The following is a 144,179-nucleotide window of genomic DNA, read 5'->3' as shown; positions in this document are numbered from 1 at the left end:
TTAAGAGCTTTATATTTGACATATTAACATGCAAGATGAGATGGTCACGACTGTGTCTAACATACTTTCTCGTTTAAGAGAGGGAAGAATAATTAACAGTACTATAAAGCAGCTTTATGTCTTCTGTGTAACAGGTGCTCTTTCCATCCTCAACTTCAATTAGATTTAGTGAAACATCGGAAATTAGACAGTTTTACTCTTCAAAGTGATACATTTTACACTTAGATTTTGGTGATGTGTGTGTGTGTGTGAAAAAGCTCTTCCTACTTCCCCCTCCTCTCCTTACCTGGTCTACTACTTCCTCCTGTGGCTCCACCTCCAGGAAGTTAAATAGGAAGCCAGCTCACCTGGCTCACTCCTTTCTGAGCAAAGATCTCTGGCTGACTGCACCGTGGAGGCCTCGTCCTTTGAGGTTTGAACTGTGTACATGACCAATAAACCGTTCCAAACTAAAACCAAGTGAAATACTGGATTGGAACCCTTAAGTCCATGCTCATCTGTCCTGACCGACACAACACTGAGGTGATTGCTCCTGCAGCTAAAACATACCATCCTTTACAGTGTGTATTATTCTTGATGTTCCAACTTGTTGCAGCTAAACTATTTCAGTCTTGTTGAGTAACTTCTCTCTCTTTTTCTCTTTCTCTTTCTCTGTCTCTCTCTCTCTCTCTTTGACCTGAATCTGACAAGGACATTTACTTTTGTAGAAATTGCACAAAGCACTTGAATAAAATAAGGCAAATCTTTAAAAACCACTCTGTGTACCGTTCAGGGCTTCGCAGCAGAAGGTGCAGTGCATTCAGAGTCCTCGACTGCAACATCAGGGAAGACGTCCCAGAAGGATTCAAAGAGCATCATCCTGCAAAACGCTAGGATCACTGCAGGGAAACCCAACACTATGGATATCGCCTTTGTGCCAAAAACGGTATAGCCTCACCACCATCAGTGTACGGTGGCATCTACCTACATAATTACTTTTTAATGAAGTTGATGTTTTGCTGTGGAGGAGGGTCCCAGTCATCAAATGTTTTAAGGCCTTAGTATTTGGATTTATTACACAGCAAAGTATTTTGAACTAACTCATTTTAAAGTTTCCAGTCCAGAGAAGAGAATTTTATGAATAATTTACTTTCAATTTGAGAAGTTTACCTGATGACCGAATGTGCGCAGTAGAAGAACATTTGTATTTCTAGAACGCTTCTCCAGTTTGTCCCAGAAGTGCACATCAGTTCAAAGCTGTAACCAGCCCACTAAGTAACTACACAGAGTTCTATTTCTTACAGTCTGTGTTTTTGCGACTTGTCTGTGTGTCTCAGGTTTGGGGGGAGCCGCCCACCACCAGCCAGCTGATGTCGAAGATAGAGAGACGGAAGAAGCTCCTGTCCCTGGAGGCGGACTTTGAGGACTTCATGATGCCTTTCAGCAACAACATCCAGAGGACGACGCTGGAGCGTGTGAAAACCACAGACTAGACAGGAAGTAGGTTAGAAAGAGAGACACTCAGACATTCTGGAATCACACTGTTACCGGAGCTAGTGGGCCACCTGCAACAGTTAAAGACATTTGGTCTATTTTGGATTAATCCTATTTACATTTCAGCAGCTTTAATCAACATAGTTGGACGTCATATGTTAGAACCCCTCTGTTTCTTTCTTGTCGTTAAGTATCAGAAATTGAAATTATATGTTATTCAGTACATGTTTAGTATCATTAGGGCCAACTGGATCTTATATAGAATCTGCTTTTATGAATGATCAAATGGCAAAGTCATTATCCCGATGATAAAATGTGAATAATCAGTTCAGAAATATAACTTCTTATATACACACCATCCACTGTATATCCACAATGCTCAGTAGGGACTCATAGACTCATGAATGTCAAACACTGTAAAAACACAGCAGATATATATTTGTCAAAACAGTGGAACACTGGAACTGAGTATAAATATTGTACACATGAATAAAGAGAATGTGGTGACTGTACTTGCACTGCTTTCAATCAGAACCATTTTCCTGTCCCTGTAAGTTCAATATCCTGATAGGGCAACTGAAGTAAGACATTAATCACATTGCACTTCATCAAATGACCCAAGCAGTGAATAGGCGCGGTTAGTTGAGCCTTTCTTTCTTTGCACATAATTTATATTGATATTGTATTAAGTCTCACCGTATACACAGCCAGATACTCTATGACACACTCTGCCTCCTTGATGTTGTGGTATTTGATTTCACTACTGCTCATCCTCCATGGTACTACTGAGAATAAACAGTATCTGCCCATCGAGCCGTTTGCAGTTCTATGTAGAAGCCAGTGCGGGGCGCTGTTTGGCTAATTTAGCAACGCAGGGGTTTAGATTTTTATTAATCTGAGAGGACAGAAAACTTGGTGGGAGCTCTTGTGTTTCTAGCACAGAAAGACATCAAAATGGCAGCCATGTGTGTTTATTGTTATCGTATTAGCTACTGAGCTGCTTTCAAACCTGCATTAGTAATGCAAGTAATCTTCAACCCTCCCCTGTTATATCTGACTGAGAAGCTGCCAGTTTTGGGTTTTTATCTTTTTTTTTGTAGTTGTTGATGTGCATATCGTGAATCATCTGAGTTTCTGTGTTAAACATTGCACTGATGCACAAACTCCCATAATCACCACCACCATCACCAGTTAAAATTAGATTGCAGCGTCCTCAAGGTCCATGGTGACTCAGTTATATAATCAAATATATGGGCAAAAGGGGCTGGGTGGGGGGGGGTTGCTTCTTTGAGGTCCGAAATACAAGGCCTGGATTATTTAAATATACATGCTCACCATGCCATTGATGACAAGGATGTGAGAGGAGCAAGAGGCAGTGGGATGAGAGCGATGACAGCGAGGAGGAGAGAGGAATGAAAGCAGAGAGAGGTGGCAGAAACAGGGATGCACAGACTCAATGTGATGATATACAAGAGGACAATCGGAGACAGGGAGTGAATAATCATCCTGAAAGCCCGGCAGAGCCATTCATAATGAGGCGTGGGACATGTGGGGGGGGGGGGGGGGGGGGGAACAACTGACAGCCAGGGGAAGGGAAGCCAAAAGGACACAACGATAGGCGAGAAGTGGTGGAGGCTGGGGGGGAGGGAAGGGAAGGGGTGGATGAGTAGAGGATGGGGAGGGGGCACGACGGAGGAATGAGAGAGGGGAAGCGAGCGAGTGGGCGGGAGGAGAAGATGAGGGCTTTTCTAGCACAATCAGTGGGCGCACAGGTTAGAGGGAGTAAACAAGGCTGCTGGCTCAGATTGTGGGCCGTGACGCAGTGTGTCTGTCAGGGCGTGGGCTCGGGCTTATATGGTCATGCAGTATGTGTGCTTGTGTGTGTGTGTGTGGGGGGTGTTGAGTGTATTGCTGTTGTACAAGCATGAAAAGATTATTGAGAGATGTAGATATGTGTCTGTCTTTACACATCGAAATCCTCTTTTTATTCGGGATGTATCGTTAAAGTATCAGCAACAAAGACAGATATTAGTTTCCCCTGTGTGAATACAATATGTGTGTGTGTTATACCTCCCTGCATGTGTATGAAGTTGACGTTATTCTATCTCTCCTGTGCGACAACATCGCAGTTCTTGTTATATTTGTCTGCGTTATCGGGAGTGCAGGTGTATTGTCTTTTCCTCCTCTCCCTCTCCTCTCCTCCCCCCTCTCTGCTGAGTATCAGTCTGAGCTCAAATCAGTGTGTGTTGTTGCCAGCAGCACTGCAGTCTCCCAGCTCTGGACCTGCGCCGCTTACTCAGCACTCAGGACTCCAACCCTTGACTTCCCAAAACAAGCCACTGGGACACAGACAAACACACACAAACACACACACAAGCACACACAAGCACACGCAGATTATATTATCGCTTTTTACCACATTATGGTTTGGTATTATTGCTGTCTGTTATATTATTACTCGCATTAAATATGCATGCACAGTAACAGATGTGCTCACACATGCATATAATCCAATAATTGCATACTTTATGCAAGCAAGTGTACACAGAGCGACACTGTGGACATTTGCTGAGGTACACACAGATGCACCGTCGGGTTCTGCCTGCAGAGGCAGAGTTCATGCAGATTAGAGGTGCGAGGAATGATTAATTTCATTGATTAATCTGCCAATTCTTTTCTCTGTGAATCATCTCGGTCTGTCCTGTAAAATGTCAAAGAACTAGGCAACAACAAAGACGGATGCCTTAGTTTACTTTACTTTCATGTCGGACAAAGAAAAGCAGCAAATCTTCTCGTGTAAAAAGCTGTAACCAGAGAGACAAAAAAAAAGATTAGGAAAGGATTAGTCAATTAGTCCTGCCTCTCAGTTGATGAATAAACTAATAGATAACATCTAATGTGGACAGACAATATATATAATACATACAGTATAGCGGACATAATGTAAATTCCCATATTACAGTACGTTTCCCAGGTAACCATACTTTGGTAGGTAAAGTGTACTTTAGTTAGTGGTCAGCTTTTGCATTTTTAATGAGATTACTTTAATTCCGGATATTAAATACAAGATGTGTCCACATTCTAAAAGATTAGGTGGCATCATATATTCGGAAAATCTGGTTGAAAGGAAATCTTTTTACTGTGATTTCTTGCTAAGATGGATCCAGCGCTCTTGGTGTCTCAGATTCCAAAAGACCCAGTAACTGTAAACACAGTAGCAGTGGTATAGAAATGCTGTGTCTAGTGAAACAATGGCCACTTTGTACGGCTCCTGGTTTACATCTATTATTGATGAGGGAGTCAATTTCCACACCAGCCTGACTGACTGTATGTGAGACAAAAGGGCTGAATCATGTGTGTGTGTGTATTTATGTGTGTGTGTTTGTTTGTTTTTGAATGTTTGGTACCTGTGCAGGTTTACTGAGTTGGTGTGTGTGTGTGTGTGTGTGTGTGTGTGTGTGTGTGTGTGTGTGTGTGTGTGTGTGTGTGTGTGTGTGTGTGTGTGTGTGTGTGTGTGTGTGTGTGTGTGTGCATGCGTGTGTGTGCATGCGTGTGTGTTGCAGTGATTCATCATTCATTAGTGCAGCCCTGGCAGTGCCATAGATCTCTTTAGCTTTCCAAGCTATAGATTCCAATTTGCTGCAAGCCTGGGACTTTTATTATGAGGATATTGATTTGAATTTCATAGTGAGCTCAATAATGCTGGGTGGCAAACAGAGGATTTGGTCTTGGCTCAGATAAACAGACCAATTCCTGAGAAAGGGGACACAAAACAGACACAATAAATATCTCACTAGACGGATTACAGCCGCAGCATTTTACTGACTACACTTCCTTCATAAAAAGGTAATTTCAAAAGACAAATTGTAAAAGACGACATTACACTTTATCGCTATGTTGTGTAGAGACACTTGTGTTCTGTAACAGAATGGGAATCAAACCCACAACAATGTAGAGGTTTACAGGATCACCACAATTCATACTGTGACTTTAAAACAGATTCCAGCATCAGTAAAACACTGTTGCGATTTGTTTTTTTCCCTGTAAGACATACATTAGCTCTACTGAGGGTGTCCTAATCTGTCAAACTCTAATTGTAGAAACAGAAGCTTCCTCTGCTCTAAATACAGCTCATTAGTGTCGCTGACAGTTAGAAGTGCCACTAACCACAATAGTTTCTGCCTCGCTTTTTCTTCAGCTTTCAGTGATACGTTAACATGTGGAGAAAAGGAACTGACACCTGGGAAAAAATGTTTACTTCAAGACGTAGACAGTTGCATAACAATATTTTATAATTATATCACTGAATTCAGATGTGAAGAGTCAAAACTAAACTTTTTTGGGCTCTCTTCTTCTCTCCTGATGGGTTGTATTTACTCTTTATGCATAATTTAAAGCTGCACTAGACAATATATTTATGTTATATAAAACTAATGTATATGTTTTTCTTTGAGTGACCACCCACAAAGTATTATCACTCGACTTTGCAGTTCCCCTCAGCTCTACTGAGCATTTTAGGTTTTAAGGTTTCCTGTGGAGTTTCCATCGTTATGTTTACTTCTGCCTTTTCTTCCCTCGCACATTGCGGCATATCTTGGCTCTTTACTGCCATCTGTTGATCAGTGGAGTAGTGCATTGTGTCATTCAATATGTAAACATAACAGTGTCAAGTTCCTTATTGCTTTTAGTTGTCAGCCACTCTGCACAGAACTTGTAATGTTTTTGTTATCAGGTTCTCCCTATGTCTGATAAGTTAGTTAGTTAGTTAGTTAGTTAGTTGTAACATAGTGGAGCACTTAGCAGCAGATATAAAGTCTTCTTTTCTTTTTTAAATGATTTGACACTTGTTATAAATAAATTTACAGCAGGAATGTCTCTTGACTCTTAATCTCTTAAATCTTGCGTATAAATATTGAATTATCGACTGCCAGTGTGATGAAATGCTCCCACAGGCTGCAGCATGTCCACAGTTTGGAAAAAAGTTGAAATGCGTTTGTCTTGTGTCTTTGCGTCTAGCTCTGTTCTATACTGCAGTATCATCTGTGCCCTCCCCAAACTGTCTCCTTCACTCCTTCAGAAAAAAAAGAAAAAGAAAAGAGAGATGGACTGAGGCTCTTTTTCCTTCTCTCTCGCTCACACACGCTCCCTGTTGATTAAGGCCTCCTCAGTGGCCAATCTCTCAGCAGTGGTCGGACTCCTGCGCAACAGGGACATTTTAATCAAACTCCGAGCAGGAAACACAGTCATAAAATATGAATGTTATATAAGCAATCATCAGCCGGGCTTTCTGATAAGCCTATAAATAATACAAATGAAAGTTATGTAAACGGATAGGGTGACAAGAGGAGAAAACCCCATTTTAGAAATCCCTCTGCCACTCATGCATCAGCACATGACCGATATATACCTGTTAGTATAAATCATATGGTTTGTTTAAATCTTAAAGGTTTTTCTGTCATATCAGCATTTATTTTGTATTGCAGTAGTGAGTAAATCTTTGATTATGAATACATTATTTTAGAGAACATCCCTTCATGCTTTTGCTTCTGCGATGCCTCTCTCTCAAGTATCAAGGGGCCTAATGAGGAGTCTGAGGAGTTTTTGTCACTTGTGATTATGTTTCTCATTAGCATTATTTCCCTTAAAGCTCTGCACATCACATTTATCATTCTCACTGTTTTCTCTCACCGCTTTCTCTCACTGCATGGTAATGATGCTGCATCCAGTTCGCCGCAGCCAGAAGAAGCGGAAAAAACGCTGAGAGAAAACAATTAACGGCACACCAAACACCCTGAGTGTTCATATGTTCCTGATCGTATCATGCACGCCTTGTAAAGACAGAAATATGCTGCAGGGTACAACGAGAGTTGCAGCGGGTGATGGGTTTGTTCCCTGGCAGCCTGTGAAGGATAGAGAGGAGTTAAAGTTGAGCAATACAAGAGATACGGAGGATGTAAAGTGACTCAGAACGAGGATCTGCATGGGGGTTACCCTAGGTCAGGAGAGATGCTGTGTCTGGCCAAGTCAGACACAATAGAAGTCGAGGAGAGATTTGGCTCGATTCGGACACATGGATCCGTACGTGGGTGTGTACAGCAGAGGGCTAAACCAAAGGGCAGAGGTGTTTTCTGAAAAATGTGCCAGTTATTGCAGTGTCTGGAAGCATCAAGCAGGAAAGGAGGTGTCAGACGGGGGGGAACCTTATTTTTGAAATGTAGGACATGCGAAGAGGAAGACGTGGCAGTGGTGTGCGTAGCGGCTTGAGGGGGGAAGAGGCGTGGATGCAGAGGTGAAAAAAAGGAAAACGCAGGGTGTTCTCCAAAAGCTGGGCAGCCACTGCAGAGCCTGTAGCTGAGATTTTTTTTTGTCAGAGTTTTGTTATGCTGCTGCTGCACCACTGAATCGATGAGGGAAGAGGGGAGGAGAGAGGAGGAAGGGGAGGAGGAGGAGGGTCAGCCTGATCAGGGTTGTTTCACCGCAGTGGAGGCTCTTTGCCCCCCCCCCCACACTTGCTTCACATAGACCCCATCTCTGTCTCTCTCTCTCTCTCCTGCTGTCGTTCTTACCAAAGTCTCATCTGTCCGTCTTTGCTTGTCTCACTGTCACTTTCTGTCCACATCCTCTGATACCTCCAGGCGGGACTCTGCTCTCTGATACCTGGCGCCCTGCTGTCCAACACTAATCTGCCAACCTCAGGAGTTGGCTCAGTCTTGCTGTGTGCGGGCTGCACACACAGCTAGCCAACACCTGCACATTTCCTTATTAGCTGCATCAGCGTCTGCCAAACATTAACTTAGCACAATTGCTCTAAACTTCCAGAGTTTGTCTGTGAAGCACCTAAACTAGCAGCTGGTGTGTATATCAGTGGTGTCAGTCTTTCAGTCGGATAATCACTGATCAAGGCCATTGGATGAGATTAGATAGTGACCTCAGCTAATTGACATGGCATAAGACACAGCTCTCTGTTCTGCTACTGTCCCCCCAGGAGAAACAATAGAAAAAAACACGTTCAAGTGATGGCACCATTCAGTGGTTGTTGTAATTATGACCGGAATAAAGTAAGAAGTCAGGGATGAATTGCACTTGGTCAAGAAAACATCTGACTTTAACAAGGTTTGTTTCCCCTTCCCGACAGAGTGTTGACCATGGCCCCTTTTTAATCTTAAACTACATGTTAGTAACCATGACGATGGTCTCCTAAAAAAGTTATTATTTAGACCATAGACTGAATACAAAGATGGATGTCATAAAAGCCTCCAAGAGCGAAGCCAAACCATCTTGATCACTCTCCCGGAGGCTGGCTGCAGTATAAGTCAGAAATCCTTTCTCCTCCATGTTAGGGATGGGACATGGCACAAACTAAAAGGTCAAGCATACGATACATTTTTCTCAGAGATGATTTTTGTCACCTGAGGTAGTTCTGATGTATTTTTCTGGTACATTTGATTTGATTTAGTTATTTGATGTTATAAAAACAGGGTGAAACGTCATGATTGACAGCTGAGACTGGTGATTAGTCGGAGTGTGTGTATCAGCAGGACCTTGATGCTGTGGCTCCAAACCACAATCACTACTGCACAGACTCTTGGCTCCCACTGACATAAAAAGCACAAGAGGGTGGCCCCTGTAGCCGGGATACATTAGCTTCCTTTTTTCTTTACAATGGGGAGAGTGGAGAAGTGTCATCCATCTTTTTATAAAGAATCTAGGGTTTAAATCAAAACCTTTTTAACATCAACCTAGCCAAGTTGTTTTTGTGCCTAGACCAAGCCAAACCTAACTATTGTGTTCACATCATCCAACAGATGTATCAATCACAGATGTAAAATGGCTTTGGAAAACAGAAAAAAGTTTGACTCTAGCTGATAGATGTGTTGTTCTGAAGGGCATTCACAAACATCACAAACATTTGTATGACACATGTGGAGTGTTTGTGCTGTAATGATGATGCACCACTTTCAGCATGTGTGGTAGGTCTGCACTGTGAAATCCGAGGGTTTGAAAGCAACATTCACACCGTTCCTCTCTGAAGATAAGAAAAGATGATAAGATGTAGTTTTTTGTTGAAGTAGACTTTAAAAATGTATTTTAGCAAACGTTCAAATTTTACCATTGATGAAATATATTCTATTACATGATTAGGTCAGCTTTGGACATCTTATATAATGAGGTTTAAAAAGAATAGTTTGTCACTGTATGGGAGATTATATATCTTCAGTCAGACCCAGACAAGCTTTTCCCTCATGTTTTCAGTATTTGTGCTAAGCTAAGCTAACTAGCTGGCTATAACATCATAGTAACTGTACATATATGAGTGTGGTAATGTATTTTGTATATTTCCAAAAGTGCTGAAGTAATTATTTCAGAATTGATGCTCAGTCGCAGCCTCACGTTAGTGGAATGGCTGTTCCTCGAAAAATAGGTCAACACACTGATAAGAGAAAAAGACATTGATATCAGATCAATACTCAGTATCGGCGTATACCCTGATCTTGGAATCAGTATTGTATTGTGATCACATCACTGAGCGGCTACTTTCAGAGCTGTCTGATTCCTGTGAAGGTTTGCAGCAGGTCACACCCACTGCCCATGTGGGTCGCTATTTGCAGCCCCGCTAACAATGAATAATCATTATGCTCTTAGTATGAGCCACAGTGTCTCATTGCTGATTCATCACGAATAACACGTTTGTGTGAATCATAACTAACAGTTCATCAAAGCTCAGTTTGAAGAATGTGGCAGTTTTTTTTCTAATATGATCCATGTGTTAATGGGATGTGTGTGATGTGTTTTTGGTTGTTTGTACATCTTGAACTGTGCTTTGTTTAAAGGCAATTAATTCACTTGGTTACAGAAGGCTTTAACAGTTGTGGTTTGTTTGTGTGTCTGTGTTTCAGTGTGCGTGGTTTGCACGACACCGAGAGAGGGAGAGAGACATAGAGTAAATTGGGACAAAAGAGAGCGAGGGGGAAGCTGATAGAAGGGAGCAGGAAACCAGACCAAACATGGGCACAGGTGACGCACAGAGGATACCCAGTTTCCATAGCAACAGGCAGGTGCAAGACACTGGGAGCTAATCTACCATTCGATCTGCTGAGGTGAAACATTTGCATGCACATCGCCGCGTGAGTAGCCCATTTCTCTCTCTCACACACACACACACACACACACACACACACACACACACACACACACACACACACACACACATCCTAGTGCGTAATTCTTCGAGGTAAATACACATGAAGAACCCAGCTGAGAGAAATGATGAAAAGAAGACAGGAGGCATGTGCCATAACAAACACGCGTACAGTTTGTGAACATGTTGGCAGCAATTGAGAATATGACACTGCCCAAGCAGGACCCTGACCTTGATGACCCCACATACTGAGAAGCACCTGACGCACTGATGCTACTCTGGGAGGAGGATGAAAGAGGGCTGACATAAAGGGGAGAGGAGGAGAAGGATGAGGCAGGGAGCGAGAATAAAGGGGTAGGGGAGCTGGGGGAAAGCAGTGCTGATCCGTCCCTGGGGGGTGTGAGACATGATCAAGCGGAGGGAGACGAGCAGGGGGGGTTGGTTAGTGTGTGTGGAAGAGGAAATGAAAGAAAAAAGAAAGCAGTTAAGGGAGGAGGGGAGGAGGTGAGAGAGTTGAGGTAGAGAGGAGGAAAAGTTAAGGGAAGTGAAGGTATCTGAGTATCTGAACCAGATCTGTTGTCTGGGTTTTTTAAACGGTGTTTGTGGATAAAACAAAGAGATGTTTAGACTTCTGAAGCATCAGCTATTTGGTTGAAAAAGAAAGAGACATTTATCTTACCAGCCCCCAATATGTCAACATTTCTCCGTATTTTGGTTTAAAGCAGTCTTATGCAAGATTTCTGCAATAACAGCATCGCTCAAATGACACTGAGGCCTTAATGTTTTTAGTGTAGAACTAGACTAAGGTCCTATAAAATGCTTTAAAAGAACAAGTTTGCACAACGTGTTGTCTGTTTAGCTCTCCTAAAGGCGGGGTGAAAAAACAGCCATCAGCAGCCAGGGGCAAGACACAATAACTTAAAATATCAGGATCCAGGCACACACTTTAGGAAAGTCGTACTTGGAAGGCATTCAGAGCTACACTCATTTGGATAGACATAAAATAGTTGGGGAAGTTAAGAATAAAAGGTGTTGACTTCAAACCCTGTAAATGTTTTCACCTCAACACTCCTTGTGAGACCCTTTCAGTTTCAAAAAGTTTCAGAAATTGTTAGACATAGACCCAAGAATTCACTTTATACATATTTAACTAGGCTTGCTATTCCAAAGTCATACTGACCCTTTAAAAATGTAAATCCTTGCTGGCAATTCAGTTGCATTTAATGACTGTAGAGCAGCTAATCTGAGCTAAATGCTAACTTCAGAATGATAACATTATAATGTTTACCAAGTAACGTTTACTATGTGCCCTGTCTAAGTAAAGGTTGAATTTAAAATGCTTACCAAATCTGGAATCTGTGTGGATTTGTCTGCCGCAATGTATTTTTTGATGCCGCCTCTGGAAGGTGCAGAAGTCTGGAATTTTCAAAGGCTACAATTGGTGTCTTTAACCCTTGTGTTGTTCCTGGGTCGGATTGACCCAGAGTGTGTGTGTGTCTGTGTGTGTGTCTGTGTGTGTGTGTGTGTGCGTGCGTGAGTGCGTGCCTGTGATCATACGCAAGCCCTGGCCGGTCAGGGTTAGGGTGACCCAAGGATTGTCATTATCCAATTCTCCTGGGGTAATTGAGACCAATGGATTGTCATTCTCGATTCTCCTGGGGGGTCATTTAGACTCGAGGGTGTACGGCCGAGAGGAGGGCCACTGCTCCTCCTCCTCCTCCTCCTCCTCCTCCTCCTCCTCTTCCTCCTCCTCTGCTGCGGCTCAAAGCGGGGTCCCCACGGGCCTGACGTCCCGCACCGGTGACCTAGCCTCGACGTTCCGCCTGTTCATCACCCCGACGGTAGAGAACATCATCCTGGAGATGACGAATCGGGAGGGTCGTCGAAAATACGGCGACGAATGGAAAGGGATGGACGAGACCGACCTGCGCGCCTACGTAGGGCTGTGAAGGCTGTAAAAGCCACCGCCGCCGCCGCCGCACAGAGAGCTCTTGACTACGACGCTCGACCCAAGTGTCCGGCCTCCTCCATAGCCCTAGCAGCAGCCCCGCTCGGGGCGAGTAAGAGGAAGAGGTGTCAGATATGCCCCAGGAAAAAGGACTGTAAAACTCACACCGTGTGCCGCGGGTGTAACAAATACATCTGCAAGGGCTGCTCACTTGTCTATTGCCCTACGTGTGCGTCCTAATATGGGGTGGGCTATGTGAGGGGGCCAACAGCCGGGGGAAGCAGGGACAACACAAGGGTTATAGGTGCAGTAGAGAACTTTTACGAAAATAACTTGTCATGTTTGCCAAAATTGTCACAATTATCTGACAGTATTACATGAGGAAGGTAATATAAGAAAGAAATCTTGCTCCTCTGGCTCCGCCTACTGCTTGTAATGTAATTTGGAAAATCCAATGCTCTCATTTCTAAACCACCAATCAGAGCCAGGCGAGTCTGCAGGAACTTAACAAAGGCAATGAATATGAAACAAACCACCATCAACATCAAACTGTCTATTCTCCCTTTGCCAACAACAGCATCACAACACACAAAACTAAGATAGTAACGGTTACAGTAATGTTTGCACTCTGTAGGGGAGCTCTCTGTGATGCAGTCAGGCTACCGTTAGCTTGTTTCTGATGATAAGGCTACGGGTTAGCACTGTTGTATTTGAGAGTTGTGAAGTACACAGGCAGTTGTTTTAGTGATGAAATAGTCAAGCTAACTTAAGCTTGTTTTCAATTATAACTGTTACTGGTGGATTTGCATTTGCAAAATTGCTGAAAATGTTGTTGTGAAATGAGTCTCAGGGCAGTCTCCATATTGGGTTTTCTGGTTGCTTTGGATACTATCTGGCATGAGGGGCTTTGGAGACAGTTTTGTAGCTCAGCAGAAAGCGGAGGAGGTTTTGGAAATTGTATTCATTCAAATTATCTGTGTCTCGAGCTTTTAAACTTCCCCTGTTGTGTTCTTTGTGGTAACTAGATTGTGGTAACTAGAATTTATTTTGTTTGAAGATATGGACATTCAATTGCTGTGAAATATATAATCGACTTAACTCACCAGACTACCAGAAATTTCTTCATGATGGTTTATTTGGGCTTGATTGCTTGAATAGGGTAAAAGTGGCAAGGAATTGGTGAGCAAAGTAGGATAGTAAGGTGGGGCTAAGGAGAGCAGATAGGAGAGTTGAGAGATGAGAAGAAATGCATTTGTTGGTGGAAAATTTGATTGCATTTTATTTGTACCATGTGCAACTACCTCTAGTTCCCATACAAACACTGAGAGATGTCTTATTTTCCCTAAGCCGATACTCTAGCTCATTGCATTTCTCTGCTCACTGGGCATTTCAATGCAGCAAGGCAATCTCAGCTGTTCAAACATTTCCACACGCACAAAGTTAATGTGCAGTTTTATATACGCAGATATGCACATATGGGAGAGTACACACATTTTGAGTTCAGTCAGCAGCAGTGTGCCACTTCCTGTGAGCTAGCCAGGAGGGACGTTAGATTCTGGGCCAGTGCACCCTCACAACTTCTGTTCTGCTTGTTTCCTCTTCCTCTGCTGAATGGTAACATTACCTTCTGTCACATTACCTTATCTTATGTTACTTTATGTCATAAAGTAACATAAGATAAGGTACACTACCTGGGGCTTGTGTAAGATTAAGATACTTAATTACTGGCATGACCGCATTCCGCACGTCATGTGATGCTCTGTTTTCCTGCTCTGTCCAGCTGCTTCGCCCTCCTCTGCCCCGTGCCACTCTGTTCTCTGCTGTTTACACACAAACCTCAGCTGTTGATTCACAGATACTGCATCCCACCTGAAATCTGTTCTATGAAGAGAGGAGAAGAGAAGAGAGGTGTTTGAACCAAAATGGAGATGAAAACAAGGTGGGTAGAGTAAGTAAGGACAAGGCCAACAAAAAAAAGAAAAATGGAAAAGCCAAGGATAGAAAAGAAATAGGGCAGTGAGGTGTAGAGCTGCAGGTCGATGTGGATCGATTCTCCCTCTGACAACCATCCCCCCATCGGATACAAGACCTTCAGTCACACACTTATCAATGTCGCCACTCACTCCCGATCTATCAATACCTCAATTATCAGATGGAATGTCACCCTCCCCAGTGGGCCGGATGAGACCGAAACCTATTCTTCATGCACATCTTTGTTGACTTTGTTTGCTCACAGCTCAGTGCCTCTGTAAAGACGAGACAAACAACAGGCCTGCAGATAAACACGATGTGAAATGAGACAGTCGGTCAGTTTAAAGTACATTTAACTTCATGCTGCTTTATACATCTCTACATTCCAAATGGAAATACTGTACTTTTTGTGCTGCTTGACAACTACTGTATAGTCTAATTGTAGGTTAAGATTTCAAAATGATTAACATAAACATTTGTAATTCCAATTTTTGCACATTTTAAATTGTGCTTTCTTTAAATACATTTGCCTTTGTTCATGCCTCTTTGCAAGTTAGTGCCACAAACTGTCACTCGTGAAATACTGTGAACCCAGCAGTGGCAGACTTTGATTTAGATCATAGACTTTATATCATGTTTATAAAGGTAGATGACAGGACAATTCTCCAAAAGTGAAGCCAAAGCATCTCGATCGCCACCTGGTGGCTGGCTGCAGTATAGGTCATAAAACAGGTGCAAGGTTTCTGTCGTTTTAGTTATACTGATGTTTGTTCAAAGTGTTAATTTTTCCAGCATTGATTTTAATTAGTTATTTGATGATATCAAAACAGGGTGAAACATCATGATTGACAGCTGACATGTGTGATTGGACAAGTGTCAGCAGGACACATCAAAATCACTACTGCACAGACTTTTGACTCCGACTGACATAAAAAGCACAAGATGGTGGCCCCCGGGATATTTTAGCCTCCTTTTTTCTTTACAATGGGGAGAGTGGAGAAGTATCATCCATCTTTGAAAATATAGTCTTTGGTTTTCCACAGTTTTTTGTAAATGACATTTTTACTGTGGTAGAAGAAATCAAATCTAAATAGAATCAATACTTAAGTAAATGATAACCATTACAATGTCAAAAGAATCATTTTTTAGTGGCTGATTTTTAATTTTGTGTGGTAAATTAAAATCACCAAAACAATGAGTTGATTAAGCTATAACATTATAGTGAGGTAGAAAGTACAACATGTTCATCTGAATTGTAGTGAAGTCGGAGCATAAAGAAGCATAAAACTCAAGTGTGGGCTCCTGAAAATCTGTTACGAAATAATGTGCTTTCCGCCAATGGAGAAATATCTAGAGCAAAAGCAATAAGCAGTTTATACGCATTTAAATTCTCTCACTGCTGTTTTATACGAGTTGAATCTGCCCTGGAAAATACAAGCAACCTTAATCAGATGGAGCGTTTCAACACCACAGACACATGAAAGATGCAATGTCGTGACAAGCTCTCCACAGACGGATGAAGCAGCGGTCTCATAGAATGCTTGGTACAATGACTAAGGACTGATATTTTAAGAGGGAGAGAGAGAGAGGCAGATTTTAGTGCTGAGTCACAGCAAGGCTGCTACTGCTGCTGCAGCACCCTCCCCCTCACTGAAGCGCACAGCCTGGCTGACTGGCTTCATCCTGCCCTCCTTCTCTTCATACATGCACACACATACACACACTACCCCCCTCTCTGTACACCCATGTCTGCCTCAAACCTCTGTCCAGTCCATTCTGTCCTTTCTGGATCTTTCACGTCTCTTTTTCTGTTTTTAAGCTTATACCTCCAACGGGTTGTTTTTTTGCCTCGTCACTCTTTCACAAATCCCCCCCATCCTCTTCTCCTCCCTCAGTTCTTCCAGCCAGCCACCTTCTCTGTGAAGTGTAATTAAGAATGAAATCAATCAGAGAGGGGGAGAGACTTGGGGATGCCCGAGCTTGTCTGTCACAGAATTGATAATCTTCTCCCCCACTCGTGTTTTGCTCTCTGACCGTGAGATGAAGCACCACTAAAGCCAGGCTCTCCATCCACTGGCCTCCCAAGACACTTCACACACACACACACACACACACACACACACACACACACACACACACACACACACACACACACACACACACACACACACATACACACACACACACCCTCCCTGCAAATACCACTCTGACTTCAAAGGCCTTCTCTGAAAAGTTAGCCAGTCTCTTTAATCTCCGCACAAAGCAAAGATACAGAAAGCATTAATGGATGAGAAGACCAAGAAAAGTGAAGGAAGGATGAGATGTTGGAGATTTAACTCTTTCAATGGCAGTGCTCTGTTCATTTGTTCTCATCTGAATAATCAACATCTCACCATCTGATGGAAGAATATACTCAAATGCTAAATGACCCTGACAAGCTCCCTCCTCACACTCAAGCCGCGGTATTAAGACTTCATCACAGTGTTCAATCTGCAGCTGCTCTGTGGAGGATAAAATGTGAGAGATAAGCAGCAGAAGTGCCTGAGGGATGTTTCCAGCAATAAGCTGACAATGCCCAGTTCAAACAGCTGATAACCTTGGTAGGTAAAAAAATTATATTAATTTGAAATTCTCTCTGTTAATAGATTAGCATTTAAAATGGGATTAACCTGAATCAAGTCTAAAATATATTTTTTCTCTAATCTGGTGCTCGGGGAGTGAGAGGAGGCCGATTTATTTTGGATAATAATGCCGAGTCACTGGAAGACACATTTAGGTATTTCTAGCTCTAAATGTCGTTAAATATATCATGGATCAATGTATGATGAAAATAAATATCAAATATTAACGTAATCCAGAGATTTGGGAATAACAGTTTCCATAACAAGGCATCTAGCAGCTTTTTTTAGGAGTTGGTGGAGATGAAAACAGAGCAAAAAGGAAAGTGAAGTGGCCAGGAACATGACTGAATGACCCAATGGTTTGATCATTTTGCTCGGTATCTGCTGGATGTTTAAACAGTTTGCTGTATCAACTAAACACGTGAGCGGATGTGAGTGTTTCCTTCACAGCTTGCTTCTGCTGGCCCCAGGTGGTTCAAATAAACATTGTTTTCCGGTAAAACTTATATACCACTAAGGGACAATATCAACAAAGCCAGGTCCTACATAACTATTACTAGTATATGTAAGACGTCTATTAGGCTATTTCAGCATAGCTGTGTTTAATTACTGACACACAGAAACCTTGAGGCAGCACAGGAGGAGGCTAGTTCTGTGCCCCATTGGCCTCTAATGGATATAGACATACAGTGTGTGTATTGGTTGTGTGTGATGCACCATCATTCCATGACAATAGTTTGTAAGACCTGCAACCAAAATTAAATTTTAAAGCACAATTTATCTTTATTTCTTCTCATGTATTTTTTAACCAATTCCTTGTAGAATATATTTAGTATCACATAGAGTTTATTGCATTATTTAACAGCTGTGGCTCTTCATCTTGACTTAAAAACCTGTTAACTGCAAAATAATTCATTAGTCTGGGTTTCAGGGAAGAGGTTAGTGTCCCTTAATGAACAAAAGGCTCTCAAAGACAGTGCAACCTTGTGGTAAACCTTAATGGGAACCACTGAACTCATTCCTCTGAGATTCTGCTCCATGTTGACACGACTGCATCCCATCATTTCTGCACATTTGTCAAGCTGCCAATCTCCTGTTCTACCACGTCCCAAAGGTGTTCTGTCGATTTAGTTCTGGTGACTGAGGAGCCAGCTAAAGTTCACTAAACTCTGATTCCACAGAAGCATCAGATTTCTGCCTTTGGCTGACAGGTGTGGCACCTGACGTGGTCCTCCGCTGTAGTAATATCATCCATCTCAAGATTTGTTGTGTTGTGCTGCCAGAGATGCTTCTCTGCTCACCACAGTTGTAAAAGGTGGTTATATGAGTTGCAATAGCCTGTCAGCTCTAACTGGTTCATTCTCTCCCCCAGACTCCTCCTCTCCTCATCAACAAGGTATTTCTGTCTGCAGAACTTCAATTATTAATGTAACAAACAGTCCGTCTGGAACCAACAATCATGCCACAGACAAAGTCACTAAGATTGATTAACTGAATTTCATGACCTGTATCTACAGGATTGCATCCATTGCACTGCTGCCACATGATTGCCTGACTGGATAGCTGCATGAATAAGTGAGTCCCTAAAAAGGTCTTTGGTGAGTGAACATGCAAGCTCTTTCTTCTGGTGTTGCCTTATGAAGCATTAAATTACTTTTTACACATATAGACCATATTCAACTTGTAAGATTTGCACCAATAAACCCCATTTCAGTAAATTTTGCTTGGGCTCAAAGTCAATTACTGTAGCACGTATTCTTACTGGGTCACTTTTGTATTAAAGAAGTAATGGTAAAATTAAACCATATATTGTACAGGCCCCCCTGCAGCTGGCTTTGGGGCCCTCAGATGCCTATGGACCCCAGTTTGGAAACACCTTCCACTCTAATGCGATCCTGTTTCTCTATCCTCCCGTCAGACACTCAATACTCCACTTCCATCTGCTCCTAATTTGCTTTGTTATACGGCTGTGAATTGTTTTAGAGGAGAGTGAATGAAGAAGTGACCTGTAGATTAATTCTCCTCACTTTTTACACACACACACACACACACACACACACACACACACACACACACACACACACACACACACACACACACACACACACACACACACCCACACACTTTCTTCTTACACATACATGGAGTCTCCACACACCACTCGCTCTCTTCTCCTCTCCCCGGGCTTTCCTCTCCAAATGGATTTTTCATGCAGAGTTATCATTATCATTAATTTAGGAGACAGGTTCGCTTCAGAGCAATTGAAGACACATTTGTTACAGTGCCAGGCGGAGGCAGCTGCTGGAGGAGAGGAGAGCGGGTACATTCCCATGCTGCTTAGTCCACAGACGATCCCGTGTGGACGTGCAGAGAAAACATCAGTGGCTCTCATTCTATGTGAAAAACAGAAACAGTATTAGCACCTTATAGCATGGAGGAATAAGAATACTGCTTGTTTTGATCTTTCCATGGGATTTGTTAATAATAAGATATAAATATCACCATCGTAATTGCTTAAAGCCTCGCTGGTGAGGCATCAACCCATGGATGAATGTGTCCATCACAACAGGCCTGAAAATATTTTACTGGAATACTGGAACAATAGCTGTCCCCTGGCTTGTTGTGTGGTAACCCCTAACTCTAATACTTAAAGAATATGCACCATTTAAGCACAGCATCAACTCAGGCCATGATGGGGGGGCTCTGTAAGACAGGGTCCACCACTTTGTTATGTCAATTTAAATTGGGTTTTACAGGTGCAAATTCCCATATTCCATAAACTGTTGATTCCATCAAATGACTCAAAATACATTGCAACAGAAGCTTGGAAGGGGCCCAGTGGAAGGGTCTGGGGCTCCACAGCAGTTGCCCACTTTGGTCTGACAAGTAATCCAGGTTACTACAGTCCCTGTCACATCCAGTGAAAACCAGTCAGATTGCATTTAACATTGAATGAAGATAGTCCCATTGATACTGAATGGGAGGCCAACTTGAAGAGTGACAGTGAGCTTCCCTACGATAATAAGCTTAATAATAATAATATTTGATTCGAATGCACAATGGGCTATGAAACGTTTACAATCATCCTGTGTTGCAAGTGGTAATTAGCAACTAAATGCCTCAAACTGAAATGATCCTATGGGCCTAATCTGTATTAATAGGCCTATATAGGCCAAATCTGGTAATCTATGACGGATGAATACATCTCTAGATATCCACTGTATATCTAACATGACATTGGCGTGATATGAGACACACAACAGCAGCAGGCCTTTAATTCAAAACCATCTAAAATATTCAGTTGTTGTGTTGCTGTCCTGTGCAGCTGCCCATTGTAACAAAGACTGTCTGAAGTCTCTCTCTCTCTCTCTCTCTCTCTCCTTCTCTGACAAATATCTATTAAAAGCTGCTGCTGACGTCAAAAGTGTCCGCCATCTTTGACGAGAGCTGCACTGCTGCCACGCTCCCCCCCCCCCCCCCCCCCCCCCCCCCCCAATCACCGCCCCCCTCCCACTTGAAAAAGAAACGAGGAGGACTGAGTCGACGCGCAGTGCCTTTGCAGCATCCCAGTCATATACTGAGAGAGAGAGAGAGGGTCGGTGTAGCTGTTGATATACGCCGACATTTCCTCCCATACTGACTGCAGGGCACCGACAACAGGCGCAGGTAATGAGACATTTTCTATACTCCATCTTTACCATGTCTTGCTTCACCCGGTTTGCCTTTTTGTACACTGTGGAGCAGCAGAGGTTTGTGAAGGTCTGTTTAATTTCCGTGCGTTATACCTACATGCTTCTCGGCTCCATCTCGTTTTGGGGGATGTGGTGGATGTTTTGCAGCGCTGTTTATAGTGTGAAGAAGAGAAGGGGTTTGGAAGAAGGAGAGGAGGGAGGATTGGAGGCAGTGAAGTCCCCGGGTGATAAATCTCAAACGCGCAGTGGATCGCCGAGGGGATGGATGCGGTGCGCTGTAATGCGTCTTATCCAATGTGGGCGTTTTCAGCGGGTTCAGCACCACGGACAGCGGCAGAGACAGAAAACACAAACGTCTCAACAGGTTCATTCTGAGTCCAAACACGAATAATGCAGGAGGATGAGATGAGAATGTGTTATAACCGTATTACGCTCAGCCATTGTGGAACAGGGGGTTGTTGTCTTCAAACAAACCCGTGTCGTGGCTGACCGAGACAGCTGCAGCAGGCAGCCCGCAGACCGCTGGTGTGGCAGCAACACGGTGAAATCCATCATCATGGCTGTGGCACACATGTCAGAGGGAGAAAAGACAAGAAAACAAACACAAACAGCATCACTGTGTCTAAAAGAGGCGGATGTCTGACTGAGAGAATAATAGTAAACTGCGCCATGGTGAGGTCGGTGGGTGGGAGGAGGGTACAGCCGATATAAACAGGAGGGAGGGGGCATGAAGCATGATCCAGCTCCATGAATGCGCCTTTTCCTTTTATTTATTTCTTTTCGTTTTCTCTGAACGCAGTGTCTTTGCATCGCTAGCGGTCAAATCTGAGCTTCATTTACGCAATGCTCAGATTTGGGGTTTGAAGGGGAGATCGAAAATATCCCGGTGGGGGGTAGGCGAGAAATGGAAGGGGGGGGGGGCGGGGGGGGACGCCGGGGAGGACCGCGGTGAAACCCGCACTATGACGCCCCCTCCCCCATTCTCCCTCCACCTCTCCCCCTCTCATTCATCCATCAATCCACGCGCACATCCGTCACTGAGCTCCGTCTTGTCAATCGCGCATGGCGCACGATGCCCGTGCGCTACATTGGTGCTCTCCACAGGTGTTTGCTGCATTAACCTGCGTACACGCCACACATGGTGCCACGGAAAGATCATTCACGCTTCTAAACGTGACCCTATAAGATTTAATTATCTAAACCACGCAAGTGCTGTGCGGGTCTTTGCTGTTCCAAATACCATTGCATATAAAACCATACTGAACACACGCTTCTCCTGGAGAACGTGATCGATGTCTGCAGGTAGGCCCTGGTGACAAACACTAGTCAATGTGGGGATTCATGTGTGGGGGATCGACGCCATGTGCTGTCTGTTGTGCGCCGCTGCTGTGAGAGGTGCCCAAGCCTGGCGATGCAAAAACCGAGACGGAAGGATTGTTGGTTGTCCTGAGGTTTGACGATGCGACAGATCCGATCGTGAAGTCCTATGGATTTCTGATGCATCTGGGATTATTTAGCAGTTACTACCACATGTGGCGGTGGGACTTGCTGGCTCACGGTCACTGGCAGATGCTTAGGGTTGATTTGTCACATCACTGAAAATCCTGCAGTGGGCGCCTTACATTCCTTTAGTGGGTTTTTTTAATGACCTTATTTTTATTTCAAACACAGAAGTAAACAAATAGGCTATGAGTCCATATAAAGGAAAGCCCAGTGAACACTGCCAGCTTTGTATTCATGACAATGGCACATTATAGCCTACAGCATATAGAGAACACAGTCTCTCCCCCAAGGGACGCTCTGCTTGCCATAAACGCTCTCCCATGTCACGTTTATGCTGCTTGAACTGTTCGGACTGCAGAGAGGAGGAGGGAGAGCAGACAGAAACAGGGAGGGGGGTTGGAGGTGGTGGTGGGAGAAGGGGGGGGGGGGGGGTCAGGCCTGTACAGACCACTCTGTGAAGGGACTGCTCTGTGGATAAATGGGTGACTCACAACACCATCAACCATCCACTGATTGTTTTCTCAGAAACACCCCGGCCGTTGTTCATCTCACAGGATCACTTTTATTCATGTTCGTGTTGAGCTGTTCTGAAATGGAGCTAAAGCCTCTGTGATCGGTGCTGGTGAATACTGAACGCCGGCTGCGCATTGCGCGTTTTGGTGCAGGTACAGGTTTTACCTTGCTTCTCTGTCTATGGCGGCTCTCCTCCTAAAGACAGCCTAAAGAATCTCTAAGTTCTGAAAAGCCTCTAACAGACCAAGCCATTCACCTCATGTCTGCACTATGGTCTGCACATGAATAGGCAACATAATATTACCCTCATGCTACAGCCATGTAAGATCTCTGTTTGAACTTGAATTTCATATTTGACAGAGGGGCTCTTTGGCATTTCTCCAACTGCTTCTCTTAAAATGGAGAGATTTCATCACATTTAGAATTGTTTTTTTACAATAGATTATGAGCTTCTGAAATGTTGACATATCAGACACCTTTAGTATCGTTTCATGCACTAGCAGTTGCCTTTTTACATCGTGGGCCTGAATCCAAGAGTAAATACCCTGTTTCCCTCCACAAATGACTGATGGCCTAAGAAGGACAGGTGCAGCATCACAAAAGAAGCTTCGGCTCTGACTTCTTGTACAAATGGACGCAATGACTGCATCTGCTTGACGTACAGATAGAAATTTGTTTTTTTCTACATCAAGGACATTTATGAAGTGTCCTTGAGCACAGAACCAGTCCTGCTTGCTCTTTTGTGAAGTGTTCTGGATGGGGAGTGTGAATTTAAAGCCTATTCTGGTGGTTTCTAACTGTCACTGCGCAGTTCAGGCTTTAGCTGCATGACAGACAAAATCTTCCTCCTCCTGGATTCAGCAGAGCTCCTACTGCTGCTGTCGCATTAGCAGCACTGAGTTATCCTGAATGAGGTGGTCAGACATGCTGTTCTCTCTCTCTTTATTTCCTAAATAGTGATGCCAATTCTGAATTCATCGTCTGGAGCCGGAGGAGACATGACGATTCGGTCTGAGGTTACGTCAAGGGATTTTCAGACATCACAAAGGGGGTTACATTCTAAGTGGGCTTTGCACCATCTCCTTTCATGACAAAGTTGACGACATGGCTTCAACTTTGAAAAATAAACTGTTGTCAGGCCTCAGATATTACTTTTAAGCTACATAAGATAATATTTTACAAAAGTCGAAACATTAGACAGGGTTTGAGCAAAAACTGTAAATCAAGCGACAGAAACACAAAGACAGGATGAATCTACTGCAGATGCATTTTAAAGTAAAGGTGAAACATTTTGTCTTTTTAAAGAATCACATGAGGAGATTGGTACTATTGTTATGCCTCTTTGTTAAATACCAAGCTGTGCTAAGCTAAGAACTACCAGCCAGTTAGCATAGCTTAGCACAAAGTAGGAAAACAGGGAAACGGCTGTCTTAAGACAACAAAATCCACCAACCAGCACCTCTACAGTTCACTTATTGTTAAACTAATCAAAATCAATGCATAAGAACGTGTGATTTTATCGAGAATATATTGTGATAAAACATAGGCTAACACATTCCTGTAACACCACAAACATGTCTTTTTTACTCTTTTGGTGCAAGTTAGTTTGATAGAAGGCTCTTGTTACCTTTGCTTAGAGCCAATTCTTCCTGTTTCCAGTGTTTAAGCTAAGCTAAGCTAACCAGATGTTGGCTTTTGCTTCACATTTAGCGTCAAAATAAGTGAGTGGCATCAATTATTCTCATTTAAGCATATTTTCTTAAAATGTTAAATTAATGTTTCAGTGTCAAACAATGTGTCTGTGGTTATTTTAAACAAAGAGTGTTGTTCGCTAGTGCTAGCTAAATACGCAACAGCAAAAAAAAAAGAAAAACAACTTGTATTGCTTTTTTGTGTCCCCTTACCTGTCACGTTCTCAGAGACACAAACACAGAGAAACAAAATGGCCAATCCTGAGGCCCCAGGACCGTGGGGAGGAAACACAGTTTCACTATGACACTGAAGTTTTTATTAGAAAGTGTGAAAATGTGATTTCTAAAACTAGTCTGGACGAACCCGTTGCCTCATTGTATTTTGTGGGGTAGTTTGAATGGTTATTAACGGAGATAGGTAGCAGGTATGAGCAGCATGAATCTATTAATTCTTGCACAAAAGCACAGCTTCTCTAAATTTAGTTTAATTTATCTTACATCAGTTGTATCCTCTCACAGACGTGATGTGGTTCATATTATCTCCCAAGCGATGCTTTTGCTTTTGAAGCCTTTCTGGAACCGAGAATCAAAAAGTCTGCCATGATTTTACCTTTTAAAGGTACATTTATGAGACAGGCACTGTCATCATTCTACCATCTGTCCTCTCTCCTGCTGTCTCGGGGTTAGACAGTTATTCTTTTGATTAATAAAATGAGTTTAGGGGGAGCAAATGAAAGTGGTTAGAAAGAGGAAGAAAAGAGTGTAGCGACAGAAAATTCAAATATGGATATAAATTTGAGAGAAAGTGCTAAAGGGAATGATTGTCAGGTTGAATCTTTTGAAGAAAGTGTGCTGTAAAAAGTGTCATTAATGTTTCATAGATCAGATCTTTGCCTCTATTGAAATCATCCAGAACAAATATTAAATTCCAGATGCCCAGGAATAAACCTTGGGTGTCAGATTTTGCTATGGCAAGCCGATGGAGTGAAATTACATGTGTGTGCTCATGTGCAGGGTATGGTGCAGCCTGCTATGGTTTCACATTGATCTGTAGCTTCAAACATATCATTTTCACCACCAGCATTAGCCGATGCTTTGGTAGCATTGTATTCTTAAGCATCCCTTACATGACTAAAGCTTCCATTTCCAGAATAAAAGCATGTACAGACATCTTATCCCTGCATCGGTGAAGCATAATGTCTCCGATCGATCTGCCCGGATCAACATGAATACACCTTCTGTGCTCTGCGCTGCATGGCCCGGGTGTGCTCAGGTGCAGGGATATTACGACTGTGTCAGTCTTCTGCAAACATGACCCCGAGTGGAGTGTGGGGATGGTTTTCATTCAAGGTTCAGTGGATTGTCTTGTGGCTTTTTCTGGGGATGTTGTTGCTGCAGGTCTCAGTCAGGCTGGGTAATTTACGATGCTGCAGTGCAGCTGACCAGGCCTGTTGGTGCAGGTCGGCCTCTGCATTGCCTTAACTTAAACCTTTATCAGTCTCCGATATGTGGCATAGTTCATTTGTTTTCTTTTTTTCACCTGAGTTTTGTCGCATTTAAACTTCATCATGGAGCACACACTGTGTTACAGTATAAAGAGCTGCATAGGGCATAATGGCATACATGGTCTGATGTATCATGTGTTATTATGCATCTGGTTTGACTATGTGATTAGTTTTTTAGCTACACAGTCACAACACAGGTTTATTAAATCTGTTGAGATGCATTTATAATGCCTTAGCATCAATGTCCATTTATCGCTTCTGAGCAGTACCTGTATTATTGATTCTTTTACACTGACCAGCACTGGAGGTCAGCACTGCAGTATTTACGGTAGGAACAGAAATATTGAAATATCTTCCTCTATGCTAGTAGACTTAGATCTTTGGGTTTTGGACTGTTCTTTGTTGACTTGAACTCTTGGACTTTTTTGGACTTTTTTTATAGACCAAGCAGTGAACAGATTTTTAGCACTGATATATCAAAAATCCACAAAAAAGTATTTAGCAGTTCTTTAGTGGCTACAGGTGAAGAAGGAAGCGGAGGTGTCATTTGATATTTTTATGTGTTTCCTGTCAGGTTTTTCTCAGCCGCTGTGTGCACTTAAATGTTAATTGTATGACTCCTCAAATATTTAACAGGCTCTTAATGTGACACTGAAGTGGCCTGGCTACTATAACTTATCACCGTGAATGATTAGAGAAATCATGTTGAATAAGAATTGGATGTATCCTGTTGAACTGCGAAATTAACCTCAGGGGATCACTGATTGGAATTTTTTTTTCCTGCTGGCAACACTTTTTATAATCCCCAAGTGTGCTAATCTGCTCCATGCTGAAAAAAAGTTGTGACCAAAAGGGTAATGAAAGTCATCGATATTGATTAGGGCCTAACAGATTGTTGGTCTCTTAGTGCTGCATTGCTAAAACCTCAGGAATGCTTCCTTTTGACTCTTTATACTTCAGCGTTTCCCGGCCTGAGATTCCATCTAACTCACAGATATAAAAAGAACATCTGCTGCATCTTTCACCCGGAGAGCCTTCGCACCTCGCTCCCCCTGACATTTATGACGTTGTAAAACACGATAGGTTGTGCTTCCAATTCAAAACCCCCAACCTCCCGAACCCCCCCCCCACCCCCACCCCTCCCCATCTGAACCTACCTGCTCGGTCTCCCTTCAACTTTACTGCCAGCATCAGCCCATGAGCAGCGTTCCCTGTCATCTTTCCCTTGCCAAATGTCATATCTCCGCGGCCCTCTAGCAGCCAAAACGTCATAGCCGCACTGTAATAAATGTGGCTCTGGGTGCTCCCTTGAGTGGGCGAAATGATGAAGCCAGAACCCCTTTTCACGCACAGAAACCACAGCGGTGACTGTGAGCACTGGGCTGAAGGGCGTGGTAAACTATGCATACTAAATATGGCCTCATTTGAATTATTTTCCATCCCTGTTCGTGTTTACTTTCCGTTTCTCTCGTCTTCCCACCTTGGTTTAAAAATAAACACGTCAGCCTGCACCACTGAGATGTTCCTGTCTGGTCTATTGTCCTTTCCATTCTGCCCTGCGCTTGTTTCCAAGGAGCAGGGAGCAGGCTGATAAGCAGCAGCTCCGTAACAGTGGGCAGAGGGATGCAGGAAATCACCAGGCTTGTCCTCATCTAGCAACCTTTAAGATTCTCTGGTCTCTATTGGAAAATGCAGCCGCAACACCACCTTCAAGAGACAATAAATAGGATGATGGCATTGTTTTTACTTCAGCGCTGAATGATCATCGACGAGCCGCACTGCAGTTTTTACATTAACATACGCACAGATCGTCTTGTGGCTGCATCCCTCAAGCTGTTTAGAGTGAGCGGTCACTCTGGAAAGATAGTTAATGAGAGTAGATGTGTGACCGGAATACCATGAACACGCTGCATCCAGAAAGCTGTAAACTTAAAGACTCAGCGTCCCAGAAACACACACACACTCCACACTGATGAGAAACTGTCACCATCACTTTAAACACTTTAGAAACCTCCATGTCAATTTCCAAGTGTAAATTCGTCCGTCTGCTTTTCCCTCCGCCTCGCCTGTAAATAGCTTAGTACACTGCCACAGGCATGGATACGATGTGTCTTGTAGGATTTGATATTTGTTGCCTAACATGCCTTGTAGGATATTGTGAATAGATTATGTCGGAGTCTTAGTATCTCTGTACATAGAAAACACAGCATGTTAGTTCCTCGCTGACCAAGTCACTAGGGCTTTTATGGTGATCAAACCATACATTGTGAAATTGAGTCACGCTTTCTTCTATGAAGCTGCCTCTCCTACTTAGTTTAATAGATAGATTTAGCATCTCTTCCCATCCCCCCCCCTTCCCATCTCATCTTATTCTGTATGCAAACCTTCAGGACAACATGGTCTCCTGATGTCAGCCTGCATACGTGAATTCCTACAGCTTATTTAGACAGTATATCATGAAAATGACACTGTAATTCAATGGTGCAGTTTGCGTGAGTTTAGGTTTGAATGCAGATGTGCATGTGTGCAAATGGTATTTAGTTATGTATGGTCTGATGTTTTGTTTAGTTTTTTTCAAAAAGTATTGTTTTTTCCAATATGCAATTTAAGGGCTGCAACTAACTATTTGCATGGTTGATTAATCTCTGAATTAATGTCTCATGTAAAAATGAAAGCCCAAATTGACATCAAAATTGCATGTTTTGTCTGAGTAACAGGCCACAAACCAAGGTTATTTAATTGAATATCATAGATGTTAAAGAAAATGTGCAAATTTTCATATATCAAAAGCTAGAACCAGTGATTTCTTGGCATGTTTTTTAAAATCATGTCTAAATGAGTTGGTGTCAGTATAACTGTAAATAAGCAAGTAAGTCTTTAGGTTAATATATTTCAGTATACAACCACGCTAGCAGCTCTTTAAACTAAATGCTAACATCAGTGCAACAATGCCAACATGCAAATATTTGTAAGGTATAAAATTTAGCCTGTTCACCATCTTAATTTAGTGTGTTTGTATTTTAATGATAACAAATGTTTGACCAACCAAATGCTCCCATCCCTAATTAATGAAGAGATCTAAGGATTCCTGCGTGATTCTGTGATGATCAACTAGTAGACAAATAATGTCACCTTTTTTAAATCTAGCTTTAATGGCCAATTTAATTCAGTTTTTTGAAATGCCATCCTCGTTCTGAAGCAGTTCGCCTGCAGATTTATGTGATTGGTTACAGTGGGATGAGCCGGATGAATAAGTGATGGGGTCGTGGACTCCTCAGGTCAATAATTCATGGTATTCTTATAAGAGCGAGCAACTGGAATGTCGCAGCAGCACTTAATGCTAGCTCCTTGGTACAGAGGGAGCTGAAGGGACACTTGGGCTCGATGAGTCATGTTACATCACAGCTGTTATTGTTGAGGCTCGCTGTGGTTCCTGGAAGGACAGTGTCATCTTGTTGTCGCGGTCATAATATGCTGAAACCTCCAAACAAAAATGCTTTCGATTGGAAGAAGCAATTCAGCGTACAGAATCATTTAGTGTTCTTCTAAGCTGCAAAATGGCCGTTGGAGTCTTTACAGGATTATAAATCATTTCACTTTTGCAATGTCATTTGTGACCAAATAAAATGTTTCATATGTCAGTTTAAAAAGCAACGATCTTTTATCACATGATCTATTTCAGCTTTTGTTACTGCGGTCATCTGTAATAAGAGATAACAGCCGTATAAGTGAAGCACTATAGAAACCTTCACAATGAAGTCCTTTTACGTAACAAGATCTTTTTTTTTACAGGCGCCATTCACATTAGTATTTCATGTGTTACTGTGCTGACTGCAGCGAGATGGTTTGTTTTAAACCGCCAGGCCTGAAGATGACCTTTATATCCAGTTATTGTCATTTGAACACTGTGTTGGTCACACTCTGATTCTGAGCGTATCATGAGCTAGTTAAGTAGAGCAGAATTAAAATAAGCAAAAAAGGGAGATATCTTTCAAATTGCCAAACTGTATCAATCACACTCGTGTGTGTTCTGAAGCCTCCAACAGACGGTGTCCACGCCACGTTTCCATCAAGGATCTGACGTTAAAGAAAGATACAGATAAATGATTGATACCTGAAATTAAAACTGGAAAGCAAACAAAATGGCAGCCAAATGCGTGTGCGTACACACACACACACACACACACACACACACACACACACACACACACACACACACACACACACACACACACACACACACATACACATTCAGAGGGAGAGATGTGCACACTCTATAACTCTATATGCATGAAACAATGAAAAACAAAGATCTACTGCTTCTCTTGCCACAAGGTGCAACAAAGCTTTCCAGTACCTTTCTAACATGGCAATATTCTGTGTCATATCAATATGTCTGAATTGGTCAGGTCATAAAATGATCAAGATTTTCAGAAGTAGTCACATTTTTGAATTAAGGAGCTATGATTTTCATCAAGATGCATTGCATTTACCAAAGGAACATGACTTGTTCTAGCTTGTGATCATATACTGTACTGCATTACAGAATCTGCTATTATCTTAATGTGAGATTCCCTCTTATTGATGCAGTTTAGATGACTGGAAGGAAGGAGGACAAAGATAAAAGACATGTAGGAGAAATGAAAGCTATCAAACGATATAGGAGGAAAAGAACGGAGAAAGAGTTGAGGAGGAGCAGCTGGTGGGGGCTGGTAATCTTCTGCAGGTAGAATGTGATTGGACAGGGTATGAAATATGCCATCCACCTCCTCTGGGAGGGAATGAATGGGGAATGGAAATAAGGGTATCTTCATATCTTTCTTTATAGTCCCCATGGCTATTGCACTGAAGTGTCAGTTCTAGCAAACAGGACAGTAAACAGGGGGATTGATGGAAGGATGGACAGACGGATGGATGGAGCTTGAAAGATGGATGCTCTATCAAACATTCATGGATGTTTTCATTAATGCAGAGGCTGTTCCATAGTATATAAATGCAGGCATTAGCCATGTTTTAAAGCTCAGCCAGTTATTCCACATACTGTTGATGAATGTGCAGTGCTCATCCTCATTCCTGTAACTGCCTTGAAATCTATGATAATTGTTGCTACGCACGACTCATATAAATCACTGCACCTTTTCTTGTGCCATAAATTTAATCATGCTAATCAGCAAACTTCACACTGCCACGGGCAACATGGATGTAATAAAAGTGTGTATACGCCTGCAAACACAGGACAGTGGTGGGTTTGTGTGTTTAGCGCACCGTGCCACAGCCGTAGTTGTGTGATTTTAATGACTTTGAGCTTGATGTTTATTTTTTCCTGCTCTTGTTCTTTATTAGCTTCCTGTTAAATTCAGGACAGAGGGTCACAGTGCTCACCATTTCCTGCCATAGATGTCTGCATCAGAGTAACACACGATGACAAGGTGACAGAAACTCAAGGGCAAAGGTTGTGTGGGTGTGTGTCAACACACAGCGGCCGACACACTCAGAGATGGATTTGTTTAAAGTTAACACAGGAGATATACAGTGAATGGTTTCCTTTATATTTCCTCCCGATGTTAACAATGGGAACGAGGGGCTTCTAGCGACATTTGTGGCAGATAATTAGTGATGTTTCTTACGATTGTAGATACATAAAGGATTCTGTCAGTTTTTGTACCACTCCTTATGACAAATGAAAAGTAACATGCCACTAGAATGTCCCTCGATAGAGCGCATAGCTCTGCCAAGCCCCAACAGTCCCCTTCGATTCAGTCAAGCTGCCCCACATTACACGCACTCATAGATATCATAGATTTATTTTTTCATCAAGATCAATAAATTATTCTCAGGGGAAATATTTTAATAAATGTCTATCCTATCTGGCAATGTTATGTAAATTGGAGAAAAATAATTCCTGCATGCAAATGTACCAGACCCATACCGTATCTTTCCACCAAGGTTTGTGGTAATCTGCATAGTTTTTGTGTAATCCTGCTAACTAACAGACACGCAAACACAAATTAAAACATAAGCTCCTTGGCAGAGGTAATATATTATTCTGTTAAGGATTACAGATAACTGGATATCTGTAGTCTGATTACAGGATAGAGTGATTACTGTTACTGATAAAATTAAGTTATGTAGTTTGACAAGCAAAGCAGTTGCTCATCTGAGTGAGCAGAGGAGTAATTTACCAGTTTGTATACATTAGCATGAATGTAAAAAATAAAATCTCCTGCAAAAGTATGCAAAAACATGTTTTTAATGAGGACAGTTATTTTTGGCACGTGTTGCGATGAATACGGTGCATGCACACTGGAGGCCCACTTCAGCCAGATTAAGAATTCCCGATTTGTCCAGTCAGAAGTTTATTATCTTCCTCCAATGTGCTGACAGAGGACTTTGTGTGAGTGATTAAAAACGATCTCTCAGTTGGACGGCCCAACATTTAATCAGACGGGAATCTCCAGACAAATTAGTGTCCTTTGAGAGGCAGCATTTTATGGATGGCGGGGCGGGTCTGCTGGTTAAAGATTCTGTAACTCAAAGGCCACCACTTTAATTCTTGTCCCGGTTGATCTCAGTGGCATTTTCAGGTGATCACTTCCTACATATCAGTACCTTCTCTTTATCTATCTATCTGTACCTTCTATTGTTCTATGGGATCAGTGATGAAGAATATTGCACTCATTGGTCTTGAGATAAAGTCAGAAGTGGTTTGAGCTCTTAACTTCTTAGCCTTTGGGTGTTGATTGGCTGGAATTAATTAGCTCAGATGCCTTTTGAAATGACTCCTTTGTTCGTTTTAATTGATTCTAGTTTGTGCATCAGAGATTATCCCAGGCAATGGATTTAGGAGGAGAGCACAGTGTGATTTTGCACTGCAGCTGAACACAGAGCTGCATGTCAGTGCATAAAAATGGTTAAATTAACATACTGACCAGAGGAGAAAATATTTGAACAGTTTTATCACAGCTGCACAAGTCGTTGACACGCAGGCTCGGCCTTGCTGGTAGTTCATTGAGTTGTATACGATATATTAAGTCTGGGTCTCTTTACCTCCCACTGTCTCTGTCGTATGATCAGAAAAGCCTGGGGGGAAAAAACATGCATCACATATATGTCTGGAGGTGACAATTTAGGCCAATTTTTGCATTAACTCCTTTTTAATTTTAACAGAGTAATGAATCTGTAAACAAACGATTTATTGTCTTTAAACTTTCACATTACTTTTGTCTTAAAGATATCTAATGATAAACTAGATATCTAATTTATCTAATTTTCTCGTAGCTTTTGACCATATCCCATGATCTTCTTCCTTCAATGGAACCCGCTCAAGTGTCAGCACACGACCCTTATACAGGACTTCAGTCATTCACTGAAGGTTGCAGTAGAGTTACAGTCCAAAGCTCCAGGAGGGGATACATTTCTACAAATCTGCATGTGACTCCTCATTTATATAATAACAAAGTACTATACCTAAACCAGACCTGTCTCGGCTAATTACTGTAAATTGTTCTATGTGTAATAACATTGCTCTTTCTTATTATCTGTCCCCTTCCATGTCATAACCTGGGCTATGAATACATTTAAGTGTAATAAAATCCAACACCAAAACATGCACACAGATGAATGCGCTGATTAGAAGAGCGTGTTCTTACGTAACGCCTACTCCAGACGTATTCTGTATCTGTTCTGTTGGTGAACTTGCTCCGGTGCTGAAGCGGGCGGTGCTCGGGGCACTAAGATGCACAAATGTGGAGCTTAATTGAGACGTAAAGTAAAAGGTCAGCGTGGCCTGTTAAAACTTAATTGCCTGAATTTAGTTACATAACTGCACAGGCAGGCGGGCGATGATGCCCCTCTCCTCCTTCGGCGAGTCGCTCTGAAGAGGCTTTGACTCGATTCAGACATTAGGCAATGCACTGTCCGGTCAGAGGTTTATGTAACCCAACATGGCCGCTGCTGTTGTGAAGCGATGCAGGGGAGCGAGAGGGAAAGGGGGAGTGATGTGAGAAATCAGAGCAGGGAGGGATGGAATGAATGGGATCCACAAATATAATTGTTTCTGACTATAGGGGATCTGCCATTAAAATGCGATAATAAAAAGGAGCCTGTGCAGGACTTAATCATTATGATACAGCTGTTGATCTATACACATGACTGAATCCATCCACGGACATGAACGATGGATGTATATTCTAACCCAGGGAGGCTTTAATGATTCAGACTTCTGGCTGGCAGATGTTGTTAATGCGAACGTCTCTGTGCACACAAGTGGATGAAGCAAACACGGAGGGTACATCAGGACCTCCGAGGCAGAATATCAACCAGACGCTGCTCGCTCAGTCACCAGGATGATGCATGTCCAGGTGGAAGAAGCCATCTGTCCAATAAGAAACACAGACTCTCTCGCCAATGCACTTGATCACCTCGACTGTTTCCCTTGTAATGTTTTCGTGGTGGTGGTAATCAGATAATGTCAGTTTTATCATCACAACCAATGCATTTTGCTGTTACTTTCTTTCCTCATTTGTATCCACATTAGCACCAGCATAAGCTTAGGCTATTCTGCCCAAGGTCCACCACACATACATGTACATACAGTAGCCACATAAGACTCAACAAAAAACAAACAAAAAAGAGCATCTCATTGAATTAACGATGAAGTGAATATGAAAGAGAAATAGATTGTCATCTTCATCACTCGACTAAATGGAAATTAAACTTTTACCGGTTATACTTTTCTGACAACTCGCACAATTAACATTAATCACTACATGCAGAGTTAGGTAAAGCAGAACAGAGGCGTGCCACTGAAGTAGCACAATGTAAAAGCACATTAACACAGAGGTTTGCAAGTCAAGTTTCCATATTTGTTCCCTCTAATATTTTGTCCTCACCTTCACACCCCAGTGCTAAATTACCTTGTGGGAGGTAGAAGCCGGCTGTTAACACAACACTGACATATTGACACCTCATGAAGCTGATGAAACGAAGACATGTAGCAGATACAGAGCAGCGGGGAAATGTCTGGCTCAGTTAACCAGATATCCGCACAATGTTTCTGATGTATGGCAACAAATTTAGATGATTGTTCTTTAACAATAATTTGTCTGGTGATCCATTGTTGATAAAAAAAAATCTAATTATCGATACACTAAACTGTAAGAAATGTTTTAATCAGGGAAAAAGTACATTTTGTGCAAAACTCGCCATTAGAGGGGAGGTTTAAATAACAGAAACACAAATATTGAGTGTGCCTGACAATTTTAAAACAATTACTGACGTACCATCAACTCCAGAGGAAAATATCTGAATCTTGTTGGGTGGTTGACTTTCTTGACCAGCCTCAGGGCTGTTTTGCTCTCAGAGGTCAGCGTTCACTCCTGAGCCATGATCCTCCAAAACAATGGGCCAAAAGACTCTAAACCTTTGTAGAGCTGCAGTTTGGTGTTGAATCTCATTTTGATTGGCAATACAAGTGGTGCTGTCATATTTCAGTCATTTGATTCAGTGTTAATATCACAAATATCACTTTGTATTTTATTTTATTTTACTTCCCTAAGGATATGTATAAAAAGTATGTTGATCCCTTATCGATCCTTATTTCCTGCTCGGTACTAGACTCCATTACTGTTGCAGAATGACCTCACAACCAGAAAACAGTGGAAAGGAATTTGATTCTCAAGAGGTTTTAATAATGTGGATGCTAGTTTGCGACGACGTCTCATAGACATATCCGCTGATAATCTCCAATTTATCTGACACAAGACAAGTTGTTTTAAGATCATCTTCAGAGTTAGCTCCCAGTAATCCTACATCTGCAGATGCTACACTATTTGACTGGTGATGCCAGTCTCATGACCCGCAGAGGGTTGGACAGGATCACAGCTCCAGGGCTAACAAGGCTGTTTATGTCTCTCTGTGGCTAATCCTGCAAAATCCCAGTCAATCCTGCCTGTCTGAGACTGGCATTCCTCTGCAAACCTCAGCCGCCTTTTCCCTTTCCGTTCACAACCCAATACACAAACGCTGCTGCTGCAAGATCTTCTTAATCCTCCATTATACCGCCTGAAACAGCAAACACTTGCTGGGGCTTGGGACACAGCAGCTCCCAATTGGCTACCCCTTGGTTTTATTACATTCATTTTAGGATTTTATAAGAATGATGAACACTCATTTTGCCTATTTGTTGCATGACATGCTTCTTTGTTCTCTTATTTTCCTCCTCGTCCCCTGCGCAGTACATTTCACTTTGTTGTACCTTCGGCTTTTAGCTGTTGTTGTTATCCAGAGCGACTTGATGCCAGAGGTGCTCAAGGGCGTCTTAACAGGACATGTTCCCCAATGACGGATGTATACAGCCTACAAAGATAAAAAAGGAATGAATTACCCTCGAATTAGTCTGAGTTTATCTTGAATAAGTTGCGAAACAATTAGCAACACTAAGTGATTGTTGAGTGATTTTGTTGCAAAATCTGTGGCTTCAAATCATTGGTCACCACCACCTCCAGTCAAACGCTGCCACTGCTGCTTGTGTCTAATCCTCCTCATCAGACAGCTCAGGGAGGTTCAAAGAGAAGTTGATGTTGATCCTGCATGTGATTACTGCTACATGCTCATTCCGTGATGAAACATCAGTCGCACGTCAAATTATCCGAGTTCTCCAAAGCCTGAAGACGGTTTAATGCCTCTGTGGATTCAGCTGTTTCCACTGCAGCATCCAGCTCTCCATCCTAAAGGCTTTTCCTCTTATTTTTTATCTCTCTTCCAGCCCTCCCCGGACTCCCACTAGGATCTTCTCTTCCCTGTTGGAGACTTCCTCCACCCCCCACATCCAGCAGCCATGGCAGATGACGCGGACATGCGCAATGAGCTGTCAGACATGCAGCAACGTGCTGACCAGCTCGCCGATGAGGTGAGAACGACTTGTGATGGCGTGCCGACATGACGGCATGTACACATTTACACACGCGGACTAACAGAGACCTGTAGTTGTAATTCAAGCAAAGTAAATTGTAAAAAGATTTGTAAGAAACCAAAAGTCTCAGTTTTAACTCCATTCCCATAATATGAAGAATGTTTTATAGAATAATGTTTAAATGATTTTAAAGCATTTGCAGAAGTACCTTCAGACCTTGAATGAATAATAATATAAATTATACAGCACCATGTTATTGTCTGCTTTGGGCTGTGTGTGTGTGACTGTACCAGACACAAATGCGCGTGTGACTACATACATGATGTAGGAATGTGGTGCAGCTTCTGCGTGTGTGTGTGTGTGTGTGTGTGTGTGTGTGTGTGTGTGTGTGTGTGTGTGTGTGTGTGTGTGTACATTTGTGAGTCTCAGTCCTGGCCCAGAGCAGATCAGCCCACAACCCTCTAGCTTCACATATGACTCACACTGGCACAGCTGAGCAGAATATTTAACACACACACACACACACACGTGCACATGCGTGAACATGGGGCATGCACAAAATGGCGGCGTCAGAATAACACTTTTTCCCGTCTGTTGCACTGATTTACATTAGCTCTCAGATCCACAGAGAGGACAGCAGCTCATGTGATGCAAATTTCACATCAAAGATCACAAGGACGAGCTCTAATTTACGAGCGTATTGTATATTGGTGGCTTGACTTCAGACGAAATCCCAGAAAATGGGTGAAAGGGAAAGATGAAAGACTGAGGAAACGGACAGATGAGCTGAAAGGAGGAAAAAAAAACATAAAGAAGACCGACTTCATCAAAAAACGGTCGCCTCAAATCCAGGCCCGCACTTCGTTCCATTCCTTACCCAACCCCCCCCCCCCCTACTGCTCCAGGAGATCAGCCGTGCTCGCAGCGAGCACAGCGAGGCGAAGCTGTGTCATTGTGAGAAGGACGAGATATCACAGCGCGGCGTCCCCACTGAGTGGCTCCAGCCAGCAAGCTGTGCTCTGCAGCATCATGCTTGTTAGAGAGGGAAGCGGAACGTGCAGCTACATATCTATCAGCACACAGGCTAATAATAGACATCCAACTGTCAGGGAGGAAGGGATAGAGAGGGATCAAAGAATGCCTTTTTTACAATGAAGTCGTTTTTTTATACGCAGAGCCTCTGTATCTGTAAGTACATGGCTGGTGACTTACTGGATCTTAAACGTGCCTAAAAGCACTTAAAATCAAGCTTTTGATCCCAACTCCAAATCCACATCATGTAGCCCAACTGAAGCAATTCAATAGCTTCAGTTGATTCAGGCGCTGTTCCTACTGCCAAATCTCCTATTATGTGATCTGCCATATTCAATACAGGACAGTCTGTCTCTGTGAGTTTATGTTGAGTTCATGTCGATAAACATCAGCTATTGATCCTGTCTGTGTCGTCCTGATTGTTCAAATTGACTCCACTTTGTTGTGATACATGCTCGCTTATGCACAATTCAATGAGCGAACACAGACACATGATTGTGTCGCTTTATTTGCTACACACTCCACAAAACGCTCCTTATAATGTTGTGTAAATGTGGGCTGTGATCACAAATGGACACTAATCCTATCTCCTGTCTGTCCACAGTCACTGGAGAGCACTCGTCGTATGCTGCAGCTGGTGGAAGAGGTAAGACAAACACTTTGCATTACGGATCAGTGTCGGTGTAAAGGTTTCATTTATAGTTCCTCAATATAACCTGAGACAAAATATGACACAGCAAGAATAGGAAGTGATCAGACTGATTCACTATCTAATCAAAAAACTGCAGAAGAAAGAATCTATTGTGCCGAGTCCAGAGTGTATAATAAGAGAATTCAAATTTGAAGAGGAACAATTTGAGCAATCTATTAAATATGTTTGAATATTAAATCTGTGACATGTAAAATGTTCATTTCAGCAGTTCGGTAAGGGAGGAGTGACTCCAACACAAAGAGCAGTATATGTTAACATTTTGTGTCTAGTGAGTCCATTATTGGGAAGTAATTACACGTTAATAGATTATTTACAAAGTGCAAATTACAATACATTTCTTTATTCATGGCTTCATTGTAAATGTGGATGAGCCAGCATTCCCAAGACACTTTCACACAAGGTCCACATTATTCTCCATGTTCAACAAAGAACACTACAACACTTTGAACACATGAAGCAAACAAGAGGAGGACAACTGTGTGTTGTCTTACAGGAGCAGAGCTGACTGTGTCCTGGTACACGGAGGAGTTACAATCTCTCTGTTGTCTCCACATACATGGGTAAAGACTCGTAAATCTGTAACCAGTAGTTAAAAACACAAGTTAGCTGGTCTCCATGGCAGAATAATGTAATGTTTTGGTTTCATATTTTAACAAACTAACAAAATAAAGATTAATGTGAATTTGCATCCCCACGATCAAGTTAATAAATTTTTTTCTTTACACAACTTTACCTATGGGTACCCAACCTGCTGCAGGACTCTACACTTACCGGCACAACTCAGTTATGTGTTACTGTGTTAAAAAACAAAGTCTAAATGAGTTATGTACAAGAGTATGTTTTGGCTGGTTGCAGTTTCCTGGTTACCTGTTTGCTTTGTGTTAGCTGACCGTCTCCTGACTCCAGTTTCATATATAATGCATAGAGATGAGTCCTGTTTACTTTTTTATTTATCTCTCAGCTGGGCGAACCAATAGCTGAATGGTTATAGCACACACGTCACATTATTAATAAAAACTGTGGGAACTTGAATCAAGTCTCTTTCTCAATCCACAATAGCATTTGCTTACAAAGAAAACCTTTTGTAGTTGATGCTGACAAACTACTTCAAGGTCCTGTGATCAAGTGCCAGTCACATCAATGATTTCTGACACTGGATCCAAATTTGCGTTCGCTCTAAGACAAGCATCATTGTTCTGTTTTAATTGCTTTAATCCATTATTCCTGAAGAGCAGGACTGAGCGAACCATGACTCAACTGAGTGATGGAGTGAATAGCGTGTATTACAGGAAATGAAGTAATGTCAGAGAGTTAGACGGAGGATACACACCCATATTTTTATTCACGCCAATAAATAACACTGTAATAAACAGAGGGTGAAAGATGAGGAGAAAGAGAATCGAAAGGCTCCGAGAGTGGCACGGCAACAGGGGGAGTGAGGGAAGGAGGCAGTAAAATGAAGAGTGGAGGATACAGGAAGAGAAAAGGCTTGTGCAGCTGGGGGCGGGGGATCTTGACAATCTCCTGGCGCACATCTCAAGGTCATATTGATCATCAGTTGACATATCTCGCTCCATATGACTCTACTGCAGGGGGGGGGGGGGGGGGGTAGTGAAGGCGAGAGACAGGGGAGGAGCAGGGGGAGAATGTTTACTGCTCCTTCAGTTTGATAGATGGTCAGAAAAACGGAGGAAGGACAGACGGGGATTGAAAGATGTACAGAATACAAATTCCTCCTGATTGTATGGAAATAAATGCAGAATGACTGGCTTCACTATCAATTCTCTCTGGATGTGTTAATACCATCACCACACAAATAGCTGAGGGGAATCTGGAAGTCCCCACCTCGTAGAGTACATTCAGTCACATCCATGATATCATGCGGGATATAAGCTTCTGAGACGTGTGGTGATATGATGGTTTGCTGAAAAAAGCTCGTAAAAACTTGCTTTTTATTTAGAATTCTTGACTCAAAAAAGTATTTGCAGCCCGATGTATTAATCCGGCTCCTGGATTTGCATGAGTAGGCTTCACGGTCCTGTTTGGGATCATGGGTGTATCCCGAGGGACACATTTCAAATCCTTTGGAATTTCTCTGGGAAAGAGGCTTTCCATATTGCCAGAATAATTGCTCCCCTCTTGCCTCTCTAACATCAATGTGTAGCTTTCCTTCCAAACTGCTGAGCAGGCAGGGGGATGTGTGTGTAATGGTGTGTGCGCGTGCAGCACTGACACAACATAATCTTATTTATGGCTATCAAGCCGAGCCAGGTGCCACATCTTAGTGCAGTGGTGCTGAGTTTCTAAGAAGCACAGGGAAAGAAGAGTTTTACATTTAGTGTCACTATCCTCCTCCTCATACTTGCGTTCTTTTTACCAGCATTGAAACCTGCAGCCGACCCGGCCTATAAGTGACTAATAGCTTCACTATTGAATCCGCATGCATGCTCCTCATGCCAGAATTCAAATGAAACTCTTAAAGCTGAAGAGAAAAAGACAACCTCCATTTTCCTCCATTGGAGGACTAAATACTCTTACAGTTTACAGGCAATACTTAAGCACGGCCCAAAGGTCCAACAGCTGCTGACATCTCAGACGGATGGGGTGTTGGGAGCCTGTGTTATAAATTGTGTAATTACGGAAATTTTATCGCGCGGTCGTCGCTTTAATAATAACTCTCCTTTGCTGTCAGCATTTCTAATGTTAATCTCTTGGGGGTGTTTCCATGTTTCCTGGTAAGGTGTAATAGAGAAATGACCTTTGCTCCTTCTGATCAATACAAGCTTATATGCTGATGTTGGGGGAGCAAAAATATTCTAATGTGTTTGTCCAGAAGGACGGGAACATCAACACAGGGACCACAGAGCATCAGGATGTGTGATTAGACGCTGTTAGGCCTTGAGCGATTCTCAAAAAGGATTTAAAAGAAATCAAATGTTTTCCAAAAAACTGTGGGTTTTCACCACTGATTCCCTCGGCTGCTTTGGCCTCATTACTGACCTCTCTGTCATTTTGTTTCCCCTCCCTCCCTGCGCCCCTCCTTCACACCTGCCTGTCCTTGGGGAGTAGAGCAAAGATGCCGGCATCAGGACTTTGGTTATGTTGGACGAGCAGGGAGGTAAGTCTGCAAGAGGAGGGATGGCGAGTTTAGTTACAACACATAGGTATTAATAATGAGCTACTCACATTAAATAAAGCTGGTATAATGATTCTATATGTAGAAAACACATTAAATGCTATTCACATTCTAGCAGAACCACAAGTGACACTATTATATATAAATAGAAATGTTGCTGTTAAGTTGATGGTATCAAACATGAATGAATGAATGAATTTGCTTCATATGCAGTTGCTTAATTGTTTTCATTTAAATGCATTGCCAAACTAATTCATTTTTTCCTGATTTTTATTCATTTAAAGTAACAATTTCTGATTTGGGTTCTAACACATTTAATTAGTCAAGGGGACCAGTTTAACTTTGGGTAAATTTTCTTTCTTTCAGCTTCCTTTAACCGTTGTTTCCTTTGGCTAACTTTTTTTTTTGTCCTTTTTTGATTTGCCTAACTGCGTTTGATTTGCCAGCAGCTTGTTTACTGTCATTACCAAACAAAAGACAGCGAATAGAAAATATTGAAAGTGCCAAAACACGAACAGATCCAGTGAGGAATATTTAATGCAAGCCACTGCAGTGCCAAAACCCGACAGCTCAACAGCAAGAAAAATGATTTCTCTTGCGTAATCCAGTTGGGTTAACATGTTTGTCCCTGTGGCAGCTAGTGGCAGGGTGTTGATCGGCTGTTCTGCGATCTGTTGGTGCTGTAACCTTCTCCGAAATCGCTGAGGAAAATTGTTGGGACGTGAAAGCGATTAAATTGGACATTTTATATTTTACCACAGCATTAACAGTGAATGAGTCTTAACAGGCTCCATTTTATGGCACAGGCCACTTGATGAATAATTACAATTTGGCGAGCAGGTTTTAAACAGGCCAGAGAAAAGCTGAACGGACCCTGCCACACTGCTGACACTCTGATCTAAAAATACCAGAGGTGGATTTAAAAGAAACGATCGATTTAGCTGGTAAAGACAAAAATATTCACTTCTCTGTCAGTTCATACCACTTTGTACAATCCCTGGTTACATGCAGTTTGTTAATGAGCAAACAAACCCAGAACCCACTTTGACTTATACGTTTTATAATGTGTAACATCAAGCAGTTAATATTAATACTATTAAAGTTGGTACTGAAAATATATCTTGAGCTTCGATTGTCTCTGAGGGGGAATTCACCAATCCTGTAGAAGGGAACCATAATTGTACCAACATGGTTGTTCACTCAGGGGGATGAGAGCTCTGCCCTCCTCTGACCATCCCTTTATTCCCTCATCCTTATTCTTTGTCCCCCGCGCTATTCTTCACCCACAGGATCACTACTCAGAAACCAATTGAAACGGCTCACTACACACCCAGGAGGCTAAAAGCCTGAGCTGACCTCTGACCCTGTGTTATTGACTTTAGTGCAGGCAGAAATGTCTGTAGCTGTGTAGCACTTGATGCTGTAAACAGTTATTGACGAGTGTGAAGGTTTACTTCAGGTGAAATCAAGTGTAAACCTACAGCCGCTGACCATGTAATAATGAGTGCAGCATGCCGAGTGCCATTAGCCCACTTCACTCATCGTGGATCCTTTCTTAGTTGAATATATTTACATAAAATGCATGCCAATCGGGGATTCTACAAATCTGAAAAAGTCAATGAACTAGTTTCTCAATCCATATTTAACTGTGCCTCACCCTTTCACACTCTGCCTGCACCGTATTTCCTTTAATCGGGATGTAAATCCTCTGTGCTGTGGAGCCGTCACCAACCCACCATCCACCACACCAGCCTGACGAAGGCCCCGACGCTCATAAACCAGAATTCAGTCATACTTAAAATCCGTTCCATCTCCTTGACCATATGCAAAACCAGACAAAGCAACACGGGCAGTTTGTAGTTACACACACCACTTTTATTCTCTTGATTGTGGCAGCAACATTAGACAATGCAAATCACCAAAACTGATATCTGAGAATCTTAAGCAGCCAATAAAGTGTCCCATAATGATGAGACAGTCCAGCACCAGGCCTTGATCCACAGCAGCGAGGGCTCAGTCAGAATAAAAGCAGATGTAACATTACTCGACAATGTAAAGCTGTTCGTATATTGTCATTGTTTTCACATAAGCTGGCAAGGGCACGTTATTTTTTAGTTGGATGTCCTCACAGCAAAAAAAAAAAGGAACAAGTTTAACTCAGCATCCTAATCATGACAATTTGATTGTAGATCAGGAGACAGTGAAAAAAATCAACCGGAGAAAAAACAGACCTGTCAGGTAATGCACGGCGCAAGTAAACAGCTCCCAAGGGAGTTTTCTTTGCTTTGGTCTGACGGAATTTTAAAATATACATATTGGTTGAATATAGAGCACAGTTGCCAGTTTTTTGGACTGCACATTGACACAGGAATAGGGACCAGGAACAGTAAGGCATTTGAAGAAAATTCCCTTATTTCCTTTTTTGCCAAGCAGGTATATTAAATATGATGCTTGAGCCATTAGGCAAATAGCAAACTTAGCATAAAGACTGGAGAAACGTCCATCTTTGTTCTGTAAATATTAAATGATACAGTGTTATGTTCTCCCTACTCCCACTCCATGAGCTGGCACTAGAAGGCAGATTGTATTACCTTCGGATAATGGCAGATGTAGGATTTTTCCAAACAGGAAACCGCAAACTTCAGGGACCAATTAGATTTTAGTTGGGGCCAGTGGCCCCCTGGCCTGCCCCTGGATGTGCCCCTGCCTTTGAAGAGGTTGGCTCTAGCCAGGCTAGCTCTTCCCTCCTGTTTGTAGTTTTATGCTAAGCTAAGCTATCTGGCAGCTGGCTCTTGCTTCCTATTTAGCGTAGGCTACAGAAATGAGTGCTACTCACATGTTTATGTTACTGTCCAGCTAGGAAGCAAATTCTGATCTTTCAAAAAATGTAAAACTATTCCTTAAAGTTAATATTTAAAGATTTTAACTTTCAACCACTTAAACTGAGAAATTATATTCACTGTCATTATTTCATTTGTTGTGCTATATATTACATTGTCTGGCCTAAAACAAAATCAGTGAATGCACAAAATTTTATTTTATGCCACCAAATCAACGCATTCAGTAGAAACACAGATCAGTCTTCTCTCTTACCCTGACACACACCAGGGTACAAACACACACACACGACTCAATTACTGCTCATAATAACTCATATTTCTGTCAATCAGTCAATGAAATTCATTCCACTACTGTCATCCCTTTGTCCTGACCAGAGCAACTCGATCGTGTTGAAGATGGCATGAACCATATCAACCAAGACATGAAGGAAGCCGAGAAAAATTTAAAAGATTTAGGGAAATGCTGTGGGCTTTTCATATGTCCATGTCACAAGTAGGTACTGACAACGTGCCTCAAGGTTCTTTACATATGTGGTGGCGTCCAGTTTTCCTCTTTTTTTTGGTTTTACTTTCTTTTGTCACAGTGAGTGTCTGAAGTTGTTGTCTTATCTCCTTTGTCTTCTCTTTATCTCTCTCTTCCTCTCCTCTTCCTCCCTCTCTTTTCTCGTGCTTCGTTCTGTGGGGGATAAATGACTTGTGTTTAATCAGAGCAACTGGAGCGCATCGAGGAGGGAATGGACCAAATCAATAAGGACATGAAGGATGCAGAAAAGAATTTGAACGATCTAGGGAAATTCTGTGGTCTTTGCTCCTGTCCATGTAACAAGTAGGTGCTGCTTGCCTGCCTGCCTGCCTGCCATTCAAAAGAATAAGACTCAATATCTAAGAAATTGAAAAATAACAGAGGTAGAAGTGACATCACGGTGGCCATTAGCCAATAGTCCGCTCTGCTCCAGCTCCAAATAGACACTGACTCCCGCCCTTTTACAGCTGTACGAGGTGGACATAGGGGGATATGATACACTTTCTCTCTCTCACACACACACACACACACACACACACACACACACACACACACACACACACACACACACACACACACACACACACACGCATGCATAGCATACCTAAAGTCAAACTGAAATTCGAATTATTTTAACTTTCCATGTCAGGACAAGCACGATGACACTGAATGTACATTATTTTCTGTTTCTCAAAACAAGCTAGGCTTCAGGCTGAATGTTTCCCATTGCCGTGGTTATCAAACATCGAAGGACTTACTTTGCTAGAAGACAGGCTGTTAACTTTATAGTGCACTAAAAACATAGTAACAATGATACAGCACATTTTCTTCTGTGCTTCTTAACAAGCCTGGAAGAGATGATGAGTTTTTCAGTGCGATTGTGACATCGGACATCGAATGTCTCATTCTTTTATGGGTCCAGTTTCTTTCTTATCAAACTCAAACTTTTAAAATAAACTTTCTTTTGTTTTGATGGTTACAAATTTGACCAAAAAACTATATAAAGCCAAAAAGACGTAGGTACTAAGCAAAGAATATTTTAAATTTCAGTTTGACTTAAATGCAACTGCACAGTACATGCAGAAACACACACTGTAGATATCTGGTGGCACACGCAGTAGCCTTGGGTTCTTACAGAGACTCTCCACTGGATTGGCCTTCTGAGATACAGTATCCCATAGTTCATAGCTCCACAACTGGCAACCATGCCGTAGTCCATCCAGTCAGAGCCATCGCTACCTGATTGGCCTCTGAGAAGTAAAGTCGATGCTTCCAAATCACACACACACTCGACCCAAACTTGTATATTTCTTTCTCGCTCCCTCTGTGCCATGTGCAAATAGACTGGCGAGACCCAAATCCTATAAACCCAAGCTCAAAAAGTCCAGTCCTCCACATAAGCTCTCCTCCACTCAGCAAAGGCCATGGTTCATCAAGAAGTGCCTCTCTTAACACCCTTCTACCAAGTGCCCTTCTCCAAGTGCCCTATTCTCTAAGCTCCCACTTCTCCAAACGCCTTTATAATGGGAGTCATATACATGCAGGTGGAGTCATTGTAGAAGTCCCTCTTGTAACATTTGATTCCTCCTGAAGAGTTTTTTAGTATGAATGCAAAGTGATGGGACAATGGGTACTTCTACAACGACATCACTTCAGCTGTTGGCCTTCCCAACAGATTAGATTCTTCTAAAAGAGCAGGGCTGCGGCTCCCGAGGCATCTCGGCACTCAGATCATTTTATGTCCTGACCCTGTCTGGTAATTCAGTGATCTTTGTTCCAAAATGTCTTTGGTCAGCCTGGTCCAGGACTGTTTGACACTTCTCCTCATCTGCATGATCTCTACCACCGCTTTAACATCCAGTAGATCCTCACCCTTCTCGCAGGAAATGAGACCTTTCTGTTAACCACCCTCTCCCCCTACCACCATCTCTGAACCACCGAGCGCCAATGACATGGAATGACTGGCGAGCATGACCCTTTGAATGCTCATGCATGCATGACGATGCAACTCATAACAGCAATGCTACACGTGGAGATGCTAAGATCCTGATGCTAATATTAACAATGGAATGATGTTGATGATGTTGATGATGAACAAATGTTTTATTTACCACGAGCTGCACAAAAGCCTTGTCTTATTTTGAAAAGGTCGGAATACCCGAGGAGAAATCATGTTGATAAAAGAAGAAAAGTGATTGAGTTTAAACAGATATATTTAGCAAAGGTTTTAGTGTCTAAAATGGCCAAAATATTAAAGCAAACAAAATAGTCAATTGTGGCCCTTGCATGAGAAAGAACAAAAGGAAGAGAGAAGAGAAAACTGTGTGAAAACAATGACACATCAAAAGGAAAAGAGAAAAAACAGGAGCGATCCGCGTTGTTCCTCGGAGCTGGAAACTGGGTTAGAGCACATGCGCAGTGGGACATTTTCGGGGAGCTAGTCATGTTTGTTCTGTAAAATGGGTACATCATGTAACTGCGCATGTGGCATGCGCGTGGTACCCCCGTCTGAACACGGCTCCGCATGGTGACAGCCCACCGCCGCCTTGTTTTCCCCCCTCTGGTTCTGCTGCAGTTTGTCTGCAGTGCCGTCTCTCCTGCAGAGTGCTGTGCTATAACTTCATCCTGCACTGGTTGTTCAGCTTCGCTGTTTGCTGAGCTCCCTCTCCTGCAGGGAACTCGCTTACATGTAGGTCAGCGTTTCAGATAGAGGCGTGACAGCCTGCTGGGAAGTCAACTCAAACTGGATGCACACATTGAATAATGCTGGAGTTGATAAAAGAGACCTATTTCCTCACGCCTCTCAGAAAGTGAGACTTTATTCCATCATGCATGCTGGTATATTTCTTTAATCCCTGCAGCGTGCAGGCTGTCTATCAGAATTAGCTGACTGTTCGGTTTTTCGTGCTTAATGCCTTCTGATTGGGGCTGTCTGCGGGCCACTGAGTGGATTTTGATTGGTAGATAGCTCAACACACAGGTCACTCAGGGAATGGATTAGATAGAATGAGTTTTACGACGGGATCTGCAGTACTCGTAGCATCTAATCAGATCATCTCAGTTCAATCGCAGCAAAAGTGATTAGGGAAGTGCATTATATCCATTCTGAGACTGTAGGGAAGCAAACTGCCAAGGAGAACAAACTGGATATCAAATGAACGGAAAGTGAGAGGAGGGGAAATGAAACGATCACAGGTTCGCTATTACAGAAAGATAAAAATTAAAAACAAGGAAGGTAGAAAGAGAAAGGACTCAGGCAAGGGTAGCATGTGTGTTTACCACAGTGTGTCAGCAGGGACAGGGAGCTCAGCGAAGCCTTGCCTCAGTCCATTTCTATTAATAAAAGCCGTGTAGGAGGCTGAGCCATCGCCATCCCTGATACAGCTTGAATACAGCCACACAGCACTCCAAGGTTAAACCAAACTCAACAACTGACACTGCAGAAGAAATGACAGAATCTTATGAAATAAAAAACATTTATAGATATGTGATTGTCCTGCCTCAGAAAGTGCCTTAAATTCTGGAGATGGCGACTGAAGAAATAAAAATGTATCTCTAACGGTTAAATCTTCCTCTCTGTCCCAACCCTGTGCCAAAACAGATGCAGAATCTGATTGTTAACAAAGCCACGCGGCCGAGCTGTGGTGGCGTATTGTGTTAGCGCAGCTGTATTTGTCCACTTTTTCTGCTCTTGAAACAGAAGCAGATTGAAGCTTCGGCTCACACGCCTCTGCCTCGCTGCTGCCTGCCATCGCAGCTTGTCCAGTGGCCCAAACCTGGAAGAAAAACAGTGACGTGTAAAAACAGCAGAACGAGGACAGGATGTGGGGGGGGGGGGGGGGTGGGGACACAGGTCACTGGATGTAGGAACAGTTAATAATGGTGTTACTCTCTGTTGACTCCCTCCAGTTCCTTGTTTTATTTTGTTCCCTTAAGTCGTTTCGCAGTTTGTTCTCCACATTAATCGTCGTCCCCCCCAACAATGTGACAGTCCTGTACACTCTATGTTGTGTGTCTGCCAAAAGCTCATCTCTTCTCTGTTTTCTGTCACACTGGGACATTTAACTGTGGGAGTGGGGCCGGGGCTTATCATTGTAACATTACAGAAGTGACGGTGGGGGGGGTGATGGTTACAAATTCTTTTTTTTTTAAACAATAGGATCCTAAATGGTGCAGCTACTGAAATGCATGCTTAGACTATAGAGAACACATAGATGTGACATGGCATACCAGGCTTGCCTGATTCTGAGCAGTATGTTATATATAAAAAAATATAACATCACACACATAATTATTGTGTAACTACAGAATGAGCCTGTATCAAACCCAATGTACCAACCAGTCCATGCCTGCTATGCTTTGCTTGACTTAGTCTAGTCCCCACCATATATTTCTGTGCTGAATGCATGAAATCAAATAACACCTCTGTGTCAGCTGATCAATCCCGCTACATACTGACATGCTGCTGCATTACCTCAAATCCAAGGCTTTCTCTGTAGATATTCGACTAATGGGAAGCCAGCCTGGTTATTGAGGTAAAATGATGCTCAGTCCAACAGTTGAGTAACTGTCCCTCCTCGTCCTCCCTATCGCTGCCGGTGGCCAGGATGAAGAGTGGAGCCAGCAAGGCCTGGGGGAACAACCAGGACGGGGTTGTGGCCAGCCAGCCCGCCCGCGTGGTGGACGAGCGTGAACAGATGGCCATCAGCGGAGGCTTCATCCGCAGGTAGGACTGACGATTCAAGTGGATACTTCAAAACACACAAAACTGGACCAATAAGACAGGAGGAGGTAAATGTTAAGGCAGAACAACTCCCAATAAAATCACAACTTTCAACCAAACAACCACACTTTTTACTTGTATTGCACAAACAGTACACAACACATTTACCAGTGAGCTTTATTATTATTTATCATGGGGCGAACAGCATGAAAACAACTGTATATCCTAATATCTTCTGTAATGCAAGAGCAGTTTCCTCAAGTGTACACATTACATTCCAAGGCTCAGATTACATGATCATATCACATGACTAGCCAGGGTGTACATCACGAGTCTACAGGGAATACACAGCGTTATCAGGATTTACTTTGCGTCGTAGTGTTCTTGCTCATTTGTTTACTGAACCTGCGACAATATAGTCCTGATACAGTGAGACAGTGTGGGACCTGAATTATTTATAATGATAAACTGTAAACTTGTTGTCCCTCTGACTCCGCCTCTTTTCTCTATTAATTGCCTCTATGTGGATTTAAGGGTCATTGTAATAGCAGCCCACTGTGTGACTCACAGAGTATATGCATATTTTACCACATGTATAATTAGTATGATCATTAGGGATAAAAGATATTGGCAGGTATACCATTACATATTCCCTTTAGATGTTTTCAGATTTTTGAGAAGGTTATAATCACAGAGATATAGCACAGGATTTCTATGTCTGATGTTTTCATATGAGCATGAGTGGACTCAAAGTCCCTCAGTGTTGTATTATTTTGAATGTGGACTCACAAATATTTATACTGAGGGATGTTTGGAATTGTCCCGAGTCCATGATTGGAAAGACTTAGACAAAGTTAATACATCATAGTAAACCAATGACATTATACCATTAACTTAGCACCTTATAAAACTCCACAAGGTCGTGACGGACAGTATGTGCTGGTTAGTCATGTGACGTGGCTGCTGACTCCTGAGCCATCAAATGTGTCCTCTGTCTAAAGTCTGACAAGAACAAGTTAATAAATAAATTCATGGAGTCATTAAACCTAAACGAATTTAATTATCAAACTGTATTTTTCATGACTCACATAGTGACATCATCAGGTGTAATTTCATTTCATCCAATACTTTGACTTAGGACCAAATACATGAAAATTAATGACATTGGATTAAGTGCCAATTACCAAATGTCACCATGCTACAATGTTAAACTAAGATGGTAGACATGTTTAACATCACACCCACTCTATATCAACATGTTAGCATGTTAGCACCAACAGCTTTGCCTCCTGTTTGATGAGGTGTATGGAAGTTCAATACCACATCACTGCAGTGGCTATTTAAACTGATATAAATGCATTTTCAATGAACACTACCTACAAGCTACAGCTCAGAACTACTTTTTGCCAAAGGACTGTGAGCATTAGAAACGATGGGTAGGTGTGTTGCATTAGCTAAACGGCCTCTGCAGGTCAGAACAGCCAGTGCACATGAGTACAGGACACAGGAGAAAGCTGCAGTTAAGTGGAAATGAGGAGGTGAAGAGATTAATTCATTCTGCTCGTCTTATTTCTCCATCACCGATTCCTCTCAGCACACGTGTCACTGTGGTGAGATGTGGATTGTTTAATTTGCTTCAACAGACATTTTCAACAAGCTCAGCTACAGCTGCAGTTCAGCTAACTACTATTTAATGTTTTGGCTAACCAAAAACATTGTACATATTATCCCAAATACCATCAGTCTTTGATATACATACATTTTTGTCAATTTGATATCATATTTTACATTATCTATTCAGACACTAGTCGTGGCAGATCAGTGAAGTAATGAATCTATGAGATTGATTCTTATCTCAGTCTACATCCTCTCCACTATAAACATAATGGTGTTTGAGGCTCATATGGCTGTAAATTGATCAGTACTGGGTATCATTGTAAATACTGTGGTGTCACTGCAGTCCAAAACAAGTTGTGGTGTTTCCCATTCCTGATTCTTACAATTTAAGCCTTTATCAGTTATTTCAAATCGTAAATTGACTTATTGAACACAATGCTTGTTGTAAAAATCCATGTTAAAGTAAGTATTATGAGAGAACTCAGCAGAAAAACACAACGTAAACGGCTGTGCAGAGGGATCTCCTTCTGTCCAGATGCCTGGTCTGAGGTCAGGCCCCGCTCCTCCGAGGATCAGAGGCGAAATATGGATGAAATATGGATGAGAAAGTCACAGAGGAAGCAGCCGGCACCTTTCTGAACCTGGTCAATGTATGAATATGTGGCCTGTGTGTGTGACCTGGTGTTTATGCAGACATAACCTCTAACCGTGACTGTGTTTGTTTAGGGTAACAGAAGATGCCCGGGAAAATGAGATGGACGAGAACCTCGAGCAGGTGGGCGGCATCATCGGTAACCTGCGCCACATGGCCCTGGACATGGGCAACGAGATCGACACCCAGAACCGCCAGATCGACAGGATCATGGAGAAGGTACACCCACGACCAGATCAAGATTTAACTGCTCTTTTTATATTTATTGTTACAGTGCATACATATAAACATAGCATAGATTAATTTAGTCTTATTGCATTTTGTAAAGATGTATATCACATACAGAATAATTTCCCCTGACTTCAGTAATTTACCTGTAATTACTTATTGTATTTGATATTAGTTTCCTTTTCATCATAATCTGGCTTTAGGACAAAAGCTTTTGAGCAACATTATTTAACCTTGACTTATCAAAGAATTTAATACTTGATACAACACAGAGACAAGTGTACGTCACTGATTCCCCTGATCCTTCCTTCTTCATCCTGTCTCAGGATTTAAATCTACTGATATTACAGTCATAAGATGGAAAGATTTTAAAATTAGCATTCACCACCATTATTATGATAACCCATTTCAAATAATTAGCTTTTCTAATAGTTAGCCCATTGGAATCAGTTCCCTCCACAATCATACAGAGAGCAGCAGGACACAGTAATTTAAACACCTTCCTGTTGTCAAAGGCATTGTTAATTAAAATCAGCAGCACTCAGGTTTCAAACATAATATTACATTTTGAAAAATCTAAAGCTCTGCTCTAACGTGTAATTATTAATTTGTTAATCCTGAAGTGTTTCTCAGTGTCTCTGTTGACATAGATAAATGTTAGACTCCCTTCTCAGATATGCAACCTATTGTAAGCAAGTAGACATGAAAAGTTGACTGTCGAGTCACAAGCTTACTGATCATAGATACACATTTTATTATCAGAACTGCAGAATCTTTAGTGCATTAGTTCAACAAAGCCAATTTGCAGCCACCAGCTAGATCCCTTTATTATTTATTTATAGCCCTGTCATATGTTACATATCTTTAGCATTTACATAGAGTGTATTTGTCTTTATCTTGGTTTCTTGGCCACGTCTTTTGAAAAGCTTTTTCATAAGCAGTGATGAAGAAAAATATTTCACACTGATTTCTAATCACTGTTCACAGTGGTGAATAATAGAATTAACTCTGTGAGCCTGAGTTGTCCTTACTTGAATACATGAGTTTATTACAATAGAAACATGTCGGTATTAAACCAAATGGGAGGGAACTGATTCCAGCCTCGATCACTATAAGTCATGTCATGATGCCCATTATCCTCATGAGCGTTCAGAGTCTCAATGTTCATACATCTAATCTTTCCAGCAGAGGCCTTCAGACTTCTCAGGTCAAACAGGGGTTTTAAAAAGTTTGTCTAGACATGAAAAATCCTATCTAATATAATTTGGATCAAACTGACATTCTTCTCTTCTCTCTTTCTCTGCTTCACCCAGGCTGACTCCAACAAGACCAGGATTGACGAGGCCAACCAGCGTGCCACAAAGATGCTGGGCAGTGGCTAAACGCCCTGAGCCCGCAGCGTGATGGTCCCCGGCGTCCCGCGCCGCACATCGACAGGCGCTGACTTGCTTTCATCTTGGTATTGACCTTCTAGGTTTGCACACATGCACATATCACCTCCCTTCCCCATTGTAAATGTTGTTCTGTGTCGTCTGTCGAGCTTTTTCAAGATGATTGTCCTCGTAAAAAGATGATTTCTTATACTCCGTATATCATTCTTTCCAAAGGTTGTATATAGTGCTGACTTGATGGCTCTCTAGCTCACCTGTGAAGTTTTTATTCTCTTTATCAAAATATATATATATATATCATATATATCATATATAATATATATATATAAGTACACTGCTCTGGATGACAAGTATATTATAGGAATGCTATACAAGCTGTTTGTTTTTATTCTTTTTCCTTTTCAGTATCTCAGTATCGTCCTAGTAAAACTGTGTCATTCCATTTAGGCTACTGTCATGCTCCTTATTTTGGTGTTGTCACGACAAAAAAAGGGAGACGACCGATGGGAAAGCCCGAGTAAAAACTTGCTCAGTGACGGTACAGATGAAAGGCATTGCAAAGAGCACTTACAATCAAAAGGCAGTCGATGGTAAATTTTCCTTCATCGCAATCATACTGTTCATACTGAGTTACTGTTTAGACAATGTGCAACTAGACTCTCTGTAGCTGTATTAGACCTTGCATTCCAAGTGATGTGAATTGTGCGTTCTCTGCATGACAAATGGTAGATTTTAGTCTTATAAATAAAACTCGTCTGAAAAATATATATAAAAAAAAGATAACATGGCAGTAGCAAATTGACAAAACCGCATGCTCAGTATTAGGACACAGTTGATCGTTCCATACTCCTGCAAGTTTGCAATAGTGCCACTCTTTCTGTCTCGATATATTTACCGACTGTGACCATCTTGTTGTACAATAATGCAAAAGGGATCAAAAAAGTGAGTTAAAGATGAAAAATACGAGGACTTGGGGTTGTATTGCAAAAAATGACCTGTTTTCTAAATGATTATGCAGTTCAGTGATGAAGATGTTGATTATGTGCTGAAAGAGAAGGACTGGTTGTGTACTGTAACATAGGTTTTGGATGCTCTGAAAAAAAATAAACGTTTGCAATGTAAAGCAAAGACGCATATTTCTGAGAGACCTTACTTTTATAAGAAGACTGTATCTGTAAGTTTATTCTCCCCCGTGTGGTTTGTTATTGGTAAAAAACTGATAATGTTGAGTTACAATGATAACTATACTCTGAAACAAAAAATACATACAAAAGGGTTTTTTGTTGCTTCTGTACTTTAGAGCTATGCACACCAAATCGCCAAAATGTTGAGTAGTTAGAGTAAGGTGATTAAATACCTAAACCTGAATGACACAATAGGTTAAACTGTGAGATTGATGTCCTCAACGCATGTAATATTAAAGACTCCCTCTCTGTATCCTGTCAGTGTGTGAAGTGGTGGACATTTTGTAGCTAGCTGAATTGATTAAAAGTAATAAACCCTAGTCACACCCGTGTCTGTCTTCATTGCTCCTCTGAGTCCAGAGGCTTTTGTCTCGTTCTGTAAATCCCAGGGTGATTTTTACAGAATATATCTTTCAGTTTAAATAGTTTATACATGTAGATAATCACGGATGTGGCAGACAGTCCACCTTAAGTCCAGGAATGTCACCAAAATGGTTAATACACTGACAGTCATGAAGGTAGAAGCTTCTGATACTTTATATAACCGGGATTCATTATCCTTATCATCTGAAATGTGGAGAATCCAAATAACATGAGATTATTTCGAAAAACAAAATACAAGTTAGACATGCTGCTTAAATGCCATGGCCTTTGTTTGAAGTCTGAAGTATCTCTCTTTTCTATTAAATATTCTATATAACATTCAATTGAGACATTTTTAACTAAATACAGAAAATCTCATAAACTAACTTGAACTCACTTAAGCAAAAAGTTATCCTCACTAACTTACTAGAAATGTACATGTCAGAATGATGGCATGAGGGTAGTTAAAACCGCCCAGAGCTTGGTGCTTGATGTATTAACTTCAGTAGAAACAAGGAAGTGAAAGAATAAAAACCAAAGGTTAATATTTTCCTTCCATTGCTGGAGACAGCTCTTGGTGAGTAAACAAAGTATTAATGCTGAATTTGCAGTACAATGCTGTGCAGCATTACCAAAAACATATAACCTCTGCAATGTCAAAAGAGGAGACACACAAAAGTTACAAACAGAAAATCTTATTACCGTTATTTCTGTTGGGAGCGTATATGTGTGTGCACCAAACTTCATGTCAATCCAGTCAGTTCACTTCAAGATCTGTTGGTCATGGACAACAACAACACACATGTGAACACGGATGGACAGAAGGACTGAAGAATGGAGGGAGGAACATCTGCTCACTGCCGGAGGTAAAAATAGTTTCTCTGAAAATAAGAGAAAGCATAAAAACTATAAATCAACATTCTCCCCTTGGTCTCTATTTTGCTTTTAAGAGTATGGACTATAGAATAAAGGTGCATTTCACCTAAAGAGATTGTATATAACACTTAAACTTTATAAGTACCCACATAAGGAACTATGGGTCTTTGTAAATCACTTCGTAAATTTTCATTTTCTACTCCAGTGGAGCCTTCTTTAGTCAAAAATGATTAATTCATCGCAGGAAGCAAACTTTAGATTAAGTTGCCAATTTCTTACGTATCCCCGACAGAAACTGTGCTCCCATTCATGGTAATGCTCCTGCATTGGAACATGGGTGGAGTGTCGTTACTTAGCTTTTGCTAGGAAACAAGGATCTAGTCCATATTGACTGTAGAGACTGAATATGATGTGAAATATATAATATATCAAGCAATATATAAATATATCAAGCATTAGTTGGTTGATCATCATCTGGGCTCTTAAATAATAATAATGATAATAACTTACATTTTTATAGCACCTTTCAAGGGACCCAAGGACACTTTACACATTTAAAGATTCAGCACTTTTGTTTGCTTTTAACAGTTTGTTTAAAATGATGAGTTTAGCAACAGAGATTTGTAAAACAGTTCGATAATTTTTTTTATTTTAGAGCAGGTCTCAGTGTCTGTTAGTTATTATTACCCATTTCATGTGGTGACTCCTCCATCTTATCAGCTCGATTATCCATTCTCCTCAATCCAGCCAATCAGCATCCAGGTTTACTCCTGAGTTGGAACAAGCTCGTCCACGTCTCCGTCGACCTCCAGCCTCTTCTCCATGGAGATGAGCAGTTTGACCCCGTCTACCACCTGCTGGGTCAGTTCCACCTCGCACAGGTCAAAGGTCACCACGTTGCTCACAAGAGGAAAATGCTGAAAGGAATGTGTAAATATCTATAACATTGTCTAGGAAAGAAGGATCTAGTCCATATTCGCTATAGTTACTGGATATAATAGGAAATATACACATTTGATTTGACAGTATTGTGTATTTGTGTACGAAAGCTTGAAATACAGCGTGTTTGGAACTTACCAAACCAAACTTACACACGGAACTATGAGTGAATAAAAGAGTACGAGACCCCATGCTTGATAACATCGTCAGTTTATAGCAGGAAAGAGGAATGATGGCTCTGTTTTTTTATAGTCGACATTCTCAATGCAGTGCAGTGACTGATACAAAGTTACAGGGATATAAAAACTTGTATTTTGATTGCTGTGCGATGTGACACAGTACAAGGCCCCACTGATAAAAACACAATAACTATGAATCAAACAACCCAATTGTTTATTTTTTTTCATTTACTACGGTGAAATCGAAGCGTAGTAATGTTGCTCCAGCCTCGTTTGAATGCAGACTCACTCCTGCGGATTGGGGCAACAATTTCTGTCAGTGAAACTCAACGCTTTGGCTCAGAAAGGCTCCTCAGCTGCAGGTGAGCTGTGAGGGTGGGGAGACGGGGAGCAGGGGTGGAGCCATATTACCAAATCTATAGATCCCAGTCACGAAATGAGGAAAGAAGGTATGGAGTTACATTGAAGCCATTTTAAGGCTGTAAAAAAATTCCATGCTAAACCTTTTGAATATGTAATTTTGAGGAACAAACCAGAGTTTTAGGAGGTGTAACAAGTTACTGGAGTGGGACTTTAATATATCTGTTGGGTGAGTAAACACACTCAGCCAAATTAGATTTTGACAATGTCACGCTTTCTCCTTGTAGATGACCCTTAAGTTTTTACTTTGGCGTGGAAGTGTAAGGGCCATGGCCACAACCTCAGCTTTCCCTGTGTTTCCCCTTGTGTCTGTCTCTTCCTCTTTGTGTCTCTCTGTCTGAGTGGCAGACTCATCAGTTCCTGGTCCTGCCTCCTCGTTACCTGGTTACCCCTCTCCCCTCTCCCCCTCTCCCCCTCCTCGCAGCACACCTGCTTCCCATCTACATCCACCCTACAGAGTATTTAAACCCCGGCCTTGCATCCACTCGTCACCAGATTGTCTGCTCACCCGGTAGTTAGAGTCTGCCGCTTGAATTGTGTGTTCAAGTTTTCAGTTTGCTTCTGTCTTTTTTGCCTTGTGTTTTGCCTGATCACTGCCAACTCAAACTGGAGTTTCCCTCCGCACATCCGTCCTCATCCACCATCGTCACCACACCTGCCACCTCCCTCCCCACCTTACCCACTTAAAAATTGCTCCTGTGTTTGGTGTGTTGCACTTGGGTCCAGCGCTGAGTGACCAGTTGAGACTCGTTATCCAAAGTGGAATAAGATGGGGCTGGGGAATTGGGCTCTTCATTCAACACACATTAAATATTTATACCAGCAAATCCCTTTTCCCAACCCCTACCTCATAACTCAGTCTCATAACCTCTGAAAATATGAACCAACCATATTCATACAACAAATGTTGTCGATAATTATGATATCCACAGAAATGACCAAAAGTACAATATATGTGTGTGAAGTAACCCAAATACACATTTATATAAAAAAAAATATCTGAATAATATTCTAGGCAGACTAGTTACAATTGGGGGGGGGGGTCATATATGTTGTATATGTTTTTGTGTAATATCATCATATTAGGGGCCAGGGGCCACTACCTTTCCTACATTGTGACATTGCCTTGTGAAAATAACTAATAAATAATTGATCATATAAAAATGAAATGTTGAACATTCAACTGCTAGTTTTAGTAGATGCCCCCATTGCCAGGGGCTGTGTTAACTTAAAAAACACCTCAGGATGGTACAACTTAGTTAAGATAAGTCAGGAAGTAGTTTCAGATGGAGTATGTTGTGGCTTGATTCCCTCTCTTTCTTATATCAGGGTGGTCAGTTGGCTAGTGAGTCTTTTGTTTAGCAGGACCTTCATGTTTGCTACTTTGGTGCAGAGCAATGTGTTTGTTCCAGTTTTGTGTGTATTTGATTGTGTCACTGTTGTTTTGTGTAGAAAAGGGATTGTGAGTTTTCTTTGCCTAGCTCCAACCAGTGGTTGGGACACACAACATTTTGAGACATACTTTAGGTGAATGGTTCAACTTCAAAATCTGCATTCTCCTAATGTTACTGTTTGGGTCGTAACCTATGGAAGGTTGTGAAACATCCTTAATATTTTCTTATGGTATTGTCTTGTGTTGCGCTGTAATGATTTTCTTGGAGTTTGTACTGACCAACCTCAGCAGGCGTTTTGTTGACAGAGGTCACGTTTATTTACGGTCTGCAGGTTTCCACTCCTGCCATTACTTTTATGTCCTGCAGGTGGCGCATGTTGACATCTAGACCTGACAATTTCAGAACATCTCTTGTGGAGAATTTTCAGCCTATGAAATAAGAATCACTGAGCCAGTCATCGACTTACGTACCATTCCTTTGTGCTGCTTGGTTTGTGAGATGAAACTTAGCTAATGAAGCAATTATTACATGAAGAATGGAGGGAAAACACCAGAACATGCTGTCATCAATCAAGACAATACAAATGGGGAAGGTCTCTTTTAAGGGAACTGTCATGTTATTAAAAGTCCTAAATATTACAGTACGTTGGGACAGTTTCAAAACCTTCCTCTTTAGGCCAAATCCTTTCGGTTTCAGATCAAACTGCACCGTTGAGGAGGCCAAGAGATGAGAAAACTCCTTAGCAAAGAAAGTGAAAACAAATGGTGCAACACTGCTCAATCGCCAAAGGACTCTCTCTCTCTCTCTCTCTCTCTCTCTCTCTCTCTCTCTCTCTCTCTCTCTCTCTCTCTCTCTCTCCTTCTCTCTGTGCCTGAGGTTCATCCATTATTCAGCAGGATAACCAAATACCCTTGAAGGATACCAGAGGACAGTACTAGAACATAATGGATTGTTCTGGTTTCTGGAGAAATTGTGCCTCATCGTCTCACATTAGTCTTTGCTTTGTTGGTTAGTTTGTTTGATTTATCCATGGACCTACTCACTCCTCGGTCTTTCAAGGTGCAGAGCCCTGAATGCACGGAGGTGAAATGAGACAGGTGCTTGACCTTAAAGTGCTGACACATGAGGGTTAGGGAGGCAGGTTGATGCAGCACTTTTGACTGATGCAACACTGTGCATCATGAGGGGTAAACAGTTTCATCACAGAGCTGCAGCAAGAGCACACAGTTCTTTCAAATGATATAGATTTCCTTACATTCAACGATTTTAGGTCTTTATTGTCATCATACTCGGGTACGATGAAATTGTAAGAGGCTTCTCACGCCAAGATATATATTTATAGGTGTAAAAATATATAGAAATATAGAGTGAAAACAACAAAAGTAGCAGCATCAGCAAATGACTATGTGCAGAAGGTAGAGTAACAGTATTAATAGTGCAAAAATTGCATTCAGAAATAGTGCAAAACAAGTTTGTGTGTTAATCACAGTCTTTGATGTGTGTGAATGTTAGTCACAGTTCTTGGTGTGTGTGGTACGTGCACTACGCAGTCACTGAAAGTGTTTGTGACAGTCTTTGGGCAAGGGGGGTGTTGTGTGATGGAGGTCACAGCTCTGGGATAAAAACTGGTCCTTAGTCTGTTGCTGGAGGATCTTAATGTCCTGAACAGTTCAAACATGTAGTGTCCAGGGTGTGTGTGGTCCCTGAAAACACTGCTGGCCTTCTTCTTCAGTCCAGTTTAGATTATACGTCCAGGGTCGGGAGCTCCATTACAATAATGCACCAAGGAGGTTATGTTTTCATCTGCATTTAGTGTAGCAAAACTACTCAACTGATTTCCATGTGGCGGGGTGGGGGGGGCACAACCCGTAAAAGGACCCTTAAAATGTTTGTGCAGATCCAGATCAGAATCCCGAATTTTTTTTTCACTTTTCTTCAACATGGTGAGATTTCAATAATCATGGATCTTGATGTAAAAAAATGTTTAGGGGACTGATATTTATTAGTGTGTGCAATTTGTGTATATATATATATATATATATTGTGTGCCATCAAACAGGTGAATCTGCAGTGAATGTATAAATTTGCTGTGTGGCTGTTCCTTCCTGGACATGAGTTCAGGTTGATTAAAACGTAAGGTTGCAGTGTAAGTGTGAAAACATGCTCATACTGTATTTGTCTGCAGGCAAACCCCTGAGCTCCAGCAGAACCCTCACTGTCTACAGCCCGGCTTTCTAAGGCCTCATTTGTCATCCTGCTCTCCTCTCACACTCCTCGGATTCTCTCAGACTCTCCACCCCCCTCCCTCCTCTCAGAGACGGCTCAAGCACCATCTCTTCTCTTTTTTCCTTTTTTTTTTTAATCAGCATGTTTCCTCTACTCATCTTTCCTGTCTTCTCTCTGCTCTGAGCAGTGTCTGCAGCCTCCTGACACTGTCTGGGATTCAGATTCATAGGAGTCAGCAAATAACGTCTGCGGGAACACACACACACACACACACACACACACACACACACACACACACACACACACACACACACACACACACACACACACACACACACACAAATGAACAGACATGGAACAGACATGGAACAGACATGCACATGTGATCTCAAATCAAAATGAACAATGCTTGTCCACAGACACACTGCACACAGACACTGGACCACCACACTTTGAATAAGTGGCTGTATGATATGAAATAAATGGCTTATTGTGGTGGTGACGAGAGGCTGAAGGCTTCACTTAGTGAAACAGTGAGTTAATGTTGTCTTCTATGAACCGCACTCTTGAATTAGACAGATAATATAACAGTTTTATAGATTAATATCTTGAGTGAGTCTTTCTTAAAGAAAATTTAAGTTATATTGTTCCACTTTTCTGACCCTTTTTTTCACCACTAGTCTCACATGTTTGCTTATCCTTATTAGGACTTTGCATTGACCTCTGTTTATTGTGAAAAGCCTAAACCCCAAACTTAGACATGACCAATTCAGGCCTAACCCTAACCTTAACCTCACTTTTCACAAGTTACAACATTAACCAGAACCTCAGAAAAGATGTTTTGTCGCATTAGGATCAGGCCTTGGTCCCCGTGAGGTCTAATGGTCCTGTCAAGGTCAGTGTTTGTGCTGGAAAAGGTCCTAATGAGGGAACAAAAACGAGTACACCCACACACACAAGCATTTGCAGGGAATCGTGACAGAATGGAAATTAGTTCCATATCGTTCTAATCAAACAAAGCTGTGGAAATGGAAATTTCATTGACAGTTGCAGTTGCCCCATAAGATCTTCCAACGTGGAGACAGTCTACTGGACTGATTCTGAAAGTATTTGAAAGTACCACTCATTTACACAGTTATAAACATCGGGCCAGGTTGAAAAATACTGGAATTCGCATTTAAAGGTATTGGAACTAGACCATGAAACATACAGGGCTTCGAGATTTGGTGTAAATGCCATCAGAGGCTGTTTTAGGCCCTTACTGTTTAGTCTTTAATCTGTACATGTTAGCAAACAAATGTATAATTAATCAAATGTCCACAAATAGTTGAATAGATAACAGGCGGCTTTAAATGGCCCTAATATGTGATTTAATTTTCATATTTTGAAGAGCACAGTAAAGTGTTTGTTCCCTCCTCTTTAAATGTACATTTCACACAACATCTCACTAGAGGGAAGCAGGAAAAGAGGCCAGAGAGAAACAAAGCGAGTCTGAGAACAAAGCAGAAACATGATGAGAGATTCAGAGAGAGAGAAAACACACTGAAGCAGAGGAAGAGTCAGAGCAGCTCATCCCACTACACTGCAGCCTGTGTGAAGACAGATATGTCTTCAAACACACATGAGGAGTGTGACACACTGTCATCAGACCCAAACAAAAGTGTGTTTACCAAGAGGAGAAGCTGATATTATATATAACCTGTCAGAGTCTGAGGGAAGAGCAGAACAACGTGTTACTGTACTGAACTAAATCTGACTCATCTTTTAGATCTTTATTTGATTTATCTCCCTCTGTTGTTCTCATCATTTATAATACATGAAATATTTATATGATGAAGTTAAAAGCAAATACAAAATACTGCCTTATGTAAATGTAACAAACTGCATGTAATACAACAGTAAAATGCTGCTCATAAATATGTCCCTAATGATAATCATATGAAAAAAATTTTTGTATAAAGGTATAAAACTCCCAGTAGTACTTTTATTTTTCTTTCTTAAAGTGGAAATAATTCTTACATTTATACTAATTACGATATTTATAATATATATACTTGAGTATCTAATTATATGCAGGGCTTTTATTTATTTTATTTTTATATTTAACAGATCAATATTGCTACTTTAACTAAAACGCAAATCAATCCAAATATTTAGCACTATTTATGTACTTAGCCAGTTTAGAATAAAACAGCAGCAACGCTAGTTGTTAAACTGGTAAAGCTTTTTAGTGTTAAAGAATGTTTTCTATATTGTAAATGTATACAAAGCATGTGATGTTCATATATAGTTTGATTTGTCATACATTTCCCCCTTTAACATGTGAAATCCTTTTAGAAACAGTGGTTATGTCAAGTTTTTCAAAGATCATTTCTGGAATTAGAAACAGGAACATTTCTTCCAATCTTTTACATTTTATGACAAACTTATTTTGATAGGCATGTGTATCGTCTTTACTATACAACCATTAAGGTGTGGAGGGTTAAGAGGTGGTCTGATGCTTGATATTCTGAATTATTATTGTACTTTTACTGTGAACCTGACCAAACATGCTTGGCTTTAATTGAGAAATTAGAATTGCAGAGTGAGGGCCGATCAGTGCTGAGACAGATAGATCCAAGAGGAGGAGGAGGAGGAGGAGGAGGGGAGAGTGGCGAGGAGCTGGCTGAGGTGAGGGACCTGACATGAATCTCTGCACAGCCACAATGGCGGACCGGAGACGTGCATGGCCGAGCGAGAGGGGTGGGGCCGCTCCATGTTACGCAATGGGAAAACCACTGCAATCTCTCCCCCCTCGCTCTCATTCTTGAACAGAAAAACACCCCCCCACTCATCATCCCTCCAACATCATCACACTGCACTTAGAGGCTGTTTAACATACACACCGGCCCAGTGACATCTCCAGTCAGCAGACACTGTTTTCACTGCACACACAGAGCTACAAACCTGCTGTGTGTGTGTGTGTCTGTGTGTCTGTGTGTGTGTGTCTGTGTGTACTGTATATTTGTGCTGCTATTGTGAGAGAGCTGTTTTATTGGAGTGGTGCTGACAGCAGGGGGGAGGGAGGCACATGAGACCAAGAGAGGACTCTCAATGACTCCCATCCAGGAGAAAAGAGAAAAGCTGCCAGCTCCCTTTGACCTTCACCTCCTCTCCACACATCTGAGGTGTCTGCTTCCTCACAACAACCTTCTCGTGGCCGTGTCCCAGTTTCACCAGCTTTTTAATGGCGTCTGCTTGACTAAGGCCAGGCACCGTGCTCTGTGTCCTCAAAGGCACGAAATGACCTCTGCTGTCGTGCACTGCTGTGCGGGGTAAATATTTGTCAGGGCTGGAGAGCAGAGCAAACACTGGCACCTGGTGGTAGGAGAACATGACGGGTTTCTAGAAGCCTCAGTGGTTTTATTCAGTTTGAATATGTCTGAATATTGTGTTGAATCTGATTCTACATGTGTGAGGATACGGGAGCGATGGGAAATCTTCAGTGGAAAAACATAAGAAACTGAAAAGTGGCTCAACTGTTAAAATTATGAAATCCTCATATATCACATAAGAAAACAGTCATTACTATTTAATAATAATTTGACTACATCTCATTTTAGAGCATCTTAAATCTACTGACCTTTATTCAAAGTTGTGTTTGCTTTAAACGTTACTTAAATTGCATATGAAATACAAATGTTAAATGGGATGTTAAACATAACACAATATCAATAATTATTTCAATATCATTTTCATCAATAGCAATATCACAATATAATTTATTTAGATAATTATTGATATTGACTAATGTGAAAAAAATACTGAACAATAATTAAATTTAATAAATGTAATAATGTTCACCTTGTGTTCCTCATAATGAGTGAATTGAATTTCATGTGTAAAATTTGTTGTTTTCCTCTTCAATTTTGTTTAATGTTTGTGTTTTATGAGTAAAAAATAACTCATCTAAAATGAGTCCAGCTCGGACATAAGACAGGAGACTCTGTGAAGTAGGAGTAAAGGTTGAGAGGAATCTTTGGAGCTGGTTAAGGTCTCTTGTACACAAACCAAGGTGAGAAGGGTGTTAGAAAATAAACCTCGACTGTGCAGCTCTACTGGGAAAATGTTTATTCTGATGAGACAAAGCGTTTATGTACACTCTAAAAAGATGCTGCATACCAACATGAGAACATCGTCCCACCAGTGAAGCACAGATGCTGTGTTACTCCTCAGCCCCTAAAGGTTTGAAAGAAGAGTTTGATATTTGTAAATTCCTGAGATTTACTTCCTCCATCATGAGAACTTTATTCTCTATAGTTTTCCTTATATATTTCTCCATACATCCCCCTGAATGTTAATCAATGGTGTTCCTCTAACTCTCTTCATTTGAACATATAGCCTAACTAAAGACACCTTTAATAGTTAATATTTATGACGGCTATTTGGCCTGAACCTACTATAACGATGATGCGACATTTGTGAGTTTATATTTTGTTCACTATCTGTATATGTGTATTTATTATGATCTACTATGATATATATAAAAACAGCTGGCACAACCTTTGCCTTCACTTTTCACATCTTCTCTAGCTCCTCTTTCAGCCTTCGGTATTTTTCGAGCTTCTCCTGTTTCTTCTTCTTGATGTTGCTTGAGAACGCTGCGTTTATCACCACTCCCTTTTTCTTTGATGACCACCACTATGTCCTGTTGGTTAGCCGTCCCCATTTTAACCAGCTGGATCTAGAAGTCTCAAATCTCAAGAAAACTGGTCCAAACAATCCTCCTGAACATTGTGCAGGTCTTGTTCGAATTTATTGCTCTGTTTATACATTTCAAGTACAAATGTACATATTGTCTATGATTCATCAAATCATCTTAATAATTTGATAAAACCACATTTCAAACATGTTACATTTTTACATTTGCATTAAACTCTTAACTTTGGATAAATGTAGTGATATAAATGTAGAAGCAGCAGCAGAGTGATATCAGTTTCAGAGAGTTGAAAGGAAACCTTCTAATATTTATCTATTTTTTTTTCCTTTCACAGAGACAGAAAACACAAGGTCTGGATCTGCAGGTGAACACAAAGAGGAAAGGGATTTTTTTTTAAGTCTCAGCTGACCTGACATTAAATGACGTGGTTCTGTTAACTGCTGCTCTAACAACACTTCTGAGTGGCTCAGCTAAAGTGAAACAAACGACAGATGCAGGGTTCAGGGATTTTACAATGACAATAACAGCAAGAAGTCGTCATGTTGACTGGAGGAAAGGTCGGGCATCATCTCCAGTCGATACCGGGACAAATACAATACTCTGTATCTGTGCATGCTGCGACATTTACTGTGGTCACTGGTTACTGTTGAAGGGCTACTGGTGGTCTCTGACGGAGAACTTGATGCCGTGGTTTTGGAGGCGGTCGATGAGACTGGTTTTATAGAAGGCGGCTCCTGGAGTGTACACCCCCCCCCTGTCAATGTCAATGGCAAGAGAGACAGAAGAGAGAGAGAGAACAGAATAGATGAGACATAAAGAGCAAATCTTCTCAATTATGACAAAGGGAGGTAAAGTAAAGAAGAAAAGAAAGGGGAAAAAAACCTGACCTCCTGGGAAGCGAGTGCAATTCATTCAGCAAGGTCACAGCTGCTTGTACCATCGCAGACACTGTGGCTACATAACCAGGTTCTGTCAACAACAAGAAACAGACATGGAGATTAAGAGATGTGAAAATGTTTTAAATTATATTTACAACACAAACTACATCGATAGTACGAGGGGATCTAAGAATACTATATTATCACAGACTATTTATACACTAGGGCCATTATGGTTCAGTATCTTGCCCAAGGACACTTAAATCGAACCACAGACCTTGTGGTTAATGGGCGACCCGCTCTAACTCCTAAGCCACAGCCCCCAACAGCGTACATGTAGCTTACAGTGGGAGACCAGCTCCTTTGTTACCATCAACACACAGACTATATCTTATTTAGTCTCAACACACATACACCATCCAGCTGCCATACCATCTCACACATGCAGATTAATCCGCAGCTGAAAATAGTCCACGAGAAATGCACCAGTTCCCAACAGTTTAGAAAATGACACAGGACTTGTACAGTGTCTCTACCGCTACAGTGAACTGGTATGGAAACCTGTCATTGTACCACACGTCAGCTGAGCCGTGTTACCTGCTCCAATGACCTGAGTGCAGATCTTAGCGTTGGGGCGGCCCTTCGAGGGGTCGGTGTTCTCTGAGTAACCCTCCCCGAAAAACGTCAGGCTGAAACAGGTGTCTTCCATCTGAGAGAGGCAGAGAGATGAATGAGGAGAGAGGACGTTGACGAGTCAATCGGGAATCAAACAGGGTTTGACAGCACAACTTACTGTACCAGGAAACAAGTAAATAAATAGAATGGTTGTTACTGAATATACTGTCTTTAAAGGAAGCCCTTACATTTTTTTAATCAATCATTGTCCTTTGTTCTGTAACCCTACACTTTTAACCACCACCGTAAAATGAATGAACCCTTGTTTTACTTTCATTTACGTTTGTAAAATGATTTAGTTTCTATTTTGCATATATATGTATGGTAACATATGTACGGTTAATTTGACACTTTTATATTTGTTAATATCTGCCAAAATCTGAAATTGCATAATGGTAAAGCAGAAAGCTTTCTCTCTCAAATATGGAGACACAGTTAAAATACTGCTAAGATGAGTCAACGCAGTAACAGCCTAATGTTGTCCTGTCTGCTCCTGTGACCTTTTTATCAGGATAACTGTTTGCATGGTTACTTGTCTGCGACCTGCAACATGTAATCCTGCTGAATGACAAACAAACAAACATGCAAACTAATGCAGATTAAAAAATAACCTCCTTGGCGGAGGTAATAAACTCTCTCACCTGCTTCATGGTTGGACCAGCCTTGCTAAACACGCCAAAGGAGAAGAAGGATGGAAACTTTGGGAAAGACAAGACGATCAAATCAAATGATATTCAACACACAGACTCCTTAACTCCTCAACTGACTTCTTCTTGGTTTAAAATGAGGTATTAAAACAGTATAATCCATGTTGCTTTGAAACATTTCTCCACTTGAAAGCGTCACAGTAGTTTCCACACTCTGCTGCTGTATTTAACACGAGCAGCTCTTAAGCCGTTCAGCGAAACACTGACACCTTACAGTGACGTTCATCTACATTTAAAAGCTGGAATAACCATTTTAAGTCCGTGTCTTGAAGCTGCCACTGTCTTTATATCAACTCCTCATCCAAGGGGCTACTTTCCCAAACAGATCTGCTCTGGACCATTAAAGGGATAGTTCACCGAAAAATGAAAATGTACTCATTATCTATTCACCACTATGCCGATGGAGGGGCGGGTGATCTGCAAGCCCGACATTTATATTCGACTCAACACAGCGTCATTTACACCAGGTTTTAAGCCTGAAAGCCCACTAGTGGACATTTGGGCTAAGAAAATAGTGTAAATGACACAGTTTCGAGTCAAATATGAATGTTGGGGTTTGCAGACACTTGGACGACATATGGAGGCATGTTATATTTTTTTTCTTTTGTTTTATTACGTCTGAAGAAGGGATCCCTATTACTTCGATTGTATTGGATTTGGCTGCAACACTGTTTACCCCTGAGACTCCAAAAGTGTTTTGTGGACTCAAACACTTCACCCGGCTCTCCATCGGCATAGTGGTGAGTAGATAATGAAGGAATTTTGATTTTTCTGTGAACTATCCCTTTAATACCACAGGAGATGGACAATAATATGCAGTTGTTTGAAGGATGACGTAGTTACCCTGGTGAGGAGTCTCCTGCCAAGGCTGAATTTGGTCATGAACCAGAAGATCAGGCCGCCACAGAAGAACTTGACCACGGAGAAGAGGCCACCGACCCCGACGTAGGCGCTGTACTGGAGCTGTGGACGGACGAAGCAGAGGGAGAATGTGTGATGTAAGAACGGGAAATTAAAGGTGACAGAGAGAGAGGAAAGATAAGAGGTGGTTCGCCGAAAGAGAAGGGGGAGGAGGGGGAGGAGATAAGAGAAGAGAGTGAAGTGAGAGGGGGGCAGGTGGTGAGGGAGATACAGTGGATCCAGAAAATATTCAAACCCCGCCACACTTTGTTACGTTGCAGAGGAGAAAACAGAGGAAGGAAAAAAAGGAGGGAAGAGAGAGGGGAAGATGGGATGAGATGTCTCAGGGAGTAATGAGCAGCGGGGAGCAAAGTGATGAATCACTACAGATGACTCATCAGATTTCCACTCCGCTGGTAGATTGCGTTCTAAACAACATAATGAGATATTTTTATTAACGCCCGTGTCTCTGGCTTTGATCAAAACAGTGACAGCTGCTGGAATGGCTGACCTAGTTACAGGTGCACCAGGGAAACAGAGACTTTGCTCTTCATCGGCAGGAAGCAGAGTCAACCACGTACTATACACTAATGTTTACATATGATAAGAAGAACAAGGTGCCGTAAATATTCAACCTTTTTGTGTCACTTAATGCAGCGTCCCAAACCTGTGTTCCTCGGGGACACAGAACACTGAGATATAAGCGGTGCTTTATTTTTCTGCGGCAGAGCAAAGTGATGCAGAGCATGCCTGGTAATTCACCGCCTGGAACAGGTTGTGCCAAATTATTGATTACATGGAAATGTTGTAAACTGTGCAGTGATGGAGCCTCAGGGTTGGAATGCACAATGAGCTGTGAGATGAGGAGAACTCACTTTATGTTGGAGAAAATGATTGCAGGTGTAGTCTGCGGAACTGTCGATCATTGTTTTTGCATGGTACAGTGCACTTGACCTACACCAACAACCCAGCCAACACAGGATGATAACACAGGGTTGAAATCCGGCACCAATCAGGCACCAGTTTCTACAGGGCTGCTGCTGAATCACAATGCAGATTTTCTAAGTAACATTACACTTAACCTGGGTAGCAACACACTCTGTACATGGCAGCATGTAACATTAGCCTACGGTTAGCTAGTAGCTCCCTCAAACTCGAGTCAACATGCTGAGCACATCAGTGTGGGCGTCCCTGGCCCCTGCGATGAGGAGACAATTGATTAAGTTTGGAGCTGAGAGTATTTTGTTGTAATAATCACTGAAACTGAAATTGAATTATTATATGATTTTTTTTCTTTTGCACTTATTTATATTTGCATGTTTAAATGAAGTATACTTTGAACTGTTAATATGTTAAATCTCAACTTCTAATTTGTATTCTTTCTATTCTTATTGTCGACTGTTTTTTTGCTTCTTTTTTTTTAATTATCAGTTCTGACATCGTTTAGGCACCAGTGCCGTAGTAAAAGTATTGATTTAGCAACAGTATCTGGGGGGGGGGGAATGATAGCCAGCTCTGAATATATATTACAGTTACATTTGATCACACATTTGATCACACATTACACAAAGTTACACAAAAATATCCATCTAAAGTTTGCTAGTGTTAGCTGACTATAAGTAACTTGTCGTACTAGACCAGGTTAACTCTGTAAGGCAAAGCCCTGCATTTAACCAGTTGAGGACATTTTACTTTTTATGAATTCATCTTTTGATTTGTAAGACAAGTGGATTTGCTGTTTCTGCTTTGGTCTCATTTTTAAGTTGACACGTTTAATGGATAGCAGCCAGCCACTGAGGCTGACTGAGACCAAAAGTAATCTCACTTACACAGCAGTATCAATGTGAAGTCAGCAAAACATAAGCAACTATTAAAACCAGAGCACAACAAAAAGGGGCCAGCAGCAAAACCCCTGTGTGAATGTAATTGAGGAAAGGTGCAATTAGGTTTTTATGAATTTCTGTTTTCACAAGAAAGAGAAAAATGTTGTTAATTCTTCTATCAATGAAGTTACTGTTTGCACTTTCCTTGTAAATAGTGTGTAATATCCATGAGGCCTAACAAATATAACTCATGTATCTGCATTATTTATATCCTCTACTCTTTGCTGCAACAGCCATATCAACAATCCATAAGTGAAATGAGACCATTGCCAGCAGCCATGTGTATGTGGACCCATTTAGGTATTCAGCAATTATCCTAGTAATGCAGCTTAGAACAAAAACAACACCAAGACTATGGAGCATTTCTGACCATTGATGGTTGTGTTTTTATAATCAGATGTTCTACTAGCACATACAGAAGAATGCAAGTGATGTGATAAAGCATCCCTCTGTCTCAAGCTGTTCTACTAAACCAGAGGAAAATGTGAGGAGGATTCCAGAATACTTACAAAATATTGGCTATGCTAAATGTTTAATGAGGAAAGAAATGCATTCCACATTTGGCAGACCTCAAGTGTAACCGGTGTTTACAAGGAAACGTCTCTAGGGTTAACAACCACTGTAATGAATAGAGAAACTGTAACCCTGGTTTCAGTGCCTGTGTTGTTGTAATCTTACTGGTAACTGTTGTTCCTCATCGTAAAGGAAACGCTGGGTTCTCTTGACAACGGAGGGGTCAGAACCCATGAATGGGATGGCATACTGCTCGATCTCCTTACTGAAAAACACAAAACCCCTGCAGACACACACACACACACACACACAAATTACACAGAGAGAAAGCTAAGTGGTGTACTTTCACCAAATCGAACTCTGCCTGCAGCATCAGCACAGTAGTGTTGGAGCTCGTTTCATCCACAGATGGTCCTTTAAATCTTTCTCCTTATCACTGCCAGGTCCCACATTCTAATAAAATCTCACTGAATGGAAGTCGCAGCCACACAGACAGTAACGGTTTGCAAATTGTGCTGGATTCTTATGTAGTAACTTACTTTCAGCCTCTGAGGCTAAACTAACTCCAAACCTTGAACATTTAAGGTAAGATTTGTACGACATTATGTACAATGACATTTCATCAACTTACATATATTTAATGATGATTGCATTTGCTCAAACTGCACTATATGTTAAATGAAGGTATCACAGCTAAATAGTATTCCCATCATTTACTTTGGATTCTAAAAATTCAAATGTAGGTCAGGAATAAGAATTTAGACGTATCAGTTTCACTGGGAACATCTCTCTCTGCTGTGCAGAAGAAACATGACACATCCCTATATAAATGTACTTCTGGCCAAGCCTCACATTCCATTCAAGATGATATTACTCAAAGTGAAGTGTTTTAGCCAGACAGTAATTGCTCAGTTATAGTCTTACCTCTTTTGGACTTTGGCTCCCACTACAGGCAGCGGCTTGTGGCCAAACTTCTTCCTCAGCTGGCGGAGAGAGCCGCTGTCTGCGAAGCCGTGCACAGCAGACTGCCAAGTGGTGTCATGACCACACATCCCCTGTTAAAGGAGGGAGAGCTCTTTAAATTCTGTCATGGTGTCAGGTGCAGGTAGCCCATGCTATATGATTTTAGCTTTGTGTCTGTTTGATATTTTCTAATGTATACTATCCACCATTAATCATGCCCTGTGCCTTTTTTAGTGACAGCTCAGAAGCCGTCACTTTACTTTTTAAAAGGGTTGAGAAAGTGTATCAAGCTACATTTCCCATCATGCAGTGCAGAGGCTGTAGTTGTTAAGGCTACCTCAGACCCACTGCTAATTTTCAGGAAGCTCTCCACAGCCGTCAGTGTTCCTGAAATCAGACATAGATGAAAGACAAGGTCCAGTCAGAATCTATCAGGAAATGCAATCAAATGTGTGAGTTCAACTAAATGTAACTGTTAGCCTTTGTATAAATCAAATCAAAACCAAACCAAAACAGTTTCTGACTATTTGTTGATATATAAAAAACCTTTAAAGGGGACATAGCATGCAAATTCCACTTTGTTAGTGCTTCTACAGGTTAATGTGGGTATCTGGCATGTCTACCAACCCAAAAACTCTGGGGAAAAAATACTCGCGCGTTTTGTTATAGTTCCTCTAAGTCAGAAACGTCATGCTTGAGCGACTCGATTGCGCTTCCTGGGTATTGTGTCGTAACAAGGAACTGGAAGTCTCCCTACATGGTCTTGGCCCACCCCCCCCCCTTTATATCATATAAAATATGTAATTTATATCGTTTAAAATCATGGGGGGAGAGGGGGGAGGGGGGAGCTGGCTCATTAGCATTTAAAGGAACAGGCACTCAAAACAGGTCACTCTGTGGAGGGCTGTTTTATACAGGGTAAAAAGGGTGCTGTTTTATATGATCCTTGTGGTATTTTGACCAAAGTATGTTACAGACATTTCATTAAGACCCCAAGGAACCATATCAACTTGTGGTAAAATGGGCATGCTATGTCCCCTTTAAAATGTATTCAATGAGACAAGTAGATGTTTCTGCATGTGTTACATGTGAGCAATAGAAATATAAACACAAGTCCCTGAAAGCACTGAAGTGTTTTTGCTGCGGTTGGTGATGTACAGCTTTAGACTTTTACCATTTCCCCCTCATATGTTTCCTACCTTTGAACTGCCTGTGTGTGTAGAGAATCCCCAGGTCGGCAGGTATGGAGTCGAAGCCACAGCTGCCTATCACATACACTCCTTTGTCCGAGGCCTTGGTGTGATACTCAAGCTGCATACGCTCCAGGAACTGCTCAGAATGGACGACCAAAAATGCACAAAAATAACATGTAAAAAAACTAACAAATCATAGAATTATTGTTTACAGCTGAGAAATAAAGAGAGACATTTAACGACACAGTACCTGAGGCTCTCCACAGATGTCGACATAGTGAGCTCCATTTTCTACGCAAGCTTTGACCACAGGTTCGCCATAAAATCTGTACTGCAGGAACAGAGACAGCATTGTTTCAAACACAAACCACATGATCACAGTGCTGTGGGCTTTATTCTAATGCAACATGTGTCAAACATCATCTCTACGTTGAAACAAAGGGAATGTAAAACCAACACTTACTGGTCCCACACAGTTGAGAACCACCACACCTTGTTGACACATGGCGGCCATGGATTCCTCATCAGACACATCAGCAACGATGATTTCAGTGTCTGTCCTCACCTCAGGCATAGCTGAGAAAAACAGGAGAGAAAATCTTTCACTGTGTGTTATACATGTGTGTGTGGATAATACACAGCTCAAACCTGATTTATATGGTGTGTTTACATCAGACTGAAACTGTTGAAGCCCTAGATATATGAAAAGCATTTTAAATTCATATTTATTTATTCGTATATACCCCTTGAGATGTACCATCTTGATTTAGAGGGGATACCAATATATATCACAATGTACACACAGGCAACAAAAAAACAAAAACAACAAACAGACAATAACAGACCACACACATTAATAAATCATTACAGCCAGAATGTGGCCAAAGAACAACAAGAGCCGTCCATCTGTAATAGAGATGTCCTGTCTTCTTGTTGGAAAAGCGCTCGAGGTGAGGAAATGGAGATACTATCAGCAGGAACGTATTACCGTCTGATGGGGCTTTAAACAAGTCGATCATTCAAATTAAATGTCAGAAGATATTGTTGTTAATAAGAAGGATAATTGAAGTGAATACATTTGAATCAGTTGCAGCCAGTGAATGTGTCCTCTTACATTTAGGGATGGCCATTTAAGTCCATTATACATTGTACATTGATAAGTGAGGAAAGGAAATCCAAGTGTAAATCTCCAGAGTGATGCTGTGTTAAATGGGACAAGACGTCATTAATCATCAAAGTAGTCAATAATAGGCCGTAGCTTTTAAATTGAGAGGCAAGTTTCTCAGGAACGAACTGTGAGCAAAGCAATTTTGAGCTCAATTTTATTCAGAGCTATCGTGAACCAAGCTGAAAATGTCAGATGTTAATAAGAAATTATATATTTATATAAGTGCATACAGCTAAATGTCATTTATGTGAAATCTACCTGTTTGTCAATCAGTATTGGCTCCAGCTATAGAATACACACACGGTTACATTTTGAGCTGACTTCATTTCTGAGTTATTAGGAACCAAGCCGAAAATATCCAATATTATTCAAACACATTCTTGTATAAATGCGTTTAGCTGCACATCATTGATATGAAATCATTGTAAAAGCACTTGTCAGTCCCACTGTTGGACATTTTGAAGCTAGCTGACAAGGACCTACATATTCAGGGGTCAAGTTCAAAAGTGTTGACTTGCAGCTACATGAGCAGCACAGACCAGAAACACCACAGACACCCTGTCAGTCCAGAGTGAACCACACAGTCAGTGTCGTAAACAACACTTGTCTCCTCTATCTCTCCGCCATGTCTCCACCTACACAGCCTCTCCGCGGCTCGCTCCAACACTTCCTCCAGCCGCTGTCTGCTTCTCCCGGCCACCGCCCATTTCAGCGAGCCTCCCCCGGTTCTCTCTGCGGCGCAGCGGGCCACCTCCTCCGCCACAAACCGCCCCGTGAAGCCCGTGGCACCGAACACAATGATGTGATGAGGCCTGTGGGAGACCGAGCTCACGGGCGCCGCCATTGTTTTGGTTTACGGTGCGTTCGCGTGCTCCTCGGACGGTCCACTTTCCCCGCGTCGTTGTTCAAACTTCAGTGTGTGGTCGTGTGTTTTGAAGACAGAAAATGTATCTATGAGTTTACAGAGTTTTAATAACACTATAATTCATATTTCTAATGTCTGCTCAATAAATAAAAGCAAAAAAAAGGGATCAAGTGTGACAAGCATATACATAATCAAAACATACCCACCCAAAAATGTTGTATTTACTAATGTGATGTAAGGTGCTTTTTAGAGATCTACAGTTTGTAAGGGAGTTGTTGTTTCGACTTGAGATGACAGTCGTGGGACTTCACCCAACTGGGAACTCTTTTTTCCGATTATTCCAACAGTACGTGAACAGACTATCTGTTCAAGGTCCCGCCTTGTGTCGTTACTTCCGGTCCTGTGTGCGCGCTGATTGGCTGATCTGCTCTACGTCTGTTTCCACCTGCTGGTGCTACAATTACAACTGTTGTGGTAAGAGCAGCTTTATTTTATTAATATTACACCACACACACAATTAAATTTATATTTATTCCACCTGTTTGTTATGCCACTATTTACTGAACATTGCAACCTCGGGGCGATCAAATGCTAAAAACGGTCACAAAATGTTGAATGGAGTATTATCAGATGAAGTATATTGAATGTAAAATATGTGTCTTATCTTTTAAGAGTCTTTTAATAACTAAACCATGTGCTCAGTGTGGCTGCAGAGAAAATGGCCGTTCATTCTGAGGTGTACAGCGGCCACCTGTGGCGCAATGTTGGTATTACACGTTTGGAATCTGTGTCAAAGTCCAAAAGAACAAAAGTTTAATATTTACCAAAAGGAAATCTCCATGATTATCGTCGCCAATGAGGTTGTTTTTCTTCTTAGTTTGTTTGTTTATTTGCTTGTTTGCAGGATAATGCAAAAATGACTGCACTTGATTGATTGCCTTGAAATTGGAGTGGGACGTAACCCAAGAAAGAACCCATTACATTTTGGGTTAGGGTTACATCCAGGATTTCTCTTTTTCTTTTAACATTGCGAGATAGGAAGTTCTTCAACATCTCTGTTGATTTCTCAGAGAATAATTCATGGTAAATTGAATGCAGCTTGATTGAATTTAAGGGGAACGTTGTTTGGCCTTGGTGGAGGTGTGCACTCTACTTGGAGCCTTTCTAGTTATTAAATGAGAAGCCTTAAAACCCAAAACACAATGGAAAATATTAATATATTTTTTTAATATTCCCTTGTGGACACAACTGAACATAGATATTAAAACATATAAAGATGCATTGCATAATGCAACACTTGCTGGTAAACAATATCCACAGTGACAATACAGAGGTAATATTCACTACTTTGCAAACATCTGGAGTTCTGAAGGAGAGTAGAAATCGTTTCAAAAAATCATTACAAGGCAATTATTTTAGAGAACATGCTGAAATTTTCATTTTGCATCCACTCAAATAGTGAATGATTTTCATTTGTGTAACTTGAGCAAACCAGAAAATACAACTGTTGGACAAAGTGATTCAAATGGTATAACTTATGTAAATCAAAGCCTTGTGCCTTTTACCTATTGGGACATTTAGATAAAGTTTTGAATAAATGTTAATACTCAAGATATACACTGAGCTTTTGTTACCTCCGCCAAGGAGGTCATGATTTAATTGCTGTTTGTCTGTCTATGAGCACGATTACGCAAAAACAACAGAACTGATTTTCTTGAAACTTGCTGGAGGGGTGGGATAGGTACCAAAGAAGACCCCATAACATTTTAGAGTGTATTCCATCCATGTGGATCCAGGAGTTATTTTAAATATTCTTAAAAAATGAGAGATGGGAGTTTTTGGGACATTTGTATTAAAAAATCAAGCATATATAGAGTGCTGATATCTATGATCAGGTGATATTTTGTTCAGATCTAAACGATGATCCAGATGTATCTGATCTCAGATGATGATGATGATGCAATATGGCGATGAAGAAGCCAATCAGCCTTGGCGGAGGTATGTGCTCTCTGAGATTTATTGTCCTTTGTGCACACAATGAAAATAATATCGTGATGTCACTGTCTGCACGCAGCAAGAGACGACTGGAAGGGATCCAGTACGTCCAGATGTCGAGCGGAATTAGAAATGCACTCTAGATGATGAAGATGAAAACATGGAGCACCAAAACTATAAACACAGGGTGAGTGAATTTATGGAGCGGCTGTTGAATTACTGTTTCGCATACTGCCAATCATGATGTACTGTGTTATAAGTTAGTACGCTTAATGCTGTGCTTTTCTGATAAGACACTGACCTGACTATACCTTTATCTTTTCTTATCATACTCCAATGATTGAACTGGTCTTTGTCAGATGATCAGAGGAATGTTCAGAGTAACCACTTGTATTGAGGTAAACACCTTTTCAGTGAAAGGATCATGAAGGCTCATATGTATTTAGAATCTGGGTGTTTTAAAAAAATGATATGACTCTTTGCCGTGGTGTGTAATGTGTCTGATGTTCACATTTAGCACAGATGAGTCAAAACAGCAGACAATAATGGTAGAATGAAATGAAAATGAAAATCGCATGGTCTGTAAATGGTTCAAAGAAACTACACACACTAATGATCCTAATGACGCTAAAGACAGCTTCTCTCTGTACAAATAAAACCACCAGAAGAAGAGGTGTGAGGGAAACACTACTACACAGATAACATACTTGAGTTAAAATATAAATATGGCTGAGAGTTGTGAGCCCTCTTGTGAGGTTCAGCTTGACGATGAAGAATCCACACAGACCGGAGTAAACGAGTTGTTCTTTCAACCCTCGTCTTACAACATGCACTCATCATCACATTTTTCTTCTGAGGTGAAGAGATCTGGATAGTTTCTACTGTTTGGTGTTGCTTTGGGCACCTGAGGACTGACACCTACTGTACATCTCAGTCTGTTTGGTCAAATGTACAAGTCTCTTTTGCTCAGACACAAGTCCAGTGACTGGAGAAGGAATCAAACTCTCTGGATGGCAGCATCACATTAACGCCTGTGGGTCCCATGTCTGTGCAATGCTAACGCTCTGTGTCTCACACTGTGCTACAGCACCAACGTCTGCGATCGTCTGTGTTAAGTCCGGAGGGGCAGCCAGTGACCGAGCCCCTCGAAGAACCTCCGTACGTTCAGGACGTAGAAGTTGACGTTCTGAGTGAAGTCGGTGCAAATGTTCGAGTAGGTGTCCACCAGGGTGCAGTAGAGAGCGGTCCCACCTACACTGATCACCACGGTAACCAGGCACAGCAGCAGGAGGATCAGGCAGGAGTCTCCACCCACCTCATCTAAGAAGTAAGGAATATAACTCAAAGTTAATACATCTTTATGAAGTCAAAACAGTTGACAGTACAGATGTAGCACAGTGAGCTGGTGTGGTTCTGCACTGATGTTTCAGGCCATGAATGCATTTAGACTACAGGTAACTTGAAGTGTACCTTGCTCGGTGCCGTCCTCTGGTTCACTGAAGCGAACTTTGCGTTTGGAGTTCTGTTTAGTAGCAATGTCGCTGGGGGGGGGGAGTCCATCCAGAGACGCCCTCCTCCTCTTCAGAATGGAGACCAGACCGTCAGGAGAGGAACTCTGCAGAAACCACACGAAACAAAAAAACATGTTTTCCTCTTGTTTAAAGGACGACGGCAACTATGTTCACTTAATCAGCATCTGATGAGAGGACTGGGCTGGAAGTTATCACATCATCTTTTGTAAGTACAACTTCACAGCTTTGTGTGGTGATAATCTAAATTTCTTCTATTGTCAACGGTTGCATGAAAAGCCCCAAAAACAGAGTGAAGTTAGCTGACTAAAGAATATTGTCGATACTTGTGTGTGTGTGTGTGTGTATATATTTCTCTAATCCTCTAAACTCCATCATTGTCCAAAAACGAATAAAAACAATCTTATGTAGCGGACATCCCAGGCCTCACTGAGCCAAAATGTGGGAAACCAGATCGACTCCTGCAGGTCAGGTAATCCCTGCTCCATAAAACCTTCATTTCAGACAGGAAACCAAAAAGAGTTGCTGTTCATCCAAACAAACGGCTTTTAACCTGACAAAGCAGATATATACGACTGGCACTGGGGATTATTCAGGCGGAACTGGCCGGAGGGGGTCAGCGGGGAACTCCTTAGCCTTAGTTCCTCTGCCTCCATCTCAGAGGAAGAGGGTCTGGACAGAAGCCATAAAACCAACAGTCCACTCTGAACTGAAAACCAGCTGATTTTATTGTCTGAAACAAAGACAGAATAATGTTCAAACGTTCTGTGATTTGTTTAATATTGTTTTCTAATTGATTTCAGGCAATTTGATAAAATTCCTACACCATTCAGATTTAATGAGAGATAAATTGAGATATTCATCTAAAATCCATCTACACATTAACTATATAAATACCAGTAATGTTATGTTTTATTTTACTTGTCCTTTAGTTGCATGCATTTATGAATTCAAGTCATGTTTATTAATGTTATAACAGCTCATTATACTGAATAACTTCTAATGTTGTTGAATATCGTTCCATCAATGATTCCCTACAACACACATTTGTCTAATTCACCTGCCACCTTATATTGCTTTACTGTTTGATTTTCCATACAGTGAATGTTTATTGGGTCATAGAGGAGATAGAATATGCAACCTCACCCTTTAGACATTAGGTTACACAATTAAACAATTCAAGATCACTAAGTGCAAATCTTACTCCCTCAGTAACATCAGAAACTACAATTACCATCTAAAAACTACTGAACCCTTTTAAAAGTGAAACTATATGTTTGTTGTATTTTTCTTTGCAATCAACGGGTCTGAGCTTATCTGTGGCACAGTAGAGAAGATCACAGATATTGAGGTGGACTAACAAAACTGTATGTTTTGATCTTTTCATGGGATTTGTTTTACAATAATACAGTGTGTCTCCAGCATTATACTTTGTTAAATAAGTAGTCAACCAGCATGCAAGGTATTAATGTTGAACTTTAAGAAAATCTCTGTCTGTATTCCTGTATTTACTCAAAGTGCTCATCTGATCACCTTGAGTCTTGTCATTTGTATTCTACAGCAGAGTCAACCCTCCTCCCTATAAGCCTACCAGGTGGCTGCTTAGGGCCCCACAACCACCAGGGGGCCCCAAAAATCGAGCTGGCAGTGGTGTATGACTCATCTCGTTTATTTGATCCAAAACTGCCAATAATTATGTAGGTATGTAAGGTACGTCATTTATTCGTTTCAACAATATAAACTGCAATTGTTGTTACCATGGTAACCATTTTTCCTTTTGTAAGAGTTGACATAATCAAAGGTCATGCTCCAGACACCACGTTAGTGTAACTCAAATAATTGGTATCAAAAAGGAAAGTGTCATCAATTAAAGTTGGTCAAAAATTTATAAAACTAGTTATATAGGACTAATAAATCTTTTGTAACTGGAGTTGTAAAAATGATTTGCGGTGTGGTTACCCACCACATAACATTCCCAATTCAATACCAGTCAAGAACCATGGTCGCATACATTATCACCTCCTCTTTGTCCTTGTGTTTCCTGTTTTCCAGAATATTAATTAAATAAGAACCTAACAGCACACATGATAATGTTAGAAGTACACCATCAAACACAGTCAGTGGTGCACAGTGCACATGCTCTATCAGCAGACTAAGGGGACAATGTCCAGTGTATGTTTGGTATCAGTCAACAGAAGAGCAGCAGCATTTTAGATGAACTGGAGCTGAGCCATTGAAACTTGGCTGAGTCGAGTAAACACAGAATCTGCAGAAGCACAGGTGTAACAATACAGCAGCATAAACACACAGTCTGACTGTGGTTAAGTGTTTCAGCTGTAAAATATAGTTGCATAAACTCATTATTTAAACTAATCCAAGATACAGGGAGGAATTCCTTGCATTGTTCTTTATCGTCAAGAGCTTCTGTTTGTCAACAAGAGGTCGAGGTCAGGGGAGCAGGGATTCCTTGTAGAGCTTGAAACACCTCCCCTCTAATAAAACCCCGACATGATCTCAATCTCTGAACCAGGAACAATAACACACATCTGCTGACTAGTCAAACGGACTCATCTCCCAAGCTGTCAGCATCATCTGCTGCCATAATTTATAGGTCAATTATTCAGTGAGGTCAGTGGGTTATACCATCTGTACAGAGGCACATCAGTGTATCATGTTTTACTGCTGAGGGCCCACTCTGAGGCACAGCTCTGTACAACTCCCTGAAAACTGTGATGTTAAATGTAAATGTTCACGGTTTGAGAACTCTGTCTGGACAAAGTCATATTTGTGAGCGTAAGCGGGGAGCAGCTTTCTCCCAGCTGAGACGTAAACTCTGGCGCTCCTCCACAGATAAGTGGTTGGGTAGGAGCACAAAGACGACTCTGTCAGCATCCCAGGCACATTTCATGGTGAAGACATTTTGACATTTTGAATATACACTGAAACTGTGGGTCCACAAAACATCACAGATCCAGATTATACATGGTACAACAACATTGGTGTGATGTGATTTCAGGCTTTATTTATTATTAGACATCAGTGTGTGTAGTTTGGGGCAGCTTGATTGAATTAAGGGGACTGTTGGGCCTTGGCGGAGGTATGCGCTCTGTTTTTAGTTTATTTGTCAGCAGGAACTACTTATCTTATTTCTACCAAACCTGGTGGAATGAGAAATAAATCATTTAGGTTATTAGACCACTTCCTTTTTTTATTTTTTATATTTCCTCTATAAAAACTAGACAATCGAATTGTTCAGCCTTGGGAGAGATATGCACTCTATTAAGTGCCTTTTGAGTCAACCATCTAATAATGCCAGAAATTCCTGTCTATCTGTGGCTCAAGAACCGTTGATCTTATCAGCTTCACACTTGGCAAGAAAGCAATGCACTTTCTTGCCAAGTTTACCACTTTCTTGTGATTTGGACAGGCGATATGCTCAATATTTATAAACTTTGAATAAACAGTCAGCCAGCGACGTAGGGGATTTATCAACATATATGACGTTGTCAATTGAGACAACAGCGCGTTCACTACAACAACAACTGATTCTCCAGTTTGAGTTTCTCCGTACTGATACGAGCTGCACTGAATTGGCTGGTGGAACAGCCGGTCTTGCTGTGGCTCCATTACTGCAGGTCACTTTTACAGTTTCAGAAAGAAAAGTGCAACCAGCATTTACACAGGCCAAGTAAACAGCCCATTCCAAACAGGCAGGTCTAGTCATAGAAATTAAGATGAAATCTGTGCTTTATTGAGGAATATTTCACCCAAATATTTATCACATCACTGATAAAAGTAGTAGACATGGTGCTGTTCTTGGTGAAATTTCACAACTCATAGAAATGTAAGATTCAGTGATATTAAAACAGGGTTGATAATCATATCAGAATAATCACATCAAAATGTCACTGAATCTATGGCCTTGCTGCTCATTATACTCACGCAAAGCAGTGTTTTGAGCTAAATGCTAACATATCTTAACTTAGTCTGTTAACATGCACTTATTAATTAGTACTCAACACAAAGTAGAGTATTATTGCAATGACTATTCTTTGGCAAGTATTGAAGTAAAAATGTACCTAATGATGTAGCTAGATGAACACAATGTTGAATGTATATGTGCACGTTTGAGAACTCTGTCAGGACAAAGTCATATTTGTGAGCGTGAGCAGGGAGCAGCTTCTTAGGGGATCGCGAGAGTTCATCCTGAGGGGAACATAAATTTGTGTCCCAAATGTCACAGCAATCCAACCAATGAGAGTTGGGATAGTTCACTAATGTGTGGACCAAAGTGATGCACAGACTGGCAGACCAATATTGTAACTGAACAGAGTCACTGAATCCATCTGATATGATGTCACATTTACAGAGGGCTTGAAAATACTAATTATTATAGATTTATGGTGAAATTAATTAATAAATAAAAAAATTCACAAAAGGTGTTATGAGTAAGTGCAGGTGGTATTCAAGCATGGACATTAGCTGAGGTTATGAGTTGGGTAACTGCAGTGGCCTTGTTTACTGTTAGGCTCTATAGGTCCCAGTTCGCCTCTGGATCCATCCCATGTGACTGAAGTTCACCAGCCAGCTGATATTGACAGAAATGAACAGCAGCAAACAGAAAACTGAACTAAGAGAAACACTCAAAGCCACAAAGCATCATAAACATGACGCGTCTGCAACAGTAGAACAAGTCTTTCACATATGTGATGATTAATTGTGCTCTCAGAGCTCATTCCAGGGCAAGTGAAAGGACACACTGTGGCCTTTTCACATATCACACTGTCAACAGAGTGATCTATTATACAGCCCATAAACTAATGCTGCTGCCTCTGCCTCAGCTTTGTCCGGCAGGTCACTGTGTCATTCGACTGAGTAGTGAACGAGCAGTGAGCCATCAGACTAAAAGGCTTGTTTGTGAACAGACGTCCTGGCCACAGATTATGTCTATGCATCAATATCACTGCAAGGAAATAACAAAAAAAATACAAGTATATGTTCAACAAAGGTTTTTCATGAATTTATAATTATAATTTATATGTAATATTTAAAATGGGATTTGTGATTGTATTTCACTTAGTTTTTTAACCTGTAATAAGCCTAAGAAAGAGAGAAGGGGAAATAGAGCCAGTAATAACTGCCCAAACCCTCATGAAATGTGACACGTACTTTACAAAGGATGGAGACCCACCCAGTCAAACCTCTGCTGGATTACATAACAGCCATAAAACCTGAACTCATCATTGTGAGGACTTCAGCTGGTACTGTTTATTTGGAGTAGGTCTGATTTCATCCCCAAATCTAGGAAGAACCAGGCCCCTCCTGCTCAGGCGCTGTCTCAGTGATGTAGTGGGGTTTTTTGGCACAGCAGACATCCCGAGTGTGAAGCCACACCAGTGAACATGGGTGGGGGTTTTTGAAAGAAAAGAATTTGGTGATGATGTCACCAAGTGACTGCAGAGCTCTTCTGTGGGAGTGTCCCGGCAAAGACAAAGAGCTGTGGGTCAGAATGTGGAACTTAAACAGATACAGTCTTACTTAGTCCAGGCGGGCAGTATACTAGAAAGTGAAAACAGAAGAGATCAGCAAGGGGAGGGAACAAAGTCAGGAAGGAAGGAAGGTCAGATGCATGTATGGGATGATGGACGGAGAGGAGAAGGGAAAGGTGGCAGGAAGAAAAGATGAGAGCGAGGGTACAGAGCAGGAAAAGACATTTATACCCCTCACATTCATCTGATATCCATCTTGCTCACACTGCATTGGCACTTGATGTAAAAATGTTTCTGCAGTCCACTAACAGTCCATTAAGATTTAAATATAATGGCAGAAAAGCAGAAAAGACTGGACTCCTACCCCTTCTGTGTGGGACAGTTTGGCCAGGTCCTTGTCCGAAGCCTGGGAGACTCCTGTTGGCCACTCCACCTTTACCTCCTCCTCCTCCTCCGGTGTCTCTGCACATGGATTCTCCTCCTCCTCCTCTACATCCTGTCCTTCCTCATATATCTCCTTCTCTTCCTCTCCATCCTCCTCCCCTCCTCCCTCCTCACGGCCCGTTTCCGGTGAAGATGGCACTGATCCCGAGTTCACGTTCTGCTCGTGTTCTCCATCCTCTTGTGATGTTTCAGGATTGTTGACTAGAATGGTGCAGTGAAATAGGACATTGGCTATTGATTATGGATTATCACTCAAGCCTGACCTGTGTGTGAACTTTCTATGTATTGACACAGAGCTCATGTGTAGCTTCACATGTCAGTAGATTTGCAGGTCATTGCACTTGGGACGGGCAGTAAAATGAGACAAAGCTCAATCTGTTATATGACAGTTTCTACTTTCTACTTTCCCCCTGCCTAAATAATGGATTTAACTTACAAACTGAATAGTGTGATTTAGATCATTATATTAACAACATTCTGTGCATTTTCACACATAAAAGTCCAAACCAAGTCTCACGTCTTTGTTATATTGTTTATGTGTCGTCCAATTAGTTCTGTTTTTATATTGCAATTTAGGGGCCGCTGTAAAGAATTTGTATGACATATATATGTCCTGTCGTCAACACCTACGTGGGCTGAATCTACCTGCACTAGCCATTTATTGGTTTCTAGACGTCGTCATGTTATCAATTCAGCGGATAGTTGTCTTTCCGTTTAAATGTGGATCCCAAAAATTTGGATTCGCTGGTTTGAGAGAGCACCTTTCACACTAAGAGTCTGGACCAAACAAGTTAGGCGTGAAAATACCCTTAGAAATTGTTTAAAACATGATCTAAAATGTTATTAATACTTAATAGCTGCAAAACTAATGAGCCAATTAGTAAACATTAGCATGCTAATATGCAAAATTAATAGTAAACATTGTACTTAGGAAGTTATCATTAGCATTGTGGTCATCTTGGCATGCAATTAGTATTTAGCTCAAACCACAGCTGTGTCTTTGTACAACCTCACAGAGCTGCTAGCATGGCTCAGGTCTTAGCCTTGTTGTGTGTGTGTTTGTGTGTGTTTATGTATATGTAATACATACCTCTATCATGACAGGACTGTAGTGTCTGGTTCTTGATCTGTATTTCTCTCAGCAATGTATTTAGACTGTTCTGTAGAATCAAACATAGATGACATTGGTTCATCATTTTAAAAAAGTCTGAGATTGATCTATGAGCAATGTGGAAAGAGGAGGTTTCTGTGTCTTACCTGCTCCACACTGCTGGATGGTCTGAGTGATGCCAAACAGAGACAGAGGAAGAGCACACAGACAGCAGGAGGAAGGTCAGACAAGGTCACTGGTCTGTAACTTAACATATTAAAAAGCTCAAGTCTTCTTCAGGCTTTTCATTTCTTCTCCAGCTAAATCAAATCCACCTGTACAAGAATGACTGTGGGCTACAATAGCATACTGAGTCACAGCACAGGTGCAGTGTCTGGCGTCCAGACCTGTGGTATTTGTCTCTGTCTGGTGGAAATGACTATCCTGCAGAAATCTTTTATGTCCCGTCAGTGATATTGAATTTCCCAACAATTCCCACTGTACATCTTCATGCATTATCTATGTGCTGGTTCAGTCTATGACTCCTCTTTATGTCTACAAGGAAAATAAAGATTACAGTCGATTACAGTTAAGGAAATGGGAGCTAAAAGGTTTCTGTCAGATGGTAGTCTAGATAAAATAGAATGTGAATGGCATAAGAGGAATTTGAAGTACTTAAAGCTGTTTGAGCTCACAGAGCTGAGGCATGTGGACATGTTTAATAACAGAGAAATTCTGGAAAGTGCAGAAAGTCTCTGACCACACCCTGTGGAGGAACTGTTGTGGCAGATCGTAGATAAAACGGCTCTTAAAGAACCCAGAATCCTTCCCCATGTATCTCTGCTTCAGCTCTGAGGAACAGGATCATCAGACATTGTTGTGCTTTACCTGGGATGTGTCCTGCAGATCTGGCTCAGGGTCTCGATGTGTTTCACACTGATGGCGTCTGTCACAGCAGGTAAACTGCTCTCTGGGTTCCTCTCTCTCCATCGGCTCTCTGAGAACACATGGGGAGAGTGCAGGTGCACACAAAATAAACACACACACTCCTTGTGTCTGGATAGCACAGAATTGCATGTAGGTTATGATTACAGGTAATCTTTTTCAAAGGGGAGAAAGAGATGCATGCAATACCCCAGTTTTCCTGCAGGGCAGCAAGGTTGGAGAGCAGACGTTCATGGTAGAGCTTCTCAAGCTGTAGGAACTGAATGGCCCACTGGTCTGGTAGCATCATGAGTTAAAGACATCAACTGAGACTTTCAATCCGAATGTCCCTGATTATCTACAGTTTAATTGATATCGATTTTACAGAGGTTTTACGCCGCCAAAGCCAATCAAATTCATAGCCTAGTGTGTAATTTGTAAAAATCATGCATTTCTCAGTCTATTACTGGTTATGTTTATTCTATTAAGGTAGGTGTTTTTGTAGGACCGGGGCATGGATCCAACAGCAGCCAGTTGATGGCAAAAACTGGGAGTGTGACCTGCTTAGAACGCGGGTGGATGTATAATATAGCAATAATGCTAAAAAAATATCAAGCGTCAATGCAAGAACAGTATATGGAGGAGATTAAAATCTTAAAATACTTCAGAAAAGAGACGAGCACCGGTGGCAAAGTACATTAAACACACCTGAAATGCCGGACTTGAACAGATTTTACAAGCTATTGCAGATAATGCTGGAACATGCTAGAATAATAAACCAATCAGGTATGTTCAGTGCTACAAGCCCCACTCCAAAGTTCCGGCTGTGGAAATGCAGCAATACTGTCAAGTTACTCATTAACACTCTCCCTCCCAGTCTTAGACATCCGCTCATTATATCTCTGAAAACATCCTTCATTGTTCGTCACTGCGTTTGTCTTTTTCTCTCCTCTTGCCTCTTACACATAAACACATCAACTCATACCATCCTCTGTGCAGCAAGGTCCACCGACAGCTGTTGCCAGGCCAACGGCACAAACAAAACCAGAGGAAACTAAACTGCAAAACCCTCAGGGCTTTGAGCCAAAGTATGAGGAACACCCAGCGACTGAGCGACAAACAAACAGATAGAAAATAACGATAAATTCCCTATGACATTGCTAATATTTCAATAAATATTTGATTCAGTGGTAACATTTCAATTGCTTCTTTAGGATAAACTTGAAACCCTTCTGGCGTCAGCAGACCAGGACTGGCATTGAAGCTAAACCACTGTCCAGCCACCACAAATGGAAACACTTTCTCCATAAAACAGAAACCACTCTATTGCGTTTTTATCTCTTCACAAGTGCCACTCTGGCTCAGCCACGCCTTGGCTGGAAAATACTAATGATTGGCAAATGTTACAATACCTATATAAACAGAGAAATGAGGTCACGGTGCGTTTGAAAGGATACAGTCCTCTTGGAGTGAGTAGGCCTCTGCAATCTGAAACAAAAAGATAAACATGAGATACCGTGTGTAAATTCACACTGAAAGTCAGGATACAGGATTCATCAGCTGTGGCTTACAATAACTAACACAAATCATCATGTGACAGTTTCAGTGTAAAACATCGACATCTACCCATGAAAAAGCAAAGTACACATTGATCTTAAACTCTGCTGCTGTGCTCTGAAAAATGATGTCAAACTCGAATTAGTCTTTTTTTTTTAATTCACCAAATTCCTTCAAAGATGAGGATCACATGACAGCGTCATGCCAAGAGGCAGACGACCTGAGACATGAAGTCACATGCTCTTACTTATGGTCCGGATTAACGTGTCTCTGTGGGATTTTTTTTTCCCATCAGCAAACTTTTTTCTTTCCTCTCCTCCAGTCGACCACATGATTTAGTGAATCTAGAGATGAAGTAGTTTCTCTCCCTCGGATATGACTGTAAATTCTATGATAGCAGGTAGTTTTAGGGCTGCAGCAAGATTGATTAGACATTTGTGCTCTAAAATGTGAAAAATGGCCATTACAATTTCCTCACAGAAGAACATGCCTTATTTGGATTTCTTGTTTTATCAGTTCCCAACTCCAAGATGTAAAATGTTCTATCATATGCAGTAAGCATCAGGGGAAGCTTAAAAACCTGCTAATGTTTGGTATTACTGTCGCCAGTCAGTCGTATATTGTGAAGTCACAATGACCCCAAGACTCTCGAGCACAAGTGTCCTAGATCAGGATTTACGCCCAGAATGGAGTAGTTTCAAGTGGCAGCTGACTTGTTTTTTTAAATATCTCGTATTTCAAACAAATGGATTCGGGTCATGAAATACTCAGTACACAGGAATAGCAGGCGTTAGCAGCTATGACCAAATATGGACCTACGTGTCGAATCGAGTATGAAAGACACTGACCATGTTTCTGATAAAAAGGGGTCCTACATAGTGAACATAGTGATCTGTCGTATGTGCTAACACTCAGACCCAACACAAATTTCTTGTGACTTGATTTCAAGCTACAAGAACTTTTATATATAACTGCTTCTGTCAAACTAGCCAGAAGCTGATTGCTGTGCTTTGCCTCTCCTTTTCCTTTCTTAGTATCTGAGGCATAACAGATTTGTCTTTGTTCCCTGATTACTGCAGTTGGCAGCAACACAAACCAAACTACAAGCTTCTCACGGCTCTAGAAGAGCTGAGACAAATTAATTACATTGTCTAAGTGTTGTCTCGAAATAATAGCCTACAAAGTATTGCAAACGCTGCAAGAAACCACTGATCTTTTGCTGTGATTCCTCCCAGCAAAACACCAAGACACAACCTAACTATATTTATCACACCTCTAATTAGTGTGTCTGTTTTGAATGCTGTAATTGTGATCCGAGGCAGGAGAGTCGCCAGGAGACGAACAAAGGAGCAGAGGGCTGCCAGTTCAAATCTCTGCACCTGCACAGCGGTTGCATAAATGTCATATTCTGCCTCAGTAACTGCCGATGTCCTCTTAATAAGGAAGTTTACAGCAGATGATGAAGATTTTCAGACTCTTAACTGTAAACTATGTTCATTTCATGTTGCATTTGCATGGTGATGGAAAACATCTAATCTAATCATATATATATATATATATGTCTGAGAAATACCAGATTTATTATGTGTATCTCAGCTATCTGTCTGTACTAAAAGACGTATATTCTCCCAGGATATAGGAGAAAAAATATCTTCCAACTTTCTCACACATTTAAAGTAGATCTATACAGACACACACCTGGTGCAGAGAGTGTGGAAGCAGGGTGTAGTTGCTGTTTTCTCCGAGGGACTGCAGGGAGGCCAGCAGCTCGGGGCTGAGGCCCAGCGCTCCATCCCTGGAGACACTTCCTAGAAACATAGAGCACAAACACACTAGTATGACATATGCATTAGACCTTTCAGTTATTGTTTGTCTTGATGTGTAAACTCTGATCACAGTATCTTTCCTGTGCTTTTCTGACGTAATCAATGACGAGTTATAGAAATACATACTATATAGAAGTATATGCTGTACACTATAGTACTTTCATTATAATTGTCAGTTTACTCCTCAACCTGCTTTTTTGAGTCTGGGGAAAACAATCATGTCATACTTTCCACACATCCTGCGTCCTAACAGAGCCTGTGTTTCAAACAGTGACGTCCATCTGACATTAAATAGAAAAATATTTCTGCTGCAGCAAACATATCTGCTCTGTGAAGGACTGGTCCTGTGTTCCCTGTTGAGATAACAGATCTAACAGAGGATTTCAGTTGATTGATATATGGCTATAGAGCCAGCAGCCTGTTGGCTTAGTTTAAGATTAACGTCACGCTCACACACAGGCGGATGCAGGCAAAAGTCGTGGGTCAAAGTTCACCAAAGTTGAAAGATTGGAAGTGATCAGGAGGCGAAGGTTCACCACTGCTACATTCACATGTGTGGCCGTGCACTAAGACTATATAAAATGGGATAGCCCAGTGTCTGACTTTAGTTGACAAGACACCAGTAACTCACTGACTTTCACATAACTACCTGTAAAACTGCAATATATTGTTTGTGTGCGTGTGTGTGAATAGAGTGATTCTATAACCCAACTGTGCATGACCAGTTTGGTTTGTTTACATGTTGCCGTTACTGAAATGCTAATCCTGCCAAAATTGGTCATTACTGTTCATCACTATGAAGAAGCCTACTGCTGTTTCTAAATAAATAAATGTCTGCTTTTAGCTTCAAAGGGACGTCTTTGATGGAGGATTTCTATTCTCACATCCAAAAGCACATTATTCTGGGGATCTTGTCAGTTTCACTCTTCTGTTTTTCTGGTTGCAGCTGCAATGACGTAACAGCAACGTAACTGTAGCAATATAGGGCTACTCTTACATAACATAGCTTATCAGCTCCCACTGTATAGTTCATCATAAGCATCTGAAGAGGCCTGGGCTTCCTTACAGCTTAGTATCATCCTGATCATCTTAAGCTCGTTCTTTTTTTTTTTCTGGCTCAGTACAGCAGTTCGTGGGAGACTGTGGTCCACAGATGGATGATGAGCTTTCAGTCAGTTCTCTGCAGGTTGGTTATTAATCTACTGAGTCTCTACTGTGCCAAGAGATTAATAAAGTTAGTCTACGGCCATTTAAAGATAAAAGATCTGCGAGACATTTTATTAAATGAGCTGTGAATGAGTCATACTGATTATTTTTATAGGAATTTCCATGCACATCAGATAACAGTGAAGCAAAAGGTAAATTCCTTAAAGTGCACAAACATAAAAAGCACATAGAGTATTTTTTTAAATAAGTATTTTACCTGTGGTACTCTCAATGAACATCTCTTCCTCTTCTTGATCCAGCGCAGTGTGTGAACCTTTTGGCAAGCTGCTGTTCTTGTTGCCCATCACCTCTGTCACCTCCACAGTCTTCTCCTCCAGATCAACTCCTCCAGATCAGTTTCTGAGACCCTGCAGTGGGCTGTGGCTGGGTCTCTCTATTAAGGCCTTCAGTAAAACAACATAAAAAACGTCCTCTGACAAAATACTACCCCTGAGTTGGACAAGCAAATAACTCAGGAAAGTTTGTGTCGCTCTAAGCTCCCGTTAAGGTTTCAAGGGCTTCTCGAATACTTGAGAGTGAGGTCTTAGAAGGTTTGGTTGTGATCACTCTTCAAAGAGCATGTGATTTAATCTTCCACCGCCTCTAATGGGTGGCCAAGAACAGAGAGATTTGATGTCCACTGAAGTCTTGGAGGGCTGGGTTGTGGAGGCTGCAGTTCCCTTTTCTCCGTGACCTTCTGCAGTCCTCGCTGGGGTTTATTTTCACTTTCTCTTCAGTGTAGATTTCCTTCCGTGTTCCAGGCAAGCTGTCAAAAAGAGTAGGTACATTTTAAAATGGGAACACAACGTATATGACTCATGCATGTAAATGCTCTGACACAGAGAGGGAAGCGAAGCGAAGCAGCATTGCTGGTATAGAAATGACAGTTATGTCATTGACTGAAAGGCTCGTCTTTGTGTCTGAACCATGACTGTCCATTGAGGCATGGCAGAGTGGTCCATCAAGAATAACTCTAGGTTGAAAATAATAATTAAGTAGAATAATTAGCAAGGAGTATGTCATCGAATAGATCCAAAATACTCAGGACAAAATGTTTTAATGTCGAGGTCTCCTTGAGACTGTTAAGACACAATGGTGCTCTGAGCTAAATGCTAATTATAGCTCTTACTGATGGCACTAGATGCAAAGTTAAGTGATCATCAGAGCTATTACAAGTTACCCAGAGGGACACATCCATGTTTATACCAAGATTTCTTACACAACCTCATAATGGCTGTGGAGATAAAATGTGTTAGCGTGTATACACAGGTTTTTCAAACACAGGTAAAACTGTTTTGTTTTTTTAAAGTGATTCACTCCTTTCCCTTTGCCAGTAGAGGAGTTTACCTTTCAGTTTTTTTCCTTGGTGCATGTTCAACGCACTGATCAGAGCCAATTCAAAACCTGTGTCCGCTGCAGAATCATTTGACCCAGGAGTGAAGCACTGTATGATGCAAAAAGGTGACTTTTGTCTTCAAGACACCTAATAAAACCATATATTGCCACATACTTCATGAAGTAAAATGGTAAACATGTGAAACTAAGGGGATTTAAGGAGGGGAGGGGATTTAGTGACCTGCCTGAGGCCATTTCACGGGGATTTAACTGTAGCTGTTGTCGCAGGGCTGACATTATCAGGGGGGCAGCTCTTTTACAGGATAGTCACTAGGGTCTTCTGACCAGTCCTGACACTGTAAATATTATCAGAAAATACGAAATATTGTATTGCCAAGGCTGTGTGTATTTTATCTTCTGCTTTCACAAGTTACATATTTCTTTTCCATTGAATTATGGCTTCAGAGATTCACACCTGTGTGCATGTATTTGAGCCTTACTAATGGGAGCCAGTTCAGAAATGTGTTCACAAATTTTACACACAAGATTGCAAACACCGTCTCTCTCTCTGCGTTGGTAGAGGTGAGACAAGTGTCTGACACGCTCCACATATATATATATTGTAATTCTGCCTCATGAAACCTACATTTTCAGCCTCAGTGGTCCCAGGGCATGAGAGCTGTGCGATGCTGTGTGTTTGCACAGCTTGTTAGTGGTCATGTGAATGTTCTGAATTCTGCAACATGGAATGTGACACAAAGTACAAACATTGCATGGGAACAGAGGCTGACTCATGAGGATGTGTAGCATGAAATGAAGAATGATGCAGGGGCTAAAAATGAAGATTTGTGTGGACGGTGCTAAATCATGTTATGACAGTTTGCCTTTGCACTGTGAGGTTTCTCCTCTAAATTACCACATACTGTAAACTTTACTGTTTTATTCTGCACTTTACCTATTTTCCAATCAATAGGGTAAATAGCAATCATATATGTGGCCTATTCGATATTATTCATTGCTGCCCATTTTCCAAAGCTAAATTTGATGGCTTTTGTGCAAACTCAAATGTATTCACAATATATGAAGGTACTTCTCTCTATAAATTTATTCTGTTTTGTATTTTGTTTTAATCTAATTAAACTTTTTGTATATATGTAAAACAAGAGTTATAATGAGAATGATTCAAGATTTAAAGAATAATCTTTCACTGAATCTCAATAAAAATAATTAAATGACCACGCTTTTCTGCAGCCATCAGTCTCTATCACTTTACAGAGACTTAAAGTAATAGCCTGACATTTTAGAATATACAGTATGCCTTTTTGCTTTCTTGCTGAGAGATATAGGGGAAGATCAATTACACAGTAAATATGAAGCCGGAGCCAGCAGGTGGTTAGCTTAGCATAGAGACCAGAAACAAACAAACAAGCCACTGCATGTGGGAAATCACTGCACCCATGTTTTTTAAGGGTGAAACTGGAGTGGCACTCAGCAGAGCACATACCTCCACCAAAGCCAAACAAACCTACGTGTCTGCCTAGCTTCTATATTAGAAGGAAGGCTGATTATTCCTACTAAATTGTACAAACTCATAGATCTTAACACTATAGTTATGTCTGATTATCTTTATGTCAAATCTATACATCATTACATGTCAAAATCATCCCAAAATGTCCCATCTCATGATGTTAAGTCACGTGATTAAATAAAGATTCCTGGCTCTGTCCCTTTAACTGGATCTGCACCAAAATATAATGTTTTCTTTCCTGGCCCATGTCCCATCCCTCCACCCAGTGTGGTGCTAATCGGCTGTGTACTTTTTTGAGTAATCCTGCTGATAAATAAAGAAACCAATAACAATACAGGAGAAAACACAACATCCATGGTGGAGGTAGCAACAAACAAGGTCCTGTCAACTAGTGAGCTTTAACAGCGATAGATAGATGTTAACTTTGGACATAATATCTAATTCTAAAACTTAGTTTGTAGTTATCCATTGCAGTGAATATCTTTGCTTATTGTTTAATCATGCCATATGGTTTGGAAATGAACAATTACAATGGAAAAAGATGACATATTCCAAGTAAAATGATGAGCAGCAATGTATCACATTTACCCTGGTAAAATAATATGATGACAAATACATAATCCATAATGTATGCATGTCATTTATTGCATATAATTTTTTCCCTGGGAGACATTTGTTTACTTTTTTCAATTTTTTCTAATTTTGTTTTATTCTGTAGCGTGTTAGGAGCGTCATCAACCCCCCCCACTCGCTTGCAGTGAAACCAGGGGATCCCTTGGTGTGCTCACACATCAACGTCTCCTGGATTTTCACGGACTTGGGGGTTCAGGCAGAGAAAGTCCACTTTTATTTAGAAGAAAAAAAAGTCTACTGACAGGACAGGGGCACTTCAGGGGCAAATCCGATTTCAGCTGGGGCCAGTGCCCTCCTGGCCCACTCCCTGGATCCGCCCCTGGCTCACTGCAGAGGGCTTGTCAGCAGCTGTCACTTGTGTTTGTGTTCGCACCGCCATCATCATCATCATCATCACGTGATCACAGCCAGTCAGATTTTCAGCCAGTGTCTCACGTGAAAACACACAAACTGATGATTCTCTTGTTCTCTCTATATCACACTGTTGTTTGCTGCTTTCAATTCATTTCCTCTTTTTCTGTCTGGATTTCTTTTTCGCACCAGTGGGTGGTCGAGGGTGCGTGCGCGCCCACGCGAGAGTGCGTGGGGCCAAGTCAACATGTGCATGGACGGCGCGTGCAGCCGACGCTCTCGTGCACCACGGCACCTCGCTCTCAATTAATGCTTTTTTTTTCTGACGACATCAATTCACCGTCAGGATGGAAGAACTATATTACTGATATAAACGTGTGATCGTGGTGTAAAGACGATGTTGACCTAATAACCAGCAGCGTGTCTCAAGTAGATCACCCAGTTTATTTATATTCTCTAATAATCCCATCACTTCTTGTGTTTGCCATCTGTGAGTCTTCCCGTGGTAAATTCAATTAAACTCCCTCCGATAAGAAATCAAAACAAACCTCCACCATGTTAAGTTGCTGTCTCTGAGTAGAACAGGGAGGAGAGAGAAGTACTCACTGCTGGATGTGTCTCCTCTGGACATCAACGCTCCGCAGCAGCGGGGAACCGTCTCCCTCTGTGCCCGTCCTCCGGGCTCCTACAGCGGGCTCCTCGCTCCCCTCTCTCCGGCATCTGTCCGCCTCTGACAGCCTCTCTGGCCGCTTGTGTACGCTCCGATCCCGGGCTTCTTCTTTTTCTGCCTGTCACCTTCCCCTCATTGCCAGATAGCCTACATGTTCCTACACGTCGAGATGGTCGCTTTCTTTATTTATTTATCTACGTATCGAGGCATGTGGCCGAGGCCGCCATCTTGTGGCAGATGTGTCACACTGGCTCCTGGCGCTGTCAGCGGTTATGTAACTACAGATGAGGCGGTCACATGGCGAGTTTAAGCTGAAAAGACCGTGCACGGGATTACAGAGGGAAAAATACAAAATGTGCATCGTCTTTGCTTTGTATTGTTACATTAGGTCAACAGAGTAAAACACATCTAAATCCGTGACATGTATCAGGCTGATGAGCTGCATCACTGTGGTACATATCCTCTGGTACAGCTGAATGAGCCTCTCCTCCCTCCTCTTCATTGGCATCATGCACTCCACTCACTATATTTATAAAGAGATCCCTCCTGAGTCCTGGCATATGGCAGCCATTAAGTTCCAGTGTCTGTTGGAAGGTAGTCAATTGTTTAAAGAACAGAACACAAATATTTCTATTTTTAGTCACATAAATAGCAAAATCTGAAAAACTGATTTGTTTCCTAATCTTTTCCAGAGCTCTCTTCTCTTCCAGAACACCTGTACCCTATATTCAATGAGAGTCCACCATTTGGTCAGTTTAACAAAAGACGACATCACAGTTATGTAGCTGTGTTATTGCAACTCTTTAATGCATGAGTTAGATGTCATTAGTTCCACACTGCACAACAAGTAATTAAATGATTTTGTCATTTGACACAAATCAACTCATCAGTGAAGAAAGTGCTCAGGAGCCCTTTGATGGCTCATGCTGAAATATTTATTGAAGCCAAGGAGAAAATCCGAATCCATTAATACAACAACTGTGCATGAATTCCTCTCATATTCTGAAGTCCCATTTCCTGTGGTCATACTTTAAACCCCTCCAGATCATTTAGTGACTAAGTTTTAGTCTATGAGTTTGCTAGTTCCTAAACAATCAAAGAGACAGTATTGCCTCCTTACGCAGTCTCATACTGTATCTGTGGTGTCTAGGGAGTGAAGCCGTTGACCTTGGCCCATCTCCCACATTTCCCCAAACACGACAGCCAGCTGCACGATGTCTCAAAGAGAGAGGAGACCGTCCCTAGTTGAGTTGTAGTATTTTTTCATAAATCCTTATATGTTCAAATGTGTCAAGCATGTATTCCAATAATGACATAGAACTGAACTGGTAATTAACTGATAATGTAACAGTAGCGTTACTGTTACTGTGTAATAACATACATTTTTTTGATATACAGAAATTTGGAGGGTTGTGACATAAGTTGTGACGATAATAACTAGAATTTTAACTTTTTAGTTTGCTTAGATAATTTCTTCAACTTAATCCTATTTAGCAGAGGGAGAAATAACATTAGGTTGATAATAATTTTGGCAAAAAGCGCCTCACAATAAAAACAAAATTCTTTACACCAAATGCAAGAACCAAAACTTATATATATACATATAAAATAAAATAGACGTTTTAAGAAGAGATTTGGAGGAGCAGCCTGAGATCTCCCAGCAGGCAGTTCCACAGCTGAAGGGTCTGGACAGCAGAGACAGGAAAGGTCACCTTTGGGGATTTAGGAACCATTAGCAGGGTCCTGCCAGAGGATCTCAAGCAGCGATCAGGCTTATCCTGTTAGCACATTGTTGATGTAAGCAGGAGTCTGACCATTCAGTAAAATCTTCAAATCTTTAAGTCAATTCAAAAACATACAGGAAGCCGGTTAAGAGCAGCAAGGATTCCTTTAATATGTTTTAACAGCCCGGCAGGAGACATATGCATGTTTGTAAGTTTCTCCTGCTGATACCAGAATAGAGAACACTGCAACAGTCTAGTCTGTTAGAGATACAATCACAGATGACCTTTGTAAATCTGCAGAGGAAAGAAATCACCTGATCTGGGTTAATTGTCTTAGGTTATTAAAGCAGAAATGCACCATTTTAGTCACCTGAGCAACAAATGACAACACTGAGACGTAAATTATAGGATTAGACACCAAGACTATATAGGATAGATTATTAACACTATATTATTAATGCTATATTATCAATGCGGTGGAGTCTAGTAAGGTAATGTCCATTTATTCTGACAGAACCAAATAACACAATCCTGTCATTTTCGCACATAAGTGGATCCCCTCTCCCATATACAACAGTAGAAAGTGGGAGGTGTTTAAAATTGTGGAAAATACACGTGGACAGAGAAAAACTAATAATGGCTAAAATATCTGAACCAAACACATGGTTTTTACAAACCATGTGTAATCACAGTCTGGAGGGCAGGTGGACAATTTGCAATAAAAGTGCAATGATCATTGTTTTCTTGCTTTATTTTCTTAAAATGTACAAATGAGTAGAATGATCATTTAACTGTGTGAACAACATAAATGTGATTCCCACATCTTTATCTCAAAGTAGCTTTTAAAATGTTTGAACTGGCTCAGGCAAGTTCCATTTGTGTTTCCAGACGCTTACATTCCTCCAAATAATGAGAAATTATTTTTCTTCTCCTCATTTTTAAAACACACTCATGCATTATTCAGGTGTAAAAGACCCCTGGACTTTCTGCTGCATGGCTTCTGCACAAGTCCTTGTGTTTGTTTGTGTTTTCGTCCCTGTCCTCCCTATTTCTAAATCCAAGCACACACACAGGAACTTCAAATGAGGCTGCACGATGAGGAAGTGGAGCAGAAACAGAGGAAGGGCTAAGTCGTGGGAAGGAAGGAAGATATGGTGTGTGCGTGTGTGTGTGTGTGTGTGTGTGTGTGTGTGTGTGTGTGTGTGTGTGTGTGTGTGTGTGTGTGTGTGTGTGTGTGTGTGTGTGTGTGTGTGTGTGCGTGCGTGCGTGCGTGCGTGCGTGCGTGCGTGCGTGCGTGCGTGCGTGTTTTGAGTTTGACTTTATAATTGGGACGCTTTAGGGCTGAACTCTGCTTTTTCTCATTACATTTCCACTTGCTCTGGACGACATGAAAAGTCGTCCTGTTGTTACTTTGGATCACAACAAAACAACATCATTTTCACTCTCTTTGTGCACACACACACTCATACATACTCATGAATACATACAAAATGAATACACACTCTGATCGCTACATACAGACAAAAATGTGATGGAGAGGCATCTATACAACTTTAATTTTTGCAATGTCTACAAACACAGGAAAGAGCTGAGCTCATCCATTAACAGTAACATACAACATGCTGATTTATCACATTCACAAGACAAACATCCAGTGTGTGTGTGTGTGTGTGTGTCTTCCCGTATGTTTAAATCGATCCAGGTAGAAAACCCAACATTGTCTATTGATTACTATGCTTCAGTGTCTCCTCTCTGATTGGCTCAGAGGTCCAGATCGGCTCAGAGCCACTTCAGATACAATGACGTTTTAACTTTAATGTAATTACTCCTCCATTAGCCTGAGAGTAGAAGCCACATTTTTTTTATTCTGGCCCCCAATCACTTACTAATGCATTTCAGCAGTTTATTGATCACAGACTACTCATCTTCTGAAGAGAAGGAAAAACCCTCACAAAATCACAATCTTCAATCCTTCACTCATCTTTTCACCCAACTCAGTTACTGATTGAGTCACAGTTTACTCAGAAACTGCTTTGAACCCGGCTTCATTTTAAGTATTTTTTACATTACTTTCAAAAGATTTAAAATATGGTTTTATCTTTACAATGGTTATCATCACCACAATCTATTTACACATCAGGTTAGCACGGTTTACCCTTTTGAACATCAGCTGTTAAATAACTGTGAACGGCAAACTTCATGAAACAGAGAACAACTTTTAAGGCAGAATGATTGCATTAGTCTGAGACAGGTTGAAGTTTTGCTGCAAAACATGAATTATTGTTCAAATGAATGACACAATTATCAATGTTGTCTTATTAAAATCAAGATTTTAATTACTCAGTTCGATGAATAAGTCAGTGGAGATTTCAATAAAGGAAACACAAAGAACACAAAGATCATGGACAAATAAAGTGCAGTGAACTGGATTCTAAGTCTGTAACATATCAGTGAGTGTCGGCGTGTAGTTGAGATCCATGGTATGAAGACAGTGAGGTACATGTATGTATCAAATTTACCCGAAAATGCTCAAGTGAAAAGAGATAAATTACAAAAAGTGCATAACGTTGGGGACCTTGAGTACACAGACGTGTTAGCCTCTGTAATAGAATCCAATATTAAGTGTATTTGTACAGTTTTAAAGGTAAGGTTGGTAATTTGTTTCTGACACACTTGTTATCTTATCTGTTGAAATTCTCTTCACGACCCGTCAATAAATAAACACGACTAGTGCGAATTAAATGATTGGTCAGGGTACCTGTCTGTCACTAACTGACCTGCCTGCCAACGTGCACCCTGCCCATGCTCTAACTGCGTATGACGGGGAAACCACTACACCATACACAAACCAAACACCGCCGAAGCAGAGACGACAGCCAGAAGTTAGCCAGCGAGTCTTTTGGCAGTTGTCAGTCAGAGCATGTTCAAGTGTTTTGGGGGCATAGCTTTGACAAGAGGGCAGATTGGGTATCGGTTGCATTTTTTTCAAAGTGTTGCTGGCTTTTGATGGATTTTCCAGGATTACCAACCCTAGCTTTAAACCCAAAGGGAACCTTTCAAAACGACCAAGATCCAAGAACCAAGATGAGACCACTAAGGTTTATCACCTTAAAGGGGTTGGTTCGCCCAGAAATGAAAATTGTTTATCTATTCACCACTATGCCGATGGAGGGGTGGGTGAAGTGTTTGAGTCCACAAAACACTTTTGGAAAACAGCGTTGCAGCCAAATCCAACAGTTCTCGCTGATCTCGTTTAGCGCCCCTGAAACTCAAACTCTTCACCCACCCCTTCATCAGCATAGGGGTGAGTAAATAATGAGTGAATTTATTGGGTGAACTATCCCTTTTATACAAAATGTTGATGTTTTTAATTCTCAGAAGATTCTTACAGAGGAGAGTCTAATGTACTTTTTCCTTTACCTAGCACCTAGCACCTAGCACCTTAGATCGTATATTCATATCTTGTTAGCATTAGATGCTGCACTGAGTTAAACTGATGCTTTGAGGTGAAAGGAATGAATCTTTTCGTCGTCTAATGTGCATGAACGTCTAAAAAGTGAATGGTCACAAATTGCACCAGACTCCACTCTCTTTCTTTGGGTAATTTACAGTAAGCTACCAAAGATAATGGAGTAGGTAAGAACATAAAGTGTGTGTTACGACAAGACAGTCAGTGGGACAAAGATTTTAGTGTTATATGATAATAAATAAATGAATAGAAATAAACTGATGATACATAAGAGTCTGAGGAAAAGAGATGCCTCATCAAATGTGTCTCTGTTCTCGCCATTCAACTCAGATTCCCTTGAAGGCTCTGGCGTTTTTTCGTCGTCCCTTATCCCGTCTCTTGGCGGCGGCATTGAAGCAGGTGACCATCGTGACGTTGGCCTTGCAGCGATCGACTCTGTTCTCCAGCCGAGCCGTCACCACCTCGAGGGCCTCCAGGTGCTCCAGGGAGTCCACCTCGAACATCTGCCACAGGTCAACTGAAACAGGACAGGGAGGTAACGCTGAAGCCGTTTGTAACGTAAAGCATCTAACAAATGTATTACTGTGTTATTGTATATAGACAACATTATAGGAAGGTTAAAGGGAACTATATATATATTTTCAGCCCAAAGTATAGCCAGTGAGTCCGTAGAGTGTGATGTGATTATTCTTTGTTATCAGTATCTTTAACAAACACTGCACAGGATGCTGTTATTAAATTATTGATGTTTCCAGACTCTCGTACAATGAAACTTATTTAATACCAATGATTGGATATAGCACCAGTAGTGGCAGTATGCTGCCCCCTGTGGAAATGCTGTGATAACACAAGCTCATTATTTGCCAATTCACTGATATTATTCTCACTGTTTCAGTCATTTTTCAAAATGACAAATACAAAAATGCCAGCCAGTATCTGGTTCCAGCTTCTCCTCCCTCTCCCTCTGTTTCTTTTCTCTTTCATACATACTGGTTGCTTCAATATATTTTGGTCCGTCAAAATATTATTGAACATGTTTCTCTAGGCTCTATAAGATAATGTCACATGCTTTCTATTTGATCTATTTAATTGCAAAATCCTCAAGCCTTAATTGAGAGGTTGAGATTTTTACATTCTATTTATGTTAAACATTGCAACTGTCTCCACTTTGCATTCAGTAAAACATATATCACATATTTCAGTGTGGAACATGTGTACATAGGCTACTGGCTTCTGTTACCTATATGTGCAACTCCTGAAGATACCATGACCTGGATGACTGAGAATTCTTATACAGTTGTACAAAGAATATGTTACAACAACTGAACTCCTGTGATTTTCCGGAGAAAAATATTATTCTGTGTGTTTATTTTTCAAATAACAAATAATTTCACTGACAATCTCCGTTCCATTTTGCAGGCTCCAGCACGAGGTGGTGTTTGACCTGCTCCAGATCTCCCCTCAGGTTGTTGTATTTGGCTCGGACCTCTCACATCCTCTGCTGACGGTGCTCCAAAAACATGAGCTTGGCACTGAAGCACGCTGGGCCCTGAAAACACATACATACACACATTTCATGTCTTTTCCTTTTGTTCACAAAAATAAACTGGATACTTGGATACTGGACACGTTGTTATGTATCCATGACCTCATAACAGCCAGATTTGACATTTTTTTAATCCACAAACCCCTCAGCTCCAATATACAGATATTACCCAGACTGACAAATACAAACACATACAGTCTGAACTTTTCTCTGAAGAGCGAGACTGGATTTTTGAAATGTAGTATTTTGAAATATTTAAATAGTTTGGAGAATATTACCCAAGTTTATCTAATCCCACCTAGAATGAATTATTAGCAATCTCATGATTCTTAAGCAGGATCTGGAGTTGAGCTTCTTAGGTTTGTCTTGTTCTATAATTTCTGACCATATTTATGAAATGAATGTATTGCTTTGGAAAATGAAGAGAAGCAGAATCTTAAAAATATGTGGATCAATGCTTTGTGTTCAGATTTGACTGACTTCAGACTCTGAGAAAAGGGAAAAAAATTAGGCAAACCAAATCATCAAACCACAATAACCAGTTTTTCATTTTTTTAAAATCACAGACTCACACCGGCTCACCTCCTTTACCCTCAACCACTTTCCCTTCCTGCCTCACAGTTTGAAAACCTCTGTTCCACACCAACACACACCAACACAAATACCCTTTAGAGGTTGGATCAACAACGGGGGGGTGGGGGGGTGGCTTTGTTATATCTCTCCACACTCACCACCACCACCACCACCATGTAAACATCATGTCAGGCCACAGATGACACATCTGGGGAGTAAATCAAGGCATTTCTGTAGGGCACTGGATAAAAGGACTTCTGATCATACTAACCTTATTACACAGGAGGGACCTTTTGAATAAATTCACATTTTTAAGGGAAAACTAAAAATGTCTCAAATATTAAGTATGAAGTGTAATGCTATAACTACTGTAATACCACAAAATAACTCCCCTACACCCTATCTATTAATATAATAAAATATAGGTAACATTTTCAGATGTTGTGATTTCAATATTCATATGTACTATTTATTAAAATAATGTATTTAACCTACAGTGAGTTGGACTGGTTTTACCTCCAGGGTTCTTTGTTCGTAGCTGCAGCATTGACCCAATTTCCCCCATGTGGTCATTAAAATTGTATCAAAGTTGCCATGTCTGAGACGGATGGAGGCAGGGAGTAGTCTCTTGAGGCCAGACCTCTCGTCATGGGGACATTACGTCACCATACGCACCCGGTCTTGTTTTTTTTCGAGCACGATTCAACTCAGCATGCAGGGTGGAATCTTTAACCTATTTAACCCTCAGTTACCCCAGGGTGAATTCCCTGAGGATGCTGTTTGGTGCCTTATTACAGTAGCCGTATGGCAGCTGCCCAGTATGACCACAGTCTTTCTTTGAGGCCACTGCTAGTTGTGCTTTTCTCAAGGACACTGTGACGAAGTGAAATCATTTAATTATTTTTCCAAGCAAGCAAAGGGGAACGCTCGTGATGTCTGCAGCTACTGCCCCGTAAACTACTCAGTCGGATCCACTACTGGAGCTGTGCTTATGATACAAGCTGTGGTGACTTGCAACATTACTGGCTTCAAATGAGGTTATGGTTTTTAGTATTCAAATGCAACAATATAGTGTCTAGATGTTTTCTAAAAAATGTCATTATGGCAGCAGCTGTGTTATAAGGTGACCTTGTGGTTTGATAGGAATATGTCAAATCTGCTGTTCAATCTGAATCCATTTGAAAATCATGGAAAATCAAATTTTCAACATTTGCAAGTACTTGCTAAATCAAGGGATAGGTGACCAAAACATGTATTTAAAAAAGTGAACTATCTCTTTACACTTATTCAGTTTGAATTTAATTTTTAAGACTAATTTATGTTCATTACCTGCTACAATCTAAAAAACAACAGGAGCAGCAGAAAAATATAAACTTTTGACTAAATGTATCAAACACACTGAAATAAGAGGTGAAGCCTCCTAAACTCATATGTAATCTACCTGAATGTTTTCTGCATTGCTTTTTGCAAGGAGCAACAAAGGAAAAAGAGTGTGATAAGAGAATCTTTTTTTTTTTTTAAATCCAGTTCTTTTTCTTTGTGGCGAAATGGGTTATGCTGCTATTCATACCTGAAGCTGATAAGATGAACGGGGCTTTGGAGACCCTAGAAAAAGTTTGGCAGAGATTCGGTTTACCAGATCTTTCCATGGGTCGCTGGCAGAGGTTGATAAAGGTCATATATTATGAAATGCCCTTTAACCTCCAAAGGAAATTCTAAATAAACCCAGCACCTGTTTGCCAGCACCTGCTCTTTTCTGCATCCTCTGCACATTGTCGATCTCATAGACCTTGATCTCATAGGCCTCTGGGATTCCTAGATCCACCCAGCGAGAGCGCAGACCACTGGCCGAGCGTCTCAGGGATGAGGCTGTATCTTGGGCAGGACGACGCTGGTGAGTTCCTACAGTATGGTGAGGCAGATATAGCAGTTAAAGATTTTTTTTCTCTTCTACTCTCTGTGAAACATTCTCCTATACATAGTATAGCAGATATACACAGAAAAACTATTCTTATTGTTGGAATAAAACCTAATTTTAAGGATTGTATTATATTTTAGTTGAATTGGCGTTAAGTTAAATTCAGCAACATAGACGTAAGGTCATGCGGTTTTGTTCTAAGGTCTTATTTTACATATTAAAAACCCTGCTTGTGGTGCTTATCTATCTACAAAGTGAATGAAGCTGGAACAAGAGTATTCTTGAGCTGCTTCATTAATTATGTCAGAAACCAGTCTATACTAAAAGCATCGTGTGACACAGTATGAATAAATCTAAATGATAAATTAAGGCGTGTGTCCCTGAGTTCCTTTCATCACCCAGACCATGCGCACTTCAGTTTGCCCAAGGGCAAATGCAGCTCGCCAGTGCCAGAATAATACAAGACAGGACACATAATTTTATGATGAGTGTTTCTGAATTACTGCATTTGCAGTTCAGGAAGTTCAGGTGATCTTTTAATTCTAATGTGAGACAGAATGAATTTACCTGATTAACTTCTAATTCATATTCTGAATTAGCAAAAGCTTTGTCTGTCCCATTGTCAGAGACTGTTAACCATGATTCTAACAAAAATGCTATTAAAATGTTCTCTCTCTCTGTTTGATTCCATTCTCATGTAATGATAGTATGCAAACATCCCTGTATGTAATTCACTGTATCAGCCAAACACAATTTTCTGCAGTTATGCTTCCATCAGTAAGTGCCGTCTCTGGCTTCATGTATTAATTATGTGGCCTCCTACACAAGGTCTGAGTACATGTGCGTCATCTCCAGTTAATGTTACATTAAAATGTTATGTGGTCAGAGTACAAACCCAAAAATATGATCACTAGTCTTATGATAAAATTAAAAACGTTTTTTGGAAGAATAATCCAAAATCTGTCAGTTGAAACAGTATATATTATGTTCATCTTTTATCTTTTCATCTTTGGACCACAGTGAAATTTGCATCAGAATATATCATCAGAATATCAGAATATACCATCAGAAATTTTCAAATGAAATATGATGCAGCAGTGTTTTTCCTGTACCTGTCATGAATGTGCCAATGTGCTTTGTGTTAAGATGCTATGTACTTTGAGTATAAACTAACAAGTTTATGCCCCAAACACCGTCAACACAATGATCTTTCAAGCGGAGACAATTGATGATCACATTTCACAAAAGGCCAGTTATTCCAGATGTTTTACCTGTGCTGCCTTTCCTCCGAGACGATCTGGAGCTGCGAGCCACGCTGAGGACAGAGCTGCTCCTGTCGCTGACGGAGTCTCGGTTTGAGGTGCTGCTACCGGTGGTTTCACTGTCCCTCAACATGCTGTCATAGCCACTGCTCACCAAACTGTTCCTGTGAGAGAAATACAGGGATGTCTTCCCCATTGCTGGTGGCAAATCACCACTCAACACACTCGTGGTATCACTCGCATGCCCACTCAGGTGATCAGGCGTGCGGGGAGCGGTCATCTGATTGTATGGTGAGGGAAAACTGGTCATCTCGTCCACTCCTCCTAAAGTTAGGCTGGAGGCTGTTTCCTTAAGTAGGTCTGAGAGCCGACCGTTGACAAACCCCTGGATGACAGATTTTGTGGATGAGCACGTGGAACTCTGGCTTGGAGTCCGACTGGTGGATTGATAAGACAGTGGAGGGGAAGAAGAGAGAAAGGAGGATGTTCGCTCAAAGCTAACAGTTTTACTGTCCGGGGAAAGACTGGCACTGCGACTGGTGGACTGACGTATGCCTTTGTGGGACAGACTGAGGTTCTTGATGCTGGAGGCAGACAGTCGACGGACTTTGGGGGAAGCTATCTTAAGTTTCCCAACAGCAGAGAGCTTGTGATGAGAATGCTTGACAGATTGAGGAGCTGGGTTTTCAGAATAGAAGTGATGACTCGCGTCAGACCGATGAGTCTTTCTGGGACCCCTGCTAGCCCTTGGTAAAGTACAATGTCCCTCATTATTGTCTTTATTACCTCCCTTACAAGCCCCTTCAATGCATCCCTTTGAGCTCCCCTTCGAGCTCATAGAGGTGTTACTGCTGCCTCTGTTCAGAGCCGGGAAGTCTCTTGGGAGTCTCCCAAGGGAATTTGTCCTGCCAGCCAGCTGCTCCAATTTGGCACTGAAAAGCCTGCCACTGTTCTCAATGGGTGACTGCAACCTCCCACTTATTTCCTCATGTTTCATTCTTAGACTTGAGTTCTCAAGCAAAGATCCAACACCCTTTCTGGAGGTGTTACCTGCTTCCTGTTTATACTCTGCTCCATATTTCCAGGGAGAGGATAATTGGAGGTTGTGGCTCACTGAGGAGTTCTGTCTGCTCTGCCTCCTCTCCAGAGTTACCCCTGGGCTACATGGGGTGGATGATGTCACTCCCCTTGGGTCTCTGTGGTGGTCGGCCATGTGACAGTCCTGGTGGTTGGCATCTTGCCAGGCTCTAGGCAAACTACCTGCATGGGCAGTTACCTGGCAACCAAGTGAAACACCAATTCTCTTGGGTGCATTTCCCACATGTTTGGAGATGATTTCTCCCCCCTCTGAGCACCCTTTAGAGTTAGTGGAATAAACATGTTCCCTGTCTCTAGGGTGTCTCCTGTCTGTGTTTCTCGGTCTCTTTCCACACATTTTGTTGTCTGCAGTTTCATTGCAGAAAGCTGAATCTTCCATCACCATTGGCACTGAACAGAGTTTGCTACAAGGTGAGTCACAAACCTTGTCAGGTTGTTTGACCTGTGTTTCAGAGGCAAAGGCGCCACTTCTCTTCTCAAGAGTCTCCTGTCCTGGAGATTTTACATTATTTATTTTAAGCTCAGACCCTGACTTGACTCGTGTGTTAGTATTATGGATATTTCCTTTTTCATTACCAACATCCAAAATACAATCTGTACTGATCAACATGGGGTTAATAAATGAAGGCAAGAACCCTTTTTCCCTTCTGAATTGATACTGGGGTTTGTCATTGCTAGCCTCTGGGGCTACAGGCTGCACAACAGAGCCTTCAGTTGTACTGGAGGAACCTGTGGCTACAGATTCTTCACTAACATTGCTAATGATCCTGATTGGTTGGGAGCTGGCAGAGCGTTGAGCACGTGCCTGGGACTCAGCAGCTTCTCTAATACAAATAATATTTCCACCTGTCCTCCCTCTGTTCAATGCTCCACTGATGGTCACCTCCTCTACCATTGAGAAGACCAGTTCATCTTGACCCTTAAGGTCCAGTGGCTGTTGAACAGTCACTGTGATGGTGGCCTTCATTTCCCTACCATCTTCTGTGTGGTAATTAGGTAAGACATCCCCATGTATAACACTGTTAGCCAGGGAGTGTGAAGAGGAGCAGGAGGAGGGAGGAGATATGGGGGAGCTTTTGCCAACTGGTGAGGTCCTTTTGACTTGTTTGAACCATTCAGCACTTTCAGGACTCTCCTGTTTTCCTGAAGGCTGAGGTTTAAGGGGATTTGTGACGGCAATACCTTGCTGAGCAGGAAACTTATCACCTGACTTAAGCGTTCCAGTGTTGGGAAGCTCAGAGCGACAGGTCATGTTCAGACTAAGAGTTTGATTCAGGAGTTCCTCACTGGAACTGGTTCCACTGCACTCCTCACAATCATACAGGCCGGAATCCTCTCTCTGAAAACTGTCTGCATCTGTTTGCCGTTCTCCATCAGAGTTCTGACTGCAGCCTAGCCCCTGATTCAATGGCTGAGGTGTTTCTGATGATTTTGCGTCCATCTGCTTCCCTGCTTCTTTCTGGGGTTGTGATTTGGTTGTGACGTTGTTAACAGAAGGGCCTTTTGAAGAAGACTTAAGCACCTCCAATATCACCTCACTTCCATCGATACAGCCCAAACGCTCTTGAAGCTCAGCAAATGTTTCACATTTAAGACAATCCCTCTCTGGCGGCTTCATGTCTGCTTTGAGCAGTTCCATGTTACCTTGAACAGTTTCCTCCTTCTTCTCTCCCCGCAGCTGAGGAATTCTCAGAAGCTCTTGCAGGAGAGCGGTAAACTCGGGGTCATCCAAGTCAGCTTTGTTGGGATGCAGAGAAGGTATGATAGGTACAAATTCAGGTTGTGTCAGTCTTGGGGCAGCTTTAGAATGGATGAAGCCATCGGAGTCTATCTGGATGACCGTGTCACAGGACTGCTCACTGCTGGAATGTTCATCTAGTTCACCACGAAGACGGTAAGGATGGGTGTCAACATCTACCTCATCTGTGGAGTGGAAGGCCCGCAGGGAGAAGGACTGAGGCCCTCTCTTTTCTCGAGTTAAACTCCTCGCGCAAGGAGAGCAGGAGGTGGATTGCTGTTGAATAAAGATGAAACATGGAGTTAGATCTAGATCAGGACTAGCCAGAACATAAATGATGAATACATTTTCGGGGAACGATGGAACCATTAACATGGCTCTGAATGCAAAGATAAAATGATCCCTTTCTTGACAAAAAGGACACCAGCAGATTTACAATACCTTTGTCCTTTTCTGTGTCTTGCGAATGCGAGAAGCCAGCTGGATGACGGAGAAGGTCTCTTGAAGGTGTGCCAATGAATCCGCAACTTCAGCCATCACTGTGGTGTGGCAATTTATATGGCCCAAGGACTCTCGGAGGAGCATAGTCAGCTTACTACCCCTGTTCAGAGACAGTGCAAATGTCCACACATTAACCCAAAGGATGGATCAATTAATTTTATTTTCCTGCTGTCGTATTTGCCATTGAAATGCCTTAGACTTAGCCACTATTAAATGGGTTTATAGGCAATAATTGGACGACTTCGAAATGTTCACGGTCAAGATAGTAAATAAATGTCTTACTTGCTGGGGGTTGTTTTATGTCCACTTAGTAGAGACAAGACCACAGGGCCCAGTTCAAAATGAGGAGGTTTAGTTTTGCTCATACCCCTCATACCACTACACACATCTATCATGGTCAACTTCGTGCAGCCCCGTGAACCTGAGGACAGAGTTCAGAGGAGAGTGTAAACACAAAATGTGTTTGCATGTTTTCAAATATGCAAATAAAGAGCATGTGAATTATAATACACATTAAACTGGATTACATTTACAAATTCAGGATTAACTACGGAAAATAATTCAAGGTAAAATGAAAATCTGTGGTGATCTAATATTTCATTACAACCTTTGCCAATAGTGTTGCTTTCTGTACGAGGGGGCTGGACATGGAGAGTGAAGAACATGATGGAGGTGTGGGACAGGTAAGTAATGAAGTCACTGTGCCGACGCGCTGCAATGGCCGCGTCCAGGAGGGAAGCTGCACGCTCAGCAGTCGGGGCCTTCACCCGATTGTGGTTACGTAGCTGGAAGGAAAGGAGAAGAAATTCAGAATTTTCTACAATTCTACTGTTTTCTAAAAGTTTGTTGTGATGCCTATGTGGAGGCCAGATTATTTAATTAACAAATGTAGGTTTCATTTTAATATTAATTTATCCCAATAACAGACGGTTTGAGAATAATGCCTCCATTCATCCAGTAGATTTCATGATCATTGAAGAAATAGAGAGGAGCCCACACCTATACAAATGAGGTGCTGCCTTGCAGTTGGCAAAGAGCAGTGCGAGGGAGGAGAGAGCTGCTCAACCATAATGTAATCAGGTGTAATCTAATAGGGTTCACTCATTACCAGCATTATCTTCTCACATATGGTGTAGAGCACTATACAAACTGACTCTTAATTAAAAAGAGACATTAATGATGACATGTCTAGAGACAAACCCTGAAGTCTAACTTAAAGGGATCCCAGGAATCAGTAATTACAACATAGCTATGATTTCACTGCCACCTAATGAAAATGTAAGGGCAATTCATTGAAAACATACCGGCACATTTCCTGCTTCACAGCTGTAACTGTAAAATAACACATAGGCCTTCCTGGGGCTAACTTTTAAATTGAGAATTTGGCGCATTGCCAATAAAGCATTGACATGAAATTGTGACTTAAAAAGTATGGCCTTGGCTCTTTGCTTTCCAGATGTGGTATATGCTCGATTGGCTGATTAGACTTTAGAAAATGATGCAAATAATAATAACAATAATAGGTTTTAGAGATGATTATGTTCTTTAAACAAACACACCACCAATTTGGGACGATAGAGGTAGAGCAACAGACAGACTGAAAGAGACACAGTAGAATCAGCTGCCTCTTTTTTCTATTAGAAAGCGTTTTTCATCCTACTTGTATCCCGGAGACAGGATCTTCTTGGACTCTAACACGGGCTCTTGGGCTGTCCTGGATACTGCCGACTGAGGGAACCACCTCCCCCAACAGATCTCTCAGTGTGTCCTCCTCTCCGCAGCAGAGTTCGATGGCAGACACGGATACGGTCAGATCCGTCCAGGTCTTCTCTCGCCGCCGCTCGATGGCACTGTACAGCCAGGAGATGGCACAGGGAATGAGGCCGAGATTCTGGATGCTCCCATCGCTCCCCACCGTGCTGGACCAGGAGCCTGAGGCGAAAGTGTGCAAGTAGATGTATTCGTGTTACATACAGTGCATACACAGGGTACATTTACTGTACATGTACATGCTACCATATAAAATGTGCACCTAACCACGAGCAAATACACAGTTTGAAACTCAGTTTATGTCTCGTCACTGTCATAATGCATTGTGGGAGGGCAGCCTGAGGGGGCGTTGTGTGTACCGCCCAAGCATTATATCCAGTAATAAAATGTATTAATGGCAGGAATGAAAAAGTGTCTGTTAACGCCAGCACGTGTCTCTGTGTCACTCAGGCCAAGAGTCAGCAAGGACAACAGGTGAAGTGCATAAGGAACTGAGCAATTCACAGTAGGAGAAGACATATACTGATTTTGCCAATTTCCAGTATGTGCACATAAAACACATACATTTTCATAGTGACACATTTGTTAAACTGCAGAGAAACATGGGTGTTTACAGTACACTGTCATAAATGCCCTGAAGCACACAAAATACAACATATAAACACCCAAAAAAGACAGAGTAGATATACAAAGACAAAAACACACGTAAAAACACTTTCTTATGGATTGGGGCCATGTTATATCTCCTCCTGCACTTTTGCCCCACATTACTTTTGAGTAATGTTATATCCGCTCTTGTGTTATCCAAACTCTAATTGAATGAGGATAAGGTTTACTCCAATTAAAGGAGCTGCCCGCTGTTATTCGGAGAGAATAGTATTCAGTAGAGGAGATTGATATCCCCTGGCTGTGGGCCACATGTAGTCTGTATCGGCCAACTAATTCAATCAGATTTACGGAGAGTGGCGTCATGTGAAAAAGCAGCTCCAAGGAGACCCTGTCCTTACCCGTGTGTGTGCATGTGCGTGTGTGTGTGTGTGTGCGTGTGCGTGTGTGTGTGTGTGTGTGTGTGTGTGTGTGTGCGTGCGTGTGCGTGTTGCAAATGTATTAAACCCCTTCCCTGACGCTAAGTGCAAGGTTCCATCTCTCTAATAGCAACGAATTGCAGTCCATTTTGTTTACAGTCCCCTCTGAGCTCAGTGCTTCTGCAAAATGAAATAAAAATGTTTCATTTCACCGCAATATGCTTAATGTATATGTTTTTTGCAGTTTCCTGAAACATCTAACAGGCGATGGGGAGCTTTTAAAAAAACGCTCATGTATTGCATAATTAATGAACAGGCTTTTATTTACAAAGTAACAGGTGAAAGATTAATGACTAGGAAGGCAAGAGTTAATGGCACGAGTATTGGTTACCACTGTGGAGAAATAGAGGACTGGAAAAAGGCCAAATGGATCAAGGGAGAAGACTGGAGATGCGTATGAAGATTGGTAGGAGGACAAAATGGAGATGTGAAGTTTAAGTGATAATGAAAGGGTGAATGATAGCAGGGGTGGGACTGGGGTGGAGGAGGAGTTGGGGCACATTAGGCCCCGGAGCTTAGATAAAAGCATCAGACTCCCATCTTCAGATTTGAACCCGTGGCCTCTCGCAGTGACCGATTACTCACCCACATCCGCGCATCCCATACCAAGAACGCATCCATCGCTGCCGCTGAGCACACAGCGGATGACGTCAGCCAGGACGCCTGCACACACCTCAGCCTGGTCAGACAGAACAAAGGACAGACGGCATCTTATGATTCATCCCCACACTGGGAAAGTGCATCCAATGAAATGAGCCGAAGCAGAGGGAGGGATGCATGCGGACTCTGCAGATTCCCCTGGGCTCAGATACTGTAAGTGGAGCCTGAGAAGGTTGAATATAATTGATGGACTGCATAATTGTGGTGGTTATCCAGGCCAGATCAGTTTTCAGGTCATCAGACAGAGCGAACTACTCTTGGTGTGTAGAGGGGAAAATGCATGCTTAACTCTCGAGGAAACACAGAATGTGCCACACTCATGTTTCACCATCAATGTAAAACAAATCCATTATGAAAGATGTGTATTAAACAAGCACAAACAGAAACATTTGAAATCAGTTATCCGGATGAAGATGCAAACCTGGCCGGACTCTTGAGGGTAGGCAGCATCAAAGTTGAATGTCTTCAGACGATTTCTGCCATTCTTGCCCAGTATCAGTGTCGTGTGTGATTGGCTTTTGCTGACTGGTTCAATTATGGTGACTCTTTTCCTGGATGGGTCAATCTGGAGAACAGGTGGTTGGCCTGGGCCCCCTGACAGCATGGGGCTCACCCTCAGCACGACTTTGACCTGTATTCCAAAGGGAAGTGGAAAAGAGAAGGATGATTGAGATTAACATGTAGTGTATAATAAATTGCCCAGAAAATGTTTTATGCTGGGTAAATGTACTGGTTTAGGATTGCTTAATCTGATCTGTTTATAGGTCCACCACTTTGGTCCATTTTGAAATGTCTCATCAACTATCAGAAGGATTGCAGTGAAAACTGTGATCCCCTGTAAATGAAATAAGATCACTTTAATCCCTTTAAACACCATAAGCAGATCAAAATGTGTATTTGTCCACTAATTTGATTTATGACCAAATAAAATATATAAAACAACTGAAATCTCCTTCAGTCCATTAAGTGCTTTGTGTGTAGTGCTTATAAGGAGCTATGGTTGTGTTTCAGAGAACATGTGAAGTCAACCTTATAAGTATGCAAAAGATCACAATGTGATTGGTCCTACACTCAGTAGAGTTATTTATTCAATTATTTGACACTGCCCACTTTAACTGGGTTAGTACTATTGTTATTATCTGGCATCTAGCATTCTAGTGCAGCTTACATCTGATACACTGGTTGGGTCCAAAACCACTCACTCACTTGTTCACTCCTCCTTGCACTCTATAGAAATTACTTCTGGACACTACTTTCTCTGCACCGACAAGTACATAATATTTGTCGCGCAATAAAAAGTTGCCAATTAACGTCGGTCGGTACATATTATACTGAGCGTATTTTCTCACACGATTAACTATGTTAATAAATAAATATTTATCTCCATCAAGGAGATTATGTTTTCATCCCTGTCTGTTTGTTTATTAGCACGATTACACAAAAACAATTAAACCATTTACCACGACACTTGGTGGACGGATGTGGAGTTGGTCAGGTGTGGATCCAGATCAGGGAGCATAACCAGGGAATGTTTATTACTTTCTTAAATGTTGCAAAATCCTTCATTTTTCAATATTTTCAATGTTTTCCCAGTGAATAATTTGTGGATGTGTGGATCAGGCACATTTAGGGAACTGATATCTATGAGAGTGGGAAATTTGGTACAGCTTGATTGAATGCAAGGGCCTTGGTGGTAGTATACGCTCTACTTAGTGTCATTCTAGTTGGTTTGTTGGTTTATTCCACCAAACCTGGTGGAGGGATGGGGCTCGTGCCTGGGAAAAACAGGCAGATCTGTTCTGTGGATGGAACTTAAGGGGCAGATCCAGGAATTCTTTTTCACTTTAATTATGTTTTATGGAAAATAAATCATTTAGGTTATCGGATCCCTTCCATTTTTCCGTTATATTTATACTATAAGAGCTAGATAATCATGTATACGATTGTTGCTGCAACTCTTTCCAATCAATGCTTTTCTATTTGCCACTGCCTTACATTGAGTTACATCTGAGGATTTTTATTCAGACATGACATAATTGGTTTTTCACATAATACAGCATTCTCTCTCCTCTTGTCTGTCAGATATTTTTCTTTCATTTAGCGCAAGTGCAATGCTCTCACAAAAAAATAGCTAACTCTCTATATAAAGAGTAGTGAGTGATTTAAGACACACTGACTAAACGCCTCTTACAAGGGTTGTTGAAGAAAGCACGAGCACTACTATTTCACTTACTCCTGTAGTCACACTGTATACATACAGGAAATATTTCAAACTACTCTGAAAATTCATTTATTCATTAAATGCAAGAAGTGAGTAGGTGCTCTGCTTTTATAGAGTAACATGTAGGTAAGTGATTTCTGAAGAAGACTGGGATGTGTTCAGCAAAGAGTGTGAGCGCAACAAATGTAGCTTTACCTCCTGAAAATAAACACCAGCGGGATGCAACTTATGAATAAAGAATGAGTTCAAAAATATCTTCATGTCAAATTCAGTGAGATTTAAACATTAAAATCATCACAGTCTTTGCATCCTGTCAACTGAGGACACCGATTTCTAAAGAAAACCCTTAAACATATATTATATACAGACATATAAGAAAATCTTTTTAAAGCTGTCAGTTACAGTGTATTTAGCATCTTATGTTACACTGCTTTGTAAAGGAGTTTTTTTTCTAGAGCCTGACATCAAATCTAGTGAAAGAGGGAACCTTGTGCCCCTGTTGTTCAGGTATGAGAGGCTGGAATATTATTTTATGCATGAGAAGCCTTGGCAGAGCAGCTAAACTGGTAAATGTTTAAAAAGGATTAGTTTTGAGCAATAGATTGTATTTAGAGACACATCACTACCTCCCTCCACTATCCAGAAATGAAGACAAAATATCCTGAATACGAACGCTGTCATCTTGCCCATGAGGAGTCTGTGTAGTAGTACTCAGGGGGGTGGAGTTGCGTTTGCGTATGTTTTGTAACATCTAATTATCAAACAATAAACTAATTCAAACTAAGCTTACCGGACCTACCTAAAATGACAGAAACCATCTTTAAGAAAAATGTATTTTACGTGCATGTTGACTTTTTGGTTTGGCCGATGTCCCATCCACTAACATGGAGGAGAGACACTTTGGTTTCACCCATCAATTGATTTGCAGAAATACAAAAATCCGCAGTGTGTTGTTGTTTAATGTTTCATTGAGATAAAAATATTTTTTTTTCTTTTGCTGCATTAGATGATCCCGTGAGTGCAGAAGCTGTACATGCACTCACAGCAGCACGGTGATGCAAACCTCCTGCTTTATATTTTCCGCATGTCATGACATTAATTCCTTAATGCAGGTCTCTGCAGGAAGCTCAAGAATTTCAGGTCTTTAAGGAGGCTTTAAGGCCTTAAATTAAATTAGACCTTGATTCTGACAGCCATTTAACAAGGCTCATACGAAGGTCTTAGTCTGAAGGAAGACAACGGTTACCTCACTAAAGACAATGAGCTGTATTACAGTATGTAAACCACTTATAAAGTTATTCATAATAAGGATTCGGGTCAGCAAGATGGCAAATGGCCCTGTGCACCACAACATGCAGTCGAAACACGACAGCACCCCACTACATCATGACATCACCTGCCACTGACAATTTAAAAACCTGACAACCATATTCCATCTGCCACATGATAAGTTTCCAGTGTCTGCAACAGATTTTCTTTCTCCTCTCCCTTCCTCATAATTCAGATTCCTTATGCAACCCTATTGAACATGTGTCAAACTCTATTTATGAGGGTTAAATTATTCAAGAGACCCATTCAAAGGCACAGAAAACCCTGCTCTGCTCTCGCACACATGCGTATTGTTGCACGCAGAGACACACAGAGCTGAGTGCTCGGGCAGGTGTGGCTGACAGCGGGGCCTATCCGAGCCCTCATCTGTAACTCTAGACTAAACCCAAGAGTCCATCTATGATGAGACAAGGGGAGGGTGGGCAGCCATATTGATCCCCCCTCAGTTTATCCCAGAGGAGGAGAGGGGAAGAACAAGATGGAGACATTAGCACCACATTACAGTGTAGCGTGAAGGAGGACTGATATAGGATCTCGCCCAAATTGACTGTGATCTCTTTACTCCGCAACGCGGGTGGTGAAAACACTTCCAAGGTTGGGGTGGTTGTAAGGATGCAGTGTATTCTTTCAAAGACACACCGCCAATCAAGACCGATTCTACTTGTTTACATGTGGCAATATAAGATGCAAAGCGGCCCAGGTAACACATCATGATAGTGAAGTGACTGCAGTTGTCTTCTAATGATACATCTACTTGCCTCAGCAAGCACTTCAACAAATATTTTGTCTACACCAAAATTAGTGGTTATATGTGGTTTTTTAAAACCCAAATCCGCTTTTAAAAAGGTGATTGACCTATTTCCCATTACTAGTAGGGGAGTTTGTCTGTTTTTCTGTCCTCGCTGAGACATGTCCAACGTCACAAATGCGCCGGAAACTGAGAAGCTCTCTCATTTCACTGTGTTGCCACGACAGGGAGAAAAGAAATGGGTTTCCATCACTGCTGATCGGAGCCGGAGCCGGAGCCGATGAAAACCTGTGTCTGCTGCAGAGTCATTTGACCCGGGATTGAATGCTGATTGTATCCACTCCCATTGCAGACAAAAGCCTGATGCTGGTGAGTGTTAGTGGGGTTTTTTGACAAGTGGAAAAGGAGCTCAAATTGACTGTTAGTGGGACGATACTGTATTTAATTCAGTATATATTTTCTAGAGTTAGAATTTTATTAATATATAGAATGTCTGTGTATCTTCCTATATCGAGGGGATGTCATTTTTTTCTTTGCAATTGTCCTGCACTGATGTAAGTGATGTGCTCAGAGTCAAGAGTTTGAATATATTGAACTTTAAACCCAAGCGGGGCTGACCTTTGTGAGCACAGCTAATGGCTGAAGGCTCCCACAGATGCAATTAAAGCAAAGGATAAATACATACGGTGCGTTTCTGAACATAACTGTATGATAAATGATCAGGATTTATTATCGAATCTGTGTAGTGGTGAAATATCAACCTTCAGATTAAGATGTCGGGTTTGATGCAAAAACGTTCAATTTGGGGAGTAATGGAAGATCATGATTGGTTAGGCTACATCAAACCTTGGGTAGAAACGCTGCCCTTGCATTCATTTAAAATTTAGCCCCATCAGCCAATCATTATGGTTTTAAGAGTGCTTGATTAATTTAGTTTGACAATGTTTAATTCATCTCAGTTAAATTAAAATCAAACAGTTGCAAAGACTTACAGACGTATCTACATCTACTGTGAGTCTACAGGAATTTGCAGCTCTACCTTGCCAACATTGGGTGAGTCTTTGGTTCTGGTGGCAGCTTGGAGCAGGCAGGAGGGGACGGGTGGTGGGTTTTTCTGGATGATCTCCCTGAAGCAGGTGGAGAAGTGTGCAGGAGCTGGATCAGAAGCCTGGCCTTTTTTCCTCAATGTCAGGTTGAGCTTTTCGGCCGCCCTGCAGGGGAGGAGGAGAGGCAGCAGGAACTGAAGCTTGTGATGAAAACCAGCACAGACTGGCTGCAGATATAGCTCATTTTTTTAAAGTTAATTCACATATACAGTAGATATATTTACCTCGCCAAAAAGGACATGGCAGCAGTGTTGGCGATGGTCACCACCCTGGAGATGTGAGGGATCTTCGTGCTCGTCTGCACGGTCCCAGCTCCACCACAGCCCAGGGTTGCATCATCTGCAGCCTGCCAGGGGATTAGGCTCATTATAAAAATCCAAAATTGTAATTGCACTTCAGCATGCCCACCAAAAGGGGCTATTATCATGGGAATTACTCTTTGGAGAAATACAGGATGCGCCTTTCTAAGTAGGGCATGTAGGCTACACAACATCACTGGGTTAAACCATTAAGTCATATTACATATTACAGGCCAGGAGTGTAGAGTGTGAGGAATCGTTTCTGATGGCAGCAGTGACTTCTCTCTGAGTTTAAAACGTGACTCAGAGTTGAAGAGGTACAGTAAACACACACACACACACACACACACACACACACACACACACACACACACACACACACACACACACACACACACACACACACACACACACACACACACAGCCTCAGTCGAGAAGCTTTATGTTCCAAGTCACTCCAATACTGTTGTAGCTCTACAGTGTGTTTTGCACTCATTCATAATACTCCGTGTCCGTGTGTGTGTGTGTGACACATTCAGCATGCATCTGCTGCTGCTCAACATGAAGTCACTGCTCCACGCCGCAGGCCTGAGAAGCAACATGTTTGCATTACGCTGCTCTTCTGCACCACTCCACCTCTCATCAATGTCTCATTTTCAGGGCATGATAATGACGTCAGCTCAGTTCTCTTTCTCGTAATAACATCCAGCAATGCCAATTTGTGCCGTAGTAGAACTGTTCTTTTAGAATGAGACTGGAAGGAGGATTGGAAAGATGAAGTTAATATTTATAGGACTGTATTGAAAGGTAACCCTCTGCTGTAATCTTTTTTTTATCCTCACTTTCTCTTCCTCCCTGTCCTGATTTCTCTCTGCATTCCCTCTCATACGGTCTCTTGTTTTCTCCTCTTCCGCCCTCTGCTCCATCATCGACCTTTTCCCTGCCTGCCAACATAAGCACTTAATTTCCCTTTCTCTTATCCATTTTTCCTCCACCCTCCTTTTTTGTCTCCTCTCTCCTTACTCCTCTCCACTTTCACTACTCTCCTGCTATTTCACCTTAGCTGCATAAACCTGTATCGATCTGCTCTCTTACTGAATGTGCCCTGGATCGTTTATTTCTTACACAACCCAGGGCGGTTTAAGTAATTGATGTATTGTTATTGTTAAATTTGATTAGACAAGCAGATTAAGAAAAACAGGATAATTACGGTGTTGCTCTGACAACCTTTTCAGTCCAAATGAGTCAGCTAAGGACCATGTGCCCCCCTCCAGTTAGGCTACTGCTGCTATGCCTGCCAAGATTTACATTCTCGCACAGCACAAAGCTGAAGGTTTACTATATGCGTGTGGCCTAATTTTTTTCCAATACAGAGCGGATTGTTGAATTTAGACAGAAGCCGGCTTCACATTCCAAGCTGGTGGCCCTTCATAGATCTTATCAGCTAATTATGCTAATGCTAGCTCCATGAGTTGGATGAAGATGCTGTCTCTGGCTGATATAATGTTTTCAACTTCCAATGTCATGTGGAAGACATAGAAAAAGAAGAGCAGCTTTATTCTTGTAATTCACTGTATAATCAGTTTGATTAAATATGATGAGGAAGAAAGTAGGATTAGACTCTTATTTCATGCTGACATAATGTTATGTAGCTTACACAACTTAATGAGCAAGCCAGATGTCGTACTTATGCTTTCATTCAGTATTTTCAAACAGTTTTTAATTGTCCTCCTGTTAAAAAATAGAAATACTTCATTTGTGCAAGTAAATTGTTGTGATGATTCTCGTGTTTTTAAGTTAGGTGACCTCTAGTGGCCAAAATATATATGACGGGAGCATAGGAGGAAGTTAGGGGGCGTAGTTTCGATGTAATCATTACGGCAAAGGTCCAAAATGCTGCTGGTATGCTTGTACAGGTTGTGTCCGATGGGAAGGATTAGTGGCCTATGGAGGACTTTGGGGAATTTGCTGGGTTTTTTAAGTAACAAGAAGAAAAATTATTACGATGTGGACCAACCTTATCAGTATCTCAATATGGAGCAAGACAGAGCTAACGTTCGCCTCACCCAGGTCAGCTTTTATGCATTGATGTCTCATCATCTGCAGCACTATTTTTACTGTGACACTTAACAAATCTCCTTGGCGTTGAAACAAGTGGTGGGTAGGGTTAGTGTATGTAGCACAGTAGGTATAGCCACACTAACTAGACACGCTAGTATGGAGTATCATTCTTATGACAGCTCCATGCACAACATTTAACAACGCACAGAAAGTGCTGCCCATAGATGCACTCTATGAATGTGTGGTTGAATGGTTGAATGGCAAACTGTAATGTAAAGCACTTTGAGTAGTCATCAAGACTAGAAAAGAGCGATACAAATACAAACCATTTAACATTTACAGAGAAATCCAAAGCTTGACAAAGCTGCTACACCGCATTAAGGTTGCTGCTGTGACTGAAACTATTGTCTGGGAAGTAGTTTAGGAAATGCTTTGTTGTGATGTCAATGAATATTTAACCAACCAGGTCACAGTTTTAGTACATGAAACATAGGAAAATTCGATTATTTTTCTTTTGTCCATAAGAATCAGGAGTTAAAAAAAAACTCTAACAACAACATCATATACCACAGTTCTCCCTTTATAAGCCTTTTCATTGGGGACAGGGGAGGCAGGGCTTCCATCACAGTAATGCATATCACCAGCCATCCTGTTAAATATTACCGTCCCCCTATTGATCACTAGTACATTTTGACTTGCTGGCATATGACAGGGTTAAATCATGACCCAATTCCATTCCATTAGCAAAAGTACTTTTAAACAACGTCCTCAGCCATGGGATCTAAGTATGCTCTGATTAGGCTCTATAAATCATTGCCTTGCTGACACATGTATCCGTAAGGACGTACTTTACCCATATAACTCATTAAAAGGGGGATGCTCACGTGGGGTTGTGATTTAGTGGCAGGAGAAAGCTTTTAGGGGTACCTGATGGTGAGAGTGGATGGTGACAGCATCAGCTTTGGACACAGATTTACAAGCGACGAAATGCTGCTGCTCCTCTACCCAGCGGTCCATATCAGAGTTGGGGGGTTTGGGCCCCCTCCGTCTGAGGGTTTGAGGGGTCCTCTGAGGCGTCCTGGGGCTCTGCGGAGTGTGGGGACTGTGGGTCCGACCGTATGGTTGATACGCAGCCATGTCAGCTTCCCTCGGAGCCCTGTCGCCGCGCTTTGTCTCACTTTGTCCCGGCAGCGTGCCGGTGCTGAGGCTGGGCTCAAAGGGAGGCTTAGCCAACGACTGACCCCTGCTCAGAGCCAGGTGGATGGCCTCGTGTTTGAGCTGGTTCAGGTTTGTACCACAGGCTGAGCACTGGCCCTGCTCCCTCTCTCTGTCCCGAGACTCAGCGGCGGAGCGACTATGTACACGAAGGTTGTCATTAAGATACGCTGACAGGTCACTTGAGTCCTGCAAAATTAGAAAAGAAGGCAACGTGACTGTAAATCAGACTTCGGTGTTAAAGATTTCACACTGTACTTTATTTGACCTCAGCTCCATTTTCACATGACATAATAAGATCACGCATCCAGCGTATGAGCTTACAAAGCTAATCTGCTTTGTTTGATATCTGGCTTGACCATATGGAAATTGAGTCATGGGAAGGCGCTGCTGGCAATCTTAGCACTTAGCAAAGTAATCATTGTGTCAGTACTGTTGAAACCACCCCTGTCATTTTCATAAGTGCAGTAAGCACAAATTGGACCTACTTCACTGTTAAAGCAAGCGAAACGTGTCATGAATCATGAATCAGTTGTTAAGCACAAATTCATGGAGAACGACATGTCCGGATGCAGCAACCGTTACAGAAGCTTTTTTTCCCCAACTAATGTCTGTGTGTGAAATCTGAGTAAATTGCTCCCTGCAGCTACAAGACAGTTTGGTGAAATAAAACAAAACATTGGCGGAGACATTCTTGTCTACCTCTTCTGAGAACACCTCCTCTCCTGACATATCTTACACCTAAACCGAATTATCGCTTGCTGTGCACATCTTTCTGTCTTATTGAGCCGATCTAGCACCTTATACTTCTCCTGCTGTGCTGAAGCTTTAGTGTTGTCCTTCAGCTGTAAGACGTTCTGGATAACATCTATATTGAAGATAATACAATTTAAAGAGGTTTAAAATTGTTCAAATCAAATTTGTTGGCATCTGAGTGCCCAGCCTGGACTCAGACTTCCAGATCCAACAAAAATGAACATCCAACCACAAAACATCATCTCGGACATTCTTGTGTCATCCTGCCCTTGACGGCAACATCCAATGCACTCACTCACCCACCCAGCCCCTCCCATCCACCTCCCACATCCATCCTGCCGGCACATCACCAATGACCCATATTCCCCCAGCGGAATACAGCACAGCAGGATCTTTCAACTATTATATAAAATAAAGTCATTTACAAGAAAGTGCTGCAGCATCAGGGACCACATTTACATATTCTATACATTAATGAGCCACAAGTGCTGTTTGTCAAATTCTACCGCTTGCAACCTTTAGTTTCAGGTTTGTGTACGCTGCATTTAATAAAGACAATTGATAACCAATATATTTAAAAAGGAAATATGCTTTAGTAGTAAGATAGGAGACTGGACTTTCCATCTTGGCTGCAAGCCCTTCTAATAGAAGACATTACAGAGCCATGATGCTTTTTAGAAACCATACTTGGATCAATAAACCTGCGAGGAGCTGACTGGCTTATCACATTTCTTCTGACCATGTCTGTGGCCACAGGATGCCATCTCTCTCTCTGCTGCTCGGACTGTGGTCACTTTCTCTCTTAAAAACACAACGCTAACTGTTACTGGGCCCCGTCCCACTCAGGAGGACAGAAATAAATTGGCTCCCCTCGGTGGAGATGACACAGGCATGTTGAGATGAAATATTCATGCCCATTTGAAACCGCTCACGCAGAAATGGCAATGGTTTACTTTGTCGATTGGAGTGTGTTTGATGGATGTTGGTGGTGACAAATGTACAGATGGATGCAGGAGTGTGGGGGCATGCATTCCTCTCACAGGCAGCACGGTAAAGAATGATGTCCCACAATGTACATTAATGTGCCTTAAACATATTGTCAGCAAATGTGTAGTTGTAGTTTTGAAAAAATGTACATGTGTGATTACTAATATAATTATGTATACATATTTTTGGATTATTTTATCTTTTATCTGTCAAATGTCTGAATATTATTACAAAATAATCATATTTACAAAACATTTCAAATTACTCCTATTCAAGATTTCCAGCTTACTATAATAGCAGACTATAGCAAATATTTACATTTCACGTTCACATTTATGCATTCTGCAGGTATCTTTGACTCCAGAGCTTATACAGGCTCGTGAAAGTGTATTTTTGTTGCATTGTTATTATTTGGTCAAACACGACGCTATACCTCCACCTGCTGAGGACTCCAGAGATGGGTTCACTTTATTTATAGTTTGTCTAAACAACATTGTGACTATTTAAAAAAAATCCATATCAATTAGTGTCCGGCTTAAAGGCAGCAGACTGGTGCATTTCTGCTCCGGTGACTGGCTCCATCACTGACCTTGCAGGAGAATTGATGGTGAACAGCCAGACTCAGAGCTTGTTTCTTCAGAGAGACCAGGGTCGCTGAGCACTTCTCACAACACGCAACTTTCCCGTCGGACCTGCCGGGACCCGCGGACACGGAGCCTCTGCACATGGTCCCGGCACCGAACCACATCGTGCTCCTGATGCGGTCCCCCACCGACCCGGGGAGGGACCTGTAGGAGGGGACGGCGTCCGCTCTCTGGCACATACTCCGGTGCGGGTCGCTGCTGCAGCCCCCGGCGCCCTCCGGAGCGGGACGGTCTCTGCCTCGAACACTGGCAGGAAAGCCGAGTGTGTCACAGCGATGCTGGACCTCTGAGCTCTGAGAAATACAGCTTGTTTAGGAGGATGTGTGTGGGCTTCGGCCGTGCGTAATTATCAGTCGCCAACTGTAACCACACCCAAATGTTTTTAAGCAGTGCAACAATGTTATTCTTATGTAAAAGTCCTCATGGACCACATGGGCTTTTAGAAATGTGAAGAAAGAGTGATTATAAGGAATAAATCAGACTCACCCAGTGTTCTCCTCTCTCTCCTCGTCCAGTCAGATATGACATGACAACTTGTTAATATTTAAAAAGATGTCCCGAACAAAGGCAGGGTGCGCGTTTATCTAATTTCCCCAGCGCTCCGTGGATGTAAAGGGAAAAAACTTCAGCCATGTTTGGCTAAAATGCAAAAATAAGTCAAAGCGCGAGGCTGGAGGAGGCTGTGTCTCAGAGAGGTGGAGCGGTGACAGTGGAACAGTGGAGAGAGAGAGAGACAGAGGAGTGAGCGCACTGGAGGACACTTCATGGACAGACTTGTCTTTTTATTATGACCTCCTCAGGGAGGCGGTAAGGAGCAAGTCCTCAGACAAACCGGAGGGAGGAGGGTGCTCCATGGTTGGATGACGGACTTTCACTCATTCTTTCTTTCCTTTCACGATAAAGAATTGAATATATAAAACTAGAGAAGTAGTAAGATTATTAATAAGTATATAAAACCAGACGAGTAATAAGATTGTTAATAAAGAAAAAAACGAGTAATAACATTATTTGTAGAAAAGACCAGTGATATATTAATATATATATAAAAGAATAAGAGTAATGAGACTCGATAGATTGATGGATGGATGGATGGGTGGGTGGGTGGGTGGGTAGGTGGGTAGATAGATAGATAGATAGATAGATAGATAGATAGATAGATAGATAGATAGATAGATGATAGAGCTGGTAAAATAGTGCATGTTTAAATAGATATCGTGCAGTAATTGTACGTTAAAATTGTCAGTTGTGGACAGTTTTCATGTGAAATGTTTCATCATGGTGACGATATAGAGCTCATATAATGTGACCTATGAAACTATTGCTATTGTTACACCAGAGGCCACATTGGCAATGGTGGTTGTTTGATAAAAAGGGGAGATTGTGAAATTGTGGAGAGAAAATTATATCAAGATATTATTTTTTTTTCAATAAAGTATGCAAAACATGGAAATATCAGATATAAAACTTTAACATTAAGCAGAGGCTGCATTAAAAAATAGATAAAAGGTCCACTGCAGCGTTTTGGTATTGCACTCCTATTACATTGGGGGAACCCAGGAGAACTATATTGAAACAGAATGATCAAGACGGATGTGGTAGACTTCAAGATCCTCTGCTTTTAGTCTTAAAATTTAATTCAAACTCAAAAAATTCAGAAGCTCTCATTTCTCCAGGGTTTCACACACAGAAGACATCACACACGTTTTCACAAGCTAAGTAGAAGGAGGTGCACACTGTCATGAGTAAAGTAGATTTAATTGAAATATTTTAAAGGGAAACGGTTGAAATCTATTTGAACTATTAGTGCCTTTCAGTTACAGACATTGTTTTGGGATGTATCATAATTTTCAACAACAAAATTGTATTTATTGTTATGTTAAGTTATGAATGTTGTATTTCTCTTGCAAACAGAGAAGATTTATGGATTCATCAGCCATTATCAGTGTGAGACGATAAAAGTAAATCCATGTTTTCTAGAGAAAAAAAAACACATTTAGGCCTATTTGCCAAAGCAACAACATCCATGTGGCCATCCTCAACAGTAGCCAGCCTAATTTAAAAATATAGTTTTAATATCAGTTAAAATGTACAAAATGTACAGAAAAGGGACATTTTATATTCCTCTGTTTTGTTACAGTAAAAGTTTAGTTAGGCTGCCCTGAATCACACCATTGTGTTATTTATGTTAAAATAGCGAGCTGTTCAAAATTTGTGGCACTTATGAACGTCAATCATTCAAAATGATGTTCTTTCTACGAAGTATTTACATTTACAAAATGTTTACAATATGTACATTATATCCAACTTTGACTGTACATATTGTCACACTGCACATAATGTTCTTGTTTTTACACTGTACAGTATATACTGTTTCTTATCCCATTCATATGTTTACGATATTCCTTACACTAAAATATTATTACCCTTACACTTAAGTATTGCATGTTACATATTATTACTTACCGATCCCTGTTTTTGACTCTTGCTGCTGCAATATTACAAATTTCCCCATTGTGGGATTAATAAAGGATCATCATCTCTTTATTTTTAATCTTTTTTTTCCTACATCATGTGATTAACACTCAATTGCACATAATCTAAAGTTCATATATACATGAACATATATATTTCTTATATTAATACTCAGCACAAACATAAAACCTACTTGACAATAAAACCTGACTCTGATTGATAATACTGTGCATTACGGTACGCAAGGGGTGCCGTCTTGGTAGTTCCTAATGATTATAATAATTCCGTTATGTATCATGAAATTAATACTTGAAAACACATATGAGGATTTTGGACATTTTCCTCCTCGCCGGTCCACTCTCTCTCCCCCACGATGCTCTTATTTCTGGTTGTATAAACGCCTCGGCAGCGGGTGACAGATGGCGTGACGCTACATAAGCCACGCTGCGCTGCACTCTGGGTAATTACGGTAGAGGACGTCACCTCCTCCCCCACACCTCCCACTCTGCTCAGCTCCTCCGCCGGGGAAACAGTGCTCGGACAGCGGCTGCCATTTGGCGCAGTGTTGAGCTCCAGCAGTCATCTAATTTATTTCTCCGCCGCGTTCGTTCGTTTTATTTAATAGATCTCCGTCGTCGAACAGTCACAATGAGCTCAATCAACGTCAAAAAGCTGAAAGTCAACGAGCTGAAGGACGAGCTGAAAAAGCGCGATCTCTCGGACAAGGGGCTGAAGGCCGAGCTGATGGACCGCCTGCAGGCCGCGCTGGACGACGAGGCCTTCGCCGGCGACTCTCCGCTGGACCAAGAAGCCGCGGCGGGCGAGGGTCTCGGCCAGGCCGCCGACGCGGAGTGTATGGGAGAGGAAGAAGAGGGCGAGGGCCCGGTAGAAGAAAGCATGGAGGCCAACGAGGAGGAGGAGGAAGAAGAAGAGGAGGAAGAGGAAGAAGAAGTAGAGCAAGAAGCAGAGCCGGAGCCAGAGAACGGGGGCGATGCTGAACGCGCTGCCGAGGACGAGGAAATGGGCGAAGGGGAAGAGGAGGCGGACGAGGACGACGAGATGGATCCCATGCTCAAGGGAGATGTGGACGACATGGAGAAAATCGACACGGAGGATGGTGAGCCCGGGGACCAGGCTGCAGAGGGTGAGTCGCCGGGAACGACGGTTGAAAATGTGTCTGGATGGACTGAGGCTGGCTTGAGGTTTTTCTGCTATTCCGTTAGTGCTAATGCCGCCGCGGGAGGGAGCCGGCTGGGGATGGCTGATTTTGAATGCGATACAACGGAGAGCGTCCATGTTAAGCTAGAGCTAGCGTGACCTCACCAGGCTAGCCGAAACAGTTAGCGGTTAGCTAGCGGGACGTTAGCCGCGGCCACTTGCGGTTTAGCTAACGTCAGTAGCTTTGCAACGGTAAACCATTAATAAACCAAGTTTAGCATTGATAACACGGCGTCCCGCGTCATTACCAAGAATTACGAGCTCTAGGAATTGGTGAGATACAAATTTATCTAGCTCAGACTGGTTTTTCGTTTCGCTTGGTTAGCGTGTTAGCTTGCCGGCTAACGTCATTTTCTTTGTGTCTGTGGTGCAGCGCTAACTAGCTCGTCGTCCGCTTAGCTAGGTCAATGGTTCCCACTTCTCATAATGACGTTCGGCCACGAATTGGTGCGATAGAAAGAGAGGATGTGGGTTTCACACCTCACCACCCGCTTCATTTATAAGTAACGTGACAGTGGCATATTAAACACCGCTGCAGTGATTGTAGCGTTACGCTGCCTCCAGATCTGCCATGTCAATTATCCCAAGTTCTCGATGGACAGTTGCGTCGCTCCAAGGCGAAATTGCAAATTAAAAACCCAAATTTCAACTGCGTTTAAATTCTTTCACACGATGGTTGTGTTAAACCGAACAGGTCTGTGAGGGTTTGACCTCAGAAGCGCCGGGAACACTTGAACTAGCTGAGCCAAAGCTGTGCGGAAGATGGGGCAGACTCCGCTTGTGTAGCCAGCACGTGTTTAGATTGTTCTTGGGTTGAATAGAAAATGTCATCTTGTTGGGTCAGTATAGAAAAAATATAGATCTACAGTGATCAGCCATTTTAGTAGTCTAGGTAAAATATGGGGGAGGAGGGGGTAGGTCTAATGAGGTTTCCACATTTCCGTGCATGATGCTTTTGCCCGGACATTAGACATGTCCACCATAGTGAAATAGACTTACCGAAATTAGTATAGTCTTAGCCCTTTAATGCAGGGTTAAAGTCCATTTACTTTGCAGAGACTTGTTTTTCCATCCCCAGCAACTACTGTTCCCACTGTTCATTTGGACCAGCTTAAAATTACCATCTGGTCATTAGTGCTGTTACAATTTATGAAATATGATTGTATTGTGTAAGTGTACATTTGAGGTGTTACCTCTTGATTATCTTTAATATTGTTGATTGTGGTCGACACAATGTAACTAATGAACGGGCTTTGTGGGCCAGAACCCCACTGCCAGTCCGACCTCTCTCTCTCAAAAAGGAACACCTCATTCTATATCTTTGTTCTATTTTCAAAGGGGATGCGGACAAAGACACGAATGCTGATCAGAAGAATAAGAAGGGTGTTAAGAGACGCCGGGAGGAACATGGAAGGGGCTACTTTGAATTTATTGAAGAGAACAAATACAGCTGGTAAGGATGGGACAGAGCAAAAATGGCCTTCAGCATCCCTGAAGCGCCATCCATAGCTTTGTTGAACTGTATTGGCTTTAAGTGCCAATGCACATTTTACTAGCAAGAGGAAAGCCCTCATTTTTAACTATTATACTATTTATTAACAGCCCTATGTTCACACACATGTTTTGAGGGTCATTCCTGAGTACATAAAGAGCCTTACCATTTACCCACTCACATTGTGTCTATAATGGACTGCATTCTGTAGCAGAAGTGCATCTATCAAGTCTCTGTGAATTTTCACATCTGTTCCTTCTGCCACTTATTGTTTTGGAAAGCCCATTGTGTCCTCAAGGTGAATCAAGGCTGCTCAAAGAGAACCCTGAGGAAAGTAGCAGATGTGCACTTCTGAATGGAGGCTGGGCAGGGAGGGAGGAATAGCCAAGAGGTGTGGGAGGAGGGGTCCACTGCTGCAAGGTAGCACACAAGGATGTAGCTAAAATCCCAAAGTGTTTGGAACTTCCATGGAGGAGCACGCTATCGACCGTCCATCGTTTACCTCGCAATGGTCCTTTTGTTTAGTTTTTTTTGTTCGTTTTTTTGTTTTTTCTCACTGGTTGTATGACTTCAAAATGCTATTTCTGTCTCATGTATCATGTCTGTTTATCATGGTGTGATAGAACGGATGTGTGTATTTGAAAGGCTCTTTTCTACCCCTGCACAGGTGACATCTTGCATGGTGTGCATGGGTGATTGAGTGTATGTGTGTGCATACATGTGCTAATTTATTGGTCAGTGTTTTGTTTCCATTGCGCTTAAGACATAATGTAAGAAACAACGGGAAGAGGATATTTGGGGGAACGTCTAGGACTACAGTATTGTCACCTTCCCCCCGTTTTCTCTTCATATCAGAATTCTTTCCCCAAGACACTCCCCCAACACAAAGAAAAAAACATAATAAAAATGTTAATTATGTGGAACCACCATGGGCGTCCACGCGCCCACAGAGCAACAGCAAATGTACAGGCTGCACTGACCATATTCTCCAACTCCGACAATGTATTTTCCAGAGCCACTACAACTCCCTGCACGTCATTTGTTTACCACTCACTCAAATGTTTCCTTCTTAAGAAATACTTCACCTGATGTAAGATCATTGCTTGAGGTGCAACAACTCTGATGTGTCACTGAAATGCTCCTTTTGTAGTTTCTTAAACTTTAAATATTTGGGTAAATAACCTGTAGCTACAAAGTTTCTGTAGGTCTCAGTACACGGTTATTGCTCATTTCAAGCTTCTAAGCATGGTGAAAAACCTGCACTGCATAGTTACACACATAAACAGGTCAGTTTGAGCTAGTTGTGACCTTTTCATTTGGAGTACCACACGTGGGAAGTTAAATATAGCTACACCCACTATTGCTGTGACTAACCCACAGCAATCCTGGAGACCATAAACACAAGGATCGTAAAAAATCAAAGCAGTCCTTTCCCCTTTACCACTTTCACCATTCAGAAGTTCGGAGGTGTTTTCTTTCTATGTATCTTTCATATTTTAGATTTCGCTGGATTCTGCAAGGTAAGTGTTGTCTGCCATGGCCCACATTACAGCTGACTATGCAAATAATTTGGAGGCTCATTTTACTGTTTTCTATTTTATGTTGTTTCCCCCTAGTCTCCATTTCTTTCCCCCAATATTTTTCAGGAAGTGATACCCAAGAAATCTCTTTATGTTCCATGCAGCCACTTTGACATATGAATCCTCTAATTTACTGGTTGGTGTCTCTTTTCAGGGCTTCATTTAAGTCTCCTGTGCCACCTCTGGAGGAGGAAGATGAGGAGTTTGATGACACTAAAGTCTGTCTGGATACCTGTAAGTGAATTCTATTCCAAGGTCCAAAATGGTGTTTGATGAAACTTCGATGACAGTCAAATGATGTGACCACAGTAAATTTTATTTACCGTCACTGGATACAGATGGTTGACTGAGTTGTGTTTTATTTTTTTCTCGTACACTAGACAACTGCGACCTGCACTTTAAGGTGTCACGGGACCGTTACAGCGCCTCATCTCTCACAATGGAGAGTTTTGCTTACCTCTGGTCTGGAGGCAAGGCTACCTATGGTGTGAACAAGGGCAAAGCCTGCTTTGAGATGAAGGTACAGTAACAATCCTGACATATTCTGCCCTCGAAAAAAAACTTAGCCTGAGTGTTTATAGGCGCACGTGGAACTTTAACTGTTAACAAGCTGCACCTGAAATCTTGAAACAAATGCTCCCATTTGACTAAATGACCTGAATCCTTGTGTGTTTTACATCATGTCATCAGATTACAGAGAAAATCCCCGTGAAGCACATTTCCAGCAAGAACATGGAGATCCATGATGTGCAGGTTGGCTGGTCCCTGGCTACTGGCACCCTGCTCCTGGGTGAGTTTCTTTACTTTAACATTTACTGTTGGATGCGTCTTCCAGGTATTCAGTATCAGGTGACTGACTTGTCCAACAGTAACTTTTCATTTACCCTTGGTGTGGGGTAATGTTTATTTCATTGCCAGAATTATTTGCACTTGGTCACATCAAACAGAAGACAGCTTTAACGCTGATTATCATGTTACTATCATTACACCCATTTGCTATCATTCATACAGTCTGAATATGTCAGGACTCAAGATACTGTGCAGTATTATTTATAGTTTTGATCAATGCATTGCATCAATTAGATGTCTTTGAGAACATTTTTTATTAAAACATAGACGAAACACTCTATACTGGGTGATTGTATTTGCATGAAGGTCATCCAATTGTTGGCACTAAAAACTGCACCGCCATGATCCTCTGTGAAAGGCACTCTGCCCCAAGAGGTCCCTCTAGTGGTCTGTAAGCAGTAGTACATGTTAATGTAAAATGGCTCCAGTCCTGGCCTATTGCCAGCACAGATGACTCACGCTCTAGATACTGACACTTGGTGTCTTAATACAGAAATATCATGTCTGTAATACAATGGATTTGTCAATTAATGTGTTCCTCTTTAATGTTTAGGTGAGGAGCTGCATTCATACGCCTACTCTGGGAAAGCCAAGAAGACCACCAATTGTGTGACTGAGGACTTTGGAGAAACTTATGAGGAGAGTGATGTCATCTGCTGCCTTATTGTAAGTTATGACTCTAATCATATACTGATACATTTTTTTCAGTTGATTGTCATAAGCTTTTCATAACCTGTTTTTTATCAAACAAAGAACAACCTTCCATATTGTTTTCTCTGTAGGACTTTGAAGGTGAGGAGGTGGTGCTGTCCTTCTCTAAGAACGGTGGGGATCCCGTCATGGCTTTCCAGTTCAACAAGGACACACTGAATGGCCAGGCCCTTTTCCCCCACGTCATCTGCCACAACTGTGCCGTGGAGTTCAACTTTGGTCAGATGGAGACTCCTTACTTCCCCCAGCCCCAGGGCTACACCTTCCTGCAACAGATCGCTGTCAGTGAGCGGGTCCGGGGACTTAAGGGTCCACAGACCAAGGCAGACTGCGAGGTGAGTGTAGATTCGGACATTACTGGTCTTGGGGTTCTTAATCATGCAAAGGCAATGTATCTACGTTATGAGTCTTGACGTATTTGGTCACTTTCATCTAAATTCTTTCTTTTCTGTAGATCGTAGTGATGGTTGGTCTGCCAGGATCGGGGAAGACCACATGGGTGAAGAGCCATGTACAGGAGAACCCTGGAAAATATTACATCCTTGGCAGTGACACCATTGTGGACAAGATGATGGTCAGTACTAATAATGGCTCTGTGACAGAATTGCCATATGGTATGTCTTTGAGTGTCTGTCCCACTAAACAGTGTCATTTACCCTCTTTCATTTAATACAGATTAACAGCCTGAAACGCCAGTCAAAGGACATTACAAAGCTGACAGCCATTTCCCAGCGAGCGCCACTTTTCTTGGGAAAGTTCATTGAGATTGCTGCCCGCAAGAAGAGAAACTACATCCTGGATCATGTATGTGGTTTCTGAAGAATCAGATCACTGCTTTTTCTATACAGATATACAGATTCTATACAGCACATATAAGTCACAGTATAATTAAGTATCTTTTATCACTTTCCAGACCAACTTGTCTGCCCCGGGCCAGAAGAGGAAGATGTGTCTGTTTGCAGGCTTCCAGCGTAAAGCTGTAGTGGTCTGCCCCTCTGACGACGACTACAAGGAGAGAGTCCAGAAGAAGGTGGAGAGTGACGGCAAAGAAGTGCCTGAGCATGCTGTCCTCAAAATGAAAGGTATAAACAATTACTTTGGGTATAAATGGTACATGTACTTAAATTTTATTGCATTGTTCAAACCTCTAAAATGTTGCCTCTTGTATTCCTTCTTTTACAGGCTTCTTCTCTCTGCCTGAGGAGGGGGAGAGCTTCAGTGAGATTGTCTATGCTGAGATGCAGAAGGAGGAGGCTGCCAAGCTGCTGGAACAATACAAAGAGGAAAGCAAGACTGCCCTGCCTGCTGAGAAAAAACCCAATCAGGGAAGCACAACACCAAAAAGAGGTGGAGGCCTTCGCGGCGGTGGCCGAGGAGGCAAGAACCAGTTTGGCCGCGGCGGTGGACCTGGACAGAGAGGTGGTGGCCGTGGAGGCTTCCAGAACAGAGGCAACTTTAGAGGAGGTAGGATGGATATTTAGGGATCTAATTTGTTCAAAATGTATGTTCTCGAAGAAGCATGAATCCTAACTTGTGCTGCTCTTATCCGTCTACAGCTCCTGGTCCTCGTGGCGGCTTCAACCGCCCACCTCGTGGCTTCCTGCCACCCCCAGCCTTCAGGGGAGGATTCCCTAACCGCGGAAACTTCAACCGGGGTGGTGGCGGCGGCCCCCTTCCCAGCCTGGGTGGATCCCCCAGGGGGCCCCCAATGAGGGGTAACATGGGACCCAGAGGAGGACACATGAACAGAGGCGGCCCAATGCACAGAGGCAACATGAACAGAGGAGGAGGAGGTGGAGCCAGCATGAGTCGTGGTGGAAACAGGGGACATCCCAACCAGGTGGGTTTGATCATGATACTTTTACATCATGTTATTCAGTTTGTGTTTAGCTTTCAGAATATCTGAGTAAGAACTGTGTGTTGATTTAAAGGACAGAAATTGGCACATTTAAACTGATGTATTTTCAGTGCAGTCATTTTTCATCCTCCTTGTCTCTATAGTTTCAGCCGAGAGGTGGTAACCGTGGCAACTTTGGCAACAAGAATGGCAACTTTGGAAACAACAGGAACAGCGGAAGCTTTGGCGGAAACAGAAATGGCATGGATAAGGCCCAAGCTTTCAACCAGAGCTGGCAGCAAGGGGTCAGTATTTCTGTCTCTTATCTCCCCAATCTAAACACGTGCTGGCTACACAAAGCCTGCTTTTTTGTAGTTTGACCACAAGTGGGCAGAATAGAGAGGTGTGCAATATGCTCAGAACAGAGACACCATGACTTCTTCTGTACACTCTCACTAAACCTGTGTGAAAGAGAGTTTGCTTGTCCTTACATCTTGCACCATTGCCTGTGAATACCATCATCATTTGTCATTTTATCTGTTTTATCAGAGAAAGTCCATAACCCCTCCCTCTGAAATTACAGGAGATTATCAGTTCAGTGCATGTCTGAAAGCAGCTACAGTAACTTTGACTACTTTAAAGTTTCAAAATGAAGTTAGATGTGAAACGCTCAGTCTTAACCCTGCCCTAGGTTCAGTAGTAACCTTTACACATGCTAAACCTTGCCTCTTGTGTCCCTGTGCAGTTTTGGAACCAGAAGCCGTGGAGCCAGCAGTATCAGCCTGGATATTACTAAGACACTTGTTCTAACGGACTGGTGGCCGACACAGAGATCCACCTCTTGCCACGGAACATCCCTCCATCCCGCTATCTGATTTTTTTATTTTAATTACTCGTTCATTTTTATTCTTGTCCTCAATCCCACTCTAATTAATCTAAACCCCACCCATTGACTGCCAAGACTGAAGAGATATGGAGCAACAACATTCCACATCAGAGAGACCAGGCAGCCAGAGTGTAAATCAGAGCTTTATATATGATATCTGTATACACATGTACAACGTGGGTTTGGTCTCGTTCAATTATCTGATTTATTTCTTTTGTCCTTTAGTTGTATATTTGATTCATCTTTTTGACCACTTTTAACTGACATGCTTTTAAAAAAGTAATCTGTAAGATCAGAAACATTTCCCTCCTGGCAGATGCAAGATTCTTTTCAGGGTTGTGCATTTTATCTGTGCTGTGGTTTTTTTGTTTTTGCTTTTTTATTACAAATTGTAAATATTTTTTTTTGGTTTTCCATAGTCTGTATGAGAAGTTTAAGAAATGGTATTGATTGAAAGGAGCCGTAGCTTCTGACGAGAAGCATGGTAGCTGATTATATTGTTAGACTGTACATGTCAATAGAGTCCACTGTTGAACAGTTGAAGTGAAGATTAATTACAGTGACTTTTTTTGTCTTTTGTTCCCCCTAGCAAACCTGTAACCTAAACTCCATAGACCTACAATAAACAACTCGATGGCTTTTTAACATTCTTGCTGGCTTATGACTTTTGATTCAGTTCAAAGGTGTGTAAAAGACCTTTGAATGGGCGATGGCCTGGTTTGCTACTTCAAACAATACAGGCATCAGCCCTGTTTTCACCTTCTTAGTCAAGTATGCAGAGTGTCCTGTCTTTGATATGTCACTTCCAGTCTTCTCAACTATTCTAATGCACATTGTCCATGAAAAAAGTATTTTGGCTGCGCCATTTTAAGGATATAACTAAGCCATTTTTTTAATGCAACACTTATCATTTTTATTTATATTAAAATTAGGGCACTGGCTAGATTTGCTTATTAGAAGAAAATGGTTCCTAGATTATCAATGGTTCTTTTAGTGCGGTAGACTTCTGAAATAAAAACTGCCTTTGTTTTTTTTTTCTTGCATGTATAATTTAATGATTTATATCAAAACAATTTCCTCAACACATTTCTACTGATGCGGGTTCAGCACAAAGCGGTTGGAAATAGGTGAAGTTGCTCATTCTCACCAGCAAACCTAAAGGGCTACACAGCGTCGCATCCACACAACCAACAGCTCATGACAACATTTTTCAGCCGGAGGAAACCGAAGCAGAGAGAAACCTTTTATTTTTTTCTCAACTGTTGCATTGTTTCTGAAGCTCTATAGAGTCTGTGGTGTTGACTGTGGGTCCAGCAATAACAACTCTCTGTGTCCCTTTATGTTGACCAGGCGGAGGATACCATTTCTGTTTCAGCACTAGAGCAACATCAGTGCTTGGAAATGGACGATTATAGTAGATCAGATCAAATTTGTTGCCGTGACTCCGTTGTAATTTTTTAACTGCCCTTGTTATTTAAATATTCATGTAAATACTTCACTGTTACAACCATGCACGAATGTTCATGAATTAATTGACTTTGAGTAATACGTGTATTGTGATTAAGAAAGTGTTAGTTTGCCAGAGTTAACTGCTGTGTGATGAATTGTCGATTCTACTTAAATGTGTGGGCAGCTGGTGCCCGTCCTGTGTTATCGTACTTGACACATAAATCTAGCAGAATGCGAGCTTTTGAGTTTACAGTATAATCTATAAAACAATGAACACTATATTTTTATCGCTTTATGTTACAGGTTGTATATCAGGTCTTTTATTATCAAACAAAAGTTGCAAAAGCTTTGAGACTTTTTCGAGATATGTTGTCTTTTCTATCTGATGGTTTTTGATATTTGTGTTGGAAAAACAATTGGGATTGTATTTTCTTTTTTTATTTGTCTCAACTCGATTAAAAGTTAAACAAGCTGGTACACGGTGGCTTTGTGTTCATGTTTTATTCTTTAATAATATGTAATGTCAGAGAAAGAGCTGATCTAAATTCCGGATATACAATACATAATACTTAATACCTGACAGTTAATATTCAAAGGCACACATGGTCAAGTTTTCCCCCATGCTTTTTTGTTAAACTGCTCAAACTGCAGCCCTAAATATTAAAAACATAAGATATGGTAATATAATCCTTTAATAGTCCCACTAAAATAGAAAACATCAGTAAAACTAAATAAGTCAACAAACACAACGGAATATAAAAATAGCAAATGCAGTGTAGCAGGGTTGCACTTATTAAATTAATATGCCTAAGTTAAGTTGACAGGCAACTTACTGTGATGCATTGATGATTAGATCCATGAGTTCAAGATGGGTTTTCTGTGGCTGTTATTAATCCATAAACTAAAAGCAAACCAGGACAACGAACAGAAAATATAGCAGCCCCATCACCATCTTTATAACCCTGTCTATAACCCACCCTCTAAAAAAAGAATAGAAACCACACCCTTTTCTGGAAGTTATAATAAAACAAATATCTGCCGCCTGATTAAACAATTTCAAACACAGGCTAAATGTTAAATGTGCCTCCTACATGGTTAACATCCACATGCAAGCCACGTTGTCTTTGAGAGTGTGTTAGCAAATTCATAGAAGCACCAGTAAGCCCTCATATTACTCTCCGTTAAAGCCCATGCTGTTGTTTCAGTCTCTCCAGTGTCGGCCTCTGAACGCTGTTACAAGTCTCTTGGTGGCTTCCTCCAATAGTCTCCTTGCACAGTTTCTGGAGGACAGTCTGCTCTAATTACCCAGAGGACATATTCATGTATTCTTCCCTTAATGTGTGCTGATCAGTCTACCTGTTTTGCAGAGCTGCTTGAAGTGCAGTGTAGTGTACTGACTCAGTAAAAGTTGATGCTTCCAGACCCCTGGAACACATGCATGCGACCACCATTACATCAGTGATGATTGTGATGGTGATGCATGGTAATAGGAGGTGGATACAACTCCGATTTAATGTGGTATAAGTATAAAACTGACATGGGGGTTGAATGTTTCCCTATGTGTAGTGAAAGTAACTGACCAGTATGTATGACCGTATTGACATTCAGGTTTTCTTTTGCGGCACCACCTGTGTCTCCTCTGTCCTCATACCTCCTGGTGCTGTTGGAGGTGCATGTTGGGAATCCACTTCCCTCCCAGACAGACAGCTGCTTGTCTTTGGCAGGGCAGCGCGTTTGCCCCCATCAGCAGCATATTAGTGAATGACAAGACCCCCCACTCAGACGGCAAACAGTGCATTAGGTATTGGCCCTGATTACCAACGTTTGGCCCGGTCTAAGCCTGATGTAAACACATGAGGGGCCCACTGGCTCGATGTGAATGGACTCCATGTTTCTCTGTATGTGGCCGTGTAGCTCCTTCCCACTGTAAATAAACCTCCGCGAGTAGCTTTGTCAGTGGCCGTGTGCCCTCAGTGTAACAAGTGTTATAAGTCATTAGGCAAATTATTTGCTCTGCTCCACAATTTCCTATGTGTGTCAATACAGAGGTGAAAGATTAAGAGGAGGCCGGCAGCTGCATGTGGCTGCATGTGAATGTGATCATGAATGTGAATGGAGGCCAGACAGGCAGACGACAACCAGCAGGGAAGAGGAAGAGTGGAAACTTTTAGTGAAACTAAATATTTTTATTTTCCAAACATAAACTCATTCATATTATGTACAGCTTGAAAATATAACACATCAGACAGAATTTGAATGGCTGCTGCAGATTCAGCACGACTCATACAAATTCGAGTTTTTTTTAAAAAGATATCAAAATTTACAAAATATATAAAAGTGCTTGTGAGAGGGGAGATGGAGGTTAGCGGCAACAGGGCGGCCTGTTGTCTGTGAAACTCCCCATTAATGTCCATTTAAATAGAAAGTACTAGACGTGTTGCTTGAAACCATTAAATATATCAACACCCCAATGAAACAACACTATAATGTCCCATAATCCTTCAGTGGACACAAGATCACTATAGCTGTTTTCCATGACTTCATACTATGGACACGTTGTCCATTGTGCACGCACACCTTTCCACGATCATATTTGGAAACTCTGCAACTTCTATCTCAGTGTAGTCCCCTTTCTTCACCAGGTACATGATGGGCAGGGGGGCGCTCTCGGACACCGTGCACCTCCGCTCGCCGTAGCCGTAGTTGCGCTTAGGCTGCTTGCAGCCCCCGGTGCAGCTGAAGGCCTGGTAGCCCGCTGGCTCGATGATCCAGTACTGTGTCCAGGTGAGCGCGCGGAAGTTGACAAAGTGCTGCTCTCTGCAGCAGGTGTCTTTGCTCTGGCTGACGTCGCAGTCGCCGCGAGAACTGAAGAGGAAAAGAAGGAACGTTAGATGACTGTTTTGTTTTTGTTTCTTGGGGACTGGGGAGTAGGGGGGGGGGGGCTTTTAATGGGGGCCCAGAATCTCTTAGCTACACCCCTGCCTGCCTCACAACTATCAATTTATACTATCTCTTGTCTTTATTAGCTAGATCCACATCATTTGCACTCAAACACATCAAATAGGACCAGGAATAAATCATGTGTCAGTCACTAATGTGCTGCTGCTTCTCCAGACTATTGGAAAGAGCAAACTAACGCTCCTGTGCCACACTGCTGCAACTCCACTAATGAATGCAGGATGCGGACCAATTGTCACGCAGATACAATATCCTGTATATCTAAAGCTGGCGCCCTTACCCGTATTCTTCGAGGTTGAGTGTGTAGAGGATGAGCTCGGGCTTCCCCAAGGTGTTGTCCGTCTGCTCCTGGGTGGTAAAGTGGACACTCTTGGCCATCTCTGCCGCGTAGCTGCCAGGTCTCTCGCCCTCGATCCACACCTCCAGGTGCATAGGTGTCTTCTGCTGTGACTTGGACCAATAGTGCACCGCCTGGGTCACATCAAAGCTCTTCCAGCCCGACTCGTGAATGGGGATCAGTCTGAGAACATGATAAGGACGATTAATTAAAACAAGGGAAGGAGAGGACGCTGATGTTTCCCGCAATTAGATTAAGATAACCAGTGTCGCCACGGGGGGATCGATCCCTCACCTTGAATCTACCAGCGACGTCCGGTTGGATCCGTTGGACAGCACCTCCACCCAGTAGATGCTGACCCGGGCGTTGCTCACGGCCCGGTGGTTCTTCCTCTCCACCGTGAAGCGCTTGTGGAAGTTGGCCCGCTGGTAGAGCTTCAGCTCCGCCATGGTCACCTCGCTGTTATCGGGGATCCTCGCCTCCATGTCGAACACCATGCGACACCGAGTGGTGTCAGAGTACAAATACTCCCCAGAAATATCTACAACAAAAACAGTTGCTACATTTAGATACATATAACTTTTTTTTACTCTGGCATCTTAAAATGAATAACTGTTAAAGGCAGTTTGGTGCGTAAAGCGGTTTTTACGCAGTGGCACAATTACGCACGGAAATAGCTGTTCGCTGTCAAAGCGATTTCCACATAATGTCCTACAAATTACACGTTTATGTAAAATGTGAGAGGTCCTTACCTAGATTGCCGGGGATCCCCCTCAGGATGCCCGCCAGGCTGGGCAGAGATCTGCGCCTCCTGCTGTGGTGCATCTTCAGCATGGACATGTACTTGTTTTTAATATGCGCCGGAATAACCAAGTTCTCCAAATCCCTCTTATGGATTTTAGGAATCTCCTCCATGCCCAGTTTCTTCAGCAGCGCGTCCTTCATATCCTGATGCGTAAAAGCCTTGGTGATTCCGAGGATAGCGGTGCACAGGACACAAGCGCGGAGGAAATCCATGAGTGAAACGTTGAGTGCAAATAACAGCGGCACGGTAGCACAAGTCTGACTGTGTCTGTCCCGGGACGCTTCTCTGGTCCCTTATATTGTCGCGGCCCTCCCAGTCGTTCGCACTTTGTCGATGGGGGCAGGGACCCTTATCAGAACAAAGGTGCGACAATACAGCCCCATCCTAAACAGGATATCTAAGTGGCCATACTTCAAACAGCCACAATTAGACTCGAGTGCCATCCGTATTGTGGAGGTGTAATTTCACCATAGTTTCACTAAAACTGAGCTTGATGTCGCTGGCCTCCGTTCCTTTTGATGCCAGGGTGAGGATCTGAAAATCTGCTGTTCCTGGTGTAAATAGATCAGCACATTTAGATTCATCTTGATCTGGTAAAAATCAGACAAATCAAATCAGGTTCTTCTTTGTGCAAGTGTGTATTTGCAAGACTTGTACAACACGTGTGAAGGCTTAATGTGTCATAAAGTCAAAATAGGTATATTGTGATTGTTGGAATCATCTTTCTGAAGCTTTTCAACTAGAAATAAGGGGAAACATGTAGGAAAGATGCTAAATGTCATGGAGAGGAACTGTCAAATTTTAAACAGCTCATATCAGCATTTCAGTTCAACTCTTCGCCTCATGATTCTGTGACTTCTTCTATTAGAAAGCACCTGAATAGGGTTTTCACTGATGTGACTGATATTTAACTTATTTTTACTTTCTCTTCTCCAGATTTAGACAATTCCTCCCCCAGTCTGCCCACACTGTGTTTCCAGACAGACATCTCTTGACCCTGTGAACCTGAAGTGCCCTCTCTTCAGTAGCACTCTTGTCTGCACACACCCCACACTCTGATGTGTACATTCCACCGGACGATGTCAGTCTGGCAACGGTCTGTCACACAGCGGGTTTACATCTGCTCCGGAGGCCGGAGAGCAAATTTTGGATCAGGACTGGAATCATCACTGTTCACTTTGGTACAAGTGTCTAACACGGGGTCGTGGAGGAAGTAGTGTAGAGCTTTACTGGAGGAGGGGGGGGTCAGAGGATTAGATGTTTATTCCGAGCCCTGTCACCCATTCTTGGCCCTCTCCAGCAGATTAAAATTATTAGCCAAACAGACAGTTAATCCAGGGGCCGGGGGGCCGGCGTGGATGTGGATTGGGGCAGGCTCTTCACAGGTTGGTGATTATCTGATTCCATTGCGAGGATTTGCCTTGCCTTTTTTGTCACACAAACATTAGAAGAGGGCTGCTCTCGCTGGCTGCCCAGAAGGCCCTGCCTGTGGTTGTGTATTGGGCTGTGTTTGCTTAGTGATGTCAGACAGACCGAAGGGACACACAGGAAGAGCAAATGACAGATGACTGCCAGACCTGCTTCACTCCAGCTCGAGTGGCTGCAGCTCACAAACAAGACAGATTATTAATTACAGATGGAGACCTGATACCACACCAGGACAGGGTCTGTGCACGCCACAATGAAACAATTCTGAATATGAAACAAAGAAAATATCCCGTTGTATACGTGCAAGGCAGTTATGTAAACACATGTAAGGTAAGGCTACTGAGATCATTACAGGGTGATGACAACGATTATATGTTTGAGTGTATTGCAGCTGCTTTAGACTTTAAACTTGATTTATTCTACAAATACCAAACTTTTTTGAATGCAACCTTAGCAACTGTGTGTGAAGTGTTGAATGCATGAATACACTCGTAATGACACCAGAAAATGTGGAGATTGTTCTGTGCACGCGTGGTGTAATCGGGATTGAACAGCTTACCTATACAATATCTCTTCTACTTCTATTTATCTATTTCTATTTTAGTCTATTTTTGCATTGTGCATTTTCTAATATTAAATTTATTCTTAAAAAGTTAATATTGAGCTAAATCACGAGACACGTTTATTATTGTTACTATTTTCATCACCAACATTGTGATTGCTGTCATTTGTTTGTTTGTGAGGGACAGTAGATCAATTAAACACTAACAAACAGAGAAAATACATTAAATGAGTCAGGGTTTTATCTAAAAGGACATTTTTTTCCCAACAACAAAAGACTTTAAAAATCTAATAAAATGAATAAAAACAACATAAATGGGAACATACAGTTGCAGGCAGGATAAACAGATTTCGATTTCTCAAGTTTGACATATGAAAACCAAAAAATATGACAAAATCCTTCCATTGGCTGACACAAAGGTAAAAAAAAACCCTGAGTATGATCATGATGTGTAAAAGTAA

At 41.7% G+C, this 144,179-nt stretch overlaps 7 protein-coding genes across 11 annotated transcripts in view; 3 read left to right on the top strand and 4 right to left on the bottom strand.

Moving 5' to 3' along the window:
* Positions 1–2,090, top strand: part of ankef1a (ankyrin repeat and EF-hand domain containing 1a) — a 14,768-nt gene extending 12,678 nt beyond the window's left edge. The window contains exons 10-11 of one of the 2 annotated variants that reach the window (XM_034579362.1): positions 771–925; positions 1,317–2,090. In XM_034579362.1, coding sequence (XP_034435253.1) covers positions 771–925; positions 1,317–1,472 — 311 coding nt within the window. In that variant the 3' untranslated portion in view covers positions 1,473–2,090. The remainder of the gene's footprint in view (positions 1–770; positions 926–1,316) is intronic. The other variant, XM_034579361.1, reaches the window with a different exon arrangement.
* An 18,569-nt stretch (positions 2,091–20,659) lies between these two features.
* snap25a (synaptosome associated protein 25a) lies at positions 20,660–55,326 on the top strand. 2 transcript variants are annotated; one of them, XM_034579364.1, is made up of 8 exons: positions 20,660–20,818; positions 36,822–36,965; positions 38,605–38,646; positions 41,782–41,830; positions 45,064–45,181; positions 49,818–49,937; positions 52,278–52,422; positions 53,745–55,326. In XM_034579364.1, the coding sequence occupies exons 2-8, from the start codon at positions 36,894–36,896 to the stop codon at positions 53,811–53,813; spliced, it is 615 nt and encodes a 204-aa protein (XP_034435255.1). In that variant the 5' UTR covers positions 20,660–20,818; positions 36,822–36,893; the 3' UTR covers positions 53,814–55,326. The 2 variants fall into 2 exon arrangements, with proteins under 2 accessions (XP_034435255.1, XP_034435254.1); XM_034579363.1 differs by lacking the exon at positions 45,064–45,181 and adding an exon at positions 45,397–45,514 and having other exon boundaries at positions 53,745–54,958.
* A 10,838-nt stretch (positions 55,327–66,164) lies between these two features.
* sccpdhb (saccharopine dehydrogenase b) lies at positions 66,165–75,896 on the bottom strand. Of its 2 annotated transcripts, XR_004613265.1 has the most exons (13): positions 75,622–75,872; positions 74,278–74,390; positions 74,065–74,145; positions 73,821–73,950; positions 72,959–73,008; positions 72,583–72,713; positions 71,824–71,941; positions 69,206–69,325; positions 68,297–68,353; positions 67,578–67,689; positions 66,990–67,071; positions 66,650–66,856; positions 66,165–66,615 (listed from the first exon to the last, which is right to left on the bottom strand). XR_004613265.1 is itself a non-coding variant. In XM_034579898.1 (12 exons), exons 1-12 carry the CDS (start codon positions 75,824–75,826, stop codon positions 66,757–66,759), a joined length of 1,299 nt encoding a protein of 432 aa, XP_034435789.1. In that variant the 5' UTR covers positions 75,827–75,896; the 3' UTR covers positions 66,165–66,756. The 2 variants fall into 2 exon arrangements, 1 of the variants encoding a protein (XP_034435789.1); XM_034579898.1 differs by having other exon boundaries at positions 66,165–66,856; positions 75,622–75,896.
* A 1,171-nt stretch (positions 75,897–77,067) lies between these two features.
* On the bottom strand, positions 77,068–96,666 carry cnstb (consortin, connexin sorting protein b). The gene is made up of 11 exons (XM_034579896.1): positions 96,361–96,666; positions 92,125–92,673; positions 90,574–90,683; positions 88,776–88,806; positions 87,529–87,615; positions 87,283–87,391; positions 86,562–86,583; positions 86,395–86,464; positions 85,225–85,505; positions 79,313–79,457; positions 77,068–79,162 (listed from the first exon to the last, which is right to left on the bottom strand). The coding sequence occupies exons 2-11, from the start codon at positions 92,210–92,212 to the stop codon at positions 78,954–78,956; spliced, it is 1,152 nt and encodes a 383-aa protein (XP_034435787.1). The 5' UTR covers positions 92,213–92,673; positions 96,361–96,666; the 3' UTR covers positions 77,068–78,953.
* Positions 96,667–101,504: 4,838 nt separating this feature from the next.
* Positions 101,505–125,961, bottom strand: kif26bb (kinesin family member 26Bb). 2 transcript variants are annotated; one of them, XM_034579894.1, is made up of 15 exons: positions 125,621–125,961; positions 125,080–125,427; positions 122,460–122,936; positions 119,397–119,518; positions 119,106–119,277; positions 114,190–114,399; positions 113,694–113,787; positions 111,914–112,185; positions 110,861–111,038; positions 110,536–110,674; positions 110,194–110,353; positions 106,926–110,028; positions 105,483–105,638; positions 103,016–103,166; positions 101,505–102,134 (listed from the first exon to the last, which is right to left on the bottom strand). In XM_034579894.1, the coding sequence occupies exons 1-15, from the start codon at positions 125,660–125,662 to the stop codon at positions 102,131–102,133; spliced, it is 5,628 nt and encodes a 1,875-aa protein (XP_034435785.1). In that variant the 5' UTR covers positions 125,663–125,961; the 3' UTR covers positions 101,505–102,130. The 2 variants fall into 2 exon arrangements, with proteins under 2 accessions (XP_034435785.1, XP_034435786.1); XM_034579895.1 differs by lacking the exon at positions 105,483–105,638 and having other exon boundaries at positions 125,621–125,960.
* Positions 125,962–128,070: 2,109 nt separating this feature from the next.
* hnrnpub (heterogeneous nuclear ribonucleoprotein Ub) lies at positions 128,071–138,112 on the top strand. The gene is made up of 14 exons (XM_034579893.1): positions 128,071–128,750; positions 130,163–130,277; positions 132,051–132,130; positions 132,277–132,416; positions 132,587–132,686; positions 133,299–133,411; positions 133,528–133,791; positions 133,911–134,030; positions 134,132–134,260; positions 134,370–134,538; positions 134,639–134,920; positions 135,013–135,296; positions 135,458–135,598; positions 136,039–138,112. The coding sequence occupies exons 1-14, from the start codon at positions 128,255–128,257 to the stop codon at positions 136,087–136,089; spliced, it is 2,484 nt and encodes an 827-aa protein (XP_034435784.1). The 5' UTR covers positions 128,071–128,254; the 3' UTR covers positions 136,090–138,112.
* A 2,056-nt stretch (positions 138,113–140,168) lies between these two features.
* Positions 140,169–141,940, bottom strand: lft1 (lefty1). Its single transcript, XM_034579892.1, has 4 exons — positions 141,676–141,940; positions 141,218–141,464; positions 140,867–141,106; positions 140,169–140,493 (listed from the first exon to the last, which is right to left on the bottom strand). The coding sequence occupies exons 1-4, from the start codon at positions 141,938–141,940 to the stop codon at positions 140,169–140,171; spliced, it is 1,077 nt and encodes a 358-aa protein (XP_034435783.1).
* Positions 141,941–144,179: the final 2,239 nt, after the last annotated feature.

Source organism: Hippoglossus hippoglossus, chromosome 24 (genome assembly GCF_009819705.1).
Source record: "Hippoglossus hippoglossus isolate fHipHip1 chromosome 24, fHipHip1.pri, whole genome shotgun sequence".
NCBI classification, from domain to species: Eukaryota; Metazoa; Chordata; class Actinopteri; order Pleuronectiformes; family Pleuronectidae; genus Hippoglossus; species Hippoglossus hippoglossus.
The sequence above is the reverse complement of the archived record's forward strand: the minus strand, read 5'-3'. Positions and strand labels throughout refer to the sequence as shown.

Excerpts from the sequence above, each read along its gene's own strand:
- hnrnpub (XM_034579893.1), top strand. The coding sequence starts at position 128,255 with ATGAGCTCAATCAACGTCAAAAAGCTGAAAGTCAACGAGCTGAAGGAC. Across the intron at positions 132,687-133,298 it reads TACTGGCACCCTGCTCCTGG|GTGAGGAGCTGCATTCATAC; the intron begins GTGAGTTTCTTT and ends TTTAATGTTTAG. Across the intron at positions 134,031-134,131 it reads CCATTGTGGACAAGATGATG|ATTAACAGCCTGAAACGCCA; the intron begins GTCAGTACTAAT and ends CATTTAATACAG.
- lft1 (XM_034579892.1), bottom strand. The coding sequence starts at position 141,940 with ATGGATTTCCTCCGCGCTTGTGTCCTGTGCACCGCTATCCTCGGAATC. Across the intron at positions 141,465-141,675 it reads GGGGATCCCCGGCAATCTAG|ATATTTCTGGGGAGTATTTG; the intron begins GTAAGGACCTCT and ends TTTTTGTTGTAG. Across the intron at positions 140,494-140,866 it reads CTCAACCTCGAAGAATACGG|TTCTCGCGGCGACTGCGACG; the intron begins GTAAGGGCGCCA and ends TTTCCTCTTCAG.
- sccpdhb (XM_034579898.1), bottom strand. The coding sequence starts at position 75,826 with ATGGCGGCGCCCGTGAGCTCGGTCTCCCACAGGCCTCATCACATCATT. Across the intron at positions 73,009-73,820 it reads CACACACAGGCAGTTCAAAG|GAACACTGACGGCTGTGGAG; the intron begins GTAGGAAACATA and ends GTCTGATTTCAG. Across the intron at positions 67,690-68,296 it reads CTGGTCCAACCATGAAGCAG|ATGGAAGACACCTGTTTCAG; the intron begins GTGAGAGAGTTT and ends TGCCTCTCTCAG.
- kif26bb (XM_034579894.1), bottom strand. The coding sequence starts at position 125,662 with ATGTCATATCTGACTGGACGAGGAGAGAGAGGAGAACACTGG. Across the intron at positions 125,428-125,620 it reads GAGAGAGAGGAGAACACTGG|AGCTCAGAGGTCCAGCATCG; the intron begins GTGAGTCTGATT and ends TGTATTTCTCAG. Across the intron at positions 119,519-122,459 it reads CCATCCACTCTCACCATCAG|GCTGCAGATGATGCAACCCT; the intron begins GTACCCCTAAAA and ends ATCCCCTGGCAG.
- cnstb (XM_034579896.1), bottom strand. The coding sequence starts at position 92,212 with ATGGGCAACAAGAACAGCAGCTTGCCAAAAGGTTCACACACTGCGCTG. Across the intron at positions 88,807-90,573 it reads TTCCACACTCTCTGCACCAG|ATTGCAGAGGCCTACTCACT; the intron begins GTGTGTGTCTGT and ends TTTTTGTTTCAG. Across the intron at positions 86,584-87,282 it reads ATCTGCAGGACACATCCCAG|ACCATCCAGCAGTGTGGAGC; the intron begins GTAAAGCACAAC and ends GGCATCACTCAG.
- snap25a (XM_034579364.1), top strand. The coding sequence starts at position 36,894 with ATGGCAGATGACGCGGACATGCGCAATGAGCTGTCAGACATGCAGCAA. Across the intron at positions 36,966-38,604 it reads CTGACCAGCTCGCCGATGAG|TCACTGGAGAGCACTCGTCG; the intron begins GTGAGAACGACT and ends GTCTGTCCACAG. Across the intron at positions 38,647-41,781 it reads TGCTGCAGCTGGTGGAAGAG|AGCAAAGATGCCGGCATCAG; the intron begins GTAAGACAAACA and ends CTTGGGGAGTAG.